At 48.3% G+C, this 144,179-nt stretch overlaps 4 protein-coding genes across 9 annotated transcripts in view; 3 read left to right on the plus strand and 1 right to left on the minus strand.

The window, feature by feature from the left end:
• The first annotated feature begins 7,471 nt into the window (after positions 1-7,471).
• Positions 7,472-22,365, plus strand: LOC116956610 (transmembrane protein 50A-like). Its single transcript, XM_032978322.2, has 7 exons — positions 7,472-7,630; positions 10,232-10,331; positions 11,954-12,066; positions 16,282-16,349; positions 18,106-18,198; positions 20,526-20,586; positions 21,078-22,365. The coding sequence occupies exons 2-7, from the start codon at positions 10,233-10,235 to the stop codon at positions 21,121-21,123; spliced, it is 480 nt and encodes a 159-aa protein (XP_032834213.1). The 5' UTR covers positions 7,472-7,630; position 10,232; the 3' UTR covers positions 21,124-22,365.
• A 4,826-nt stretch (positions 22,366-27,191) lies between these two features.
• On the plus strand, positions 27,192-76,491 carry LOC116956550 (uncharacterized). 2 transcript variants are annotated; one of them, XM_032978243.2, is made up of 9 exons: positions 27,192-27,310; positions 35,983-36,081; positions 40,875-40,955; positions 43,666-43,820; positions 44,824-44,872; positions 49,851-49,928; positions 57,827-58,507; positions 62,645-66,207; positions 67,918-76,491. In XM_032978243.2, exons 1-9 carry the CDS (start codon positions 27,235-27,237, stop codon positions 68,032-68,034), a joined length of 4,899 nt encoding a protein of 1,632 aa, XP_032834134.1. In that variant the 5' UTR covers positions 27,192-27,234; the 3' UTR covers positions 68,035-76,491. The 2 variants fall into 2 exon arrangements, with proteins under 2 accessions (XP_032834134.1, XP_032834135.1); XM_032978244.1 differs by lacking the exon at positions 67,918-76,491 and having other exon boundaries at positions 62,694-62,916.
• Positions 76,492-78,132: 1,641 nt separating this feature from the next.
• Positions 78,133-120,783, plus strand: LOC116956595 (interferon regulatory factor 5-like). Of its 3 annotated transcripts, XM_032978304.2 has the most exons (10): positions 78,133-78,551; positions 94,324-94,586; positions 98,128-98,290; positions 105,495-105,581; positions 108,309-108,359; positions 109,786-109,916; positions 111,937-112,083; positions 116,286-116,448; positions 117,096-117,223; positions 118,971-120,783. In XM_032978304.2, exons 2-10 carry the CDS (start codon positions 94,431-94,433, stop codon positions 119,136-119,138), a joined length of 1,194 nt encoding a protein of 397 aa, XP_032834195.1. In that variant the 5' UTR covers positions 78,133-78,551; positions 94,324-94,430; the 3' UTR covers positions 119,139-120,783. The 3 variants fall into 3 exon arrangements, with proteins under 3 accessions (XP_032834195.1, XP_075910487.1, XP_032834197.1); XM_032978306.2 differs by lacking the exon at positions 78,133-78,551 and having other exon boundaries at positions 90,047-94,586; XM_076054372.1 differs by lacking the exons at positions 78,133-78,551; positions 108,309-108,359 and having other exon boundaries at positions 90,046-94,586.
• Positions 120,784-140,787: 20,004 nt separating this feature from the next.
• The window catches only part of LOC142906491 (uncharacterized), a 20,719-nt gene continuing 17,327 nt past the window's right edge, over positions 140,788-144,179 (minus strand). For all 3 annotated transcript variants that reach the window (XM_076054376.1, XM_076054375.1, XM_076054373.1), the window contains one exon: positions 140,788-144,179. This exon is cut by the window's right edge and continues 223 nt beyond it. In XM_076054376.1, the coding sequence (XP_075910491.1) occupies positions 141,973-144,179 (2,207 nt within the window). In that variant the 3' untranslated portion in view covers positions 140,788-141,972.

Consider the following 144,179-nt stretch of genomic DNA (forward strand, 5'->3'; position numbering starts at 1 on the left):
CAACAACAGTACCAGACCACACCAACACAACAACAACAGTCCCAGACCACACCACGACAACAACAACAGTCCTAGACCACACCACGACAACAACAACAACAATCCCAGACCACACCAAGACAACAACAACAGTCCCAGACCACACCACGACAACAACAACAGTCCCAGACCACACCAACACAACAACAACAACAGTCCCAGACCACAACAAGACAACAACAATCCCAGACCACACTAAGACAACAACAACAGTCCCAGACCACACCACGACAACAACAACAACAGTCCCAGACCACACCAAGACAACAACAACAACAGTCCTAGACCACACCAACACAACAACAGTCCTAGACCACACCAACACAACAACAACAGTCCCAGACCACACCAAGACAACAACAACAATCCTAGACCACACCAACACAACAACAGTCCCAGACCACACCAGGACAACAACAACAACAACAACAGTCCCAGACCACACCAAGACAACAACAACAACAGTCCCAGACCACACCAACACAACAAAAACAATCCTAGACCACACCAACACAACAACAACAGTCCCAGACCACACCACGACAACAACAGCCTCAGACCACACCACGACAACAACAACAACAACAACAGTCCTAGACCACACCAACACAACAACAGTCCCAGACCACACTAACACAACAACAACAATCCCAGACCACACCAAGACAACAACAACAATCCTAGACCACACCAACACAACAACAACAAAAGTCCCAGACCACACCAAGACAACAACAACAGTCCCAGACCACACCAACACAACAACAGTACCAGACCACACCAACACAACAACAACAGTCCCAGACCACACCAAGACAACAACAACAACACCAACAACAACAGTCCCAGACCACACCAGGGCAACAACAACAACAGTCCCAGACCACACCAAGACAACAACAACAGTCCCGGACCACACCAAGACAACAACAGTCCCAGACCACACCAACAACAACAGCCCCAGACCACACCAACACAACAACAGTCCCAGACCACACCAACACAACAGTCCCAGACCACACCAAGACAACAACAACAGTCCCAGACTACACCAACAACAACAGTCCCAGACCACACCAACACAACAACAACAGTCCCAGACCACACCAACACAACAGCCCCAGACCTCAACAACAGTCCCAGACCATACCAAGACAACAACAGCCCCAGACCACACCAAGACAACAACAGTCCCAGACCACACCAACACAACAGTCCCAGGCCACACCAACACAACAACAACAGTCCCAGACCACACCAACACAACAACAACAGTCCCATACCACAACAACACAACAACAACAGTCCCAGACCACAACAACAACAACAGTCCCAGACCACAACAACACAACAACAGTCCCAGACCACACGAAGACAACAACAATCCTAGACCACACCAACACAACAACAACAGTCCCAGACCACACCAAGACAACAACAACAACAACAACAATCCCAGACCACACCAAGAAAACAACAACAACAATCCTAGACCACACCAACACAACAACAGTCCCAGACCACACTAAGACAACAACAGTACCAGACCACACCAACACGACAACAACAGTCCCAGACCACACCACGACAACAACAACAACAGTCCTAGACCACACCACGACAACAACAACAACAATCCCAGACCACACCAAGACAACAACAACAGTCCCAGACCACACCACGACAACAACAACAGTCCCAGACCACACCAACACAACAACAACAACAGTCCCAGACCACAACAAGACAACAACAGTCCCAGACCACACCAAGTCAACAACAATCCTAGACCACACCAACACAACAACAACAGTCCCAGACCACACTAAGACAACACCAGTACCAGACCACACCAACACAACAACAATAACAGTCCCAGACTACACCAAGACAACAACAACAGTCCCATACCACACCACGACAACAACAACAACAACAGTCCCAGACCACACCAACACAACAACAGTCCCAGACCACACCAAGACAACAATAACAGTCCTAGACCACACCAACACAACAACAACAGCCCCAGACCACACCAACACAACAACAGTCCCAGACCACACCAACACAACAGTCCCAGACCACACCAAGACAACAACAACAGTCCCAGACTACACCAACAACAATAGTCCCAGACCACACCAACACAACAACAACAGTCCCAGACCACACCAACACAACAGCCCCAGACCTCAACAACAGTCCCAGACCATACCAAGACAACAACAGCCCCAGACCACACCAAGACAACAACAGTCCCAGACCACACCAACACAACAACAGTCCCAGGCCACACCAACACAACAACAACAGTCCCAGACCACACCAACACAACAACAACAGTCCCATACCACAACAACACAACAATAACAGTCCCAGACCACAACAACAACAACAGTCCCAGACCACAACAACACAACAACAGTCCCAGACCACACGAAGACAACAACAATCCTAGACCACACCAACACAACAACAGTCCCAGACCACACCAAGACAACAACAACAATCCCAGACCACACCAACACAACAACAACAACAGTCCCAGACCACACCACGACAACAACAACAACAGTCCTAGACCACACCACGACAACAACAACAACAATCCCAGACCACACCAAGACAACAACAACAGTCCCAGACCACACCACGACAACAACAACAACAGTCCCAGACCACACCAACACAACAACAACAGTCCCAGACCACAACAAGACAACAACAGTCCCAGACCACACCAAGTCAACAACAACAATCCTAGACCACACCAACACAACAACAACAGTCCCAGACCACACTAAGACAACACCAGTACCAGACCACACCAACACAACAACAATAACAGTCCCAGACTACACCAAGACAACAACAACAACAGTCCCAGACCACACCACGACAACAACAACAACAGTCCCAGACCACACCAACACAACAACAGTCCCAGACCACACCAAGACAACAATAACAGTCCTAGACCACACCAACACAACAACAACAGTACCAGACCACACCAAGACAACAACAACAATAACAACAGTCCCAGACCACACCAACAACAGTCCCAGACCACAACAAGACAACAACAGTCCCAGACCACACCAAGACAACAACAGTCCCAGACTACACCAAGACAACAACAGCCCCAGACCACACCAACACAACAACAACAGCCCCAGACCACACCAACACAACAACAACAGCCCCAGACCACACCAACACAACAACAACAGCCCCAGACCACACCAAGACAACAACAACAGTCCTAGACCACACCAACACAACAACAGTCCCAGACTACACCAACAACAACAACAACAGTCCCAGACCACACCAAGACAACAACAGTCCTAGACCACACCAAGAAAACAACAACAACAGTCCCAGACCACATCAAGACAACAACAACAACAATCCTAGACCACACCAACACAACAACAACAGTCCCAGACCACACCAACACAACAACAACAGTCCCATACCACAACAACACAACAACAACAGTCCCAGACCACAACAACAACAACAGTCCCAGACCACAACAACACAACAACAGTCCCAGACCACACGAAGACAACAACAATCCTAGACCACACCAACACAACAACAACAACAGTCCCAGACCACACCAAGACAACAACAACAATCCCAGACCACACCAAGAAAACAACAACAACAACAATCCTAGACCACACCAACACAACAACAGTCCCAGACCACACTAAGACAACAACAGTACCAGACCACACCAACACAACAACAACAGTCCCAGACCACACCACGACAACAACAACAACAGTCCTAGACCACACCACGACAACAACAACAATCCCAGACCACACCAAGACAACAACAACAGTCCCAGACCACACCAACACAACAACAACAGTCCCAGACCACACCAACACAACAGCCCCAGACCTCAACAACAGTCCCAGACCATACCAAGACAACAACAGCCCCAGACCACACCAAGACAACAACAGTCCCAGACCACACCAACACAACAACAGTCCCAGGCCACACCAACACAACAACAACAGTCCCAGACCACACCAACACAACAACAGTCCCATACCACAACAACACAACAACAGTCCCAGACCACAACAACAACAACAGTCCCAGACCACAACAACACAACAACAGTCCCAGACCACACGAAGACAACAACAATCCTAGACCACACCAACACAACAACAACAGTCCCAGACCACACCAAGACAACAACAACAACAATCCCAGACCACACCAAGAAAACAACAACAACAACAACAATCCTAGACCACACCAACACAACAACAGTCCCAGACCACACTAAGACAACAACAGTACCAGACCACACCAACACAACAACAACAGTCCCAGACCACACCACGACAACAACAACAACAGTCCTAGACCACACCACGACAACAACAACAACAATCCCAGACCACACCAAGACAACAACAACAGTCCCAGACCACACCACGACAACAACAACAACAGTCCCAGACCACACCAACACAACAACAACAACAGTCCCAGACCACAACAAGACAACAACAGTCCCAGACCACACCAAGTCAACAACAACAATCCTAGACCACACCAACACAACAACAACAGTCCCAGACCACACTAAGACAACACCAGTACCAGACCACACCAACACAACAACAATAACAGTCCCAGACTACACCAAGACAACAACAACAACAACAGTCCCAGACCACACCACGACAACAACAACAACAGTCCCAGACCACACCAACACAACAACAGTCCCAGACCACACCAAGACAACAATAACAGTCCTAGACCACACCAACACAACAACAACAGTACCAGACCACACCAAGACAACAACAACAATAACAACAGTCCCAGACCACACCAACAACAGTCCCAGACCACAACAAGACAACAACAGTCCCAGACCACACCAAGACAACAACAGTCCCAGACTACACCAAGACAACAACAGCCCCAGACCACACCAACACAACAACAACAGCCCCAGACCACACCAACACAACAACAACAGTCCCAGACCACACCAAGACAACAACAACAGCCCCAGACCACACCAACACAACAACAACAGCCCCAGACCACACCAACACAACAACAACAGCCCCAGACCACACCAAGACAACAACAACAGTCCTAGACCACACCAACACAACAACAGTCCCAGACTACACCAACAACAACAACAACAGTCCCAGACCACACCAAGACAACAACAGTCCTAGACCACACCAAGACAACAACAACAGTCCCAGACCACATCAAGACAACAACAACAACAATCCTAGACCACACCAACACAACAACAACAGCCCCAGACCACACCAAGACAACAACAACAGTCCCAGGCCACAACAACAGCCCCAGACCACACCAACACAACAACAACAGTCCCAGACCACAACAACACAACAACAGTCCCAGACCACACGAAGACAACAACAACAGTCCTAGACCACACCAACACAACAACAACAGCCCCAGACCACACCAACACACCAACAACAGTCCCAGACCACAACAACACAACAACAGTCCCAGACCACACAAAGACAACAACAACAGTCCTAGACCACACCAACACAACAACAACAACAGTCCCAGACAACACCAACACAACAACAGTCCTAGACCACACCAACACAACAACAACAACAGTCCCAGACCACACCAACACAACAACAACAGTCCCAGACCACAACAACACAACAGTCCCAGACCACAACAACACAACAGTCCCAGACCACACCAACACAACAGTCCCAGACCACAACAACACAACAGTCCCAGACCACAACAACACAACAGTCCCAGACCACACCAACACAACAACAACAGTCCCAGACCACAACAACACAACAGTCCCAGGCCACAACAACAGTCCCAGACCACACAAAGACAACAACAGTCCCAGACCACAACAACACAACAACAGTCCCAGACCACAACAACAGTCCCAGACCACAACAACACAACAACAATAACAGTCCCAGACCACAACAACACAACAACAACAGTCCCAGACAACAACAACAGTCCCAGACCACACCAACACAACAACAACAGTCCCTCAATTCCATTGCACAAGGAAATTAACGACAAGATTCTTTGGCTGCCACTGTAAACGCCCACGTGACGATGGTGGTGTATAAAGCCACGTGGTTGAGCCGTCGTTGGCGATGGCCCAGTCGCCTCTGATGAAGAGCCACGTGACTCAGCCGGCATGTCGCCTGCTAGAATCAAACGTAGCGAAGTTTAATCGATTGTTTGTCTGTCGCTGCTCGCTATTCAGTTGAGATTTCATTGTCTCTCACCAGTAACTCTCTCTGTCTGGACTCTCTTATTCATGGGCTCTGAAGAAGGGCCCTTGCCCGAAACGTCGCCTATTGTATATTTGCCCTTTTAAGGCACGGCAACACTCACGTGTTGGGTTTTAACGCTAATTGTGTCGGTGTCTCTCCTGTGCGCGATGACGTCACGCCGCTCATCGTGTATTCTGTGCGTGATGACGTCACACCCCCATAGTGTATTCTGAGCATGATGACGTCACGCCCACAGCTTGTCTCCTGTGCGCGATGACGTCACTGCCGCCTAATCGTGTTTTCTTCCCGTGATGACGTCACGGAACCCCATCGTGTCTTGTGCGTGATGACGTCACGGCGCCCGTCGTGTATTCTGTGCGTGATGACGTCACAACCCAATTGTGTCTTCTGTGGATGATGACGTCATATCCCCTTTTGTGTCCACTGTGCATGATGACGTCACGAGCCCGCTTGTGTCTACTGTGTGTGATGACGTCAGGGATTCTCCTGTGTCTACTGTGCGTGATGACGTCACGGGCCCTCTTGTGTCTACTGTGCGTGATGACGTCGCGGCTCCCTGAATCTTCCAAAGTATTGAACAAATGACGTCACGCGATTTGGACGATTTTTGACCCCCCCCTTCGTCACACGGCGTCACAAAAAGTCAGACCCCCCTCAAATATGACGTCACAAAGCTCTGCCCCCCCCCCCAAATAAAACATGCTTCAAATGGCTTTAAACTATTGTCATTGTAGTGCGTATTTAATGTGGCGCTGCACTCTGATGTTGTAGGAGAACACATTTATTAAGAAGTCTATTTAATTAAGTAGAACGTGTTGTCTATATTTATTTAAAGTTGCGCATTTTGGTGTGACGTCACATTTCTCAAACACCCCCCCTCTGACCCCCCCCCTAGATGCGTGACGTCATTTATGTACGTCCCCTTTACCGAAAGAACCAAACAGAATGCCCTCCTTTTGTTTATAAATGAAAAATACGTCAGCGTGCGTGATGACGTCACGGGCTCGGCACGAGAACGGGCTATCGTGCGTGATGACGTCACCAGTTTCGTTGGCAACGCTGAGCCCCTCCCCCCCGCTGTGCGCGGTGACGTCGGGCGGTTGGCGTGATTGCGTCACGCGTGTTGACGCTCATCTCGGGAAGTCGCCTCCATTGTTTGCTTGCCCAGCGGCGTCTCCCCGTTTCCGTACTGACTCGCAAGAGACGACACAGAGACAGAGACACAGACAGAGAGACAGAGACACAGACGTGTGAGTTACACTCGCGGCATCGCGCGCAAAAAAAAACAACAACAACCCCATAACGCTTCCGTCCTGGCGCTGTTTGGATTATATTCGGGATTCCCCCGGGCTCTACGGGCCTCGCATGGATTCTCACCCAGCAGCCTGAGATAGGCCTCGGGCGGAGCGCCACTCTGGTGGTGGGGGGGGGTGTCACGTTGCGTGTCCGTGTGTTGTGTGTGTGTGTCCGTGTGTGTTGTGTGTCCGTGTATTGTGTGTGTGTTGTGTGTCTGTGTGTTGTGTGTCGGGGTTGTGTGTCCGTGTGTTGTGTGTCTGTCCGTGTGTTGTGTGTCTGTCCGTGTGTTGTGTGTCAACCTAGGGCCTCCCCTAGGTCGACACACAACGACTCAGGTCGACACACAACGACTCAGCCTCAAATGAGTACCTGGTGCGGTGTGTAAACATCGCCACTGGGGAGACAAAGGCGGTCGGGCGTGGTGCTGGCCACCCACCCCCTCGTGTGCCGTTCCGGCCTTTATAGGTGCTCGCTAACAGCACTTGCCCCTACAGTCTGTTACAGGCTATACGGGGGATCTTTGTGTGTCGGGGTTGTGTGTCTGTCCATGTGTTGTGTGTCTGTCCGTGTGTTGTGTCTGTGTGTTGTGTGTCCGGGTTGTGTGTCTGTCCGTGTGTTGTGTCTGTGTGTTGTGTGTCCGTGTGTTGTGTCTGTCCGTGTGTTGCGTTGTGTCGGGGTTGTGTCCGTGTGTTGTGTGTCTGTCTGTGTGTTGTGTCCGGGTTGTGTTGCGTGTCCGTGTGTTGTGTCCGTGTGCTGTGTGTCTGTCCGTGTGTTGTGTGTCCGTGTGTTGTGTCCGTGTGTTGTGTCCGTGTGTCGCGTTGTGTCCGTGTGTTGCGTGTCCGAGTCTGGTTGTGTCGTGGTGGTTGTTGTTGTTGATGTGGTTGCGTGATGTCAACAATGTGTGTAGGGTGTGTTTTGTTCGCCGGTTCTTGTTTGTCGGGTTGTGACCGACGATTTGAGCTTGTGGTAGTGTTTGACTGGACATCTGTGACTGGACATCTGTGAATGTCGCCGCTAGGGAGACAAAGGCGGCCGGGCGGAGTGCTGGACACCCCCACCCCCTCGTGTGGGGTGTCGGCCTTAATGGGTGCTCGCTAACAGCACTTGCCCCAGCAGGCTATTGCAGGCTATACGGGGGGTCTTTGTTGCTATAATTTAACCTTTATAGAACATACCACACACGCGTGTAGCGCCCGAAACCTCCTGGGCTCTGATTTATGTTTTAGAGATTCAAGTTCCAGATGTTTCAAGTTGATTTGATCTAACCAGATGAACCCGCGAGACCAGTATGAGCCTCATTTTTGAAGATTGAGTCGTGAGTGAGTGGGTTAGTGAGCGAGTTAGTGGGCGAGTGAGTGAGACAATGGGGGAGTGAGTGGGTAATTGAGTGAACGGGTGAGTGAGTTAGTGGACGAGTGAGTGGGTTTGTGGGTCAAGTAAGTGGGTGAGTGAGTGAGACAATTGGTGACTGGGTAATTGAGTGAATGGGTGAGTGAGTGAGTTGGTGGACGAGTGAGTGGGTTTGTGGATCAAGAAAGTGGGTGAGTGAGTAAGTGAGACAATAGGTGAGTGAGTGGGTAATTGAGTGAATGGGTGAGTTGGTGGACGAGTGAGAGGGTTTGTGGATCGAGTAAGTGGGTGAGAATGGGTGAGTGAGTTAGTGGACGAGTGAGTGGGTGTGTGGATCGAGTAAGTGGGTAAGTGAGAATTGGTGAGTGAGTGGGTAATTGAGTGAATGGGTGAGTTGGTGGACGAGTGAGTGGGTTTGTGGATCGAGTAAGTGGGTGAGTGAGTGAGACAATTGGTGAGTGAATGGGTGAGTGAGTTGGTGGATGAGCGAGTGGGTTTGTGGATCGAGTAAGTGGGTGAGTGAGTAAGTGAGACAATTGGTGAGTGAGTGAATGGGTGAGTGAGTTGGTGGATGAGCGAGTGAGTAAGTGAGTTAATGGGTGAGTGAGTGAATGGGTGAGTGAGTTGGTGGATGAGCGAGTGAGTGAGTGCGTGAGTTAAAGTTGATCTCGTGTAACCAGGTAACAACTCAATAGAGAGCAGGATAGGAGTCTCATTTGCAAGATGATGTTGATGCTGGTGTTGTCGATGGTATTGATGATGGTGTTGATGATGGTGTTGATGGTATTGCCGATGGTGTTGATGATGGTGTTGATGGTGTTGATGGTGTTGATGGTGTTGATGGTATTGATGATGGTGTTGATGGTATTGATGGTGTTGATGATGGTGTTGATGATGGTGTTGATCCTGGTGTTGATGCTGGTGTAGATGGTGTTGATGGTATTGATGATGGTGTTGATGGTGTTGTTACCGATGGTGTTACCGATGGTGTTGAATCTGCCAGTGATCTCTGTCATTCAACCCACGACACCAGGGTCTGTCCCGTGGCCTCCTGCCAGCAGCGACCCTTCCACACTTCACGCGTGGCCTCAAAGGGCACGTGTCCTGGCACAAGCGTCGTGGTGACGTTACCGCCACTTGGTGGCGAATGGCGGTTGTTGTTGTTGTTGTTGATGACGACGTTGCTCATGATGTTGTGGTTTCAGAATGGCCGGGTTTCTGGATCACGTGCGCTGGCCCGAGTGCGAATGCATCGATTGGAGCGAGAAGAGAAATGCCATCGCCTCCGTGGCTGCGGGCGTGCTGGTGATCACGAACACACAAGCACATCCACCGTTGCCGCAATCACTATGGGCGTGCAACCTCGTTTAGCGCGATGCAGGGACTCCTCTAATTACGAATGAGTTAGGTTCCAGAGGTCTGTTGTTAGTAAGTCCAAACTTTACTCCTGATGATTCCAAAACGTGCTGTACGGAGTGTACACTAAGCACGGGGAATGGCTTCAGAAGTTGTATCATCTCCTGCAGATGTGAATGCAACTGAACTTCTTTCGCACTACGTAGACAATCGTGCTAATCCGAGGTGCGAGGGATGGACAACAACCGATGGGTCTCTGTGTGAACTTATGGGTCTCTGTGTGAACTTATGGGTCTCTGTGTGAGTCTACAAGTCTCTGTGTGAGTCTATGGGTCTCTGTGTGAGTCTACAAGGCTCTGTGTGAGTCTATGAGTCTCTGTGTGAGTCTATGGGTCTCTGTGTGAGTCTATGGGTCTCTGTGTGAGTCTATGGGTCTCTGTGTGAGTCTATGGGTCTCTGTGTGAACTTATGGGTCTCTGTGTGAGTCTACAAGTCTCTGTGTGAGTCTATGGGTCTCTGTGTGAGTCGATGGGTCTCTGTGTGAGTCTACAAGTCTCTGTGTGAGTCTACAAGTCTCTGTGTGAGCCTGTGGGTATTTGTGTGAGTCTATGGGTCTCTGTGAACTTATGGGTCTCTGTGTGAACTTATGGGTCTCTGTGTGAGTCTACAAGTCTCTGTGTGAGTCTATGGGTCTTTGTGTGAGTCTATGGGTCTCTGTGTGAACTTAAGGGTCTCTGTGTGAGTCTATGGGTCTTTGTGTGAGTCTATGGGTCTCTGTGTGAGTACGGGTCTTTGTGTGAGTCTATGGGTCTTTGTGTGAGTCTATGGGTCTTTGTGTGAGTCTATGGGTCTCTGTGTGAGTACGGGTCTTTGTGTGAGTCTATGGGTCTTTGTGTGAGTCTATGGGTCTTTGTGTGAGTCTACAAGTCTCTGTGTGAGTCTATGGGTCTTTGTGCGAGTCTATGGGTCTCTGTGAACTTATGGGTCTCTGTGTGAGTACGGGTCTTTGTGTGAGTCTATGGGTCTCTGTGTGAGTACGGGTCTTTGTGTGAGTCTATGGGTCTTTGTGTGAGTCTGTGGGTCTTTGTGTGAGTCTACAAGTCTCTGTGTGAGTCTATGGGTCTTTGTGTGAGTCTATGGGTCTCTGTGTGAACTTATGGGTCTCTGTGTGAGTATGGGTCTTTGTGTGAGTTTATGGGTCTCTGTGTGAGTACGGGTCTTTGTGTGATTCTTTGGGTCTTTGTGCGAGTCTGTGGGTCTTTGTGTGAGTCTACAGGTCTCTGTGTGAACTTATGGGTCTCTGTGTGAGTACGGGTCTTTGTGTGGGTCTATGGGTCTCTGTGAGTCTATGGGTCCTTGTGTGAGTTTATGGGTCTTTGTGTGAGTCTATGGGTCTTTGTGTGAGTTTATGGGTCTTTGTGTGAGTCTATGGGTCTTTGTGTGAGTCTATGGGTCTTTGTGTGAGTCTGTTATCAGTGTCGCATGGTTTGTAATGGTGCTGCTTCTGCTGTTAACATTGCCGTTGCTAATTGTTGTGGTGGTTGTTGTGGTGGTTGTTGTGGTGGATGTAGTTTTTCACAGGATGGTGGGTGATCATCGATGCTGCGGTTATGTATCCTGAGTCGTCCAAACTCAACCACGCTTACCACACATGTGGTGTGATCTCAACTATAGCCTTCCTCATGTAAGCAACCATCAACACCACCACCATCAACACCACCACCATCAACACCACTACCATTATCAACACCACTGTAAACACTACCACCACAACCACTACCATCAACTGCCCAGTAGCATCCTTCACAAGCCTCCTCCACAGAGGCCGATCTTGACACCGCTGGTACCAGTCATCGGCAAGTCCACTCAGCTCCATGTCCTCCTGTATCACATCACTCCATCTCTTCGCTAGCCCGTGCCGCGCCCGTTTATCCCCCTCGATCCGGCCGAACAAAAGCTGTTTCGGCATGCGGTGGCTGGGCATGCGGGCTACATGACCCAGCCAAAGCAGCCTCGCCTGCCGGAGGAGCTCACCGATGGGACCTTGCCCAGATTTTTCAAGGATTTGTGAGATCCTCGCACAATCCAGCTTGGTTAAACCCAGGATGGATCGTAGGCAGGCCAGCCTAAATGTTTCTAACTGGCGAAGATGCTCCATTAGGGGGGTCCACGTTTCGCAAGCGTAGAGAAAGGAGGGAATGACCGTGGCCGAGAAGACCTGAAGCTTAGTGCGGAGCGACAGACCAGGTAGCTTCCACACAGCGTTACGCAACCGATGAAAAGATATTGCCGCTCGACTGATTCGGAGTGAGACCTCTGCTGTTAAACTGGAGCCGATCATCAACACCACCACAATCAACACCACCATCATCAACACCACCATCATCAACACCACCACCATCAACAACACCATCAACACCACCATCATCAACACCACCATTGTCAACATTACTATAAACACCACCACTACCATCAACACCACCACTACCATCAACACCACCACCATCATCAACACCACCATCAACACCACCACCATCAACAACACCATCAACACCACCATCATCAACACCACCATGGTCAACATTACTATAAACACCACCACTACCATCAATACCACCACCACCACCACTACCATCAACACCACCACCACCACGCCCACGATCAACACCACCACCATCATCAACACCACCACCATCATCAACACCACCATCATCAACACCACCATCATCAACACCACCATCATCAACACCACCATCATCAACACCACCATCATCAACACCACCATCATCAACACCACCATCATCAATGCCACAACCATCAACACCATCAACAACACCACCACCACAACCATCAACACCATCATCAACAACAATACTAGAGGCCGACCGAAATTCGGTTTCGGCGCTGGAAGTTGGCAAGTTGTCTCTTTCGGCATCGTTTTATGTTTCGGCCGAAACTGATATTGACTTTGGGTCGTCAAGTGAAGATCTGTTTTTAGAATATAACGCTAGTGCTACGTCTATCAATCTGCCTATCGGCCGGTCAGTAGGCGCTAGGCTATCCTACATGCTGCAAAACAAAGATAAAAAAAAACATCCCCCGTATAGCCTTAACAGACTGTAGGGGCAAGTGCTGTTAGCGAGCACCTATAAAGGCCGGAACGGTACACGAGGGGGTGGGTGGCCAGCACCACGCCCGACCGCCTTTGTCTCCCCAGTGGCGATGTTTACACACCGCACCAGGTACTCATTTGAGGCCGAGTCGACCTAGGGGAGGCCCGGGACCGGTTCAGATAATCGTCACTGGTGTTGGCCGTGAGCGGGAATCGAACCCGGGTCGCCAGGTTGGTAGCGCAGCGTAGCGCTAACCGCTGCACCATCGCTCCCCACAAACACACAGACACACAGACACACAGAGACACACACACAGACACACAGAGACACACACACACAGAGACACACACAGACACACACACAGAGACACACACACAGATACACACAGACACACACACAGACACACACACAGACACACACACAGACACACACACAGACACACACAGACGTCAGCAGCTGCAGCTTGGGAGCGATGTTACAGCCGCAACTATATTCTGCTACCGTAGATGCGACCGGTTCACAGAAGGCAGCCTGCATCTCCATCCGTGTGTGGAGTCTCTTTAGCGGGACGACAGCAAAGCGCCTCCGTTGTCTGTTCCCAGCCGCCAGCCCGCCTTGGCTTGCGTGTTGCGTTTCGCTTGAGTCTACGCGCGTGTTGATGCCGAGATTCGAAGTCTGGCAATATTGATATTCAGTTAACTTAACTAAATCTAAATCTAGAATTGATATTCAGTTAGTTGATAGTTCCGTAGCGAATTAGTGATAACGAAATTACGAATTCTTGAGTGAAGTAGGAAATTAAAGTTAATAAACGGAGCAGTTAATCGGAAGAATGTCAAAGCACGCGGTGTGGGATTACTCCACCAAAGTCGATTTTGATTAAAGCAAGGTGCAGCAACTTGTTGGGCAAGAATGCGGAAAAACTGGTATTTATTAACTACAACATTGGTTTCTTTTGATATAATTACTAAGTAAGTAACACCTAAAGATTTGATATTTACCGACTCTTACTGCAGGCTCTGAATGATTAGTTCTAGATTTATTTTTAATTAAAGTAGCATTGCTTCATGACATTTAATAAATCTTGTGTTGGGTAACTTCGGTTATTACCTTGCTGGTTTCGGTTTGGGCCGAAAGCAGAAATTCAGTTTCGGTCGGCCTCTAAACAATACCACCACAACCACCACTATCAACACCACCACAACCACCACAACCACCACTATCAACACCACCACCACCACAACCACCACTATCAACACCACCACCACTGTCAACACCATCATTAACACAACCTACTACCATCAACACCACGACCATCAACACCATCACCACCACAACCACCACTATCAACACCACCACAACCACCACTATCAACACCACCACCACTGTCTACACCATCATTAACACAACCTACTACCATCAACACCACCACCATCAACACCATCACCACCACAACCACCACTATCAACACCACCACCACAACCACCACTATCAACACCACCACCACTGTCAACACCATCATTAACACAACCTACTACCATCAACACCACCACCATCAACACCATCACCACCACAACCACCACTATCAACACCACCACCACAACCACCACTATCAACACCACCACCACTGTCAACACCATCATTAACACAACCTACTACCATCAACACCACCACCATAAACACCACTATCAACACCACCACCACCACTGTCAACACCATCATTAACACAACCTACTGCCATCAACACCACCACCATCAACACCATCACCACCACAACCACCACTATCAACACCACCACCACAACCACCACTATCAACACCACCACAACCACCACTATCAACACCACCACCACTGTCAACACCATCATTAGCACAACCTACTACCATCAATACCACCACCATCAACACAACCACCACCACAACCACCACACCCATTAACACAACCACCACTGCAATCACCACCACCATCATCAACACCACTATCAACACCACCACTACCACCATTGTCAACACCATCATTAACACAACCTACTACCATCAACACCACCACCATCAACACCACCACAACCACCACCACAACCACCACACCCATTAACACAACCACCACTGCAATCAGCACCACCATCATCAACACCACTATCAACACCACCATCAACACCACCAATAACACCACCATCAACACCACCACAACCACCACACCCATTACATCCATTAACACAACCACCACTGCAATCACCACTTTCCACCACAACCACCACTACAACCACACCCACTTCTACAACCACCACTACCACCACCATCACTACCACCACCACTACGACCATCAACACCACGACCACACACCTACTACCGCAACTACCGCCACAGCCACCATAACCACTACCAAGGACAAAGATCCCCCGTATAGACTGATGGTGCAGGTACTGTTAGCGAGTAGCAACACCACTGAAGGCCAATACGGCACACGAGGGGGTGGGTGGCAAGCACCACGCCCGGCTTCCTTTGCCTCCCTCGTCGAGATGTTTACTACGCACCGCAACAGGTATTCAGTTAAGGCTGAGCTGACCTAGAGGAGGCCCAGGATCGGTTGAGGCAGCTGTCAGCAGTGTTGGTGGCCGTGAGGGGGAATCAAACTCGGGTCGCCGGGTTCGTAGCGCAGGATAGTGCTAAGCGCTGCGCCACCGCTCCCCACAGCCACCCACCACCACCATCGGCACAACCACCGCCGCTACCGAACGGAGACGAATTGTCCCGTGTCTCTCTCTCTCTGTGTGTGTGTGTGTGCAGGATAAACGCCGTCTCTAACGGCCAGGTCAGAGGAGATGGATACAGCGATGGGTGCATGGGACAGACAGGTGCCTCACCTCCTACTCTCTGTGCCTCACCTCCTACTCCCTGTCTCACCTCCTACTCTCTGTGCCTCACCTCCTACTCTCTGTGCCTCACCTCCTACTCCCTGTCTCACCTCCTACTCTCTGTGTCTCACCTCCTACTCTCTGTGCCTCACCTCCTACTCCCTGTCTCACCTCCTACTCCCTATCTCACCTCCTACTCTCTGTCTCACCTCCTACTCTCTGTGTGTCACCTCCTACTCACTGTCTCACCTCCTACTCTCTGTCTCACCTCCTACTCTCTGTCTCACCTCCTACTCTCTGTGTGTCACCTCCTACTCACTGTCTCACCTCATACTCTCTGTCTCACCTCCTACTCCCTGTCTCACCTCCTACTCTCTGTCTCACCTCCTACTCTCTGTCTCACCTCCTACTCTATGTCTCACCTCCTACTCCCTGTCTCACCTCCTACTCCCTGTCTCACCTCCTACTCTCTGTCTCACCTCCTACTCCCTGTCTCACCTCCTACTCCCTGTCTCACCTCCTACTCTCTGTCTCACCTCCTACTCCCTGTCTCACCTCCTACTCCCTGTCTCACCTCCTACTCTCTGTCTCACCTCCTACTCTCTGTCTCACCTCCTACTCCCTGTCTCACCTCCTACTCTCTGTCTCACCTCCTACTCTCTGTCTCACCTCCTACTCTCTGTCTCACCTCCTACTCTCTGTCTCACCTCCTACTCCCTGTCTCACCTCCTACTCTCTGTCTCACCTCCTACTCTCTGTCTCACCTCCTACTCTCTGTCTCACCTCCTACTCTCTGTCTCACCTCCTACTCTCTGTCTCACCTCCTACTCCCTGTCTCACCTCCTACTCTCTGTCTCACCTCCTACTCTGTGTCTCACCTCCTACTCCCTGTCTCACCTCCTACTCCCTGTCTCACCTCCTACTCTCTGTCTCACCTCCTACTCTCTGTCTCACCTCCTACTCCCTGTCTCACCTCCTACTCTCTGTCTCACCTCCTACTCTCTGTCTCACCTCCTACTCTCTGTCTCACCTCCTACTCTCTGTCTCACCTCCTACTCCCTGTCTCACCTCCTACTCTCTGTATCACCTCCTACTCTCTGTCTCACCTCCTACTCCCTGTCTCACCTCCTACTCTCTGTCTCACCTCCTACTCTCTGTCTCACCTCCTACTCTCTGTCTCACCTCCTACTCTCTGTCTCACCTCCTACTCCCTGTCTCACCTCCTACTCTGTGTGCCTCACCTCCTACTCCCTGTCTCACCTCCTACTCTCTGTCTCACCTCCTACTCTCTGTCTCACCTCCTACTCTCTGTGTGTCACCTACTCTCTGTGTCTCACCTCCTACTCTCTGTCTCACCTCCTAATCCCTGTCTCACCTCCTACTCCCTGTCTCACCTCCTACTCTCTGTCTCACCTCCTACTCTCTGTCTCACCTCCTACTCCCTGTCTCACCTCCTACTCTCTGTCTCACCTCCTACTCTCTGTCTCACCTCCTACTCTCTGTCTCACCTCCTACTCCCTGTCTCACCTCCTACTCTCTGTCTCACCTCCTACTCTCTGTCTCACCTCCTACTCTCTGTCTCACCTCCTACTCCCTGTCTCACCTCCTACTCCCTGTCTCACCTCCTACTCCCTGTCTCACCTCCTACTCCCTGTGTCTCCCCCCCTGTGTCTCTCCCCACTCCCCCCCCCCCCCCCGTGGCTCACCCAAAGCATTGTGTCCAACTCTGTCTCTCTGTGTCCCTCTCCGAGTGTAGGGGCGCGCGTCTGGCTGTTTGTGGGCTTCATGTTGTCATTCGGAGCCCTCATCGCCTCCATGTGGATCCTCTTTGGTGGATTTGTTGTCACAAGTGAGGCCCTCAGACTCGCACAGAGACCCACAGACTCATCACACAGAGACCCATAGACTCACCACACAGAGACCCACAGACTCATCACACAGAGACCCATAGACTCACCACAAAGAGACCCACAGATTCATCACACAGAGATCCATAGACTCATCACACAGAGACCCACAGACTCACCACACAGAGACCCATAGACTCACCACACAGAGACCCACAGACTCACCACACAGAGACCCACAGACTCATCACACAGAGACCCATAGACTCATCACACAGAGACCCACAGACTCACCACACAGAGACCCACAGACTCATCACACAGAGACCCACAGACTCATCACACAGAGACCCATAGATTCGTCACACAGAGACCCATAGACTCATCACACAGAGACCCATAGACTCACCACACAGAGACCCATAGACTCATCACACAGACATCCATAGACTCACCACACAGAGACCCACAGACTCATCACACAGAGACCCACAGACTCACCACACAGAGACACACAGACTCATCACACAGAGACCCACAGACTCACCACACAGAGACACACAGACTCATCACACAGAGACCCACAGACTCATCACACAGAGACCCATTGACTCACCACAGAGACCCACAGACTCACCACACAGAGACCCACAGACTCATCACACAGAGACCCATAGACTCATCACACAGAGACCCACAGACTCACCACACAGAGACCCATAGACTCACCACACAGAGACCCACAGACTCACCACACAGAGACCCACAGACTCATCACACAGAGACCCATAGACTCATCACACAGAGACCCACAGACTCACCACACAGAGACCCATAGACTCACCACACAGAGACCCACAGACTCATCACACAGAGACCCACAGACTCACCACACAGAGACACACAGACTCATCACACATAGACCCATAGACTCATCACACAGAGACCCACAGACTCACACAGAGACCCACAGACTCATCACACAGAGACCCACAGACTCATCACACAGAGACCCATAGACTCGTCACACAGAGACCCATAGACTCATCACACAGAGGTCCATAGACTCACCACACAGAGACCCATAGACTCATCACACAGACATCCATAGACTCACCACACAGAGACCCACAGACTCACCTCACAGAGACCCATAGACTCACCACACAGAGACCCATAGACTCACTACACATAGACCCATAGACTCATCACACGGAGACCCACAGACTCACCACACAGAGACCCACAGACTCATCACACAGAGACCCATAGACTCATCACATAGAGACCCACAGACTCACCACACAGAGACCCACAGACTCATCACACAGAGACCCACAGACTCACCACACAGAGACCCACAGACTCATCACACAGAGACCCATAGACTCATCACACAGAAACCCACAGACTCACCACACAGAGACCCACAGACTCATCACACAGAGACCCATAGACTGATCACACAGAGACCCACATACTCACCACACAGAGACCCACAGACTCACCACACTGAGACCCACAGACTAACCACAGAGACCCACAGACTCACCACACAGAGACCCACAGACTCATCACACAGAGACCCACAGACTCACCACACAAGACCCACAGACTCATCACACAGAGACCCACAGACACACCACACACAGAGACCCAGAGACTCACCACACAGAGACCCACAGACTCATCACACAGAGACCCACAGACTCACCACACACAGATACCCACAGACTCACCACACACAGAGACCCGCAGACTCGTCACACAGAGACCCACAGACTCACCAAACACAGAGACCCACAGACTCACCACACAGATACCCACAGACTCATCACACAGAGACCCACAGACTCATCACACAGAGACTCACAGACTCATCACACAGAAACCCATAGACTCACCACACAGAGACCCATAGACTCACTACACATAGACCCATAGACTCATCACACAGAGACCCACAGACTCACCACACAGAGACCCACAGACTCACAAAACACCCCTAGACTCGTCACACAGAGACCTATAGACTCATGACACAGATCATTATCACGTGGAAATGTATTGCCGCAGCCAACTAATCTAAGCACGTCTTGTTTCTGAATGTGGAGGGAAAAACCTGAGGACTTGGATAGATATACATGCAACCTCCATGGGGACAACATGATATACCACTTCATAGCACTATCATTTGTGGCCTGGTTCCTTCTGAAAAATAGCCTAATAGCTCAGTGGGCCTTACTGGGTAAAATCTAAATTGTTTATTTTGCAGTTGAGATCAGTGCTGTATGTGTGGTTAATGTGGTGGTGGTGGCGGTGGTTGCAGAGCAAGAGAATGTCTACCCGGGTCTGGCTGTCTTCTTCCAAAACGCGTTCATTTTCTTTGGGTGAGTTCCACAACAGAGTGTGTGGGTGAGCGGGTGGGTCACCGAGTGTGTACGTGAGTCGGTGACCGGGTGAGTGGGTGAGGGTTTGAGTGGGTGGGTGGGTAAGTGGGTGAGCGAGTGAGTGGGTGAGCAGTTGAGTGGGTGATTGTGTGGATGAGTGGGTGAGGGCTTAAGTCGGTGGGTGGGTGAGCGAGTGAGTTGGTGAGTAGTTGTGTGGGTGAGGGCTTAAGTCAGTGGGTGGGTGAGCGAGTGAGTGGGTGAGTAGTTGTGTAGGCGAGGGCTTAAGTCGGTAGGTGGGTGAGCGAGTGAGTTGGTGAGTAGATGAGCGAGTGAGTGCTTGAGTGAGCGAGCGCTTGAGTGAATGGGTGGGGAGGGGTGGGTGAGTCAATGGGTGGGGGTGAGCAGGTGGACAGGTTGGTGGATGAGTGAGTGGTTGGGCAGGTGAGTGGGCGAGTGAGTGGTGAGTACTGAGGTGAGTTTTTGTGTTGCAGGGGACTGGTTTTCAAGTTTGGACGATCTGAAGATCTTTGGGAATGAGAAATTTCCACTCAAGCACTCACTCATCCACTCGCTTAAACATTGACCCACTCATGCACCCACTCACTCACTCACCCACTCACTCACTCACCCGCTCACTCACCCACTCACCCACCCATTCACTCACCCACTCACTCACCCACTCACTCGCCCACTCACTCGCTCACTCACCCACTCACTCACCCGCTCACTCACCCATGCACTCACCCAAGCACTCACCCACGCACTCACGCACCCACTCGCCCACCCACCCACCCAGTCTCACTCACTGTCACAACGCTATTATGTTATCATTAGTTTTTGTAAGCCACTTTAGTGTGGAGGTTCTGCGTATCTGAACTAGGGATTATAAAGCTGCCCTGCTTTTTTCATATCTGCCATTTCCAGTCACTGGTCTCCGAATTCCTCGTTCGTGTGGGACGTGTAAGAGTGGTATATTGCCTTCACCAACAAGAGCTATGACATGTAAGTTGTACATGTGTGTGTGTGTCACCTTGCATCTGTGTGCGGACGCCCTGTCCCCTGAGAAGTCCCCAAGGGTAGACGGCGAACCCTCGAGGTGACTGCCTCGGGCCCCGCGCTTTGGTGCGTGGGGGGGGGCATGGGGGTTTAGTGTCAAAGGGCTCCCATTGCGTTCAGAAATCCGAATCGTTATTTCGACTGTGGAAGGAATGTTGACGCGCTATGAAGCCCCCGTGTCACGTGCTCAGTAGGGGCAGGGGCTCAGAGAGCCGGAACAAAAAAACACGACGGTGCCAAGAACATGAAATGCAAGCAAATCGCCGACTAAACACAACTGTTATTCTGCCAGGGCGAATGCCCACTGGGGTATGTGGTAGCTCTTTTTCGGAAGCCAACCTGGCCCACCGCAAGTGATCGCAGCTCAACGGAAGTGGCCGATATCGCCATCGGAGCCGTCGTGTGGACATTTATAGCAGCAGCAGCAGCAGCCAATGTTAAAGGGCTCCAAATTGGCCTGCAGTTGGCCTGCAGTGCTGAAGGCCCAGGCCATCTGACCTTCGTCTGGGCCTCCATTCGGATGTCCCCTGCCGGTCGGACGTGTTCCGTTTTGACGAGCGAGGGGGGGCGGGGGTTGGGGGTGGGGTGGGTGATGACGACAATGCGTTTCGTACGAATCTTAACGTGAACCACGATTTGTACACACCCCCGTTGGTCATACCCCCACCATGTACGTAAGGCCGTGTAAAAGCAGGAAATGTAATAAACTGATACTTTAACGTCCGTGCAAATCGTTGAGGTCCCTCGTTTTAACGAGCGAAATCAATAATCCCCCTCCCCCCCCCCGGTAAATATAACGCTTGGTGACATACTACGATGTGGTGCTACTACTACGACTACTAAAGTAGAACCCCCTCTTAACGACGGTAATTGGACGCGCGAAGCGGCCGCTAAGCGATTCCGTTGTTAGGTGAGTCTAGGGGCGGAGCACGAACACCGCCAAGAATTCCAAAGGAGATGTTTCCCCCTGCAAGGCGCAGCAAGATGGCCCAATGTAAAATAATGCTCCCTCAGCGCTCGTGAGTTGGACGTCGCTGATTGGCCGAGGCCACCTCGGACCGCTTTGGAGCTCGCCGATTGGCCGAAATTGGCGGTCGCGTGCTCGTCATGAGCCCGTCGTTACCTGGGCAACGTTCGCTAAGCGAACTCGTTGGGCTCTATGGAGGCCTGTCGATAAGCGATTAGTCGGTAACAGGGGTTCTCTACACTATACACTACACCACTATACACTACACTATACACTACATCACTACACTAAACGACTATACACTAAACTATGCACTACACTATACACTACACCACTATACACTACACTACTATACACTATACACCACACTATACACTACATCACTACACGAAACCACTATACTCTACACTATACACTACTATACACTACACTATACACTACATCACTACACTAAACCACTATACACTACACTATACACACCACTATACACTACACTACTATACACTACACTATACACTACACTATACACTACTATACACTACACTGTACACTAAACTATACACTACACTATACACTACACTATACACTACACCACTATACACTACACCACTATACACTACACTACTATACACTATACACTACACTATACACTACACTGTACACTACACTGTACACTACACTGTACACTACACTACTATACACTACACCACTATACACTACACCACTATACACTACACTATACTACACCACTATACACTACACTATACTACACCACTATACACTACACTATACACTACACCACTATACACTACACTATACACTAGTGCTGTACTAGTATACTACACTATACACACCACTATACACTACATTGTACACTACACTATACACTACACTACTATACACTACACTATACACTACACCACTATACACTACACTATACACTACACTATACACTACTATACACTACACTATACACTACTATACACTACACTATACACCACTATACACTACACTATACACTACACCACTATACACTACACTATACACTAGTGCTGTACTAGTATACTACACTATACACACCACTATACACTACATTGTACACTACACTATACACTACACTACTATACACTACACTATACACTACACCACTATACACTACACTATACACTACACTATACACTACTATACACTACACTATACACTACTATACACTACACTATACACTACTATACACTACACCACTATACACTACACTGTATACTACTATACACTACACTGTACACTACTATACATTACACTATACACTACACTATACACTACTATACACTACACTATACACTACACTATACTATACACTACTATACACTACACCACTATACACTTCACTATACACTACACTATACACTACACCACTATACACTACACTATACACTACACGTTGAGTTAAGCGATGACGTCACCCTGCTGCTCTATATAAAACCGGGAGCAAGCGAGGGCTTTACCATTCTGGCGAATTGCCTGATGATGCTGGAAGTATTTACCAGCGAAACGTCGTACTCAAACTGTAAATGTGGATTCACTCTTCAACACACCGGTGGGCTAAAGTAGTGAATTATTTGTCTTTTGTCAACGTGACACTTTTTTTGCTGATTGGCCGTGTCGGGTGGTGGAGGGTTACGACACATTTATAAATAAACGCGATCTAACCCAAAAACCGTTATTATGAACTACACGTTGGGCTCTATGGTGGAGGCCCATGGATAAGCGATGAGTCGTTGAGAGGCTTCTTCTGTCTTAGTAGGGAACAGGACTACACTATACACTACACTATATACTACACTATACACTACACTATACACACCACTATACACTACACTATACACTACACCACTATACACTACACTATACACTACACCACTATACACTACACTATACACTACACCACTATACACTACACCACTATACACTACACTATACACTACACCACTATACACTACACTATACACTACACGTTGGGCTCTATGGTGGAGGCCCATGGATAAGCGATGAGTCGTTGAGAGGCTTCTTCTGCCTTAGTAGGGAACAGGACTACACTATACACTAGTGCTGTACTAGTACACTACACTATACACTACACTGTACACTACACTGTACACTACACTGTACACTACACTATACACTACACGTTGGGCTCTATGGTGGAGGCCCATGGATAAGCGATGAGTCGTTGAGAGGCTCCTTCTGCCTTAGTAGGGAACAGGAGCGGCAAGTTACTGTTTGGTCCTTTGGGCGAAGTCCACGTCGGTACAAAGTAAATCACGTGACGTTTCGGGCGCGACACAACAAGCGTCCGTGATCACGTGGGACAGCCACAGCAAGAAACTACTTGCTGAAGTGGGCAAAGTGGGCGTGGCAAGAGGCGATAAAGGTGAGGGGGGGCAGGGAGGGGGGGGCCAGGGAGGGGGGGAGGAGCCAGGGAGGGGGGGCAGAGAGGGGGGGGCAGAGAGGGGGGGACAGGGAGGGGGGGAGTCAGGGGGAGCCAGGGAGGGGGGGGCAGAGGGGGGGGGGGGAGTCGGGGAGGGGGAGGAGCCAGGGAGGGGGGGGCCAGGGAGGGGGGGAGGCCAGGGAGGGAGGGGGGAGCCGGGGCGGGGGAGCCAGGGAGGGAGGGAGGTGCCAGGGAGAGGGAGGGGGGGAGGAGCCAGGGAGGGGGGGGAGGAGCCAGGGAGGGGGGGGAGCCAGGGAGCGGGGGAGGGGGGGAGCAGGGGGAGGGGCTTCAAGTTAAGAGACAAACTTTCAAATGTCTATTGAACGTTAAGTTAAGAAGTGTTGTCTTTGAAATGGTGAATCACAGAAGTTAGGAAACGCATCCCTACAGAAGTGATGTTATAAGTGATTCACTTTACGACGGCTCAATGCACAAAGTTCCAGGAATGTAAGTCGAGGTTTTATTACTGTACTGGGAATTTCACCTTCGATTGCCATGGTTGGCTACGTACGGTGCGAAAAAAGTTCAACATCCCTGCTATGCACGCTCTGAATGATAACACCATAGCCTAAATGCATTGTGAATTCTGATATATACCAAACTGTATGATGACAAATATCTTATACCGATCGGTACTATTATCTCATAAACCCGAAATCCTGTGCACTGTGGATTCTAACTCCATAGTCTATGTGCACTGTAGATTCTAACCCCATAGTCTACGTGCACTGTGGATTCTAACCCCATAGTCTACGTGCACTGTGGATTCTAACCCCATAGTCTATGTGCACTGTGGATTCTAACCCCATAGTCTATGTGCACTGTGGATTCTAACCCCATAGTCTACGTGCACTGTGGATTCTAACCCCATAATCTACGTGCACTGCGGATTCTAACCCCATAGTCTATGTGCACTGTGGATTCTAACCCCATAGTCTATGTGCACTGTGGATTCTAACCCCATAGTCTATGTGCACTGTGGATTCTAACCCCATAGTCTGTGCACTGGATTCTAACCCCATAGTCTATGTGCACTATGGATTCTAACCCCATAGTCTATGTGCACTATGGATTCTAACCCCATAGTCTATGTGCACTATGAATTATAACCCTTAGCCTACGTGCACTATGGATTATAACCCGATAGCATATGTGCACTATGGATTCTAACCTGTAGCCAACGTCCACTGGATTCTAACCCCCATAGCCTATGTGCACTGTGGATTCTAACCCGATAGTCTATGTGCACTATAGATTATAACCCCATAGCTTACGTGCACTATGGATTCTAACCCGATAGCATATGTGCACTGGATTCTAAACTGTAGCCGACGTGCACTGAATTCTAACCCCATAGCCTACGTGCACTATGGATTATAACCCCCATAACTTATGTGCACTATGGATTCTAACCCCCATAACCTATATGCACTATGGATTCTAACCCCATAGCCTACGTGCACTATGGATTCTAACCCCATAGCCTACGTGCACTATGGATTATAACATGTAGCCCATGTGCATTATGGATTATAACCTGTGGCCGATGTGCACTAGATTCTAACCCCATAGTCTACGTGCACTATGGATTCTAACCCCATAGTCTACGTGCACTATGGATTCTAACCCCATAGTCTACGTGCACTATGGATTATAACCCCATAGTCTACGTGCACTATGGATTATAACCCCATAGTCTACGTGCACTATGGATTCTAACCCCATAGCCTACGTGCACTATGGATTCTAACCCGATAGCATATGTGCACTATGAATTCTAACCCCTTAGCCAACGTGCCCTATGGATTCTAACCCGATATCTTACTTGCACTATGGATTCTAACCCCGTAGTCTACGTGCACTATGGATTCTAACTCCATAGCCCACGTGCACTATGGATTCTAACCCCATATCCAATTTTAACTATGGATTGTAACCTGTGGCCGATGTGCACTGGATTCTAACCCCCATAACCTACGTGCACTATGGATTCTAACCTGTAGCCTATGTGCACTATGGATTATAACTCCATAACCGATTTGGATGATTACACCCCCCCCAACAGTCGATGTGCACTTTGGGTTCTAACCAGACATCCTATTCGGACTATGGATTTCAACCCCTATAGCCTATGTGAACTATGGATTGTGGTCCCGGCCCGCGAGGCGCAATGGCGGAGGCCGTCACCTCCATGCGGAGGCTGAGGGCGCAGAGAGGTGAGCGCGGCCCGAGGTCGACCCCCGGGGCTCACGGGACCCCCTGAGAGCCCCTGAGAGCCCCTAGGACCCCCTGGGACCCCCTAGGACCCCCTAGGAGCCCCTGGGACCCCCTAGGAGCCCCTAGGACCCCCTAGGAGCCCCTGGGACCCCCTAGGACCCCCTAGGACGCCTAGGAGCCCTAGAAGCCCCTAGGAGCCCCTAGGACCCCCTAGGACTCCTTAGGAGCCCCTAGGACCCCCTGGGACCCCCTAGGAGCCCCTGGGACCCCCTAGGAGCCCCTGGGACCCCCTGGGAACCCCCTAGGAGCCCCTAGGACCCCCTAGGAGCCCCCTAGGAGCCCCTGGGACCCCCTAGGAGCCCCTAGGACCCCCTGGGACCCCCTAGGAGCCCCCTAGGGGCTTGCGAAGTGAACTCTCCTCGCGGCTCCCCTCGCGGCCTTGGCAGCTGCTCGGCACTCGCCCGAGCGGCTCGCGTGGCCTGGCCGGGGCAGCTTTGTCTGTGTGTGTCTGTGTGTGTGTGTGTCTGTGTGTGTGTGTCTATGTGTGTGTGTGTCTGTGTGTGTGTGTCTGTGTGTGTGTGTCTATGTGTGTGTGTGTGTCAGTGTGTGTGTGTCTGTGTGTGTGCCTATGTGTGTGTGTGTCTATGTGTGTGTGTGTCTGTGTGTGTGTGTCTGTGTGTGTGTGTCTATGTGTGTGTGTGTCTGTGTGTGTGCCTATGTGTGTGTGTCTATGTGTGTGTGTGTGTGTGTCTGTGTGTGTGTGTCTATGTGTGTGTGTCTATGTGTGTGTGTCTGTGTGTGTCTATGTGTGTGTGTCTATGTGTGTGTGTGTCTATGTGTGTCAGTGTGTGTGTGTCTGTGTGTGTGTGTCTATGTGTGTGTGTGTCTGTGTGTGTCTGTGTGTGTGTCTATGTGTGTGTGTCTGTGTGTGTCTATGTGTGTGTGTCTGTGTGTCTGTGTGTGTGTGTCTATGTGTGTGTGTGTGTCTGTGTGTGTGTGTCTGTGTGTGTCTGTGTGTGTGTCTGTGTGTGTGTCTATGTGTGTGTGTGTCTGTGTGTGTGTGTCTATGTGTGTGTCTGTGTGTCTATGTGTGTGTGTCTATGTGTGTGTGTCTATGTGTGTCAGTGTGTGTCTATGTGTGTGTGTGTGTGTCAGTGTGTGTGTGTGTCTATGTGTGTGTGTCTGTGTGTGTGTGTCTGTGTGTGTGTCTGTGTGTGTGTGTCTATGTGTGTGTGTCTGTGTCTATGTGTGTGTGTCTGTGTCTATGTGTGTGTCTATCTGTCTGTGTCTGTGTCTGTGTGTATCTATCTGTCTACGTGTGTGTCTGTCTGTGTGTGTCTATGTGTGTGTGTCTATGTGTGTGTGTCTGTGTGTGTGTCTGTGTCTATGTGTGTGTGTCTATGTGTGTGTGTCTGTGTGTGTGTCTGTGTGTCTATGTCTGTGTGTGTCTATGTATGTGCGTGTGTCTATGTGTGTCTGTGTCTATGTGTGTGTGTCTATGTCTGTGTTTATATGTGTGTGTCTATCTGTCTGTGTGTGTCTATCTGTGTGTGTCTATCTGTGTGTCTATGTCTGTGTGTGTCTGTGTCTATCTGTGTGTGTTTATCTGTCTGAGTGTCTATCTGTGTGTTTGTCTATCTGTGTCTGTGTGTCTATCTGTGTGTCTGTGTCTATGTGTGTCTGTGTGTGTGTCTGTGTCTATCTGTTTCTATGTGTGTGTCTATCTGTGTGTCTATGTGTGTCTATGTGTCTGTGTCTATCTGTGTGTCTATCTGTGTGTCTATGTGTCCGTGTCTATCTGTGTGTATATCTGTGTGTCTATGTGTCCGTGTCTATCTGTGTGTCTATCTGTGTGTCTGTGTGCGTGTCTGTATCTATGTGTGTCTGTGTGAGCCTGTGTGTGTCTGTGTGTGTATCTATCTGTGTGTGTGTCTGTGTGTGTCTGTGTGTGTGTCTATCTGTGTCTGTGTCTATCTGTGTGTGTCTATGTCTGTGTATATCTGTGTGTCTGTGTCTTATCTGTGTGTGTGTCTGTTTGTGTCTATCTGTGTCTGTGTCTATGTGTCTGTCTATCTGTGTGTCTATGTGTGTCTGTGTGTGTGTCTGTGTCTATGTGTGTGTCTGTGTGTGTCTGTGTGTCTATCTGTGTGTATCTGTGTGTGTGTCTCTGTCTGTGTGTGTGTGTGTCTGTCTGTGTGTGTGTCTATGTCTGTGTGTGTGTGTCTGTGTGTCTGTGTGTGTGTGTGTCTGTGTGTCTACCTCCTCGCGGTGCCGGACGGGCAACTCTGTCGTGGAGGGAGATCCAATTTTTTTTGGCTCCTCCCCTCATGGCATATGTGTCCACCACAGGGGCTAAACGGGGGCTCTGGACGGGTGCGAGGGGCTGGTAACCCCTTCACCTTCAATTAATTACCACGAAACCACGAATTAAACTGAAATATGTAACAACTAAGCTTGTGCCGGAGGCCCCGGGGGGCCAGGCGTCTATGACGTCTCCTGGCCAAACCCCAATTGGCGGAGCCAGGAGATTGAATACCTACCCTCGGGGCTACTCCAGAAACAACGAAAAGCCACTACGGGTGGCCACGTGGAATGTTCGAACGCTCACTGCAGAGGAGAGGCTGCCACTCCTCTGTCGGGAGCTGGACCGGTACCGCCTGGATCTATGCGGCATTCAGGAGGTCTGGTGGACCGGCTCTGGCTCCTGCCACCATGAGGGGTGGACAGTCCTCTACTCGGGGCAGCAGACTGCCAAACAAGAGGGTGTGGGTCTTCTTTTGAACAAAAGAATGAAGGGGGCGTGGGAGCGTGGCGGTGAGGTGTGGGAAGCTGTAAGCCCCAGGCTACTTTGGGCTCGCCTTCCCATCAACCGGAGGCGAGGAATGGTGGTCGTGGTTACTTATGCCCCCACCGAAGATGAACATCCGTGGAGGGATGCAGGCAAAGCCGATGAGTCAGATGCCTTCTATGACCTCCTGTCACAGGTGCTGGCTAAAGTGGCCCCTCAGGATAGAGTCATCATGTTGGGTGACTTCAATGCCCGAGTTGGTCATGATACTGGCACCTGGTCTGGAGTGATTGGAGGGCATGGGCCAGATCAGCTCAATAACAACGGTAGGAGGCTGCTAGATTTTTGTGCAGCCCATGGGCTTGTAATTACCAACACGCTGTTCCGGCATCGGTGCATCCACACAACATCATGGATGCATGCCGGGTCCAAGCAAGAACATCTGCTGGACTACATAGTGACAGACCAGCGAATGCGAGCCCATGTCCTTGACACCAGGACCTACCGTGGAGCTGATCTGCCCTCTGACCATCGACTAGTCATCTGTAAGATGCGCCTGCCATTCTTCCACTCCGGTGGTGGGTGTACACCCAGGATCCCATTCCAACCTAAAGTGGCCTGGTCTCAGTTATCTGATGAAAGTTGCAAGCGAGAATTTCATCATCGCTTGCGGCTGGGATTGGCATCGTCCCCGACTCCTCCTGATGTCGAGGGTACATGGGCGAGGTTTAGGACTGTGACTCATGCAGCTGCAATGGCTGCTTTGGGTACGCGGTCCAGACCTCCCCAGACACCCTGGCTGACAGAGGAGTTGTTTAGGATGGTTGAGAAAAAGCGACAGGCCCACTGTCATCGGCTACAGAATCCCACGTCAGAGAATGAGGAGGCTTACCGCAGCCTTCGCTCGGAGGTTCGGAGAGCCGTGAGGCGCTGCAAGGATGGGTGGTGGTCGCGGGTTGCTGAGGGGATGGAGTCTGCCTCAGTGGCCCGTGATCACAAATCTCTATTTAACTCCATCAAAAAAGTAACCTGCAGCGCCACACCTATTACCATCATTAGGGGAAAAAACGGTGATCCAATTTCCGACCCCCAGGAACAGGTTCGCAGATTTGCTGAGCATTTCTGTGAGGTCCTGGGGGAGGGAAAATCCCTCAGCCAGGAAAACATCGTGGCACAAAGTGAGGATGACCCTGCTGAGGCTGCGGTGCCTCAAATATTGGATGAAGTCACCCCCTGTGAGTGGCTGGCTGAGGTGCCATCTGCTGAGGAAGTATTGAAGGCGATCCGGAGTCTGAGACCAGGAAAGGCAGCGGGCAGAGATGATCTCCCAAGCGAAATGCTGAGGGAGGGTGGCGTTTGTGCACAGACTGCCCTATATGACATCATAACAACAGTCTGGACCACTGGACGGGTTCCGCAGGATTGGAAGGATGCCCTGGTGGTCCCTCTCTTTAAGAAGGGGGACCGCACAGACTGTAACATGTGGGAGCCAGAGGGATGTCCTCTGGCTCCCACATTATTTAACATCTATTTTGACCACGTAGTTCGTGAAGCCTTCAATAGCTGTACCGGGGGAATCTCCATATGGTACAGATATAATGGGAGGCTAATGGATGCCCGGGTGCGGTCAAGGGATGGCTCCCTATTGCTCAACCACGTTATGTATGCTGATGATTTGGTAATAGCTGCTCAGTCAGAGGAGGAGTTGGAGACGCTGCTGCTGAGACTGGAGCGTGCCACTAAGAGGTGGGGCCTTACCATCAGCCCCACCAAAACTAAGCACCTGCCTGGGTATTTTGTACCATCGGACACTCTACCCCCACAACTCGCAATCGGTGATGGGGCAGTTGTGGAGAGAGTGGAGAGTTTCCCATACCTGGGCAGTGTGCTTATGACTGGCTTCAGTTTAACAGCAGAGGTCTCACTCCGAATCAGTCGAGCGGCAATATCTTTTCATCGGTTGCGTAACGCTGTGTGGAAGTTACCTGGTCTGTCGCTCCGCACTAAGCTTCAGGTCTTCTCGGCCACGGTCATTCCCTCCCTTCTCTACGCTTGCGAAACGTGGACCCCCCTAATGGAACATCTTCGCCGGTTAGAAACATTTAGGCTGGCCTGCCTACGATCCATCCTGGGTTTAACCAGACTGGATTGTGTGAGGAGCTCACAAATCCTTGAAAGATCTGGGCAGGGTCCCATCGGTGAGCTCCTCCGGCAGGCAAGGCTGCGATGGCTGGGTCATGTAGCCCGCATGCCCAGCCACCGCATGCCGAAACAGCTTTTGTTTGGCCGGATTGAGGGCGCTAAGCGGGCGCGGCACGGGCTAGAGAAGAGATGGAGTGATGTGGTACAGGAGGACGTGGAGCTGAGTGGACTTGCCAATGACTGGTACCAGCGGTGTCAAGATCGGCCTCTGTGGAGGAGGCTCGTGAAGGATGCTACTGGGCAGTTGGAGGCAGTCGCCCTCCAACAACAACGGAGGGCGGAGGAGCGATGCTCACAACAGCGAGCGGAGCGCTGGGTGGCTAAAGCACAGCAGGTTGGCACAGTAGGGGGCACAGGTGGTGCATCAGCCAGTCATCTCAGTCAGTCGACCCGTGGCACCTGGGTCTGCCCCGTGACCTCCTGCCAGCGGGCGTTCGACACTTCACGTGGCCTCAGGGTGCACATAGCCTGGCACAAGCGTCGTGGTGACGTCACCGCCACTTAGTGGCGAATGGCGGTTGTTGTTGTTGTATCTGTGTGTGTCTATGTGTCTATGTCTGTGTCTATGTCTGTGTCTATCTGTGTCTATGTCTATGTGTCTGTGTTTGTCTGTCTGTGTGTGTGTCTATGTCTCTTTGTGTGTCTATCTGTGTGTCTGTGTGTGTCTGTGTGTGTCTGTGTCTATCTGTGTCTATGTCTATCTGTGTGTCTATGTCTGTGTCTATCTGTGTGTCTGTGTCTATGTGTCTGTGTCTATCTGTGTGTCTGTGTCTATCTGTGTGTCTGTGTGTCTATCTGTGTGTGTCTGTGTGTGTCTGTGTGTGTGTCTGAGGTGCCATCTGTTGAGGAAGTACTGAGGGCGATCCGGAGTCTGAGACCGGGAAAGGCACCGGGCAGAGATGATCTCCCAAGCGAAATGCTGAGGGAGGGTGGCGTTTGTGCACAGACTGCCCTATATGACATCATAACAACAGTCTGGACCACTGGAGGGGTTCCACAGGATTGGAAGGATGCCCTGGTGGTCCCTCTCTTTAAGAAGGGGGACCGCACAGACTGTAACAACTACAGGGGCATTTCACTCCTCAGTGTGCCGGGAAAGGTCCTGGCAAGGATTATTCAGCATCGCCTTGCCAGGCACGCTGAGGAGAGGCTTGCGGAGCCCCAATGCGGTTTCAGGAAAGGGCGGTCCTGCACAGATGCCATATTTTCTGTCCGTCTGCTACAGCAAAGGTGTAGGGAATTCGAAAAATACCTACATCTCTGCTTTATTTACTTGGTCAAGGCCTATGATACCATCAGTAGGCCTGGGCTCTGAGTTGTTCTTCGTACTTTTGGAGTACCTGACCCTCTGCTCACGATCATTAAGGACCTTCATGATAGTGAGCGGGCCCGGGTAAAACTACGTGGCCGGGAGTCAGAGCCATTCCCTCTACACCTTGGGGTGCGACAGGGATGTCCTCTGGCTCCCACATTATTTAACATCTATTTTGACCACATAGTTCGTGAAGCCTTCAATAGCTGTACCGGGGGAATCTCCATATGGTACAGATATAATGGGAGGCTGATCGATGCCCAGGTGCGGTCAAGGGATGGCTCCCTATTGCTCAACCACGTTATGTATGCTGATGATTTGGTAATAGCTGCTCATTCAGAGGAGGAGTTGGAGACGCTGCTGCTGAGACTGGAGCGTGCCACTAAGAGGTGGGGCCTTACCATCAGCCCCACCAAAACTAAGCACCTGCCTGGGTATTTTGTACCATTGGACACTACACCCCCACAACTCCCAATCGGTAATGGGGCAGTTGTGGAGCGAGTGGAGAGTTTCCCATACCTGGGCAGTGTGCTTATGACCGGCTCCAGTTTAACAGCAGAGGTCTCACTCCGAATCAGTCGAGCGGCAGTATCTTTTCATCGGTTGCGTAACGCTGTGTGGAAGCTACCTGGTCTGTCGCTCCGCACTAAGCTTCAGGTCTTCTCGGCCACGGTCATTCCCTCCCTTCTCTACGCTTGCGAAACGTGGACCCCCCTAATGGAACATCTTCGCCGGTTAGAAACATTTAGGCTGGCCTGCCTACGATCCATCCTGGGTTTAACCAGACTGGATTATGTGAGCTCACAAATCCTTGAAAGATCTGGGCAAGGTCCCATCGGTGAGCTCCTCCGGTGGGCAAGGCTGCGATGGCTGGGTCATGTAGCCCGCATGCCCAGCCACCGCATGCCGAAACAGCTTTTGTTCGGCCGGATCGAGGAGGCTAAACGGGCGCGGCACGGGCTAGAGAAGAGATGGAGTGATGTGGTACAGGAGGACGTGGTGCTGAGTGGACTTGCCGTACTAGCGGTGTCAAGATCGGCCTCTGTGGAGGAGGCTCGTGAAGGACACTACTGGGCAGTTGGAGGCAGTCGCCCTCCAACAACAACAGAGGGCGGAGGAGCGACGCTCACAACAACGAGCGGAGTGCCGGGTGGATAAAGCACAGCAGGTTGGCACAGTAGGGGGCACAAGTGGTGCATCAGCCAGTCATCTCAGTCAGTCGACTTGTTGCACCTGGGTCTGCCCCGTGGCCTCCTGCCAGCGGGCGTTTGACGCTTCACGTGGCCTCAAGGTGCACATGGCCTGGCACAAGCGTCGTGGTCACGTCACCACCACTTAGTGGCAAATGGCGGTTGTTGTTGTATCTGTGTGTGTCTGTGTGAGTCTGTGTGTGTGTGAGTGTGTGAGTCTGTGTGTGTGTGAGTCTGTGTGTGAGTGTGTGAGTCTTGTGTGTGAGTCTGTGAGTCTGTGTGTATGTGAGTGTGTGAGTCTGTGAGTCTGTGTCTTGTGTGTGAGTGTGTGAGTGTGTGAGTCTGTGAGTCTGTGTGTGAGTCTGTGTGTGTGTGAGTCTGTATGTGTGTGAGTCTGTGTGTGAGTCTGTGTGTTTGTGTGTCTGTGTGTGAGTCTGTGAATGTGTGAGTCTGTGGGTCCCTGTGTGAGTCGGTGGGTCTGTGTGAGTCTTTGTGTGTCTCTGTGTGGGTATTATCTGTCAGTCTCTATGTGAGTCTGTGAGTCTGTGTGAATCTGTGGGTGTCTGTGTGAGTCTGTGAGTGTGTGCGAGTCAGTGGGTCTCTGTGTGAGTCTGTGAGTATGTTTGAGTCTGTGGGTCTCTGTGTGAGTCTGTGAGTGTGTTTGAGTCTGTGGGTCTCTGTGTGAGTCTGTGAGTGTGTGTGAGTCTGTGGGTCTCTGTGTGAGTCTGTGAGTGTGTTTGAGTCTGGGTCTGTGTGAGTGTGTGTGTGTTTGAGCCTGGTTCTCTGTGTGAGTCTGTGGGTCTCTGAGTCTGTGGGTCTCTGTGTGAGTCTGTGGGTCTCTGTGTGAGTCTGTGGGTCTCTGTGTGAGTCTGTGGGTCTCTGTGTGAGTCTGTGGGTCTCTGTGTGAGTCTGTGGGTCTCTGAGTCTGTGGGGTCTCTGTGTGAGTCTGTGAGTCTCTGTGTGGGTCTGGGTCTCTGTGTGGGTCTGGGTCTCTGTGTGAGTCTGTGGGTCTCTGTAGGAGTCTGTGGGTCTCTGGTAGTCTGTGGATCTTTGTCCGAGTCTGTGTGAGTCTGAGTCTGGGACTGTGAGTTTATGGGTTTCTGCGTGAATCTGTGTGGGTCTTCGTGAGTCTGTTCGTCTCTCTGACCATACTTCCCCACTCTGGTCTCTGCATCTCAGTGGCGGAGGCCCTGGCTGTTGCTGATGAGCGACGACGACTCAGCGACACAGGCACCACCACCACCACCTCCTCGACCTCGGCAACGGCTACTAAACCAGGTAACTGCAACCACAACAATTACACCTATTAACAACTCCACCCATTAACAATAACCACACCAGGTTCAACAACACCTACCACTACGACACCAGCCACAACCACCACTGAGCAACATCTACAGCAAGAGTCACAACGACACCACCCAGATACAACACCACTCAGATACAACACCACCCAGATACAACACCACCCAGATACAACACCACCCAGATACAACACCACTCAGATACAACACCACCCAGATACAACACCACCCAGATACAACACCACTCAGATACAACACCACCCAGATACAACACCACCCAGATACAACACCACCCAGATACAACACCACTCAGATACAACACCACCCAGATACAACACCACCCAGATACAACACCACCCAGATACAACACCACCCAGATACAACACCACTCAGATACAACACCACCCAGATACAACACCACCCAGATACAACACCACCCAGATACAACACCAGTCAGATACAACACCACCCAGATACAACACCACCCAGATACAACACCACCCAGATACAACACCACCCAGATACAACACCACCCAGATACAACACCACCCAGATACAACACCACCCAGATACAACACCACCCAGATACAACACCACTCAGATACAACACCAGTCAGATACAACACCACCCAGATACAACACCACCCAGATACAACACCACTCAGATACAACACCAGCCAGATACAACACCACCCAGATACAACACCACCCAGATACAACACCACTCAGATACAACACCACCCAGATACAACACCAGTCAGATACAACACCAGTCAGATACAACACCAGTCAGATACAACACCAGTCAGATACAACACCACCCAGATACAACACCACCTACATACAACACCAGTCAGATACAACACCACCCAGATACAACACCACCCAGATACAACACCAGTCAGATACAACACCACCCAGATACAACACCACCCAGATACAACACCACTCAGATACAACACCACCCAGATACAACACCACTCAGATACAACACCACCCAAATACAACACCACTCAGATACAACACCACCCAGATACAACACCAGTCAGATACAACACCAGTCAGATACAACACCACTCAGATACAACACCACTCAGATACAACACCAGTCAGATACGACACCACCCAGATACAACACCAGTCAGATACAACGCCAGTCAGATACAACACCACCCAGATACAACACCACTCAGATACAACACCACCCAGATGCAACACCACCCAGATACAACACCAGTCAGATACAACACCACCCAGATACAACACCACCCAGATACAACACCACTCAGATACAACACCAGTCAGATACAACACCACCCAGATACAACACCACCCAGATACAACACCACCCAGATACAACACCACTCAGATACAACACCACCCAGATACAACACCACCCAGATACAACACCACCCAGATACAACACCACTCAGATACAACACCACCCAGATACAACACCACCCAGATACAACACCACCCAGATACAACACCACCCAGATACAACACCACTCAGATACAACACCACCCAGATACAACACCACCCAGATACAACACCACCCAGATACAACACCAGTCAGATACAACACCACCCAGATACAACACCACCCAGATACAACACCACCCAGATACAACACCACCCAGATACAACACCACCCAGATACAACACCACCCAGATACAACACCACCCAGATACAACACCACCCAGATACAACACCACTCAGATACAACACCAGTCAGATACAACACCACCCAGATACAACACCACCCAGATACAACACCACTCAGATACAACACCACCCAGATACAACACCAGCCAGATACAACACCACCCAGATACAACACCACCCAGATACAACACCACTCAGATACAACACCACCCAGATACAACACCAGTCAGATACAACACCAGTCAGATACAACACCAGTCAGATACAACACCAGTCAGATACAACACCACCCAGATACAACACCACCTACATACAACACCAGTCAGATACAACACCACCCAGATACAACACCACCCAGATACAACACCAGTCAGATACAACACCACCCAGATACAACACCACCCAGATACAACACCACTCAGATACAACACCACCCAGATACAACACCACTCAGATACAACACCACCCAAATACAACACCACTCAGATACAACACCACCCAGATACAACACCAGTCAGATACAACACCAGTCAGATACAACACCACTCAGATACAACACCACTCAGATACAACACCAGTCAGATACGACACCACCCAGATACAACACCAGTCAGATACAACGCCAGTCAGATACAACACCACCCAGATACAACACCACTCAGATACAACACCACCCAGATGCAACACCACCCAGATACAACACCAGTCAGATACAACACCACCCAGATACAACACCACCCAGATACAACACCACTCAGATACAACACCAGTCAGATACAACACCACCCAGATACAACACCACCCAGATACAACACCACTCAGATACAACACCACCCAGATACAACACCACTCAGATACAACACCACCCAGATACAACACCACCCAGATACAACACCACCCAGATACAACACCACTCAGATACAACACCAGTCAGATACAACACCACTCAGACACAACACCAGCCAGATACAACACCAGTCAGATACAACACCACCCAGATACAACACCACCCAGATACAACACCACCCAGATACAACACCACCCAGATACAACACCAGTCAGATACAACACCACCTAGATACAACACCACTCAGATACAACACCACTCAGATACAACACCACACAGATACAACACCAGTCAGATACAACACCACCCAGATACAACACCAGTCAGATACAACACCAGTCAGATACAACACCACCCAGATACAACACCACCCAGATACAACACCAGTCAGATACAACACCACTCAGATACAACACCACCCAGATACAACACCACCCAGATACAACACCACCCAGATACAACACCAGTCAGATACAACACCACTCAGTTACAACACCACCCAGATACAACACCACCTAGATACAACACCAGTCAGATACAACACCACTCAGATACAACACCACCCAGATACAACACCACTCAGATACAACACCAGTCAGATACAACACCACCCAGATACAACACCACCCAGATACAACACCACTCAGATACAACACCAGTCAGATACAACACCACTCAGATACAACACCAGTCAGATACAACACCACCCAGATACAACACCACCCAGATACAACACCACTCAGATACAACACCACCCAGGTACAACACCACCCAGATAAAATGCTGAAATTGGGCATTGCTGGAAGCCCCGTGGTCATGAATCGGATCGTCGTAAACCGGACTATATTTTCTCATCGACAGTAGAAACATCGCCTTCTGAATGTACTTTTTCCACTTATCGGCCGCATTTAGCGGTGGCTTAACAAGAAAGCATCATCCACAAAAAAACATTGGAGAATAGCAAAAGCTCCACGCCAAGTCACGTCCACACCGACTCTGTTCCGGTGAGCTCGGAGCCGCATTGGAAGATGTTATTGTAAATCAAGTTTCGGTGTCGTAACTTGATCGCGCGGTGGCGGTGTGTTGAACGTAAGTGGGTGTGGAGAGTCGTCGTCGTTAACCCGGAGCCCGCCGCCGATGTTGTGGTGGTCGTTGATCTGAAGCTGCTGATGAGTTTGGTGCACAAGCGGGTGTGGCGATGATTGACGATTGTTGTTGTTGATGTGGATGTATTCAGTGGATGCCTCGGCAACTAGGAGATGTTAACTCCCTCACCTGTTATACAGGAGCTTGTGGGTTCAATCCCGACCTTGATGCCTGTTGTATATTTTTGGAGTTTGTGTGTGTCTCTCTCTCTCACCGTGGTCGCATGGATTTTTCTCCGGGTCCTCCGGATTTCCCCTCCACATTTAGAATCAAAGTTACGGCGTCTAGAGTGTTTGGCTGCCGCTAAAGATTTCCACACGATGGTGATGACGATGATGAGCCGCTTCGTTGAGCTATCATTTGTGATTGCCAGGTCGCTTCTGGAGAAGAGCCGCGTAGCTTAGTAGCGGGCCTCACACCTTGTCAAATCAAACATAGTTTACATAGTTTAATAGTGGTGAAAAGGAGACTTGCGCAGGTGTTCTTGAACCGCTTCATTCCGTTGTCACCGCTCGTACGCTCATCATCAAACCCAACCCCGTTCCCACGTTTTCCAGTCCCTTACGAACCCCATTCTCCACCAATCACCTTTCTTCAATTTCGAGCCCTTTCCCGATCCGCTGTCCGCACCGATCCGATCGGAGCGTCGTCCACCCACCCGTCGGATTGCGTGTCACGTGACGTGGGTGGGCCCCTGACCTCCGACCCTTCCCTGGAGCTGCATCCCCCATGTGCATTGATTGGTGCGTGCGATGTCGAGTGCGGGAAGGGATGCGTGTTGTTTGAGTGTGCGAGGATGAATTTCGCTTCGTTTTAAAGCTTTTTGAAAAAAGTGTCGGTTTAAAAATAAAATAAAAAAATTTTGCTGTGGTTTTCACACCTGATGACGATTGCTTGTGTTGCAATCGAAACGTCGTGAGAATTTTGTTGTTTTATTGTTATTATTTTATTATTCCCCTTCTACGTTACTTTACCGCTCAAGAATATGTGTGAGGACGGGTGAGATCTCCTCGACGGTCGTGTTAGTGATGTTGCATTCGTTGTTGATGGAGTTATAATGTAGCGGTCGTGGTGGTGGTGGGTTGTTGTTGATTTTGTTGTTGTCAGTGCTGGACGCTTCGTTCCTGAAGAGTGAGGAGAGACAAAGGCGGGCGAGAGAGAGACGCACGGAAAGAGAGAAAGAGATTGGTACAACAGCCAACGCAACAATGACTACAACCAGTACCGCAACAAACGCCACAACAACCACAACACAACAACCATGACTACAACCACCACATTAACTCCAATCACCACAACAACAACCACCACGGTCATGACTACAAGCACCACAACAACTATAATAACTCCACCACCACCACCACAATACAGTGAGGGAAAAAAGTGTTTGATCCCCTGCTGATTTTGGACGTTTGCCCACTGACAAGGAAATGATCAGTCTATAATTTTAATGGTAGGTTTATTTGAACAGTGAGAGACAGAATAACAACAGGAAAATCCAGAAAAACGCATGTCAAAAATTTAATAAATTGATTTGCATTTTAATGAGGGAAATAAGTATATGACCCCCTCTCAATCACAAAGATTTCTGGCTCCCAAGTGTATTTTATATAGGTAACGAGCTGAGATTAGGAGCACACTCTGAAAGGGAGTGCTCCTAATCTCAGCTTGTTACCTGTATAAAAGACACCTGTCCACATAAGCAATCAATCAATCAGATTCCAAACTCTCCACCATGGCCAAGACCAAAGAGCTCTCCAAGGATGTCAGGGATAAGATTGTAGACCTACACAAGGCTGGAATGGGCTACAAGACCATTGCCAAGCAGCTTGGTGAGAAGTTGACAACAGTTGGTGCGATTATTCGCAAATGGAAGAAACACAAAAGAACTGTCAATCTCCCTCGGCCTGGGGTTCCATGCAAGATCTCACCTCGTGGAGTTGCAATGATCATGAGAACGGTGAGGAATCAGTCCAGAACTACACGGGAGGATCTTGTCAATGATCTCAAGGCAGCTGGGACCATAGTCACCAAAAAAACAATTGGTAACACACTACGCCGTGAAGGACTGAAATCCTGCAGCGCCCGCAAGGTCCCCCTGCTCAAGAAAGCACATATACATGCCCGTCTGAAGTTTGCCAATGAACATCTGAATGATTCAGAGGACAACTGGGTGAAAGTGTTGTGGTCAGATGAGACCAAAATTTAGCTCTTTGGCATCAACTCAACTCGCCGTGTTTGGAGGAGAAGGAATGCTGCCTATGACCCCAAGAACACCATCCCCACCGTCAAACATGAAGGTGGAAACATTATGCTTTGGGGGTGTTTTTCTGCTAAGGGGACAGGACAACTTCACTGCATCAAAGGATGATGGACGGGGCCATCTACCGTCAAATCTTGGGTGAGAACCTCCTTCCCTCAGCCAGGGCATTGGAAATGGGTCGTGGATGGGTATTCCAGCATGACAATGACCCAAAACACACGGTCAAGGCAACAAAGGAGTGGCTCAAGAAGAAGCACATTAAGGTCCTGGAGTGGCCTAGCTAGTCTCCAGACCTTAATCCCATAGAAAATCTGTGGAGGGAGCTGAAGGTTCGAGTTGCCAAACGTCAGCCTCGAAACCTTAATGACTTGGAGAAGATCTGCAAAGAGGAGTGGGACAAAATCCCTCCTGAGATGTGTGCAAACCTGGTGGCCAACTACAAGAAACGTCTGACCTCTGTGATTGCCAACAAGGGTTTTGCCACCAAGTACTAAGTCATGTTTTGCAGAGGGGTCAAATACTTATTTCCCTCATTAAAATGCAAATCAATTTATACCATTTTTGACATGTGTTTTTCTGAATTTTGTTGTTGTTATTCTGTCTCTCACTGTTCAAATAAACCTACCATTAAAATTATAGACTGATCATTTCTTTGTCAGTGGGCAAACGTACAAAATCAGCAGGGGATCAAATACTGTTTTCCCTCACTGTATCTCCAATCACCACAACAACGATAACAATCATGACTACAACCACCATAACAACAACAATCATAACTATAACCACCACAACAACTATAAGAACAACTATAAGAACAACTACAACCACCACCACAATCATGACTACAATCACCACATTAACCGCAAAAAGCAACCACCACCACCACAACCATGGATACAATCACCACAACTACCAAAACGAAAATCATCAGAACAACTTCCACAACAACCACAACCACTACGTCCACCACCACAACAATAACTCCAACCACCACAACAACCCCACGGCTCTCTGCATCTCCCCCGTGTCTCCTGATATCTTGATCTCCCAGTATCTCAGTATGTCTCCCCATCTCTCTGCGTCTCCCCCGTGTCTCCTGATATCTTGATCTCCCAGTATCTCAGTATGTCTCCCCATCTCTCTGCGTCTCCCCCGTGTCTCCTGATATCTTGATCTCCCAGTATCTCAGTATGTCTCCCCATCTCTCTGCGTCTCCCCCGTGTCTCCAGCGTTATGCGTCGTCTCTCCGTCTCACTCGCCACATCCCTCCGTGTTTCTCTCACCTTGTCTCCGTGTCTCCGTCATCCTGTTTCCGTGTGTCTCAGCAGAACATACGGCCGAGACTGCGCCTCCCTCCGTCTCCCTCTGTCTCCCCTTGTGTCTCTGCCTCCCACTGTGTCTGCATCTCCCCCCAAGTCTCTCTCCGTGTCTCACTCCGTGTCTCTGTGTCTCTCTCCGTGTCTCACTCTATGTCTCCATGTCTCACCCCGTGTCTCACCCCGTGTCTCCGTGTGTCTCTCTTTCCCCTTGTCTCACCCCGTCTCTGTGGCTTACCCTCCCGTCACCGTGTCTCACCTCCTGTCTCTCCGTATCACACCCCGTGTCTCGATGTCTCCATGTCTCCATGTTTCTCAGCGGAACGCGCGGTGGAGGCTGTGCGCAGGGAGACAGCCCTGAGACAACAGAGGGAGGAGACGCGTCTCACGGAGACACGCAGAGACCAGGAGACGCGGAGACACACGCTGCTGCAGAGGCAAACGGAGACACGCGCCAGGCGGGACCGCATACTGGTAGTGGCGCTGGTGGTTGTGGTGGTTGTGGTGCTTGTGGTGGTGATGGTGGTAGTGCTGGTGGTAGTGGTGGTAGAGTGGACTGTAGTGTGTGGTGTACTGTCGCTTGTATAGCGTGTACTACAGTATGCACAATGCTGCACAAGTGGTGTGCATGTGGTGCAGACTGTGTATGTGTGTGCACGTGTGGTGCAGACTGTGTATGTGTGTGCACGTGTCGTGCAGACTGTGTGTATATGGTAGAGGTGGTGTGTGTGTGTGTAGGCCTGTAGATCTGGACAAAGTCCCATCGGTGAGCACCTCTGGCAGGCAAGGCTTGCCCAATCACCGCATGCCCAAACAGCTTTTGTTCGGCCGGATCGAGGGGGCTAAACGGGCGTGGCACGGGCTAGAGAAGAGGTGGAGTGATGTGGTACAGGAGGACGTGGAGCTGAGTGGACTTGCCGATGACTGGTACCAGCGGTGTCAAGATCGGCCTCTGTGGAGGAGGCCCGTAAAGGACACTACTGGGCAGTTGGAGGCAGTCGCCCTCCAACAACAACGGAGGGCGGAGGAGCGACGCTCGCAACAACGAGCGGAGCGCCGGGTGGCTAAAGCACAGCAGGTTGGCACAGTAGGGGGCACAGGTGGTGCATCAGCCAGTCATCTCAGTCAGTCGACCCGTGGCACCTGGGTCTGTCCTGTGACCTGCCAGCGAGCCTTCGGTACTTCTCGTGGCCTCAAAGTGCACCTAGCCTGGCACAGGTGCCATGGTGACGTCACCGCAACTTAGTGGAGAATGGCGGATGTTGTTGATGGTGGCGGTAGTGGAGGTGGTGGTGGTTGTGGTGATGATGATGGTGGTGGTGATGATGGTGGATGTGGTGGTGGAGGTGGTTGTGGTAGTTGTGGTGGTAGTGGTGGGTGTAGTTTTTTGGTGGTGTTGATGGTGATGGTGGTGGTAGTGGTTGTGGTGATGGTAGTGGTTGTTGATGTCCTGTGTTGTTGGTTGTGGTTGTTGCAGGAACAGAAGCAGGAGTTGTTGATACAGTCAATTGAACGCCGCTCACCCGGTGAGAACAACCACACTCACCACCACAACCACCACAACTACCACTATAAACACCACCACCTTCAACACTACCATCAACACCACCAACAACAACAACCACCTTTTGCCACTAAGTGGCGGTGACGTCACCACGATGCTTTTGCCAGGCCGTATGCACCTTGAGGCCACGTGAAGTGTCGAACACCCACTGGCAGGAGGTCACGGGGCAGACCCAAGTGCCACGGGTCGACTGACCGAGATGACTGGCTGGTGCACCACCTGTGCCCCTTACTGTGGAACCTGCTGTGCTTTAGTCACCCGGCGCTCCGCTCGTTGTTGTGAGCGTTGCTCCTCCGCCCTCTGTTGTTGGAGGGCAACTGCCTCCAACTTCCCATTAGCGTCCTTCACGAGCCTCCTCCACAGAGGCCGATCTTGATACCGCTGGTACCAGTCATCGGCAAGTCCACTCAGCTCCAAGTCCTCCTGTATCACATCACTCCATCTCTTCTCTAGCCCATGCCGCGCCCGTTTAGCCCCCTCGATCCGGCCGAACAAAAGCTGTTTAGGCCTTGACCAGGTCAATAAAGCAGAGATGTAGGTCTTGTTGGAATTCCCTACACCTCTGCTGGAGCAGACGGACAGAAAATATGGCATCTGTGCAGGACCGCCCTTTCCTGAAACCGCATTGGGGCTCCGCAAGCCTCTCCTCAGCGTGCCTGGCAAGGCGATGTTGAATAATTCTTGCCAGGACCTTTCCCGGCACACTGAGGAGTGAGATGCCCCTGTAGTTGTTACAGTCTGTGCGGTCCCCCTTCTTAAAGAGAGGGACCACCAGGGCATCCTTCCAATCCTGTGGAACCCCTCCAGTGGTCCAGACTATTGTTATGATGTCATGTAGGGCAGTCTGTGCACAAACACCACCCTCCCTCAGCATTTCGCTTGGGAGATCATCTCTGCTCGGTGCCTTTCCTGGTCTCAGACTCTGGATCGCCTTCAGTACTTCCTCAACAGATGGCACCTCAGCCAGCCACTCACAGGGGGTGACTTTCACCTCCAATATTTGTGGCACCGCAGCCTCAGCAGGGTCATCCCCACTTTGTGCCACGATGTTTTCCTGACTGAGGGATTTCCCCTCCCCCAGGACCTCACAGAAATGCTCAACAAATCGCAAACCTGCTCCTGGGGGTCGAAGATTGGATCACCATTCTTTACCCTAATTATGGTAATAGGTGTGGCACTGCAGGTTACTTTTTTGATGGAATTAAAGAGCGATTTGTGATCGCGGGCCACTGAGGCAGACTCCATCTCCTCAGCAACCCACGACCACCACCCATCCTAGCAGTGTCTCACGGCTCTCCGAACCTCTGAGCGAAGGCTGCGGTAAGCCTCCTCATTCTCCGACATGGAATGCTGTAGCCGATGAGAGTAGCCCTGTCGTTTTTTTTTAAGTCAGCTTGAACATCTCCTCTGTCAGCCAGGGTCTCTGGGGAGGTCTGGACCACGTACCCAAAGTAGCCATTGCAGCTGCATGAGCCACAGTTCTAAACCTCGCCCATTTACCCTTGACATCAGGAGGAGTGGGGGACGATGCCAACCCCAGCTTCACACGTTGATGACATTTTGGCTTGCAAATTTCATCAGCAAGCTGAAACCATACCACTAAGGGTATGAATGGGGTTCTGGGTGTACACCCACCACCGGAGTGGAAGAATGGCAGGCGCATCTTACAGATGACAAGTCGATGGTCAGTGGGCAGATCAGCTCCACGGTAGGTCCTGGTGTCTAGGACATGGGTCCGCATCCGCTGTTCCGTCACTATGTAGTCCAGCAGATGTTCTTACTTGGACCCGGCATGCATCCATGATGTGGTGTGGATGCGCCGATGCCGGAACAGCGTGTTGGTAATTACAAGCCCATGGGCTGCACAAAAATCTAGCAGCCTCCTGCCATTGTTATTGAGCTGATCTGGCCCATGCCTTCCAATCACTCCAGACCAGGTGCCAGCATCATGACCAACTCGGGCATTGAAGTCACCCAACAAGATTACTCTATCCCGAGGGGCCACTTGTGACAGGAGGTCATAGAAGGCATCTGACTCATCGGCCTTGCCTGCATCCCTCCATGGATGTTCGTCTTCAGTGGGGGCATAATTAACCACGACCACCATTCCTCGCCTCCGGTTGATGGCAAGGCGAGTCCAAAGTAGCCTGGGACTTACAGCTTCCCACACCTCACCGCCACGCTCCCACGCCCCCTTCATTCTTTTGTTCAAAAGAAGAGCCACACCTTGTTGTTTGGCAGTCTGCTGCCCCGAGTAGAGGACTGTCCACCCCTCATGGTGGCAGGAGCCAGAGCCGGTCCACCGGACCTCCTGAATGCCACATAGATCCAGGCGGTACCGGTCCAGCTCCCGACAGAGGAGTGGCAGCCTCTCCTCCGCAGTGAGCGTTCGAACATTCCACGTGGCCACCCGTAGTGGCTTTTCGTTGTTTCTGGAGGAGCCCCGAGGGTAGATATTCAATCTCCTGGCTCCGCCAATTGGGGTTTGGCCAGGAGACGTCATAGACGCCTGGCCCCCCGGGTCCTCCGGCACAAGCTTATTAGTTATATATTTCAGTTTAACTCGTGGTTTAGTGGTAATTAATTGAAGGTGGAGGGGTTACCAGCCCCTCGCACCTGTCCAGAGCCCCCGTTTAGCCCCTGTGGTGGACACATATGCCATGAGGGGAGGAGCCAATCAAAATTGGATCTCCCCCCACAGCACTGTCCACGACAGAGTTGCCCGTCCGGCACCGCGAGGAGGTAGGGGGTTGTTTTGCCGGACTACACACACACACAGTGACACACACACACAGTGACACACACACACAGTGACACACACACACAGTGACACACAAAGATCAAACAAAGATCCCCCATATAGCCTTAACAGACTGTAGGGGCAAGTGCTGTTAGCGAGCACCTATGAAGGCCGGAACGGTACAAGAGGGGGTGGGTGGCCAGCACCACGCCCGACCGCCTTTGTCTCCCTAGTGGCAATGTTTACACACCGCACCAGGTACTCATTTGAGGCTGAGTCGACCTAAGGGAGGCCCGGGACCGGTTCAGATAATCGTCACTGGTGTTGGCCGTGAGCGGGAATCGAACCCGTGTCGCCGGGTTCATAGCGCAGCGCGCTAACCGCTACACTATCGCTCCCCACAGTGACACACACACACAGTGACACACACACACACAGTGACACACAGTGACACACACACAGTGACACACACAGTGACACACACACAGTGACACACACAGTGACACACACACAGTGACACACACACACAGTGACACACACACACAGTGACACACACACAGTGACACACACACAGTGACACACACACAGTGATACACACACACAGTGATACACACACACAGTGACACACACACACAGTGACACACACACAGTGACACACACAGTGACACACACACAGTGACACACACACACACAGTGACACACACACACAGTGACACACACAGTGACACACACACAGTGACACACACACACACAGTGACACACACACACAGTGACACACACACAGTGACACACACAGTGACACACACAGTGACACACACACACACAGTGACACACACACAGTGACACACACACACAGTGACACACACACAGTGACACACACACACACAGTGACACACACACAGTGACACACACACACAGTGACACACACACAGTGACACACACACACAGTGACACACACACACACAGTGACACACACACACAGTGACACACACAGTGACACACACACAGTGACACACACACACACACAGTGACACACACACAGTGACACACACACAGTGACACACACAGTGACACACACAGTGACACACACACACACAGTGACACACACACAGTGACACACACACACAGTGACACACACACAGTGACACACACACACACAGTGACACACACACAGTGACACACACACACAGTGACACACACACAGTGACACACACACAGTGACACACACAGTGACACACACACACACACAGTGACACACACACAGTGACACACACACAGTGACACACACACAGTGACACACACACAGTGACACACACACACAGTGACACACACACAGTGACACACACACAGTGACACAGACAGTGACACACACACAGTGACACACACACACAGTGACACACACACAGTGACACACACACAGTGACACACACACACAGTGACACACACACACACAGTGACACACACACAGTGACACACACACACAGTGACACACACACAGTGACACACACACACAGTGACACACACACACACAGTGACACACACACACAGTGACACACACAGTGACACACACACAGTGACACACACACACACACAGTGACACACACACAGTGACACACACACAGTGACACACACAGTGACACACACAGTGACACACACACACACAGTGACACACACACACAGTGACACACACACAGTGACACACACACACACAGTGACACACACACAGTGACACACACACACAGTGACACACACACAGTGACACACACACAGTGACACACACAGTGACACACACACACACACAGTGACACACACACAGTGACACACACACACAGTGACACACACACAGTGACACACACACACAGTGACACACACACAGTGACACACACACAGTGACACACACACACAGTGACACACACACAGTGACACACACACAGTGACACAGACAGTGACACACACACAGTGACACACACACACAGTGACACACACACACACAGTGACACACACACAGTGAATCTATCTCCCAAGTCCCTCTCCTCCCATATTTGATTTAAAACATTTTTTTGACGCACCTCTTGAGTTTACCTTTTTCTCTCTCGCAAACTTAAATTTGTTGCCGCGTTATCAACCTCCATGAACGATCGAGCGAACGAATGTGACGGCGTGCTGCGTGTGCCTGCTTCTTCTTCCTCGGCGTTCCCAGCACCAAGGAGCTCCTCCGTGGGCCGTGAGCGATCGAGGACCCCGCTGCTCTCCGAGGCGTCCGCGCTGCCCTCACGAGGTGCCCGTTTATTTTTTATTGATGCACCGGGCGTTCTTTCCACCCATGGGAACTCGCCACGATGAGCAGCTTGAATTTAGACCCCCGCTTATGGGTGGGGGGGGGGGGGGTAGGTGGGGGGGGTAGGTGGGGGGGTAGGTGGGGGGGTAGGTGGGGGGGTAGGTGGGGGGACAGAGGTAGGTGGGGGGGAGGGGTAGGTGGGGGGGTAGGTGGGGGGGTAGGTGGGGGGACAGGGGTAGGTGGGGGGAAGGGATAGGGGGGAGGGGTAGGTGGGGGGGTAGGTGGGGGGGCAGGTGGGGGGACAGGGGTAGGTGGGGGGGATGGGTAGGTGGGGGGGAGGGGTAGGTGGGGGAGAGGGGTAGGTGGGGGAGAGGGGTAGGTGGGGGGGGAGGGGTAGGTGGGGGAGAGGGGTAGGTGGGGGGGGAGGGGTAGGTGGGGGGGAGGGGTAGGTGGGGGAGAGGGGTAGGTGGGGGAGAGGGGTAGGTGGGGGGGGAGGGGTAGGTGGGGGGACAGGGGTAGGTGGGGGGGAGAGGTAGGTAGGGGGGAGGGGTAGGTGGGGGGGGAGGGGTAGGTGGGGGAGAGGGGTAGGTGGGGGGGGAGGGGTAGGTGGGGGAGAGGGGTAGGTGGGGGAGAGGGGTAGGTGGGGGGGAGGGGTAGGTGGGGGGGAGGGGTAGGTGGGGGGGAGGGGTAGGTGGGGGGGAGGGGTAGGTGGGGGACAGGGGTAGGTGGGGGGGAGGGGTAGGTGGTGGGGGGAGGGGTAGGTGGGGGGACAGGGGTAGGTGGGGGGGAGGGGTAGGTGGTGGGGGGAGCGCTGAACGGTTGCCGTGAGGGGCTAAGAGGCTCCACCGTTATCTTGGAGATCTGCCTGCAAACCGGGTGACGATGCCCCCCCCTTTGTCCGGCAACTTCGATCCACCGAATCCGGGCCACCTCGAGAGCGTTCGGTAGCCAGGCGCCGCCTCGTCCCTGTGATTGTCTTGTGGCCTCGTGTCCGTGCGGGACGCGCCCTACCAGCCCAGCTTCTTAGGGGCCCGCCTGAGAACCACGCTTAATTTTCCGTCGTCTGTTGTCAGGGGCGGCGGGGGGGGGGGGGTTGCTTTATCCCTCCTGTTAAGTTTTCACGTTTAAGGGGTTCTACTTTGACCGGGATTGTGATGCAAAGGGCAGTGTGTGGGGCTCATAATAATTCACAGTGAAGGTTTTTTGTTGCGTGAGATCACGTTTATTTATAAATGTGTCGTAACCCTCCACCACCCGACACGGCCAATCAGCAAAAAAAAAAGTGTCACGTTGACAAAAGACAAAAATAGTTCACGACTTTAGCCCCTCACTGGTGTGTTGAAGAGTGAATCCACAACATTTACAGTTTGAGTTGTACGACGTTTCGCTGGTAAATACATCCAGCATCATCATCGGGCAATTCGCCAGAATGGTGAAGCCCTCTCCACTTGCTCCCGGTCTTAAATAGAGCAGCAGCAGGGTGACGTCATCATTTAACTCATTTCAGGTGCAGTGATCTGAGGCGGAGTATTGTAATTATATAATCGATTGGCAATCAGTCAATGGTTATGTTTAGTACTGAGTTGTAGATTGGTAATTAGTTGTAATGCGTGTACAGGAGACTCTCGATTATCCGCGTGCGGCTTCGCCAACCAGTTCTCCTGCTGTATCTCTTCCACGTGGTGACGGTCGCTTGTGTTGCGATCGAAACGTCCTGATCTATTATATTTTATTTTATTGCCCGCGTGACTTTACTGAAAGAACAAAAGAGTACTTATCCGATTGGCGGATTTACCGTGGCACCTGGGATTTTGAGACGTATGAATAACTCGTGGATTTCCCCTTTCATCCCAAATTAATGATCTAAAGAAACAGCTGTTACATTTTTCTTGGACTTTACCGAAAGAACCAAGAATATGAATCCCTGCAGTCACGAAAGCTTTAAACCAAAAGTTATTACATTGTGTTATTCTGGGAAATGTTTATTTACAGGTCGCACACGCGATGCTTAAACCGAACATATACGCTGCTTCGGTTAATCCGAAATCAACGTGATCGCCTCTACAGTACAGTAGTTGCCATATTGTTTTACAACAGCGAGGCGGAGTTTGATGTGACGTCGATTCGCTGTGGCTCTGCTGCCATCCGCTCAGTGGGCCGAGTCTTCTGCTGCTGCTGCTGGGCAAAAGCCTTGAAGGTTTTATATCATCACTGAGCACGTGCACCATCGATCGGTCGGTAGTTCCTTAAGGAGTTCGAAATCGAATGAAGTCAGTTGCGCTTAATGTCGAGTTATTCATCTGATCGTTTATGTTGTGAGTTTTATTTTTTTACGAGACTGTGCACCGACAGAGAAACTTAAGACGTCATTTATAGCAATATTTGGTGTTTCGTTTGGCAAAGAGATCCGCGGAAAATGTTTTTGGGTTAACCGCGATTTTGAATTATCCGCGGCTGTCCCCCCCCCCCACTCGTCATTAGCATGGATAATAGAGAAGTAGACTGCTGACCATGTCAAGCCAAACGCTTTACCCGTATTCTCGTGCGGGGAAATTGAGTTTTTGAGTCCGTTTCAATGCGAGGGACAAAATAATGTTTATTTGTTTGTGTTTATCCCTTGTGATGGGTCTTTGGAGGGTGAACGTTGATATTTATTTGGGCACGGGGTGACCAATAAGGTCTGAAATGGTCTGTAATAAGGTGGCCACTGATAAGGGGTTGACAGGTTTGCTACTATATTCTTGGTTCTTTCGGTAAAGTCACCGCGTAGAAGGGAAACAATAAAATAATAAAAATATAAAACAATAAAATACTCACGACGTTTCGGCTGCAACACAAGAAGCAATCAGCATCAGGTGTGAAAACCACAGCAAGAAAATTTGAAAAAAGTGGCGATTTTTTTTAATGTTAGCACCACGGAGAGCGATTTGTCAGTTGTTCAGATGGACGATGGAGGGCCACTGAGAGGTCGTGACACACACACTTAGTGTCTTCATTACACACACACTTAGTGTCTTCATTACACACACATAGTGTCTTCATTACACACACACACTTAGTGTCTTCATTACACACACATAGTGTCTTCATTACACACACATAGTGTCTTCATTACACACACCCACTTAGTGTCTTCATTACACACACACACTTAGTGTCTTCATTACACACACACACTTAGTGTCTTCATTACACACACACACACACTTAGTGTCTTCATTACACACACACACTTAGTGTCTTCATTACACACACACACTTAGTGTCTTCATTACACACACACACTTAGTGTCTTCATTAAACACACACACACACACTTAGTGTCTTCATTACACACACACACTTAGTGTCTTCATTACACACACATAGTGTCTTCATTACACACACACACACCCACTTAGTGTCTTCATTACACACACACACTTAGTGTCTTCATTACACACACACACACACCCACTTAGTGTCTTCATTACACACACACACTTAGTGTCTTCATTACACACACATAGTGTCTTCATTACACACACACTTAGTGTCTTCATTACACACACACACACACTTAGTGTCTTCATTACACACACATAGTGTCTTCATTACACACACACACTTAGTGTCTTCATTACACACACACACACTTAGTGTCTTCATTACACACACACACACTTAGTGTCTTCATTACACACACACTTAGTGTCTTCATTACACACACACACTTAGTGTCTTCATTACACACACACACACACTTAGTGTCTTCATTACACACACACACTTAGTGTCTTCATTACACACACACACACTTAGTGTCTTCATTACACACACACACAGTGTCTTCATTACACACACACACACACTTAGTGTCTTCATTACACACACACACTTAGTGTCTTCATTACACACACACACATAGTGTCTTCATTACACACACACTTAGTGTCTTCATTACACACACACTTAGTGTCTTCATTACACACACACACTTAGTGTCTTCATTAAACACACACACTTAGTGTCTTCATTACACACACACACTTAGTGTCTTCATTACACACACACACTTAGTGTCTTCATTACACACACACACTTAGTGTCTTCATTAAACACACACACACACACTTAGTGTCTTCATTACACACACACACTTAGTGTCTTCATTACACACACACACTTAGTGTCTTCATTACACACACACTTAGTGTCTTCATTACACACACACACTTAGTGTCTTCATTACACACACACTTAGTGTCTTCATTACACACACACACTTAGTGTCTTCATTACACACACACACTTAGTGTCTTCATTACACACACACACACACACGTAGTGTCTTCATTACACACACACCCACTTAGTGTCTTCATTACACACACACACTTAGTGTCTTCATTACACACACACTTAGTGTCTTCATTACACACACACTTAGTGTCTTCATTACACACACACACACTTAGTGTCTTCATTACACACACACTTAGTGTCTTCATTACACACACACACTTAGTGTCTTCATTACACACACACTTAGTGTCTTCATTACACACACACACTTAGTGTCTTCATTACACACACACCCACTTAGTGTCTTCATTACACACACACACTTAGTGTCTTCATTACACACACACACTTAGTGTCTTCATTACACACACACTTAGTGTCTTCATTACACACACACACTTAGTGTCTTCATTACACACACACCCACTTAGTGTCTTCATTACACACACACCCACTTAGTGTCTTCATTACACACACACACAGTGTCTTCATTACACACACACACTTAGTGTCTTCATTACACACACACACTTAGTGTCTTCATTACACACACACACTTAGTGTCTTCATTACACACACACACTTAGTGTCTTCATAACACACACACACTTAGTGTCTTCATTACACACACACACTTAGTGTCTTCATCACACTCTTAATAAATCATAATAAATGTAATAAAAACACTAATGTAGACTGTGGCCTAGTTATTAAGCTTGGTAAGTGTACTGGCAGTCTATAATGTAGACTGTAGCCTGGTTATTAAGCTTGGTAAGTATACTGACAGTCTATAATGTAGACTGTAGCCTGGTTATTAAGCTGAGTGAGTGTATTGACAGTCTATAATGTAGACTGTAGCCTGGTTATTAAGCTTGGTGAGTGTACTGACAGTCTATAATGTAGACTGTAGCCTGGTTATTAAGCTTGGTAAGTGTAGTGACAGTCTATAATGTAGACTGTAGCCTGGTTATTAAGCTGAGTGAGTGTACTGACAGTCTATAATGTAGACTGTAGCCTGGTTATTAAGATTCGTGAGTGTACTGACAGTCTATAATGTAGACTGTAGACTGGTTATTAAGCTTGGTAAGTGTACTGACAGTCTATAATGTAGACTGTAGCCTGGTTATTAAGCTTGGTAAGTGTACTGACAGTCTATAATGTAGACTGTAGCCTGGTTATTAACCTGAGTGAGTGTACTGACAGTCTATAATGTAGACTGTAGACTGGTTATTAAGCTTGGTAAGTGTACTGACAGTCTATAATGTAGACTGTAGCCTGGTTATTAAGCTTGGTAAGTGTACTGACAGTCTATAATGTAGACTGTAGCCTGGTTATTAAGCTTGGTAAGTGTACTGCCAGTCTATAATGTAGACTGTAGCCTGGTTATTAAGCTTGGTAAGTGTAGTGACAGTCTATAATGTAGACTGTAGCCTGGTTATTAAGCTGAGTGAGTGTACTGACAGTCTATAATGTAGACTGTAGCCTGGTTATTAAGATTCGTGAGTGTACTGACAGTCTATAATGTAGACTGTAGACTGGTTATTAAGCTTGGTAAGTGTACTGACAGTCTATAATGTAGACTGTAGCCTGGTTATTAAGCTTGGTAAGTGTACTGCCAGTCTATAATGTAGACTGTAGCCTGGTTATTAAGCTTGGTAAGTGTAGTGACAGTCTATAATGTAGACTGTAGCCTGGTTATTAAGCTGAGTGAGTGTACTGACAGTCTATAATGTAGACTGTAGACTGGTTATTAAGCTTGGTAAGTGTACTGACAGTCTATAATGTAGACTGTAGCCTGGTTATTAAGCTTGGTAAGTGTACTGACAGTCTATAATGTAGACTGTAGCCTGGTTATTAACCTGAGTGAGTGTACTGGCAGTCTATAATGTAGACTGTAGACTGGTTATTAAGCTTGGTAAGTGTACTGACAGTCTATAATGTAGACTGTAGCCTGGTTATTAAGCTTGGTAAGTGTACTGACAGTCTATAATGTAGACTGTAGCCTGCTTATTAAGCTTGGTAAGTGTACTGCCAGTCTATAATGTAGACTGTAGCCTGGTTATTAAGCTTGGTAAGTGTAGTGACAGTCTATAATGTAGACTGTAGCCTGGTTATTAAGCTGAGTGAGTGTACTGACAGTCTATAATGTAGACTGTAGCCTGGTTATTAAGATTCGTGAGTGTACTGACAGTCTATAATGTAGACTGTAGACTGGTTATTAAGCTTGGTAAGTGTACTGACAGTCTATAATGTAGACTGTAGCCTGGTTATTAAGCTTGGTAAGTGTAGTGACAGTCTATAATGTAGACTGTAGCCTGGTTATTAAGCTGAGTGAGTGTACTGACAGTCTATAATGTAGACTGTAGCCTGGTTATTAAGATTCGTGAGTGTACTGACAGTCTATAATGTAGACTGTAGACTGGTTATTAAGCTGAGTGTACTGACAGTCTATAATGTAGACTGTAGACTGGTTATTAAGCTTGGTAAGTGTACTGACAGTCTATAATGTAGACTGTAGCCTGGTTATTAAGCTTGGTAAGTGTACTGACAGTCTATAATGTAGACTGTAGCCGGGTTATTAAGCTTGGTAAGTATACTGACAGTCTATAATGTAGACTGTAGCCTGGTTATTAAGCTTGGTAAGTGTACTGACAGTCTATAATGTAGACTGTAGCCTGGTTATTAAGCTTGGTAAGTGTACTGACAGTCTATAATGTAGACTGTAGCCTGGTTATTAAGCTTGGTAAGTGTACTGACAGTCTATAATGTAGACTGTAGCCTGGTTATTAAGCTTGGTAAGTGTACTGACAGTCTATAATGTAGACTGTAGCCTGGTTATTAAGCTTGGTAAGTGTACTGACAGTCTATAATGTAGACTGTAGCCTGGTTATTAAGCTGGGTGAGTGTACTGACAGTCTATAATGTAGACTGTAGCCTGGTTATTAAGCTTGGTAAGTGTACTGACAGTCTATAATGTAGACTGTGGCCTAGTTATTAAGCTTGGTAAGTATACTGACAGTCTATAATGTAAACTGTAACAATGGTTATTAGTGGTTATTTTTATTCACTTTATTTTTCATTATTATTTTTGTACCTACGTGACTTTACCGAAAGAACCAAAGAATATGGACACAGTTAGGAAAACAAAGAGTAATTCCTGCAGTCACGGAAGCCCCAAATCAAGTATGGACACAATTAAATTTACTATACATTATTTATCACAAGCTTTCTAATAACTGTTGATGTATCTTCAAATCTTTTGCGACTCAATGTTAACCCACTTCCCAACGTGGTATCGACCGCAAACTTGGTATACTTATGTCACACCGACGACAATAACTATATTATATCATTACAAATAGATATTTGTAAACATTATATTTGTTAAATGTTTTGTTTCGGCTGGGGTCTTAATTGTCCACGTTCAACCGACGTTGGCTGTAAATCAGCACGCGGTCCCCTTACTTTGTGGCCAAGCTTTGGGGAAACTTCCTGGAGTTGTGGAGTTTTGCCATCGCTAGCACGGTACATTTTGATTTTTTAAGCGTGTTGTTTTTATATATATGAAAAAAATATATATTTTTAAATATTACTTAATTTTTTCCTAAAATCAGGCACTCAGAGGAGCGCCTCCCTCGGACGCCTTCCATCTCGCAAGGACCCTGGCAAGGACCCACCGCAGCGGGCGTCTTCAAGCGGCAATCTCGCAAAGCAGCAGGCGCGGGCGTCCGCGGAGAAACGGCCCCGGGTGCCCAGGGAGGTTCCCGCCAAAGGTCCCTCGAAGAAAATAATAATTGGCGCGTCCGAAAGCAATCAGGCAGGGGCGTCCGACGTGGTCTCTGCCGAGGACCCCTCGGTGAAGGACCCAGCGGTGGCATGCGAAGAAAATCAGGCACAGGTGTCCGCGGACGGTAGCGAAGTAAAAAATGAAATAAAAAATGAAGAAACCTCCGAAGGATCCTCAAAGGGCTCGGGAGGAGCGTCGACAGTGGATCTCTCGAAGGACCCGACGGAGGTGTCCGGAGAGAATCCGGCACCGGGGTGCGGCGAAGTGGTCTCGAAGGACCCCTTCGTGGACCCCACGCAGTCGTCCGTGGAGGTCGCCAGGAAGTGCCTGACCAAAAACTCTGCGCGGGTGTCCAGGGAGGTTGCGAGAAAGGAGCCCGCGAGGACCCCAATGCGGGCGTCCAGGGAGCTGGCGGGGAGTGCCTGCGCGGGGGTGGGAGAGGGGCTGGGGCGACTCCTGACACCAACCATCGCCTCCATGGGCAAGACTCATCGAGCTGCCTCGCCCGGTAGCAACAACAACAACAACCACCATGACAACAACAATCACCATGACAACAACCACAACAACATCCACCATAACAACCACAACAACCACAACAACATCCACCATGACAACAACCACAACAACAACATCCACCACGACAATAACAACCACCACCACAACCACCACAACAACCACCACAACAACCACAACAACCACCACAACAACCACCACAACAACCACTACAACAACCACAACAACAACCACCACAACAACCACCACAACCACCACCACAACCACAACAACCACCACAACAACAACCACCACAACCACCACAACAACAACCACCACAACAACCACAACAACAACCACAACCACCACCACAACCACCACAACAACCACCACAACCACCACAACAACCACCACAACAACCACCACAACAACAACCACAACAACCACCACAACAACCACCACAACAACAACCACAACAACAACCACCACAACCACCACAACAACCACCACAACCACCACAACAACCACCACAACAACCACCACAACTACCAGAACCACCACAACAACTACCACCACAACAACAACATCCACCACAACAACCACCACCACAACAACAACCACCACCACAACCACCACAACAACCACCACAACAACAACCACCACCACAACAACCACCACAACAACCACAACAACAACAACCACCATAACAACCACCACAACCACAACAACAACCACCACCACAACCAACCACCACAACCAACCACCACAACCACCACAACAACAACCACCACAACAACCACAACCACCACAACCACAACAACCACCACCACAACAACCACAACCACCACAACAACCACCACCACAACCACCACAACAACCACCACCACAACCACCACAACAACCACCACAACCACCACAAAAACCACCACAACAACCACCACAACAACAACCACAACAACCACCACAACAACCACCACAACAACAACCACAACAACAACCACCACAACCACCACAACCACCACAACAACCACCACAACCACCACAACAACCACCACAACTACCAGAACCACCACAACAACTACCACCACAACAACAACATCCACCACAACAACCACCACCTCAACCACCACCACAACAACAACCACCACCACAACCACCACAACAACCACCACAACAACAACCACCACCACAACAACCACCACAACAACCACAACAACAACAACCACCATAACAACCACCACAACCACAACAACAACCACCACCACAACCAACCACCACAACCAACCACCACAACCAACCACCACAACCACCACAACAACAACCACCACAACAACCACAACCACCACAACCACAACAACCACCACCACAACAACCACAACCACCACAACAACCACCACCACAACCACCACAACAACCACCACCACAACCACCACAACCACAACAACAACCACCACAACAACAACCACCACAACCACCACCACAACCACAACAACCACCACAACAACAACCACCACAACCACCACCACAACCACCACAACAACCACCACAACCACCACAACAACCACCACAACAACAACCATCACAACAACCACAACCACCACAACCACAACAACCACCACCACAACAACCACAACCACCACAACAACCACCACAACCACCACAACAACCACCACAATAACCACCACAACTACCACAACCACCACAACAACTACCACCACAACAACAACATCCACCACAACAACCACCACCACAACCACCACAACAACAACCACCACCACAACCACCACAACAACCACCACAACCACAACAACAACCACCACCACAACCACCACCACAACCAACCACCACAACAACAACCACCACAACAACCACAACCACCACAACCACAACAACCACCACCACAACCACCACCACAACAACCACAACCACCACAACCACAACAACCACCACCACAACCACCACAACAACCACCACCACAACCACCACCACAACAACCACCACAACAACCACAACCACCACAACCACAACAACCACCACCACAACAACCACAACCACCACAACCACAACAACCACCACCACAACCACCACCACAACCAACCACCACAACAACAACCACCACAACAACCACAACCACCACAACCACAACAACCACCACCACAACCACCACCACAACAACCACAACCACCACAACAACCACCACCACAACCACAACAACCACCACAACAACCACAACCACCACAACCACAACAACCACCACCACAACAACCACAACCACAACCACCACCACAACCACCACCACAACCACCACCACAACCACCACCACGACATCGCCACTTTGACTAAGGCGTGGTGCTGGCCACCCACCCCCTCGTGTGCTGTGCTTCTCGCTGACACCACTCGCCCCAACAGTCTGTTAAAGCTATGGGGCCGTCCATAAATGACGTCACGCACCTAGAGGTGGGGGAGGGGGTGACAGACATTTGTGACGATGTGTGACGAGGGGGGGAGGGGGGTTGTTTGAGAAATGTGACGTCACATCAAAATGCGCAACTTTAAATAAATATAGACAACACGTTCTACTTAATTAAATAGACTTTGTTAATAAATGTTTTCTCCTACAACATCAGAGTGCAGCGCCACATTAAATACGCACTACAATGACAACAATAGTTTACAGCCATTTGAAGCATGTTTTATATATTTTTTTGGGGGGGGCAGAGCTTTGTGACGTCATATTTGAGGGGGGTTTGACTTTTTGTGACGTCATATTTGAGGGGGGTGGGTCTGACTTTTTGTGACGTCATATTTGAGGGGGCGGGTTTGACTTTTTGTGACGTCATATTTGATGGGGGGTCTGACTTTTTGTGACGTCATGTTTGAGGGGGGGTCTGACTTTTTGTGACGTCATATTTGAGGGGGGGGTCTGACTTTTTGTGACGTCATATTTGAGGGGGGGTCTGACTTTTTGTGACGTCATATTTGAGGGGGGGTCTGACTTTTTGTGACGTCATATTTGAGGGGGGTCTGACTTTTTGTGACGTCATATTTGAGGGGGGGAGTGACTTTTTGTGACGTCATATTTGAGGGGGGTCTGACTTTTTGTGACGTCATATTTGAGGGGGGTCTGACTTTTTGTGACGTCATATTTGAGGGGGGTCTGACTTTTTATGACGTCATATTTGAGGGGGGGTCTGACTTTTTGTTACGTCATATTTGAGGGGGGGGGGTCTGACTTTTCGTGACGTCATATTTGAGGGGGGTCTGACTTTTTGTGACGTCATATTTGAGGGGGGGGGTCTGACTTTTCGTGACGTCATATTTGAGGGGGGGTCTGACTTTTCGTGACGTCATATTTGAGGGGGGTCTGACTTTTTGTGACGTCATGTGACGGGGGGGGTAAAAAAATCGTCCATAATCGCGTGACGTCATTTGTGTATGGCCCCTTCCACGGCAGGGGAATCTTAGCCTTCGACTGCAACTTGGAACATTGACGGCAGACATCGCTGGTGCAGCAACAATTACAACCCAAGACAACAACAACAACAACAACTATGTACAGCAACAACCTTGACTTCTGCTGCACAAACTTACAGCAACAACAGCAGCAGTAGCAGCAGCAGCAGTGATCGTGTCGGTGATGATGAGTGGTGACGATGATGATGATGATATAGTAATAGGTTTTTACCCTTTTAACTGGCACAAAAACTGACACCTTTATTCAAGGCATCATGTTTGCAATAGCCACAACACAAGCAGTGGAAATGCAAACAAAAAAAGAGAACTCTGATAATGATATTGGCACTGTCCTTGAATTTGATTGGCCCACACCCGAGACAGCTTTTCTTAGAGCCCTTAAGTCTCCACTGGTGTTGGACCAGAAGATGCCAAAAGGCGTACAACTTTTAGTGCCCGTTAAAAGGGTAAAACCTATTCCTATATCTTGTTACTGGCAAAGGAGGTCTCAGTGATGATGATAATGACTGACTAACAATGTCACGTGTCTCCCCCCCCCCCCCCCGTGTCTCCCCCCCCCCCCCGTGTCTCCCCCCCCCCCCCGTGTCTCCCCCCCCCCGTGTATCCCCCCACCCGTGTCCCCTCCCCCCCCCGTGTCCCCCCCCCCCGTGTCTCCCCCCCCCCCCGTGTCTCCCAGTCTGTCCCCGTTCCCCCGTTCCACCACCCCACTCCCCGTTTCTCCGCAGCCGGAGCCTGGACCGGGCCCCCGGTCGCCGTGGCAACTCCCCCGGTCGCCGTGGCAACTCCCCCGCTCGCCACGGCAACCCCGTGCTTCTGATTCAAGCGGTGGCGTCGCCCACGGCAACGGTCGCGGCCCAGGTCTCCAAGGCTCTGTACAGCCCGCCGAGCAGCAACAGCCAAAACAACAGCAACAACAGCAGCCGAGACCGTAGCAACAGCCAGAGTAGCAAGAGCTGCAAAAGTAACAGCTGCACAACAACCACCGCCATCACCGTTGGCAACGGAGCCACCGACAACAGCGCTACAGCCACCCCCACGACAGCCAACACCCCGAGCAGCAACGCTGAGAAGAACAGTCGGACGGCAACCGCAAGCAGGGACGGTGCCGATGGCAACGGCCCTACAACTACCACCGCTAGCGACAGCCAAACTACTGGCAAGGACAGTCAGACGACAACAACAACCGCAGCTACCACCAGCAGCAGCAGCAGCAATAAAATGACAGACGGCAACAGTCAGATGGCAACAACAACCACGGCTACCACCAGCAACAACAGTCCCACTTCAATCACCAGCACCGCCAGCAGCAGCAACAACAACAACCAAGTTCCAAACGACAGCCAGACAACAGCCGCATCAGCCACAACTTCCACGACTGGCAATAACCAAACCGGCAAGAGGAACAGTCGCACAACACCCTCTGTCACCACGGCTACCGCCACCACCACCACCACCACGACAGCCACCACCAGGAGCGACAACCGAGCCCCTGTCAAGAACAGTCACACGAGAGCCAACACCACCACCACAACCACAGCAACTCGTAGCAACAGTCGACAGCAACAGCCCAAAAAGACGCCTGGCAATGGCGAGGCCAACAGGCAGCCCGGTAGCCAAGGGAACAGTCAGACCAGCAGAGGCCGTAGCAACACCCGTGACGACGACAACAGTAGTCAGACAGCTGACAACAGACAAACAAAGGGGCGGGCTAAGGGCGGCAGCGTTGCCCGTAGCAACAGTCGGACTGTCAGGCGGGCTGACGGCAAAGCCGACAGGCAGGCTGACGGTCAGTCTGACTTACAGGCAGACAGCCAGAGTAGTCACCCAACTGACTCACAGGCAGACAGCCAGAGTAGTCACCCAACTGACTCACAGGCAGACAGTCAGAGTAGTCACCCAACTGACTTACAGGCAGACAGCCAGGGTAGTCACCCAACTGACTTACAGGCAGACAGCCAGAGTAGTCACCCAACTGACTCACAGGCAGACAGCCAGAGTAGTCACCCAGCTGACTCACAGGCAGACAGCCAGAGTAGTCACCCAACTGACTTACAGGCAGACAGCCAGAGTAGTCACCCAGCTGACTTACAGGCAGACAGCCAGAGTAGTCACCCAACTGACTTACAGGCAGACAGTCAGAGTAGTCACCCAACTGACTCACAGGCAGACAGTCAGGCTAGTCACCCTACTGACTTACAGGCAGACAGCCAGACTAGTCACCCAACTAACTTACAGGCAGACAGCCAGAGTAGTCACCCAGCTGACTCACAGGCAGACAGTCAGAGTAGTCACCCAACTGACTTACAGGCAGACAGCCAGAGTAGTCACCCTACTGACTTACAGGCAGACAGCCAGAGTAGTCACCCAACTGACTTACGGGCAGACAGCCAGAGTAGTCACCCAACTGACTTACAGGCAGACAGCCAAAGTAGTCACCCAGCTGACTTACAGGCAGACAGCCAGAGTAGTCACCCTACTGACTTACAGGCAGACAGCCAGAGTAGTCACCCTACTGACTTACAGACAGACAGCCAGAGTAGTCACCCAGCTGACTCACAGGCAGACAGCCAGAGTAGTCACCCAACTGACTTACAGGCAGACAGCCAGAGTAGTCACCCAACTGACTCACAGGCAGACAGTCAGAGTAGTCATCCGACTGACTTACAGGCAGACAGCCAGAGTAGTCACCCAGCTGACTTACAGGCAGACAGCCAGAGTAGTCACCCAGCTGACTTACAGGCAGACAGCCAGAGTAGTCACCCGACTGACTTACAGGCAGACAGCCAGAGTAGTCACCCAACTGACTTACAGGCAGACAGCCAGAGTAGTCACCCAACTGACTTACAGGCAGACAGCCAGAGTAGTCACCTGACTGACTTACAGGCAGACAGCCGGAGTAGTCACCCAACTGACTCACAGGCAGACAGCCAGAGTAGTCACCCAGCTGACAGGCCGACTAACAATCATTGCGACGCACAGGCAGGCTGCGAGGCCTACAGCCCAAACGGCGACAGCCAAAGCAACAGTCAGACAAAGAGTGAAACTGGGGAGAGCCAAAGCGACATCCGAGACAACAGCCGGATGGACAGCCGCACTCACGGCCAGCCCGATAGTCGACATGGCGACGGTTGTAGCAGCAGCAGCAATAGCAGCCAGACCGTCGGCCAGACAGGTGGCCAAAATCAGAACAGTCTGACCAACAGCAGCCTCATCGACAGCCAAAGCAGCAGCAGCAGCGGTGAGGCTTACAGCCAGGGCAACAGTAGCCACGGCAACAGCAGCCACGGCAACAGTAGCCATGGCAACAGTAGCCACGGCAACAGCAGCCACGGCAACAGTAGCCACGACAACAGTAGCCACGGCAACAGCAGCCACGGCAACAGTAGCCACGGCAACAGCAGCCGCGGCAACAGCAGCCGCGGCAACAGCAGCCGCGGCAACAGCAGCCGCGGCAACAGCAGCCGCGGCAACAGCAGCCGCGGCAACAGCAGCCGCGGCAACAGCAGCCACGGCAACAGCAGCCACGGCAACAGCAGCCACGGCAACAGTAGCCACGGCAACAGCAGCCACGGCAACAGTAGCCATGGCAACAGCAGCCACGGCAACAGTAACCACAGCAACACCAATAACAACAACCACGTGAGCAGCCACAGCGGCGACAGTCAGACTGACAGCTGTGATGGCAACAGCACGTCCATAGCCATCAGCCCTAGCAACAGCCCTAGAAACTGGCCTAGCAACTGCCCTAGCAACTGCCCTAGCAACAGCCCTAGCAACAGCCCTAGCAACAGCCCTAGCAACTGCCCGAGCGACAAGGGTCAGAACAACACTCCGAGCGTTTTGCAGGCTGACATGGAAACAGGCGGAGGGTTTGTGGGTGAGAATGGAGAGGTGGTTGCCATGGAGGTGGCGAAGCTGGCTGCTCTGGAGATGGAGTCAGCGGTCGCCTTGGAGACGACGAAGAATTCGGTTGCCGCGGAGATGGACAAGACGGTTGCCGCGGAGATGGACAAGACGGTTGCCGTGGAGATGGACAAGACAGTTGCCATGGAGATGGACAAGATGGTTGCCGTGGAGATGGACAAGACGGTTGCCGCGGAGATGGACAAGACGGTTGCCATGGAGATGGACAAGACGGTTGCCGCGGAGATGGACAAGACGGTTGCCGTGGAGACGGGGAGGGCGGCCATCTTGAAAGCAGCACAAAGAGATGAGCAGGAGAGGAGAGAGAGGAAGCAGGTAGCGGGACACGGAGACACGGGGACAACACGGGGACAACACGGAGACAACACGGGGACAACACAGACACGGGGACAACACGGAGACACGGGGACAACACGGGGACAACACGGGGACAACACGGAGACGACACAGGGACAACAAGGAGACACGGGGACGACACGGAGACACGGGGACAACACGGGGACAACACGGGGACAACACGGGGACAACACGGAGACACGGGGACAACACGGGGACAACACGGAGACAACACGGGGACAACACAGACACGGGGACAACACGGAGACAACACGGAGACACGGGGACAACACGGAGACACGGGGACAACACGGAGACACGGGGACAACACGGAGACACGGGGACACGGGGACAACACAGAGACAACACGGGGACAACACAGAGACACGGGGACAACACGGGGACAACACGGGGACAACACGGAGACACGGGGACAACACGGAGACACGGGGACAACACGGGGACAACACGGAGACACGGGGACAACACGGAGACACGGGGACAACACGGAGACACGGGGACACGGGGACAACACGGGGACGACACGGGGACACGGGGACAACACGGAGACAACACGGGGACAACACAGAGACACGGGGACAACACGGGAACAACACGGAGACACGGGGACAACACGGAGACACGGGGACAACACGGGGACAACACGGAGACACGGGGACAACACGGAGACACGGGGACAACATGGAGACACGGGGACATGGAGACAACACGGAGACACGGGGACAACATGGGGACACGCGGACACGGGGATATGGAGACACGGGGACACGGACACGCATACACGGGGACAAACACGGGGATACGGAGACACTGGGACACGGAGACACTGGGACACGGACATACGGACACACATACACGGGGACAAACACTTGGACGTGGGGATGCACATGTACACAGTGCAATGTACTTGTGCACACGTTTCAATTCTCATGATGTTCTAGAATGTCTAGAGAGCTGAGTGACTAATCTGTGACTAAAGTGTGTCTGTGTCTCCCTCCACCTCCCCGTGTCTCGCTCCCCGTGTCTCCCTCCACCTCCCCGTGTCTCCCTCCCCCTCCCCGTGTCTCCCTCCACCTCCCCGTGTCTCCCTCCACCTCCCCGTGTCTCCCTCCACCTCCCCGTGTCTCCCTCCCCCTCCCCGTGTCTCCCTCCCCCTCCCCGTGTCTCCCTCCACCTCCCCGTGTCTCCCTCCACCTCCCCGTGTCTCTCTCCCCCTCCCCGTGTCTCCCTCCCCCTCCCCGTGTCTCCCTCCCCCTCCCCGTGTCTCCCTCCTCCCCGTGTCTCCCTCCACCTCCCCGTGTCTCTCTCCCCGTGTCTCCCTCCCCCTCCCCCTGTCTCCCTCCTCCCCGTGTCTCCCTCCACCTCCCCGTGTCTCCCTCCTCCTTGTGTCTCCCTCCCCGTGTCTCCCTCCCCCTCCCCGTGTCTCCCTCCCCCTCCCCGTGTCTCCCTCCCCCTCCCCGTGTCTCCCTCCACCTCCCCGTGTCTCTCTCCCCCTCCCCGTGTCTCCCTCCCCCTCCCCGTGTCTCCCTCCCCCTCCCCGTGTCTCCCTCCACCTCCCCGTGTCTCCCTCCCCCTCCCCGTGTCTCCCTCCCCCTCCCCGTGTCTCCCTCCCCCTCCCCGTGTCTCCCTCCCCCTCCCCGTGTCTCCCTCCTCCTCCCCGTGTCTCAGCGTCTCGAGCAAATCATGTCCCGGACTCGGAAGAATCACGGACACAGACGGAGGCAGGAGACTGTCCCCGTGTCCCCCTGTCAGCCTGTGTCCCCGTGTCCACCTGTGGATACCTAGTCGCAGTGTTTAGAGACACGGACACGTACACAGACACAAAGACGGACACACACAGACGCTGCCTACCAAGTGCTCAAATAAGCTTTGAGAGATGCTTGGAGTTACACTGACAGACAGAAATAGGAACATGGGTTTTAGAGAACACACAGAGGGTACAGACATCGTCATCACCATCCTCATCACTGGTCTCCATCCAGCAGTAGATAGACATGTTGATGAAGATTACACTGAGAGGTAGAGAGAGGAACATGTGGATTACAGAGACCCATAAACTCATCACACAGAGACCCACAGACGCACACAGACACCCACAGACTCGTCACACAGAGACCTATAGACTCATCGCACAGACACCCAAAGACTCGTCACACAGAGGCCCACAGATTCTCCACACACAAATCCATAAACTCATCACACAGAGACCCACAGACGCACACAGACACCCACAGACTCGTCACACAGAGACCTATAGACTCATCGCACAGACACCCAAAGACTCGTCACACAGAGACCCACAGATTCTCCACGCACAAATCCATAGACTCACTACACAGAGACCCAGAGACGGTCAAGATTAATAAGGACCGAGCATTCACATCGGCCCGTGGTGCGGGAACCACGTGGATAGTTGAGCACCATCCTGGGGTCGCGATGCACAGGTGCCGGCAGGCTCTACCTCCCCTAGGTCGACTTGACCTCAAATGCGTACCTGGTGTGGTGTGTAAACATCGCCACTGGAGAGACAAAGGCGACCGGCCGTGGTGTTGGCCACCCACCCCCTCATGTGCCGGGCCGGCCTTCATTGGTGCTGCTACTCGCTACTAACAGCACTTGCCCTACAGTCTGTTACAGGCTGCACGGGGGATCTTTGTCTTTGGTGGTAGCGGTTGGCACTACGCTGCGCTACGAAGCCCGTAAAAGCCCGAGTTCGATTCCCGCTCACGGCCACCGCCATCAACACCGGCGATAGCGATTATCTGAACCGGTCGTGGGCCTCCCCCTAGGTGGACACAGCCTCAAATGAAGTACCTGGTGAGGTGTGAAGTAAACGTCGCCACGAGGGAGACGAAGACGGCCATCCCTGGTGCTGGCCGCCCACCCCGTCGTGTGCCGCAGTGGCAGCCTTCATAGCTGCCGCTGCTCGCGAACAGCCCCAAACAGTCTGCTACAGGCTTACATGGGTTACGCCGTGGGTACTTGAACCTCTTCAAAGCTGTGTCTGGCCAGCGTGAAAGAGTAGGCTCAGTGTCTCGTGGGGCTCACTGGAGCTGGTCAAACCCTGACAGTGTTGTTCATGTCATGGCTTAGCAGGTTAGTGGCCGACGATCAGCTGTATCGCTCGTTTAGTGGAGGCCCTGCCACCACCGGCATTGACAGCGGGCAATTGCAGGGCTTTCACCTTTGCCTTCCATTACCTTTACCCACCAGCATGTACCATGACGGTGTTATTATTATTGAAGTGTTGTTGACAGTGTCTACACAAGTTAGTACTTATTGTATCGACCCCTTGGAAAGGGGTGGTGATAATGCATATTCTACTTTTGTAAGGGATGCAGCAAACCCGGAATCGGCATCTTTATTTGTCCTGGAGAAATCCGATGAGCTTTGAAGCGCTTTATCACGGATGTCCAGTAGGGGAGGTTCAGAACGTCACAATAACAATACCAAAAACGATAGGAGTCAAACGTATAGGAAAGGTAAGCAAATCTCTCCAAATAAACTAAAACCAAACGACCTGGCCACAGATGATAGCTCGGCTAAATGGCTTATAGTAATAGGTTTTTACCCTTTTTAACTGGCAGAAAAACTGACACCTTTATTCATGGCATCATGTTTGCAATAACCACAACACAGGTAGTCAAAATGCAAACAAAAGAGACAACTCTGATAATAATATTGGCACTGTCCTTGAATTTGATTGGTCCACACGCCTTTTTGTGTCATTTGGTCCAACACCAGTGGAGACTAGGCTCTAAGAAAAGCCGTCTCAGGTGTGGACCAATCAAATTCAAGGACAGTGCATATTATTATTAGAGTTGTCTCCTTTGTTTGCATTTTGACTGCTTGTGTTGTGGTTATTGCAAACATGATGCCTTGAATAAAGGTGTCAGTTTTTGTGCCAGTTAAAAAGGGTAAAACCTATTACTATATCTTGTTACTGGCAAAGGAGGTCTCATAATGCAAATGGCTTATCTTGTGAAAATTTATAGCAGCTAAGTTATCTAATCTGAATGCGTGCTGTCGGTTCTGAATGTGGAGGGGGAAAACGTCGGAGCGGTGTGCAGAAGAAAAAAAAAAGCACCTGAAGTTTATTATATAACATATCTTAGGAAATGAGTAGGTTTTTAATTTCTTTCTGAATGGGAGAAGTTAATTTACTAAGTGCCTTAGCGTGAGGTAGGCAAGGTTTCGTATACGCGTATGTGTGTGCGTGTTGAACTTGTTTCGCACCGAACGTAGCCAAACCCGCTCTTTGGAGGTTTGGGGGGGAAGGACAAAAAAACAAAACCGAAACACAAATCAGTTCGAGAAAAATATCAGAAGGAAGAACGTTCCAGACGGCCGCAGAAGCGCGTCTAAAAAGCGCGCGATGCGCTTGACCGTCTTTGTTGGATGGTTAGCCCAGAGCCGCTGCTGCGAGGACGACCGCAGTTTGCGGGTTGGTTTTTGCTCCTCGAGATCAACTCGGTGCAGGCAGTCCTCTACTTACGACGACGATGACCCCCATCGTACGTAAAAAAAATATCGTGTAAGTCGAAGGTGGCCCTAGCCTAGCCAAGGAGTACAAGGCAGCGTCCCGACGTACAGTGTCGTACCTTGTGGTACGCTGCTGTACGTTTGCCTGCCGCGCGAAATTTAAAATATTTAACGATTTTGTCGTATCGCCATCGTGAGATTGAAATGTCGTAAGTCTGACCATCGTAACTCGGGGACTACCTGTGTTATGCACAGGGGCGGAGCCAGGATTTTGACTTTGGGGGGGGGGGTGGCTGACTTCAGTATTCTGAGATATCTCAGTGTGTTTATGTTTTACAATGGGCGCCACAAATGTTTAAAACGAATTTCATTGGATTTGAACGCGGAGTTTATGAATAGGTCGGAGCCGCCGATGTGGCCGATAAGTTCGATAAGTTCGAAAGGCTGCCGCTCAAGCAGCCTGCGGGGCAGCACACGAGGTGGCAGCCTGCAGGGCAGCACACAAGGTAGCAGCCTGCAGGGCAGCACACAAGGTAGCAGCCTGCAGGGCAGCACACAAGGTAGCAGCCTGCAGGGCAGCACACAAGGTAGCAGCCTGCAGGGCAGCACACAAGGTAGCAGCCTGCAGGGCAGCACACAAGGTGGCAGCACACAAGGTAGCAGCCTGCAGGGCAGCACACAAGGTAGCAGTTTGCAGGGCAGCACACAAGGTGGCAGCACACAAGGTAGCAGCCTGCAGGGCAGCACACAAGGTAGCAGCCTGTAGGGCAGCACACAAGGTGGCAGCCTGCAGGGCAGCACACAAGGTGGCAGCCTGCAGGGCAGCACGAGGTGGCAGCCTGCAGGGCAGCACACGAGGTGGCAGCTTGCAGGGCAGCACGAGGTGGTAGCACGAGGTGTCAGCTTGCAGGGCAGCACAAGGTGGCAGCCTGCAGGGCAGCACACAAGGTGGCAGCCTGCAGGGCAGCACACGAGGTGGCAGCCTGCAGCGACGATTCGTTAAGCGACGATTCGTTAAGCGACGGCTCGTTAACAGGGGTGCTCGTTAACAGGGGTTCTACTTGTACGTTAAACTTGAAACTTCGTATTATTTTTTGCGCATTTAGATTCCTCCTCCGCCCCCTCCCCCCCTCCCCGTAATGTGAGACGCTGTGCTTACTGAGCTTAGGTCTAAATCCGGCCCAGCTTACCAGCAGCGTTTACTCGTTTATTAAGTTTGTTGATCTAGATGAAGTTTGTTGATCTAGATGAAGTTTGTTGATCTAGATGAAGTTTGTTGCTGAGCCAGCTGGCCAGCATTGGGCAAAACCTAGCCCACTTTTCACCCAGGCAACTGGAGGGCACATACCATGAAAGTATTATTATGATTTTTGAAGTATTGTTGACCGCAGCGAGAGACGTTAGTACTTAATTTCAGCTACCCTTGGAAGAAGGGTCGTGATAATAGGTGTCATTTATAAAGAACCTTTGTGCAAGGTAGTCGAGGCGTCGTGTGTGTACATATCACGGAAATACACAACTCGAGCCTAGCAGAGGAGAAACTTAAGCAGGCATTGTGTAGGGTGGTACAGATGTCTCGTGACCCACATTTAAATCTCTAAAACGTAATATTTTTGGATAAACGATGACCTCAGAAGGTCACCCAATGCTTCGTCCAAAATTTATCCCGTGCAAAAAACGGCGTTTATGCCCATCTCAGCATTGTCCATTTCGTGGTGGTGCTTCTCTCTTAAAATCTTTCCCAGGAATCCTTTCAGTCATCTTTCATGGTTTTTTTCGGTTTTGTCGTCTTTCGTACGGCTGCTGATGTCGCTGCAGATGAACAATCACGACTTCACGTTGAGGTGGTAAAGCCAGACAACCGCTTCAGGAGCCGCGGAGTTTATCGCCGCTGTGATGTCTCCTCCGTATTTCTGGATCGGGCATCGCGTCCTTATACGTTTGTACGGCCTGTTCCGGATTGACCCACAGTCGCACATTCTTTGGAGAGTTTTTCATTTTCCATTTGTGCATCAGGTGTGCTCACCCGCCACGGTTTGTGCAGTGGTGATGCGGTTTAGGGGATGGCCCATTATGAGCCCATACACAAGTAGTAATATGAACCCGTGTCGGCCATCCGAAATAAATCGGTAAGGTTTATTTAAAAGATAAATTAGAGAAAAATGTTAGGGGCCAGTTAATGGTGGGGGGGGGGGGGGGTCACAAGACATCAGGCCCACCGCGTAGAAGTTGACTCATTCATAATAAAGGTTTTTGTTGGGTGAGATCGCGTTATTTATAAATGTGTCGTAACCCTCCACCACCCGACACGGCCAATCAGCAAAAAAGTGTCACGTTGACAAAAGACAAATAATTCACTACTTTAGCCCACCGGTGTGTTGAAGAGTGAATCCACAACATTTACAGTTTGAGTTGTACGACGTTTCGCTGGTAATTACATCCAGCATCATCGGGCAATTCGCCAGAATGGTGGATGTAATGCCCGATGATGATGCTGGATGTAATTACCAGCGGAACGTCGTACAACTCAAAGCTGTCAATGTTGTGGATTCACTCTTCAACACACCGGTGAGGGGCTAAAGTCGTGAACTATTTTTGTCTTTTGTCAACGTGACACTTTTTTTTGCCGATTGGCCGTGTCGGGTGGTGGAGGGTTACGACACATTTATATATAACGCGATCTCACCCAACAAAAACCTTTATTATGAATAATATTGGTCGCGAAAGCCTGCGTGTTAAGTTGAATCATCCGAGAAGGGAAAGCAGGACAGAGTGAAACGCACGGGCCCAGGTGGGGTTCAAACCACGTGACCATCGTCACCGCTTCACCAACAACGCTGGGCAGGGCCAGGCCCGGATCGTGACAATGTTGTGGGCCCTTAAACAATGTGAGTTCTTAAGAAGCCCCCGTTGAGGAATGCCCGTATGTTGTTATCACTTCGGAATGAAAACAGCGATTTTAGAGTGTGTGTTTTTTGACCCCATCTTTATTTTCCCATCGGATTATGTTAAACTGGAAACTTTTTTTTCTGTTTTTTTTGTTCCCTCTTCGTATTTAGAGCCCCCCCCCCCCCCCCTCGTCTTGTGAGGTGCCTAGAAGCTGTGCTAGCTGAGGCCTAAATCGGGCCCTCGGTGCAGGACGAAGGCTTCGGGGATGGCCACGAGTACGGGTGGGGGGGGAGTCAGTAAATGGGCGAGGTGATCCGGGTTGACCATTTGTGAGAGCCTCATTGATCAAAAGGATAATCTAAAAAAAAAAAGCCTTCAGTGAAATTTGCAGGAATCGGGCCGGAGACGAGAGGCCGAGACCCGGGGGGCTAAAGGTCCGCACGCCGTCGTTCTTCATTGATAGGATTTTGGCGGCTTTAACAGGGGGCGGATGGAGTTTCATTTTTCTCCCGAGGAAGTGAAAATGTCAATATGCAATGAGCACCAGGTCAAGACCATGAAAGAGTGGTCTTACAAATGTTAGTTATTGAATTATCCAACCTCACAGGGAATGATGGTGATGGACAGTGAAACTGCAAAACAAATATCACATTTACCAAGGCAGCAAAATTCCGATTAGCACGGTTGGCTATGTACGGTGGCGAAATAAGTTCATGATCCACATATCCATACTCTTTGGTTCTTTCGGTAAAGTCACGTAGGTAGAAAAAAATATATCACGACGTTTCGATCGCAACACAAAAGCAATCGCCGTCAGGTGAGACAAATATGGTTGACATTGCAAACGCAACGTGGTTCCAGAGATATGACAATCACAGACCCCCCCCTCCTCCTCCCCCACAACAGGTCGGGACAATGCCATGAAGAGGGAGAAGAGTCATTTTGAAAGTTCTGAAGAAGGGTATCCCTCGATTTACTGAAAGGGGGGGGGGGGGTTCGTTCCTCAAAGAATGCGCGCAAAAAACGAAATGTTGCCAATCGGGAACGGCTTGTCCCATCCATTTCACATACTAACACGTGTGGATGTGTTTCTGACGGTCATTCCAACTCTTTAATACAGATCTCAAAATATAAATACACAGATATCACTTTTCACAGCTCAAAAAACGGTAATAAAAAACAAGCATTAAAACGATAATATATTTTTGTTTAAACGAGCATAACCTCTTCAGGGACCTCGCTAAACGATCTGCTGCACGCTGGGATGACTGGGACAGGTGATGTGGAGGCGCCGCGGATTGGAATCTTGATTTAAACTGGAGGAGGAGGAGGAATCTGAAGGTCTATGAAGCTCATCGTCACAGATGTCCAGTGGCGGATGGATGACGGCAAGCCTCCCCCGGGTGGAATCTTGTTAGACGATCTCGTGGCGCGTGGGGAAAATTGGATTTCGTCAAATCGAGGGAAAAAAAGCGTTCACAATTCGTGGATTTGCGTGAAAGCGAAATGTGAACCTAACGTTTGTAAATCGAGGGATGCCTCTTGTCACAGATTGACCACCCTCATTTGTTACTTGCAGCGTATTATTTTCTGCAGAATTTGAAAAGTTGTCGCGAGATTCTTCAATCTCCCACCACCCACCGTGGGGCCCCAGGTGGCTAGGAGATGTTAACTACCTCCCTTGGTATGCAGGAGGTCGTGGGTTCGATCCTGACCCTGATGCCTGCTACATATCTGGGGTTTGCGTGTCTCTCTCCCCGTGGTCGCTTGGATTGGATTTGTTTCTGAGTCCTCGGGTTTTTCCCCTTCCACATTTAGCAACATGAGTTTAGGGGCCGTCCATAAATGACGTCACGCATCTGGGGGGTGGGGTCAGACATTTGTGACGATGTGTGACGAGGGGGGGGGGGAGTTTGAGAAATGTGACGTCACGTAAAAATGTGCAACGTTAAATAAATATAGACAACACGTTCTACTTAATAAAATAGACTTTCTTAATAAATGTTTTCTCCTACAACATCAGAGTGCAGCGCCACATTAAATACGCAACTACAATGACAATAGTTTACAGCCATTTGAAGCATGTTTTATTTTTGGGGGCGGGGGGCAGAGCTTTGTGACGTCATTTTTAGGGGGGGCTGACTTGTGACGTCGTGTGACGATGGGGGGGGGGGGGGTTCAAAAATCGTCCAAAATCGCGTGACGTCATTTATGGACGGCCCCTGAGATTATTTTGCCGCTATACGTTTCCACGTGATAAGCCACTTCGTTGAGCTATCATTTGTGGGCAGGTCCCCCACTGAGCTACATAGTTCAGTGGGCCTTACATGGTAAAATAAATCCAAGTTTTAGTTTAGTTAATGACTGTTCTCGTAAAGTTTAAAGTTTTACAAATAGTTAATAGCTTTATCACCTCTGTCTACCATAGTCGATCGGCAGCAGGTCGTGTGCTCGAGGTGGGGTTAAAAGTGTGGGTACGGTTTTCCGTAGGTGACCTGGTAAAATCGCCACATTATTTGTCTGTGATGTGCCTGCACGAATCAGTAGCCGATTTGGCTGCCCCCGCCGAAGGGTGATTATGATTGGCTGGTGTCTGCTGGTCACGTTGGTCCGGGTGGCAGAGATGCTTTGTCCTTGCTTTTGTCGTGCCAAAGTGTTGCCCTGGAGATGCATTAACCTCGCACTTAAAGGTCACATGACTGAAGAAGCTATTGACTGTGGTCACTATTATCAGTATTATTATCGATGATGCTATGCTATGTTTTCATCACGCCCATGCTTGCTTGTGTTATTGTTTGAACCGTAAACGTTATCACGTTACTCACCGTGTGCCTTCATTTTGCAGTAAAGGAGATGGCGGCTGCGTATTAACGATGCGTCTGCCTCAGTTAAACTCTTTATTTTATTTTTATTTCCTTTGGCTGCTGCTACGAATTTCCACTTGATGATAAGCCACTTAGTTTGGGCCATCATTTGTGGTCGCAAGGTCGCTTCTGAAAAAAATAGTTCTATAGCTCAAAGTGGGGCTTACCTGGTCAAATTAAAAAAAAAGTTTATAGTCTTTGTGCGATCCCGTGGGTCTTGTGGTCAAGTGGCTGGGTATGAAACTGATTGGGTGTGAATCTTGACTTGAAGCTTTCGTGACTGCAGGAATTCATATCCTTTGGGTCTTTAGGTCAAGTCACGTAGATAGGTTTAAAGAAAATAACAAAAAAAACTACGACGCTTCGATCACGACACGTGATCACGATCGCTTGTGTCTTTTGTTATTTTATTTCAACCCATCTACGTGACTTTACTGAAAGACCGAAAGATTATGATTGGGTGTGGCAATACAAAAGTGGGTGTGGCAATACAAAAGTGGGTGTGGCAATTACAAAAGTGGGTGTGGGAATGCAAAAGTGGGTGTGGCAATACAAAAGTGGGTGTGGCAATTACACAAGTGGGTGTGGCAATTAGAAAAGTGGGTGTGGCAATTACAAAAGTGGGTGTGGCAATTACAAAAGTGGGTGTGGCAATTCAAAAGTGGGTGTGGCAATACAAAAGTGGGTGTGGCAATACAAAAGTGGGTGTGGCAATACAAAAGTGGGTGTGGCAATACAAAAGTGGGTGTGGCAATTACAAAAGTGGGTGTGGCAATTCAAAAGTGGGTGTGGAAATACAAAAGTGGGTGTGGCAATACAAAAGTGGGTGTGGCAATACAAAAGTGGGTGTGGCAATACAAAAGTGGGTGTGGCAATACAAAAGTGGGTGTGGCAATTACAAAAGTGGGTGTGGCAATTCAAAAGTGGGTGTGGAAATACAAAAGTGGGTGTGGCAATTACAAAAGTGGGTGTGGCAATTACAAAAGTGGGTGTGGCAATACAAAAGTGGGTGTGGCAATACAAAAGTGTTTATGGTGACGTGATAGGCGGGGCTAGTGGATGAATTGGCGTGTCTGTGCAATAGTGGGCAGGGTTAGTGGCAGTGTAGCGCGCTGCGTGACGAACCAGTGTTAATACCTGGTGTAACGGTGTAGCGTAGTAAACATCGCTACCATTGGGGAGACAAAGGCGGCCGGGCGTGGTGCTGGCCACCCACCCCCGCGGGTGCTGTGCTTCTCGCTGACAGCACTCGCCCCAACAGTCTGTTAAAGCTATGGGGCCGTCCATAAATGACGTCACGCACCTGGGGGGGGAGGGGGTGACAGACATTTGTGACGATGTGTGACAAGGGGGGGGGGGGGGTTGAGAAATGTGACGTCACACCAAAATGCGCAACTTTAAATAAATGCAGACAACACGTTCTACTTAATTAAATAGACTTTGTTAATAAATGTTTTCTACTACAACATCAGAGTGCAGCGCCACATTAAATACGCACTACAATAACAACAATAGTTTAAAGCCATTTGAAGCATGGTTTATTTTTTTTGGGGGGGGGGCAGAGCTTTGTGACGTCATATTTGAGGTGGGTGGGGTCTGGCTTTTTGTGACGTCATGTGACGATGGGGGGGGGGAGGGGTAAAAAATCGTCCAAAATCGCGTGACGTCATTTATGGACGGCACCCTATACGGAGGAATCTTGGTCTTCGGGGCTAGCGGTTGATAAGGCGTGTCTGTCTAATAGTAGGCGGGGCTAGTTGTTGTGTGGGCGTGTCTATGCAAAAGTGGGCGGTAATGCCACCTGTCTGTTGGGCTGCAGTTTGACGTCGCCGGAGGAATCTGATAGGCTTGACGTCACACGCCTGTGGCGGCACTGACGCGGGGATGTGGGCGGTGAGGAGGAGGAGCAGGAGGAGGAGGGGCGGTTAGAGTCACGTGACACACGTGACGCCGTCTTCAAGCCTCAGGCTTGCGTCCGACCCCCCCCCAAGGTAACCCGCGTCAGCAGTGAGTGCGCGTCCGCGTGGGTGGACAAGAGAGGGGCACGTGGCATGCGGCGTCATTGCGGTAACGTAGACTCGTCCCACCGTGTGTCTATCCATTGTTTTATCGGGACTCCACATCAAAGACCCGTCCGTCTGTCCATTGTTGTCTGGAGACTCGATCGGAGAGGCTCCTGCCCGTATCCAGAGAGAGAGAGAGAGATTTAACTGATGCAACATTGAGGATATCCATTCGTAGGATTAGCACGCTTGCCATGAATGTTTGTCAGACTCTTTATACAGCAGGAGGGGATCCGAAGAGCTTTGAATCTATTTTTCTCATGTCCTGTCGGAGCACGGGATCAGAACGTTACAACAATAAACAACATTACACACAGACACGATAGGGGTACAAAGTATAGGAAGGGAAAGCACAATAAGAAACAAAATTAAACTAAACTATTTAACGTCTTTGGTTCTTTCGGTAAAGTCACGTAGACTGTGTTATTTTATTTTATCAATGTATTATTTTATTCTCATTCTACGTGGTGACTTTACCGAAAGAACCAAAGAAAATGAATCCTTGCAGTCACGAAATCTTTAAATCGAAATTTAAACTATTTAAATTTTACCAGGTAAAGAGCCCACTGACCTGCCTGCTTCTTTTTCAGAAGAGACCTGGCAAAAAAAAATTCTATAGCTCCAGGAAGTGGCTTGTCTCGTGGGAATTGTATAGCTGTGGTGGTAAGATATTATCTCCCTGACGATCTATATTTGGAGTTCGCGTGTTCTCTCTCTCGCCGTGGTGGTCGCGTGGATTTTTCTCCGGGTTTTCTGGTTTTCCCCTTCACATTTCCGATCAACATCACGCGCTTGTAGAATTTGGCTCCTGTACATTTACAAGTGATCAGCCACGTGATTAGCCTCTGTGTGAGGAGTCTGTGGGTATTCTTAGTTCTTTCGGTAAAGTCACGTTGAAGGGAAACAATAAAATAATAAAATATATAAAGCAATACAAATATATTTATATATTTTATTATTTTATTGTTTCCCTTCAACGTGACTTTACCGAAAGAACTAAGAATACCCACAGACTCCTCACACAGAGGCTAATCAATACAAATATATTTATATATTTTATTATTTTATTGTTTCCCTTCAACGTGACTTTACCGAAAGAACTAAGAATATGAATTACTGCAGTCACGAAAGCTTTAAATCAAAATTTGAGTCTGTGGGTCTCTGTGTGGTGAGTCTTTGGGTTTCTGTGTGATTCATAGATGGGTATCTGTGTGAAGAGTCGATATATCTTTGCGTGGTGAGTCTATGGATCTCTGTGTGGTGAGTCTACGAGTATTTGGTTGCTGCTCTGAATTTCCACACCTGATGATGATGATGGTATAAGCCCCTTCTGTTGAGCTACAGTGAGGGAAAAAAGTATTTGATCCCCTGCTGATTTTGTACGTTTGCCAACTGACAAAGAAATGATCAGTCTATAATTTTAATGGTAGGTTTATTTGAACAGTGAGAGACAGAATAACAACAACAAAAATCCAGAAAAACGCATGTCAAAAATGTTATGAATTGATTTGCATTTTAATGAGGGAAATAAGTATTTGACCCCTCTGCAAAACATGACTTGGTACTTGGTGGCAAAACCCTTGTTGGCAATCACAGAGGTCAGACGTTTCTTGTAGTTGGCCACCAGCTTTGCACACATCTCAGGAGGGATTTTGTCCCACTCCTCTTTGCAGATCTTCTTCAAGTCATTAAGGTTTCAAGGCTGACGTTTGGCAACTCGAACCTTCAGCTCCCTCCACAGATTTTCTATGGGATTAAGGTGTGGAGACTGGCTAGGCCACTCCAGGACCTTAATGTGCTTCTTCTTGAGCCACTCATTTGTTGCCTTGGCCGTGTGTTTTGGGTCATTGTCATGCTGGAATACCCATCTACGACCCATTTTCTGCCCTGGCTGAGGGAAGGAGGTTCTCACCCAAGATTTGACGGTAGATGGCCCCGTCCATCGTCCCTTTGATGCGGTGAAGTTGTCCTATCCCCTTAGCAGAAAAACATCCCCAAAGCATAATGATTCCACCTCCATGTTTGACGGTGGGGATGGTGTTCTTGGGGTCATAGGCAGCATTCCTCCTCCTCCAAACACGACGAGTTGAGTTGATGCCAAAGAGCTCCATTTTGGTCTCATCTGACCACAACACTTTCACCCAGTTGTCCTCTGAATCATTCAGATGTTCAGTGGCAAACTTCAGACGGGCATGTATATATGCTTTCTTGAGCAGGGGGACCTTGCGGGCGCTGCAGGATTTCAGTCCTTCACGGCGTAGTGTGTTACCAATTGTTTTATTGGTGACTATGATCGCAGCTGCCTTGAGATCATTGACAAGATCCTCCCGTGTAGTTCTGGGTTGATTCCTCACCGTTTTCATGATCATTGCAACTCCACGAGGTGAGATCTTGCATCGAGCCCCAGGCCGAGGGAGATTGACAGTTCTTTTGTGTTTCTTTCATTTGCGAATAATCGCACCAACTGTTGTCACCTTCTCACCAAGCTGCTTGGCAATGGTCTTGTAGCCCATTCCAGGCTTGTGTAGGTCTACAATCTTGTCTCTGACATCCTTGGAGAGCTCTTTGGTCTTGGCCATGGTGGAGAGTTTGGAATCTGATTGATTGCTTCTGTGGACAGGTGTCTTTTATACAGGTAACGAGCTGAGATTAGGAGCACTCCCTTTAAGAGTGTGCTCCTAATCTCATCTCGTTACCTGTATAAAAGACACCTGGGAGCCAGAAGTCTTTCTGATTGAGAGGGGGTCAAATGCTTATTTCTCTCACTAAAATGCAAATCAATTTATAACATTTTTGACATGCGTTTTGGGGGATTTTTTGTTGTTGTTATTCTGTCTCTCACTGTTCAAATAATCCTACCATTAAAATTATAGACTGATCATTTCTTTGTCAGTGGGAAAACGTACAAAATCAGCAGGGGATCAAATACTTTTTTCCCTCACTGTATATACCAGCTCAGTGGGACCTTACACTTGGTAAAATAAAAGATTTAGTTGCAATCGATTTTTTTTATAGACCCTCTAACCTCCTTTCCTTTTTACCGCCAGTCTGTATCTGTTGGGGTACCCCCCTCACCCCAAAAGGCCCTATTCCATTTTTCGTGCCATACCCAGCACCCTTATTTAATTAATTATCTGGGCACAGTCTAGTAAACCCCCCAAAAATCCTGGCCGTGTCTCCGCACACACTCTACAATAATAATAATTAATAGACCACATGCTATTTGTAGCCTTGCCACATTCTTCCCGACCTGTGGAATCCAGCCACGAACCAGACCACCCACCCGCCGCCCTGATAAATGTCATCGCGAGGGTGCCATCGCGCGGAAGGGGGCAAGTGGGTGCGGGAGGGGGGTGGGGGGGTATTTAGCAAACTGAACCTCACACAGACGGAGATCATACAAACACCACTCAATCATTAGGACGGGGAGATCATACAAACACCACTCAATCATTAGGACGGGGAGATCATACAAACACCACTCAATCTGTAGGACAGACAGAGATCATACAAACACCACTCAATGATTAGGACGGGGAGATCATACAAACACCACTCAATCTGTAGGACAGACAGATCACACAAACACCACTCAATCTGCAGGACAGATGGAGATCATACAAACACCACTCAATCATTAGGACGGGGAGATCATACAAACACCACTCAATCTGTAGGACAGACAGAGATCATACAAACACCACTCAATCATTAGGACGGGGAGATCATACAAACACCACTCAATCATTAGGACGGGGAGATCATACAAACACCACTCAATCTGTTGGACAGACAGAGATCATACAAACACCACTCAATGATTAGGACGGGGAGATCATACAAACACCACTCAATCTGTAGGACAGACAGAGATCATACAAACACCACTCAATCTGCAGGACAGACGGAGATCATACAAACACCACTCAATCATTAGGACGGGGAGATCATACAAACACCACTCAATCTGTAGGACAGACAGATCACACAAACACCACTCAATCTGCAGGACAGATGGAGATCATACAAACATCACTCAATTATTAGGACGGGGAGCTCATACAAACACCACTCAATCTGTAGGACAGACAGAGATCATACAAACACCACTCAATCATTAGGACGGGGAGATCATACAAACACCACTCAATCATTAGGACGGGGAGATCATACAAACACCACTCAATCTGTAGGACAGACAGAGATCATACAAACACCACTCAATGATTAGGACGGGGAGATCATACAAACACCACTCAATCTGTAGGACAGACAGAGATCATACAAACACCACTCAATCTGCAGGACAGACGGAGATCATACAAACACCACTCAATCATTAGGACGGGGAGATCATACAAACACCACTCAATCTGTAGGACAGACAGAGATCACACAAACACCACTCAATCTGCAGGACAGATGGAGATCATACAAACACCACTCAATATGTAGGACAGGGGGAGATCATACAAACACCACTCACTCTTACATTGGATTTTAGAAATTTTCGCCCATTTATCCCTACAGAACTCCTTCAGCTCAGTGACATTTGAAGGTTGCCTTGCATGTGTAAGGTGTTAACCACGCACCGTTCGGTAACCTGCATTGCCACCAGGTATCAAAGGGGCAGTGCAGCGTTACCTCGGTGTGCATAACGGCTGGGGTCAGACGAGGTGAAGTGGATCGTAGCCACAGTTTGGCGAGAACCAATCAGCCAGTTCCACGTGGGAATGTGTCATTGGTTGTACCTGGCCACGAACGAGTATAAGAAGGGTGACCACGCAGAGCTCGGGGAGTTCTCTGCCTACACGAAGACCGAAGCCCGGGCTGAAGACTAGCTAGGACCCTGGACCCAGCCTTCCAGCCCTTCTGAGGGCTAAGGCTCGGCGTATCCAGCGGTCAGGACCCACCGGGCCAGCGGTGGGTCAGATAGCCTCCCCTAGGTCCCAGCCGGAGGAGTCTGGGATAGGGTAGCGGTAGACGTGCAAGTCCCGCCAAGCTAGGAGGCTGTACCTCCTTAGGTATCAAGAAGATCTGTGTGTAGGTTACGCTGAGTCCAGAGGCTGTTCCTCCTTAGGGTATCGGGTGAGGGGACTGTATACCCCTCTGTGTGTGTTAAGGACTGTATAAGCAAGGAATAACAATAAACAGAGTGTGCCTCCTAAGAAGTTTATTCGTCTTTACAACACTACACATGGACAGCTCTCTTCAGGTACTGCCACAATATTTCGATGGCGTTTAAGTCCGGACTTTAACGAGGTCATTGTAATTCGCGGAATTTCTTCTTCTGCAGCCATTCATTTGTCTATCTGCTTGTGCGTCTAAAATAATTGTCTTGGTGCAAACCCACTTTCATTTCAGCTTCAGCTCATGGACAGATAGCTTCACATTCTCCTCTAGAATCTTCTGATACAATGCAGAATTCATGGTTCTGTCAATGATGGCAAGCCGTCCAGATTCTGAGGCAGAAAAGCAGTCCCCAACCATCACCACTTTCCCATCACCGTGCTTGACGTTTTGGATGAGGTTCTTTTTGTCGAAAGCAGTGTTTGTTTTTTTGCCAAACATGGCGTTTCTCACTGAGACCAACATTTTCTACCTTTCACTTGTCTGTCCAGATAACTTTGTTCCAGAATTATTGTGGATCATCTTGAGTGCTCTTTGGAAAACGTCAGACAGGCAGAAATGATATTTTTAGAGAGCAGTGGTGTTCTCCTTGCCATCCTTTCATGAACTCCTTTCTTATTCGTTCTTTTTCTGATAGTTGAGTCATGAACACTCACATTATCCAAGGCGAGAGTGACCTGTAGATCCTTGGACGTTTATTTTAGGGTTCTTTGTGGCTTCATTGGTGATCTTCCGGTTTGTTGGAGGGATTTTGGTAGGATGACCGCTCTTGGGCAGAGTGACTGTGGTCTTTAACTCTCTCCATTTGTAGACTATCTGTCTGACAGTGGATTGGTGGAGCTATTTTTATGAGGTCCTCAAAGATTTATTTTGATCATGGCATGGCTTGTTTCCATACACCTGTATGGTGAAGACCAATCTCATCAAGTTTCCGATCTTTGGTATAACTTGTAGGCCTTTGCGACCAATATCATCCATAATACAGATAGTCCTTGAGTTACGGTGGTCCGACTTACGACATTTCGATCTTACGATGGCGATAGCGATACGACAAAATTGTAAAATATTTAAATTTCCACGCGGCAGGCAAACGCAGCAGCGTACCACAAGGTACGATACTGTACGTTGGGACGCTGCCGGGATGTACGCGTCTCCCACCTTGTGTGGTGATGCCTCACTCTCACCAGCGGTCGACGGAGTTAAGTTGTCTCGGCTAGCACAGTACAATATGATACGTTACGATACGTTCAATGCATGTATGATACGTAGCTTCAGCGATTTCATTTTAGGGTTACCACGATACGTTACATACGTTCAGTGCACGTTAGATGTTTTTTTTTTATATAGCAGATAAGATTGTTTCCTGAACAAAAACTTTCTATTAAATTGCAGTGCACATAGGTAGGCAAAGAATTTACCTTGTTTTTTTTTACTTTACATTTTACTGTGCAATACAGTATTGTAATTAATAAATACATACAGTATATAGTTTATACAGTACGGTACTGTAAATTGCTCTGTTTTGCTAAATTATCACCATTCTTTAAGACTCCCGGGTAGGCTAAGGCCATCTTCGACTTACGATATTGTGGACTTACGATGGGGTCATCGTAACGCATCTACATCGTAAGTAGAGGACTACCCTGTATAGGTTTTTTGGGGTCTATCGTTAAACCTGCCACCAGCCGACACAGCCAATTAGTAAGGTTTGTTAAGTAAACCGCACTATCAGCAGTGGCAGAACACGTGTGGCAACAAGGACATTCCATTGATTTTGATAATATTGAAGTTCTGTGCAAAACCAGTTACTACTAGCCGAGACTAATTAGAGAATCTATCGAAATTGAGAGAAATAATTTTTTTTTTTAACCATTCGGATAGCGACAGACTTAGTGCTGCTTGGAAGCGAATCATCAAATAATACAAGTGTAGTGTAGTAGAGTGACACTACTGTGTTGGCTCGGTATGGGGGCTGTAGGCGGGTGTCACGGGGGTCGTGTCGGGCCGTGACACTCTGCGTGAACCCAACAGGACACGTGACCGGATAAAGGTGGGGCAGGGGCCCCAGGGGAGTCACGTGGTCGGGGTTCCGGCCTTCCCGAAGGATCGGAAAAGGGGGGCGTGGCCTGGGACGGGGCCGGCCACGCCGGAGCGGTTATAAGCGGGGTGTGGACAGAGAGCTGGGCTGTCCCGTGCTGTTCTGCTGCTGGGTCAACTCTGGGATGAAGCTCTCCGGTCTCCGCTAGTGGACCAGGCAGCGTGTTGGGCTGTCCTGGTCCAGTGATGTAGTAACCCACGTGGGTTAGCCAAGTCAGGGACGGTGGCTACCACCTTAAGTCGTTATGTTAAGTGTTACCTGTTGTGTTAGCTAATAAATAGTGTTGCATCTACATCATTAGACCTCCTTTGCCAGTACCAAAATGTAATAATAGGGGTTTTCCCCTTTTTTCTGACAACAAAACTGAAACCTTTTTACAAGGATTCAGCACCTATTGGGTCGAGGCTCAAAAGAAAGCTGTCCCTTGGTGTGGACCAATCAGTTTCAAGGACAATGCATATATTATCATAGTATTGTTTTTGTTTGCATTTTGACTGCAGGTATTGTGGTTAATGCAGACATGAATCCTCGCAAAAAGGTTTCAGTTTTGTTGCCGGAAAAAAATGGAAAAACCCTATTATTTTATTAAATAGTGTTGCCTCTAAATTCCAGTGTGCACCTGAATTTAACCCACTGCACATGGTTTAAATGTATGCCTATACAGGTCACCATACATAAATGGGGATGACCTGTACGCAGAAAATAACAGGTACTGTACGACTATTGTATTGCGCGTAAACGACAGGAGGTGTGTTGATTACCATATGAATAGCCCAACCCGCAATGGATACCCATTCTAATTTTTATGCATTAATTAACCCGTCCCCTTCGCACGTGAAGGGCTCACAAGTGACGTCATCACATCTACCCCTCTATTTAAGGAACGAAACAGGAGGATTTCTCCACAAATCTGGCTCTCGCCTGATTAAGCTGGTTGTAATCACTGGCGAAACGTCAGACTCAGATTCTAAATGTTGTGGCTTTGCTCTCCAACACAACGGTGTGCTGTACTCGTGACGAATTGGCACGTTCTGTTTACATAACAAACCTTACTTAGTGGCTGTCGGGTGGTGGCAGGTTTAACGACACAACATTTATATTTACGCGATCTAACCCAACAAACCGATATTATTTCCCTGAAGATCTCTCTAAATGTTTAAACACCTGATTCTAATGATCCCCTTAATTGAGCTAATGCAACCAGGGGTTCACCTACTTTTTCACATACCCTGAACCTTCATTACTTATTGTTTAATTCATCCGTTATTTAGTTTAAAAATACATGGAATTGGTTAATATAAACCCTGTTGGATATTTAATAAAAGGCCGGTTTTGATTCAAGAACACTTTTATGGTAAAACTATGGAAGTTCCATAATTATGATTGGGGTTCACAAACTATTTCTCAGCACTGGAATTTTTTTTATCACTGACTGCTTGGTTGCGTTTTACAGTTGCGTTTCAATTGTACGATGTGTACGTATGTAGAAAAGGTGTTCTTAGTTCATTTGTGTTCGCTTTTAAAAGTTTTTTTGGGATTGGCATATACATTGGTAATGTAGGTACTGCAGTGTACTTTTGGTTGTGTCTCATGGCACATGCTGGATAATTTACAAAGTGTATAATCTTCACACTGTATATGCATGCAAGTACCATAGCCTCATGCAGGAAATCATATGCAGCTGTCTGTCAATATGTTGCTCGATGAAGGCCTCCCCATGTGACGTCACATCAAAATGCGCAACTTTAAATAAATATAGACAACACGTTCTACTTAATTAAACATACTTCTTAATAAATGTTTTCTCCTACAACATCAGAGTGCAGCGCCACATTAAATACGCACTACAATGACAACAATAGTTTAAAGCCATTTGAAGCATGTTTTATATATTTTTTTGGGGGGGGGGGGGGGCAGAGCTTTGTGACGTCATATTTGAGGGGGAGGGGCTGACTTTTTGTGACGCCGTGTGACGAGAGGGGGGGAGGTCAAAAATCGTCCAAAATTCCGTGACGTCATTTATGGACGGCCCCTTAACCACTCTGCCAGTCGCACGATTCACTGAAACGAATCTACGTAATAATCCCCAGCATAATTGTTATCTTCTATGTCATATTAAACGCATCAATTACCATACGGCTATGCCTCGATTGACGAAATGAACGCGTTCTTCAAAGAACGCGCATTAAACCAAATCTCGAGAATCGGAAATGGCTTTCCCCATGAATGTAATGCCAAAAGCTGGGAATGTGTCATTCCAACTCTACTCCTGTCCTAAAAATATACTACAGCTGTATAATTTTTTGCAATTCAAAACACTAATAATAAAGAACGTGCATATTAAAATGACTAAAGAAAAATTCATTTCAAACTAAAATACGGTTAGATCATCGATTATCCGGCGACTTCGGGGATACTGGATTTTCCAAAACGGCGTGTAATCACTACTAATAATGATTTAAAATACAGTAAAACCTTGGATTGCAAGTAACTTGGTCTGCGAGTGTTTTGCAAGATGAGCAATAATTTAAATAAATATTAATTTGATAAACGAGCGAGGGTCTTGCAATACGAGCAGTGTACGTGTAGACACGCTTTGTCTGCCGAGCGTCACGTGATCACAACTGATGTACGAGTGCTTTGATATACGAGTGCTTTGGATTACAAACTCGTTTCCGGAACGAATTATGCTCGCGATCCAAGGTTTTACTGTAGCTTACTTTTGCACATTATTGAGTGACGTGTGTTTAGGTGTGTGTGTGTTTTTAGTGTCTTACATTTGCCTACTGTATGAAATTGCCATGAATAAACATTCAAATGAACAATCATAAATATCCTACTTTATAAAAAATTACCGTATTTACTGTACCATACTTACCACTTCAATCTCGAAGACTGCATCATGGGGGTGATGTACGTAGTACTACTACCATGATGTAATGTAGTAACTACTACCATGATTTACGTAGTAACTACTACCATGATGTATGTAGTATTATGCTCTTGTTTCAACAACATGACTTTGACGATGTTGTATGTAGTGTATAATGTACTGTATATAATATTTAACACGGCAATCAAGCGTAGCTAATTTTTCAGTCGCGCAACATGGTGCCGATTGCCGAACTGGGTTACAGTGCTTCGGAGCAGTTTTGCCGGTTTCACCGGATCGGCTCTGAGACTGCCAGATAATGTTGGAAGAAGCCGGATATAATCGCGCGGTGTCGGATAATCGATATAATCCGCCATCATCAACCTTTTCAGGGAACTCGACAAAAGATCTGGCGCACGTTGGAAATGAGTGGAGAGGCAATGTGGAGGCGTTCCTGTTGCAACGTAGAGACACCGTGAAGCCGTAGCGGATGAGAATCAGAATGTTTTGTTGAGACTGCAGGTGGTGTAACACGCAGAAGGCTTTCGCGACCAATATTATCCATAAGAGAGGTTTTTGTTGGGTTAGATTGTGTTAATATAAATGTTTCGTTAAAGCCCGCCACCACCCGACGCAGCCAACTAGTAAGGGTTGTCACGTAAACAAGCCAAGCCACAACATTTACAATCTGAGTACGACGTTTCGCCAGTAATTACAGCTAGCTTAATCAGGCAACAGCCAGGTTTGTGGAGAAGTCCACCTGTTTCGTTCATTACAGTGAGGAAAAAAGTATTTGATCCCCTGCTGATTTTGTACGTTTGCCCACTGACAAAGAAATGATCAGTCTACAATTTTAATGGTAGGTTTATTTGAACAGTGACAGACAGAATAACAACAAAAACATCCGGAAAAACGCATGTCAAAAATGTTATAAATTGATTTGCATTTTAATGAGGGAAATAAGTATTTGACCCCCTCTCAATCAGAAAGATTTCTGGCTCCCAGGTGTCTTTTATACAGGTAACGAGCTGAGATTAGGAGCACACTCTTAAAGGGAGTGCTCCTAATCTCAGCTTGTTACCTGTGTAAAAGACACCTGTCCACAGAAGCAATCAATCAATCAGATTCCAAACTCTCCACCATGGCCAAGACCAAAGAGCTCTCCAAGGATGTCAGGGACAAGATTGTAGGCCTACACAAGGCTGAAATGGGCTACAAGACCATTGCCAAGCAGCTTGGTGAGAAGGTGACAACAGTTGGTGCGATTATTCGCAAATGGAAGAAACACAAAAGAACTGTCAATCTCCCTCGGCCTGGGGCTCCATGCAAGATCTCACCTCGTGGAGTTGCAATGATCATGAGAACGGTAAGGAATCAGCCCAGAACTACACGGGAGGATCTTGTCAATGATCTCAAGGCAACTGGGACCATAGTCACCAAGAAAACAATTGGTAACACACTACGCCGTGAAGGACTGAAATTCTGCAGTGCCCGCAAGGTCCCCTTGCTCAAGAAAGCACATATACATGCCCGTCTGAAGTTTGCCAATGAACATCTGAATGATTCAGAGGACAACAAAGTGTTGTGGTCAGATGAGACCAAAATGGAGCTCTTTGGCATCAACTAAACTCGCCGTTTTTGGAGGAGGAGGAATGCTGCCTATGACCCCAAGAACACCATCCCCACCGTCAAACATGGAGGTGGAAACATTATGCTTTGGGGGTGTTTTTCTGCTAAGGGGACAGGACAACTTCAACCGCATCAAAGGGACGATGGACGGGGCCATGTACCATCAAATCTTGGGTGAGAACCTCCTTCCCTCAGCCAGGGCATTGAAAATGGGTCGTGGATGGGTATTCCAGCATGACAATGACCCAAAACACACGGCCAAGGCAACAAAGGAGTGGCTCAAGAAGAAGCACATTAAGGTCCTGGAGTGGCCTAGCCAGTCTCCAGACCTTAATCCCATAGAAAATCTGTGGAGGGAGCTGAAGGTTCGAGTTGACAAACGTCATCCTCGAAACCTTAATGACTTTGAGAATATCTGCAAAGAGGAGTGGGACAAAATCCCTCCTGAGATGTGTGCAAACCTGGTGGCCAACTACAAGAAACGTCTGACCTCTGTGATTGCCAACAAGGGTTTTGCCACCAAGTACTAAGTCATGTTTTGCAGAGGGGTCAAATACTTATTTTCCTCATTAAAATGCGAATCAATTTATAACATTTTTGACATGTGCTTTTCTGGATTTTGTTGTTATTCTGTCTCTCACTGTTCAAATAAACCTACCATTAAAATTATAGACTGATCATTTCTTTCGTCAGTGGGCAAACGTACAAAATCACCAGGGGATCAAATACTTTTTTCCCTCACTGTATATAGAGGCGTAGATGTGGTGACCACGCTTCTGCGCTGTTGCGCAAAGTGGGTGGGGGGGGGGGGGTTAGTAAACCTACTTTACGCATTATGCGAGCCCTTTGAACTGGTCGTTCATGTCTATTATGTTTATTAAAATAACCCTACCAACGGTAGTCCCTAATGAAGTATTCTGCCCTTTGTAGGCATGCATTGAAATAATTTATCATTTGATGATTCGCTTCCACGCAGCACTAAGGCGGTAGCTATCCGAACGGTTAAAGTTATTTTTTATTTCTTTGAATTTCGATAGATTCTCTAATTAGTCTTGGCCAGTAGTAGCTAGTTTTGCACAGAACTTCAACATTATCAAATCAATTGAGTGTCCTTGTTGGCACGCATGTTCTGCTACTGCTGACAGTTGTATTTGGGATAATTTAATATTTCTCTGATGTTCTTTTAGTCTCGTGCTGATCATTCGTCCTGTTTGCCCAACATAACATTATCCACACGTGCGGTTGATCCTGTACACACCTTCTATTGACAGCTTTGGTAATACATCTTTTGTACGAGATATTAATTTTTTTATTTTATGTACCGTGCCAAATTTTACTCGGATGTTTTGTTTTTACAAACATCTGGCTAGTTTATCAGTTACTCCCGCAATGTATGGTATTTTGATAGTTTCGATTGCTTGGGCAATTTCAATGCTCGTGTTATTTTATTTGGTTTTGGCATTCAATGTCCTGTTTATTTGTGCATCATTGTAACTGTTCATTTGCAGTGCTACTTTAACATGTTGAATTTCACTTCTCAGACTGTCACCATCTGATTTATTAGCTCGATGAATGAGCGTCTTGATAAGAGCAGATTTCTGTGCGGGGTGATGGTGTGACTCTGCATTCAGATAGGCGTCAGTATGCGTTTTCTTTCGACAAGACACATGATGTAAGGTTAATTCCGACTTGGTGATACCTTGCGACAATTGGCGGCTCTTCAGTGTTTGTACATCTTAACACCTCTCTGTGGCATTGCCAGAAAGTGGTTAAGCCTATTTCCACCTTTTTTTTTAAATCATCAGGTGCAGTTCATTCCCATAATCATCTTATGATGTATATTTCATCGTCCACCTATGATGTCGTTTATTTGAGTGACATTTGAAGGTTGCCCTGCATGGACTGTGTTTGTCATCTGCTGATACGAATACCCTGTTATGTTTTGTAAGTAGCTCAGGGTTATGGTCAAAGACAATAAATTGTTGTTGACTCTTGCACTCTTCTAAGCCTCTAGCCAATCGCAGCGGATGGCTGATCTAAACATAATCCGCAGGCAGTAATGTTCAGACGAGCGGCCCCTTCACACTGCTCTGCAACACCACCTAAGGACTAACACCGAAATTGGCCACTCTGCTAAGCAACGATTGAGCTCCCGTGACTGCTGCTCATCTCTTCATGTAAATGTTTACAGTGACGATCGGTGGACTGCCCTGGCTCAAGCAACACTGCGTGAATGAACATGCCTTTTTATGGGAGCCTTTAACATTGAATGCTATGGGAGCATTTAAAATTGAATGCCATGGGTGCCTTGAACATTGAATGCTGTGGGCAGGGCCGTCCATATGAGGAGAGGTGGGGGTGCGGGGCCCGGAGCGCCCTGGCGCCATGGTGGTGGCTAGGAGATGTTAACTACCTCACCTGGTATACAGGAGGACATGGGTTCAATTACGAATTCTGACGTCTCCTGTATATTTTGAGTTTGCGTGGTCTCTCCGTGGTCGTGTGGATTTTTTTCGTTGTCCTCCGGTTTTTCCCTCCTTTTAGAAACAACAACACGTGTTTAGAGTATTTGGCTGCTGCTATAAATTTCTACACGATAAGCCACTTCGTTGAGCTATCGCTTGTGGCCAGGTCACTTCTGAAAAAGACCTATATAGCTCCATGGGTCTTGCGTGGTAAAATACACATCTTTTGGTTATTTCGGTAAAGTCACGTAGGTAGAAGAAAAATAGATCACGACGTTTCAATCGCAACACAAGCAACCGTCATCAGGTTTGACAACCACAGCAAGGAACAACTGCTGAAGTAGGCGAGAGATCTGCCGGATTGCTTCATGAACAAATCTCTGATAATAGCCGATGGGTTTGCAGAGTACCTTCGTCTTGGAAAAGTCAATTTAGTGTGAGCCCACTGTGCAGAGGTATTGGTCCTACCGTGTTTCAGATCCGCCTTGTGTTCGCGAACGCGGTCCGAGACGTTTCGTTTCCCCAACGTAACTGCTGCCGCAACCACAGCTCAGTTTGCAGATGCCAGGGTATTGCATTTTAGGAATAACATCCTTTACAGATGGGATCAAATCACGGATTTTGTGTACTGTGTTGAAACGAACCTGGATCTTGTGTTTGTTTAAGATTTTGGAAATCTTTTTGGTAACCCCTGCTATGTACAGTAAAGTGATGGTATTGGTTAGATCTTCAGAAGGTTGTCTCCGCATGGCTGGGGAGACAGCTTTGCGGATTGTACGGTCAGAATATCCGTTCATCCTGAGTGCTTGGTGTACGTGCTCCAACTCACTGGCTAGGTGGCGCTGGTCGGATATGCAATGGGCCCTATGGTGTAGTGTTTTGATGGGGGAATTCTTCTGGGCTGGATGGTGGTGCGTGTCAGTCTTTCGATAGGAATCCGTGTGGGTGGCTTTCCTGTAGACAGAGTGTCCCAACGAGCCATCAAGTCACTTCTCGATCAAAACATCCAGGAATGGTAGCTTGCCATCCTTTTCCACTTCCATGGTGAATTTGATAGACGGGTGTATGGAATTGATGTGGTTGAGAAATTGGCTCAGTGCTGGCAGGCCATGTGGCCAGATGACAAACGTGTCATCTACATATCTCTTCCACAAGGAAGGACGTAGGGTGGATGTCTGGATGGCATCTGTCTCAAATTTCTCCATGAAAACATTCGCTACCACTGGCGATAAGGAGGAACCCATTGGGGTACCCTAATTTTGTTTGTAGAATGTACCATTCCAGGTGAAGTAAGTGTTGGTAAGACAGTGCCTTACCAAAGTTGGTGCATCTGGATTCAGTCCCTGTTGGATCAAGTCTTCAATGATTGCAATGGTGTCAGATACAGGTACATTGGTGAACATAAAGACTACATCAAAACTGACAAGTAAATCATCTGCAGACAGTGAGATGTCCTTGATTAGAGAAACCAAGTGAGCTGAGTTAAGTACAGCTGAGGTGGTCTTGCCCGTGAAAAAAATGTTTCTAGTTTTTAGTTCATAGTTTTCAGTGTTGAAGACCCACACAGTGTGATTTGCCCCAGGTCCCACATCCTGCTTTGGACGGTCCTGCTTTCAGAGCACACTTGCCCTGACAGTCTGTTAAAGGCTACACTGGGGAGGGCGGATCTTTGTCCTTGTACCCATCGAGATGGCCGCTGGAAGGCAACCGCTGCTCTGGGATTGGCTGAGCGACCTCGCGGACAGTGGCAGCTACGGCCTGAGCTGGGAAGACGCGGAGCGGACCAGCGTGCGGATCCCGTGGCATTCCACGTCGGCGATCCCGGATGGAGACTCCATCTTCAGGGTACAGGCAGTCCTCACACTTACGCACACACCCGCACTTACGCACACACCCGCACTTACGCACACACCCGCACTTACGAACACACCCGCACTTACGAACCAGCTTCCATGAACTATGAATTGTTTTACATCGACTTAAAACGCGAACTCGCACCGGCAAATTGAACCACAGGACTATCTTATTCAGTGGAGCAATCCTCAGTCAAATTAGTGAGCCTCGCACTGGGAGTGAGTGTTTGAGCGTGTGTGCGCGCGCACGTGTGCATGTGTGCGATTGCTTCACTTTTTGTTGAACCGTAACACATTCCATAACACTGCCCATATGGGCATTTAAATTAAGTAAATTATTGTGTTCTGACTTATGAACTGTTCGACTTATGAACGGGCCCCCTCTATAGGACTGATCTATACCTCTTTGTAGCATGTGATAATAAATGTATTTTTAACACCATAAAAATGTAACTTACAGCACCACACCTATACTTAAAGGAAACAAATTGAGATTCCCATCTCTGACCCCACGAACAGGTTCGCAGGTTTGCCAAGCATTTCTGTGAGGTCTTGGGGAGGGGAAACCCATCACCTCAAATAATATCATAGGGCAAGTTGGGGCTGACCCTGTTGGTGCTGCTGTGCCTGAAATATTGGAGGAGGAAGCCGCTCCTTGTGAGTTGATTGGCTGATGGCGCCATCTGTTGAGGAAGTGTGAAGGGCGATCCGGAGCTTAAAACCAGATCAAGCGCTGGGCAGAGATGACCTCTCAAGCGAACTGTTTCGGGAGGGTGGCGTCTGTGTGCAGATTGCCCGACAGGACATCATCACAACTGTCTGGTCCACAGGACGGGTTCCACACATTTTTAAGAAGGGGGCCACACAAATTGCCACAACTGGCGGTGCATCTCCCTTCTCAGTGTGTTGTGAAAGGCCCTAGCAATGATTAATTATAATTCAACATCGCCTTGCCAGGCATGCTGAGGAGTGGCTTGCGGAGCTCCAATGTGGTTTCATGCTGGGGCAGTTCTGCACGGGATGCCATTTCCTCTGTCCGTATGCTACAGCAGAAGTGTCGGGAATTTCAACAGGACCTACATCTCTGCGTTATTCACCTGGTCAATGCCTATGATACTATCAATAGGCCAGGGCTCTGGGTTATTCTTCGTGCTTTTGGAGTCCCAGACCGTCCGCTCACAATCATTAAGGGCCTTCATGATGGTGGACAGGCCCGGGTAAAGTTGCGTGGTCGGGTGTCAGAGCCTTTTTCTGTTCACCTTGGGGTGCGATAGAGATGTCCTCTGACCCCGATACTATTTAACCTCGTTTTTGACCATGTAGTTTGAGAAACTTTTCATGGCTGTACTGGTGGAATTCCCATCTAGTATAGATACAATGGGAGGCTGATCGATACCCGGGTGTGGTCGTGGATGGCTGCGTATTTGTCAACAATGTTACGTATGCTGATGATCTCGTGGTTTCTGCCTACTCTGAGGAGTAGGAGATGCTACTAATGAACCTGAGATATGGCCTTACCATCAGCTCTACAATAACAAAGCACCTGTCTTAGTACTTTATGTCGTCAAATGCTCTCCTTCCTCAACTCGGAATTAGTGATGGGCCAGTTGTGGAGAGAGTGGAGAAGTTTCCGTAAGTGGGCAGAGTGGCTTGTGATCTGCTACGGTTTGGCTGCCAAGATCTTACTCCAAATCAGTCGAGCGGCATTAACTTTTATCGGCTGCGTAAAGCTGAGTGGAAGATACCTGGCCTGTCACTCCATACAAAGCTCCGGGTCTTCTCGGCCACAATCATGCCCTCCCTTCTCTAAGCTTGTGAAACGTGGAGCTCTCTAAAGGAACATCTGTGCCGGTTTGTAACATTCAGGCTAGCCTGCCTCCGATGCATCCTAGGTTTAATCAGATTGGATTGTGTAAGGAGTTCACATATTCTGGAAAGATCGGGATAGTCCCATCAGTAAGCTACTCCAGCAAGCGGAGCTGCATTGGCTGGGCTATGTAGCACGCATGCCCAGCCACCGCATGCCAAAGCAGCTCTTGTTCGGCCTGAGGAGGCTAAACGGGTGCAGTACGGGCTAGAGAAGAGATGGAGTGATGTGGTACAAGAGGATGTGAAGCTCATTGGACTTGCTGATGACTGGTACCAGCGTTGTCAAGATTGGACTCTGTTTGGGAGGTTTATGAAGGATGCTGCTGGGGAGTTGGAGGCAGTCACTCTCCAGCAGCAACGGAGTGCAGAGGAGCAATGATCACAACAATGAGCAGAGCACCAGGTGGCTAAAACGCAGAGAGTTAGCACAGTGGGGAGCACAGGTGGTGCATCTTCCAGTCATCTCAGTCAGTCAACCCAGGGCACTTTGGTCTGTTCCGTGACCTCCTGCCAGTGGGCCTTCGACACTTCTCGTGGTCTCAAAGTGCACCTAGCCTGGTACAAGCACCGTGGTGACATGACCACCACTTAGTGATGAACGAAAGTTGTTATATTATGTCATAAATCCCTGTGTGAACGTTGAAAATTAGAAACCTCCTGTACTCAGATCTGGTACCGGTTTTGTGTTGAACTTTATTACAATGGTATCCTCTACAGCAGGGGTCCCCCAACCCCCTGTTAGGAACCGGGCCGCACAGCAGGAGGTGAGGGCGGTGAGTCCGCGCGTGGCCCGCCCATTATTTTATTATTTACCACTTCCCTCCGCGCCTCTTTCCCGCACAGCGCAGCACTCGTCTCGGGTCTCAGCGTTGGTGAGCCCACAAGCTCTAACCCCCAGTAGCCATAATGTCCCTGGAGAGCTTCTTTGAAAAGGAAGAAAGACCCAATGATGAACCCCCCCCCCCCCCGGTCCGTGAAAAAATTGTCTTCCACGAAACCGTTCCCTGGTCCCAAAAATGTTGGGGACCGCTGCTCTACAGTATTGAGAATACGCCGAGGAGTGCTGACTGCGAAATGGGTCTTGGTTTGGTCTGTCGGAAAAAAGAGGGTCGGTTAGCGTTGCCACTCAGCAATGCAAACAACCACCCATACACTCACCCATTCATTCACCCATCCACCCACTCACCAACCCACCCACCCACCCACTCACCCATTCACCCACCCAATAACTCATTCACCCACCCACTCATCCATCCACCCACTCACCAACCCACCCACTCACCCACCCACTCACCCATTCACCCACCCAATAACTCATTCACCCACCCACTCACTCACCCATCCAACCACTCACCAACCCACCCACTCACCCACCCACTCACCCATTCACCCACCCAATAACTCATTCACCCACCCACTCACTCACCCATCCAACCACTCACCAACCCACCCACTCACCCATCCACCCACCCAATAACTCATTCACCCACCCACTCACTCACCCATCCACCCACTCACCAACCCACCCACTCACCCACCCACTCACCCATTCACCCACCCAATAACTCATTCACCCACCCACTCACTCACCCATCCAACCACTCACCAACCCACCCACTCACTCACCCACCCACTCACCCATCCACCCACCTCTTCCCCCGCAGGGCTACGCGGTGCTGCGCTGCCGCGAGGGCTTGACGTCGCCCGCCACATGGAGGCAGTCCCTGCGCTGCGCCCTGCACAGCGCTCTGCACTGCGTCTGCAACGGGGCCGACCTCAAGCCGCCACAGCCATTCCGCGTCTACGCGCAGCTCAAACGGCGCCCACGTGAGTCCCCCGGGTTAGTCAGGTAAGGGTCCCCAGCTGAGTCAGGTAAGGGTCCCCAGGTGAGTCAGGATCTCCAGCTGAGTCAGGTAAGGGTCCCCAGGTGAGTCAGGATCTCCAGGTGAGTCAGGTAAGGATCCCCAGGTGAGGTAAGGGTCCCCAGGTGAGGTAAGGGTCCCCAGGTGAGGTAAGGGTCTTCAGGTGAGGTAAGGATCCCCAGGTGAGTCAGGATCTCCAGGTGAGTCAGGTAAGGGTCCCCAGGTGAGTCAGGATCTCCAGGTGAGTCAGGTAATGGTCCCCAGGTGAGTCAGGATCTCCAGGTGAGATGAGGGTCCCCAGGTGAGATGAGGGTCCCCAGGTGAGTCAGGTAAGGATCCCCAGGTGAGGTAAGGGTCCCCAGGTGAGTCAGGATCTCCAGGTGAGTTAGGTAAGGGTCTCCAGGTGAGGTAAGGATCCCCAGGTGAGGTAAGGGTCTTCAGGTGAGGTAAGGATTCCCAGGTGAGTCAGGTAAGGATCCCCAGGTGAGTCAGGTAAGGGTCCCCAGGTGAGTCAGGTAAGGGTCCCCAGGTGAGGTAAGGATCCCCAGGTGAGTAAGGTAAGGATCCCCAGGTGAGGTAAGGGTCCCCAGGTGAGGTAAGGATCCCCAGGTGAGTCAGGTAAGGGTCCCCAGGTGAGGTAAGGGTCCCCAGGTGAGGTAAGGATCCCCAGGTGAGTCAGGTAAGGGTCCCCAGGTGAGGTAAGGGTCCCCAGGTGAGGTAAGGGTCCTCGGGTGAGTCAGGTAAGGGTCTCCGGGTGAGTTGGGTAAGAGGATAAGAGCGCCACGGTCACACTACCTCGCTTGGTATACAGGAGATCATGGGTTCAATTCTGACCCTGACGCCTGCTATATTTGTAGTTTGTGTGTCTCTCCTCGTGGTCACGTGGATTCTTTCCGGGTCCTCCGGTTTGTCCCTCCACATTTAGAATGAACGGCACCACGCGTTTAAGAGTTATTTGGCCGCTGCGAAATATTTCCGCCGATAATGATAATCACATTCACTGCGGTGACACCGCTATCTTTTGTGTTGGCCAGGTCGCTTCTGAAATAAGAGCTACATAAATTGTTGGGTTTATAGTTTAGAGTCGGCGTGAGTGAGTCCGCTCCTCGCCGTCCCCATCTCATTCCTGACAACCACATTCAGGGGGCCCGTCGCTCCCGCGTACAACAGTTAACAATGTTTTTATTTTACCAGGTTGTAAGGCCCCCACTGAGCTGCTACGTAGTGGCTATTATTTCAGAAGCGACCTGGCTATCATGAATGATAGGTCAACGAAGTTGGTGGCTATTCATCATCATTCGTAGCAGGCAAATACTCTGAACGCATGTTGATGTTGACTCTCAATGGGGAGGGAACAACCGGAGGACCCGGAAAAAAATCCGCACGATCACGGGGAGAGAGAACATTCAAACTCCAAATTTACACCGGGCGTAAGGTTCGGTATTGAACCCGCAACCTCCTGTATACTAGGCGAGTTAGTCAGCATCTCCTAGCCACTGTGGCGCTTACACCGGGTGCTTGACTGACACCAGTCTGAGCCACCCCCTGGAGTACGGATAATCGGGGTGACTGCCCCGGGCCCCGCAATTTGGGTGGGGGGGGCACAGTGGGATTTGCCCCAGGCCCCACACCTCCCTATAGAAGGCCCTACACAGATACGGGGACACGGAGCTAAGGGGACACGGAGATACGGGCATATAGAGCGATGGGGATACAGGGATAAGGAGATATTGGAACAAATGAACAGGAACAGAGATAAAGCCACGTGTTTTGTGTGAGTTATGCACGTGTTTCTCGTTGCATATCGGTGTTTTGTGCGAGTAAAACTTTCAATATTAAAGGCTCCCATAGAATTCAATGTTAAATGCTCTCATAGGGTTCAACATTAAAGGCTCCCATAAGGTTCAACGTTAAATGCTCCTACAGGGTTCAAGATTAAAGGCTGCGATAGGGTTCATTGTTAAAGTCTTTCATAGGGTCCCACATTAAATATAGGGTTCACAGGGTTCAACGTTTTTGTGTTCCATAGGGTTCAATGTTTAAGTCTTCTATAGGGCTCAAAGTTAAATGCTCCCGTAGGGTTCAACGTTAAAGGCTGCCATTGGGTTTAATGTTAAAGTCTTCGTGAGTGTTCAGTCTTAAAGGCTGCCATAGGGTTCAGCGTTAAAGGCTCCCATAGGGTTCATCGTTAAAGGCTTCCATAGGGTTCATCGTTAAAGGCTCCCATAGGGTTCATCGTTAAAGGCTCCCATGGGGTTCAATATTCAAGGCATTGTATTTGTTGACCACACATTCAAAGTATGTTGCACCTGTGAAGTCCCCTTAAAATGGAACAGCCTGCAATGCGACAGTGGACACACATCCACGCAGAGCAAACGCAACGTGATACGAACGCAAACACTGCAGGTCTATGGAACCTGACCAGAGTAGCGTGCGTTTCTACAATGCATATATTGTATAACAACAAATACAAGAAACAAAGATCACCCATATAACCGTTAACCAGGCTGCCTGGGGCAAGTCCTGTTGCTCGAACGTGCTCCCTGGACAGAAGCTCCCTTCTTCACTCTGCTGTCCCCGATATGGAACTGCCTCCCGAAACACTTTGTCAGTTAAATCATCAATTCTGGTCTCAAGGCCTTCAAATGCCGAGCACACACACACACACACGGCACATCTCCTAACTTCACCACGCTCCTTGTAGGGACTGAGTCTTTGAGCTGCAGTGAACCAATGATTATGCCGATTAGATTGTACGAATGTCTGATATTGCTGTTGTTCACAATTGCACCCAATGAAAAAAAGCAGCAGCACCTATGAAGCTTGGCACGCCACACGAGGATGTGTGGGTGGCCAGCACCACATTTGACCGCTTTTGTCTCCCCAGTACTGATTATTTAATACAATGAACCAGGCACCTCACTCTAATCACTGCACCTGATATGAGTTAAGTGATGACGTCACCCTGCTGCTCTATATAAAACCGGGAGCAAGCGAGGGCTTTACCATTCTGGCGAATTGCCCGATGATGCTGGATGTATTTACCAGCGAAACGTCGTACTCAAACTGTAAATGTGGATTAACTCTTCAACACACCAGTGGGCTGAAGTAGTGAATTATTTGTCTTTTGTCAACGTGACACTTTTTTGCTGATTGGCCGTGTCGGGTGGTGGAGGGTTACGACACATTTATAAATAAACGCGATCTAACCCAAAAACCTTTATTTTGAATAATATTGGTCGCGAAAGCCTACGTGTTAAACTCACTCATTTAAGGCTGAGTCGAGATCGGGGAGACCCAGGAATGGTTCAAATATTCATAAGTCGCTTTATTGGCCGTGAGCGGACATCGAGCCCGGGTTCTTTGCCGGGTTTGTAGCGAAGCACGGCACTAACCACTGCGCCACTGCTCTACAAACAATGATTACACTGTAACAATTTTTTTTGTTCCTGGGTAGTATGTGTTATTTCCTAATTGCTTATGCCTCAAAAGTACAGAAAATGGCTATTATTCCCCAGAAACTTTGCTTTTGTGACCAGGACAGTGATATTTTGAAATTGACCTATTTTCCAGAAAATTCTAGATAGATCCAGTAATATAAATAGGAGTATAAATACAGGGGCCTTAAGCCAACCAGTTCAGTTTAGTTCCAGCGGCCTAAGTGGATACATATCTGCATTTTTCTGAGATGGCATCAAGAGGCTGCAAACATCCGGCAGATGCATTCTGCTATGTCTGCGGCCAATTTATCAAGAGAAGAGCGAAAAGTACTCTGTGGAAGCATCTGCTAAGATGTGTGAGGGCTACAACAAGGCATATTTCGACATGCCTGTCGGGGATCAAGACAAACCCTGGGCACCTCATTTCACCTGCGAGCAATGCAACACAAATTCTGGAAGGTAAGATGGACAAATTGTTGCTCCGAATTCTACGTTATAAATTTGTTACAATTTTTAAAATTGTAAATGTTTTCAAGTTTCAAATGTTTTACAATTTTCAATGTTATTGAAAAAATATATTATATATGAAAAGTGTTGCGAGAATCTCTCACACATTAGTCATGGGTAAAATAAAAGTATTTTTGTAGGATAGTACAGAGTGGAAAAGAGAGCCATGAAGTTCGCTATCCCAAGAATTTGGTGGGAACCCACTGACCACTCAAGCAACTGCTACTTCTTCATGATGGACCCTTCCAAACATCGGATTGGCAAGAATGCACCTGCTATCACGTATCGGGACCTTCCTTCATCCATCGCCCCGGTGCCACACTGCCATGAGCTCCCCTACCCACTCCTCCGGAGAGAGAGCAGCCGTTTTTAGAAGAGAGCAGCAAGTCAGAGAGCGAGGACGACTTAGATCTAGATGACAATTTCAGAGGTGGAGCTGAGGAGAGAACCCTATATTATCCCAACCAAAAAGACCTCAACTACTTGATCAGATACCTTGGTCTCACCAAGTCCAATGCCAAGCTTTTGACGTCTAGGCTCAAGCAGTGGAACTTGTTGGATGAAAGTGTGCAAGTCGCAGATCAGAGGAAGCATCACCAACCTTTTTGCAGCTTCTTCACCCGTCAAGATGAGCTCTGCTTCTGCCACAATGTGACCAGTCTGTTCGAGGCAATCGGAATCGCCTGTAACCAGAATGAGTGGCGCCTGTTCATTGACAGCGCATCCAGGAGCCTCAAAGCCGTGCTGCTCTATAATGGTAACAAGTACCCGTCTCTTCCTCTGGCTCACTCGGTGCACCTCAAAGAAGATTACAACAGCATCAAGACCTTGCTGGACACCTTAAAGTATGATGAGTACAGCTGGGAGGTCATCGGAGACTTCAAAATGGTGGCATTCCTGACAGCGGTTTTACCTAGGTGTAATACCACAGGCAGGACTGGCCACAGTGGACCGAGTTCTCTGTGGGGATGAACAACGTGAAGTGGGAGCCACTGGTGGACCCCCGGAAGGTGTTGATGCCACCACTGCACATCAAATTGGGCCTTATGAAACAATTTGTCAGAGCTGGAGATAAGGAGTCGGCAGCCTTAAAGTACCTTCAAGAGAAAGCGGCTTGGAACAGCTTTGTCGCAGTGGTTCGTGGCTTCCTGGGCAATCACAAGGTCAAAAACTACGTGGAGCTATTTGAGAATCTGGTAAAGAACTACGGTACAATGGGCTGTACGATGTCCCTTAATGTACATATCCTTGATGCTCATCTTGATAAATTCATGGAGAACATGGGAGCGTGCTCGGAGTAGCAAGGCGAGCGCTTCCACCAGGATATACTGGACTTTGAACGCCGCTACCGAGGACAGTATAACGAGAACATGATGGGAGACTACATTTGGGGGCTGATTCGTGAAAGTGGTTTACAGTATAATCGTAAATCTCGAAAAACTACTCACATCTAAATCTTTAGTAGTGAGTTTTGTATAACTTTAGTATAAATACATGTTAATTTTGATTGATATGTTGTTTTTTTCTGACTTTACGTGAACGAAATTAAATAAATTCGCCCGTTTTCTCATTGAAAATAGGTAAATTTCAAAATATCACTGTCCTGGTCACAAAAGCAAAGCTTGTGGGGACTAATAGCCATTTTCTATACTTTTTAGGCATAAGCAATTACGAAATAACGCTACTCAGGAACAAAAATTGTGTTACGTAGTGTTATCACACCCAGTCGCGTATGCTCACCCATGGATATATGAACGGATTAGCGGTACACCGGTGTGTGGTATGGGAAAAGAAACCTACAATATTTATTTATTTTCCTGCGATTCACAACCCCGGTGATACAATATTCGTGCGTCAAAATCAATTATCGTGATGTCAAAGCAGTCGGAAGACGAATGTTTATGAGTGGCTGATAATGGGTGCCGTATAGCGGCACCCAGCCTGATGACGATTGGCTGGCCCCGTGTTCCAGAGGCAAGATTTGACTCCTCGTGCCCTATGCTTGGTCGGACGATTCCTCGATTCATTCCCGGAATAATTTGTTGGTGGACGGTGGCAACAAACGGCTATGACTCGTGGTGTCACGCGTTCGAATGGGAAAGCATCTCCTGAATCTAAGTGCAACTTCTGGTGGCGAAAGTCTGCCAGCCCCACTCAAGGGGGCAACAGTTCGGGGCCTCATCTCTCCCCTGGGGTGGGTCTACAGCAGTAGCTCAGTCAGTGGGCAGCAAGAAGAGTAGCGACGGCTCAGGCATCATCGTCAGCTGAAGAGTCACAGCAGTTTGAGGAACGGCAAACTGCGTCTGCACCGGACGCAGTTGCTGTTTATGAGGACCCAGTGCGTTATGCTGCACCGGTGTACCGCTAAAACGTCCACGTACATAGTTAAACGGTGCACGCCACCGTTTTGCCCAGGCGGATGCAGATGGTGTGCAAGTGAGTTTGACCAATTTGTTACTATTGGCATGTTACTAGTTTAGCCCTCCGGTTTGTTGGAGTACTCTCCAACACACCGGTGTGCTGTACTACTAACGAATTGGCCACGTTCTATTTACGTGACAACCCTTACTAGTTGGCTGTGTCGGGTGGTGGCGGGTTTTAACGACACATTTATATATTTACGCGATTTAACCCAAAAAAAACCTCCTTTATAGATGGGGATTAGTCCACACTTTGCAATCGCCTTCTCCTGGCGGAGCCAAGAATCGGCTCCTCCTCCACGCCCATGGGAAGGGAGTTTCACGACCCAACTTTACCGGTGATCTACCAAACCTTCGCTTCTGCCGCCACAGCGCTGCATTACGGGCGGGCCGTCCCGTGCAGCGCAGCCACCACCACTTCCCAGCTGGCAGAGGGGATAATGCACAGATGGGTGGGGGGCTGTGTCGTCGGCACGGCGGTGATGGTGCCTACATGTTGTGTCTCTTGTCTCTGGCTGGGAGGGGTGGCGCAGAGGTCAGCGCGCTGTGCTACGGACCCCGCGGCCCGAGTGTCATTCCCGCCCAACCACCAACACCACCAGTGACGATTGTCTGAACTGGTACCTGGGGCCTCCACTAGGTCGACTCGGCCTCAAATGAGTACCACGGTGTGGTGCGTAGTGAACATCGCCAACTGGGGAGACAAAGGCGGACGTGTGTGTGTGTGACTTGCCTCGACAGTGTGTTAAAGTCTATAGGGGGTTGGATCGTTGTCTCTGTTGTGCGTGTCTGGCTGGCCCAGCCCCGATTTTCCCGGCCCCTCCGGACACGGACGACGTGGCCGTGAACGTGCCGAGGAAGACCGCCAAGGGTCACGAGCTGGATCAAGGTGAGGGCAGCGACGTCCCCGGGTTTCGATTCCAAGTTTGGAATTGACAGCTCGGAGAGCAGCTGTGATGGAGGTGGTGGCGCAGCGGTGTGTGGTTAATGCAGACTCGATGCCTTGCATTTAATGGGTGTCTCTGTGGCGGTTCAACATCTTAACACCACCTGTGTTTACGCCAGAGAGGGTAAAGCCATCCGTCATTCAATGCCTTGATACTACGTGTATGTTGAGATATTTCACACCGTATATAGCCAGTCGTGCTAATTTGTAGTTGCGGGGGAAGGACAACAAACAAAACGCACAAAGCAGTTTTCAAGAAAATAGTTTTTTTTTTTAAATCGAGATGATTTAAAAGTGCGTAGCTCCAGCGACTTACTAATATCGTCTGGAAGAGCGTTCCAGACGGCCGCATGAGGGCATCTAAAAGCGCCGTGCCATGCGGTGACCGCCGTAAATTTGTTCGATTGTTCGCCAAAATCCGCTGCCGCTGCTGCTGCTGTTGCTGCGAGGATGTCCGGCGTTTTCGCGCGGTGATGGTTTTGCGTAGCTCCTTGACGACGAGATCATCGAGGCTACTGTGGTTCATTTGCGGCAAGCACTTTGTTGTTGTGTGTGACGAGTGCGACGTGACAATGGCGTTCGTTTGGACAGCCGGAAGCCAACGAAAAAAAGGGGGTCCTGTGGACGTTGAAACTTGAAACCACCGACGGCGAGGCCTCCATCAACGTTGGTGGATGCATCCCCTGGCTAAACGCGACGTCAGACGAAATAGCGACGGTGGGGCCAATTATCTTTCACCGCCGTTTGACTTAACGTGGTGAATTTAGGATACATTTCCTGGGGGGTAATTTTAGGGTCAAATATTCGAGGAAACGCTATTGCACGAGCAATAGCGGTGGGGATTGCATTTAGAGTTCATAGTTCATAGTTCATTTATTTGGTATAGCCCTGTGAGCCATTCGGCTCTTGAATCTGGTGCAACCACCCACAAACAAAAAACATGAACAAGAAAACATCTTAAAGTGATTATGTGACTGTGCAAACAGAAAATACAGGAAAAAAATATCAAAATATTCCTGAAATAGCACCGTACACCAACGCCGTGTGCAAAAATCCCAGTGGGATGCAAGTCAAATAACAACAACAACCACAAGACAACTAAGATTAAGGCCATCAGTCTAACTCCATACTACAATAAACAAAAACATGGCCAAAACCAAAAAAAACTTTTCGAAATCACCAAAATAAAAGCCATAAATCCAATGTAACAGTGATCATAGAGAAGGCAGCACAGCATCGATGTGGTGATGTAGTGCAGCATACATTGTGGCAATATAGTACAGTGAACCCGGTATGGCAGTGCAGTAGAGTATCGAGTATAACGATGTCTTACGTACGCTCTGCAGTATGGCGACGTAGTGCAGTGTAGATACGCGAGCGCCCACCTTGGGGTGAGGTGGCATAGAGCATCATCTCGTTGTACGCTGCCCAAGCTCCTGCAGACTCGTCTTGGTTTTGTTTTTTTTCAAAACGTCCTAGCGAATCGATGCATTTTGAACCGAATTGCGTTCCCTAGATTGGCTGGCGACGTTATAGCGAACCGACGACGTCAATAAGAGCAACGTTAATTGAGGACTTGCTGGCACCACCAGGGCCATCCATAGCGTGGTGGGTTGGGGAAGCCCCTGGGACAAATCACACCGTGTGGGTCTTTAACAAATCGGTGCACAGATGGCGACAGCTGTATGGCCACTGCTGTGATGGTGTCCGCATGTGTCTCTGTCTGTGTATGTGTCCGGCTGGGAGCAGTGGCGCAGTGGTTAGCATGCTGTGCTATGAACACGGCGACCAAGGTTTGATTCCCGCTCAGTGCCGCCACCAACAACAACACTAGTGACGATTATCTGAACCCGTGTGAAGGTGCAGTAATCATCGCCACTTGGGGGGCAAAGGCGGACGGACGGGTGTGGTGCTGGCCACCCCCACCCCTTCATGTGCCGTGTCGGCCAGCTGTAGGTTCTTCTCGCTAACCACAGGGTGTTAAGGCTATACGGGAGATGTTTGTCTTGATAATAGGGTTTCCCCCTTTCTGGCAATAAAACAGGTGTTAAGATTTAAATTTTGATTTAAAGCTTTCGTGACTGCAGTGATTCATATTCTTGGTTCTTTCGGTAAAGTCACGTAGAAGGGAAACAATAAAATAATAAAAATATAAAACAATTTTATTGTTTCCCTTCGACGTGACTTTACCGAAAGAACCAATAAAACAGTTGTGTTAAGATGTTAAAACACCAAACTGAAACCTTTGCAAGGAATCATGTCTGCATTAATCACATGTACTTGTGGTGAACATGCAAACAAAAAAACATGCTCTGACAGTATGTGCATTGTCTTTGAAACTGATTGGTCCACACCAGAGACAGCTTTCTTTAGAGTCTAGTCTCAGTGTTAGACGAGTGGACGCCAAAAGGCGAACAGCACAAAGACAATGCCACTATTAGGACATTGAGAGCTCGGGGTGAGCAGCTACATCATGGGACCTCCTTTGCCAGTATTAAATTATGATAATAGGGACATGATTCCTTGCAAAGGTTTCAGTTTGGTGTCTTAACATCTTAACACAACTGTTTTATTGCCAGAAAGGGGAAAACCATACTATCATAATTTAATACTGGAAAAGGAGGCCTCATGATGATGTTTGTCTTTGTTGTGTGTGTCCAACTGGTGCAGCCCAGATTTCCCTGGCCTCTCTGAGCCCTGAAAATGTGACCATGCATCAAGGTGAGCAGGAAGGTCCTGGGTTTGCTTTAAAGTTTGGAATTGAAAGCTGGGGTAGCAGCCGGGATGGAGGTGGTGGCGCAGCGGTGTGTGGTTAATGCAGACTTGATGTCTTGTATTTAATGGGTGTCTCTGTGGTGTTTCAACATCTTAACACCACCTGTGTTTACGCCAGAGAGGGTAAAGCCTCTATTTATCATTCAATACCTTGACACTGTATGTATGTAACGTTGAACTCTTTCGTACCGTACGTAGCCAATCGTGCTAATTGGGGGTGCGGGGGAAGGACAACAAAGTAAACACACGAAGCAGTTTTCAAGAAAACAGTTTTTTTTAATCGAGATGATTTAAAAGTTGCATTGCTCCGGTGACTTCCTAATATCGTCTGGAAGAGCGTTCCAGACGGCTGCAGAAGCGCATCTGAAAGCGCCGTGCGATGCGGTGACCGCTTTGTTAGCCAAAAGCCGCTGCCGCTGCGAGGATGACCCGAGTTTTGCTTGGTGATGGTTTATATAGCTCATTGATGAGGTAAGTGAGGTATTGTGGTTAATTTGTGGCAAACACTTTGTTGTGTGTAATGAGTGCGACCTTTAACGTCGAACGCCATGGAAGCCTTTAACCTTGAACTCCATGGGAGTATTTAACATCGAACGCCGTAGAGGCCTTCAATATTGAATGACATGGGAGTATATTCATATTCTTAGTTTTTTCGGTAAAGTCACGTTGAAGGGAAACAACAAAATAATAAAATATATATAAAACAATAAAAAAATTCTCACGACGTTTCGACCATAACACAAACGGTCGTCTTCAGGTTTGTTGGTTTGCATAATTTATTTTTAAACGGCGCATTTATTTATTTATAAAACACGTTAGCGCCATGCGCAACAATTTGGCAGTTTATTTAGGACTAGTCCATCTATATTCTGAAAAGAGGAGGGGGGAGACGATTTTTTTTTATAATGTATGCTGTCTGAAAGCCACTGTAAGCGTGAACAATCAATTAAGACCTGAAATGGTTTATCAAATTTTTCCAATGATTCCTAAGATAGAATCCATCTTCTCGGTTGAAATTGTCTCTGTGCTTGTATATGTGGATAGCCTCATGAACGAATCTCTCATGGAAGCCAGATGGCTTACAAAGAACCTCTGTCTTGGAAAAGTCAATGGCATGGGAGTGTTTAGCATTGAACGCCATGGGAATCTTTAACATTGAACGCCATCGGAGCCTTTAACGTTGAACGACTTCAAACTAATTTGGAAGTAATTTATCTGACGCCATGACGTCAAAGCGCGGGGCGGGGGACCCCTGAAAGCGCGGGGCCCGGGGCAGTTGCCCCAATGATTCACCGTGCACCGTATGCGACGGCTCTGAGTACCAGCCTCCCTCGTTCGCTCTCTCCCCTCCCCCACCCCTTGCTCGCCGCAGCTAGCACCCTGCGGCTGACGGTCACTTACCGGGGCCTCCTCGCGCTTTCCCACGTCGTGGGCCCTGAGTCGATGGCCTGTGACTCCTCCTACGCCTGCCTCCTCTTCCACGGCACCTGGGACCGCGGGGAGGTCCGTGTTGGCGCTGCCTGTGGTAGTTCATCAGTGTTGGGGCGGCCGCGGTGGCGGCTAGGAGATGTTAACTACCTCGCGTGGTATACAGGAGGTCGTGGGTTTGATCCCGACCCTGACGCGTGCTGCTGTATATTTGGAGTCTGCGTGCCTCTCTCGATCCCCGTGGTCGCGTGGATTTTTCTCCGGGTCCTCCGGGTTCTCTCTCCACATTTAGAATCAACGTGCGCATATTCGGCTGCTATATATTTCCACGTGATGAGGCACTTCCATACTCTTTGGTTCTTTCGGTAAAGTCACGTGGATATAAAACAAAATAAATTAAATCACGACGTTTCGGGCGCAACACAAGCGTCCGTCATCAGGCGGGACAACCACAGCAAGAAACAATTGCTGAAGTAGGCAGAAGGGCTGCTGTAACAGGAGGCTATATAGATTGATATAAGCTAGATTGTTATAAGCCAAATCTAGAATGATATAAGCCACTTCGTTGAGCTATGGCGTGTGGCCAGGTCACTTCTTAAAAAGAGTTACATTGCTTAGTGGCCCTTACCTGGTAAAATAAAAATAGTTTAGTTTAAATAAAATAAAAACATTGGGTAACTAAAAGTGATATGGTGAATAGGGATGGGGCAAAGGAAGGGCGGTGAGTGGGTACCGGAATTACGGGGGTGCCTAGGGATGGAGGGAAGGATGGGTCAGGGAAAAGAGGTGGGGGTCTTGAGGGAGGAGCGGAAAAACTCGACAGGGAGGGTGCTCGCTTAATGTGGAGTGGAAGTTTGTTCCAGTGCAAGGGGGCAAGTAGGGATAAGGAGTGGAAACGGGATTGTGCACAAGAAGAGGAGGCAACGGCGAGGAGTAGGAGAGATTGAGAGCGGAGCGGGCGGGTGGGGACATTAAACAAGATGAGGGAAGCGAGGTAAGGGTGGGGCAAGGCCATGAAGAGTTGGTGAGGAGCTAAGGACGGAAGGAGCTGGTTGGGGCACGGGGAAGTTAGGGAAGAGGAGCGAATGGCATTTGTTTTGGAAGAGAATGAAAGGGCAAAGTCAGTAGCAGAGAGACAAGTGGAAAGGGCGGGGAGGAGTTGGGGTGGGTGGGTGGAGAAGGTTATTAAGGGTAGAGAAGAGTGGGCGGAGATGAGAGGAAAGGGTGGAAAGTAAGAGTGTGGAAGTAATTGTGTTTGGCTACTTCCAGCGATGATAGAAAATGGCCTGAGTAGGGAGTGGTAACTGGGGAGGGAAGAGGGGGAGGATGAGCTCCCCACGTACGCTCCGATTTGCGCAGAGAGCGTTTGGCTCGATTGGATGCAGGGGGTTAGCCAGGGCTGTTGGGGGGCTTCGGACGGTGGGAGCGGTTGTGCAGGGGAGCAAGGAGATCGAGTGAGGTGTTGATGGTGGAGTGTGAGGTGGCAAGAGGCAGCGTCTGGGCGGGGGCAAGGAAAAAGAGGGCAAGGAAAGGAGAGAGGAGGAGATCCGGGAGATTAGGGATGCGGAGTCTCGAGTGAGCGGAGTTTGCGGGAAAGAAAGTGGTGGGGTTGGATGGGGCTGGGAAGGGCTGGGTACAGTGATGGTGAGGGAGAGGTGGAAGTGGTCCGAGGGAGGGCGGGGGTCGGTTACAATGGGGGAAGCCTCCCAATCTGATGTAAAGGTGAGGTGGAGGGTGCTGCCAAAGAAGGGAGTATGGGGCGAGGGAAGGAGACGAACATCGAAGGAGTTAGTGAGGGGAAGGTGGAGGGAAGACCAAGATCCAGATTGAAATTAGCTAGAGGAATAAAAGGGTGCAGGAGAGGGAGGACAGTCTGGGTGGTCGACGAAGAAGATCGAGGGACCAGGGGGGGACGATAGATAATGGGTCGACGTAGGGGAGGCCCAGGACCGGTTCAGAACATTGTCACTGGTGTTGGCCATGAGCGGGAATCGAACCCGGGTCGCTGGGTTCGTTGTGCAGCGTAGCGCTAACCGCTACGACATCACTCCCCCAAACACGCTTTTGCCCGTTGGTGACTCGCACTGTGACGCAGGTGAGCAGAAACTTCCTGTCGTCGAAGGAGCCCCACCTGGTTCCCGTGATGCTGCCTCAGCCACCAAAAGGTGACTCCATGAGTGGCAGTGACCGCAGAGAGGTGCAGGAGAGGCTGGAGCTCATGGACAACGGGCTGCTGCTGGAGGTGAGGGTTGAGGACGCGCGTGGGTGTACACTGTTTATACACACAGTGTGTGTGTTGGTACACGTGTGTGTGTTGGTACACGTGTGTGTGTGTGTGTGTACACGTGTGTGTGTACACGTGTGTGTGTGTGTACACGTGTGTGTTGGTACACGTGTGTGTTGGTACACGTGTAGTGGGGAGCGATAGTGTAGCGGTTAGCGCGCTGCGCTATGAACCTGGCGACCCGGGTTCGATTCCCGCTCACGGCCAACACCAGTGACGATTATCTGAACCGGTCCCGGGCCTCCCCTAGGTCGACTCAGCCTCAAATGAGTACCTGGTGCGGTGTGTCAACATCGCCACTAGGGAGACAAAGGCGGTCGGGCGTGGTGCTGGCCACCCACTCCCTCGTGTACTTTTCCGGCCTTTATAGGTGCTCGCTAACAGCACTTGCCCCTACAGTCTGTTAAGGCTATACGGGGGTCTTTGTTGTTTTGTTTGTATGTATGTGTTTGTATACAGTGAGGGAAAAAAGTATTTGATCCCCTGCTGATTCTGTACGTTTGCCCACTGACAAAGAAATGATCAGTCTATAATTTTAATGGTAGGTTTATTTGAACAGTGAGAGACAGAATAACAACAAAAATCCAGAAAAACGCATGTCAAAAATGTTATAAATTGATTTGCTTTTTAATGAGGGAAATAAGTATTTGACCCCCTCTCAATCAGAAAGATTTCTGGCTCCCAGGTGTCTTTTATACAGGTAACGAGCTGAGATTAGGAGCACACTCTTAAGGGGAGTGCTCCTAATCTCAGCTCGTTACATGTATCAAAGACACCTGTCCACAGAAGCAAACAATCAATCAGATTCCAAACTCTCCACCATGGCCAAGACCAAAGAGCTCTCCAAGGATGTCAGGGACAAGATTGTAGACCTACACAAAGCTGGAATAGGCTACAAGACCATTGCCAAGCAGCTTGGTGAGAAGGTGACAACAGTTGGTGCGATTATTCGCACATGGAAGAAACACAAAAGAACTGTCAATCTCCCTCGGCCTGGGGCTCCATGCAAGATCTCACCTCGTTGAGTTGCAATGATCATGAGAACGGTGAGGAATCAGCCCAGAACTACACAGGAGGATCTTGTCAATGATCTCAAGGCAGCTGGGACCATAGTCACCAAGAAAACAATTGGTAACACACTACGCCGTGAAGGACTGAAATCCTGCAGCGCCCGCAAGGTCCCCCTGCTCAAGAAAGCACATATACGTGCCCGTCTCAAGTTTGCCAATGAACATCTGAATGATTCAGAGGACAACTGGGTGAAAGTGTTGTGGTCAGATGAGACCAAAATGGAGCTCTTTGGCATCAACTCAACTCGTCGTGTTTGGAGGAGGAGGAATGCTGCCTATGACCCCAAGAACACCATCCCCACCGTCAAACATGGAGGTAGAATCATTATGCATTGGGGGTGTTTTTCTGCTAAGGGGACAGGACAACTTCACCGCATCAAAGGGACGATGGACGGGGCCATGTACCATCATATCTTGGGTGAGAACCTCCTTCCGTCAGCCAGGGCATTGAAATGGGTCGTGGATGGGTATTCGAGCATGATAATGACCCAAAACACACGGCCAAGGCAACAAAGGAGTGGCTCAAGAAGAAGCACATTAAGGCCCTGGAGTGGCCTAGCCAGTCTCCAGACCTTAATCCCATAAAAAAATCTGTGGAGGGAGCTGAAGGTTCGAGTTGCCAAATGTCAGCCTCGAAACCTTAATGATTTGGAGAAGATCTGCAAAGAGGAGTGGAACAAAATCCCCCCAGAGATGTGTGCAAACCTGGTGGCCAACTACAAGAAACGTCTGACCTCTGTGATTGCCAACAAGGGGTTTGCCACCAAGTACTAACTCATGTTTTGCAGAGGAGTCAAACATTTATTTCCCTCATTAAAATGCAAATCAATTTATAACATTTTTGACATGCGTTTTTCATATTTTTTTGTTATTCTGTCTTTCACTGTTAAAAAAAAACCTACCATTACAATTATAGACTGATTATTTCTTTGTCAGTGGGCAAACGTCCAAAATCAACAGGGGATCAAATACTTTTTTCCCTCACTGTATGCGTATCTGTGTTTATGTACACGTGTTTGTGTGTACAGTGAGGGAAAAAAAGTATTTGATCCCCTGCTGATTTTGTACGTTTGCCCACTGACAAAGAAATAATCAGTCTATAATTTTAATGGTAGGTTTTTTTGAACAGTGAGAGAGAATAACAACAACAAAATCCAGAAAAACGCATGTCAAAAATGAAATTGATTTGCATTTTAATGAGGGAAATAAGTATTTGACCCCCTCTCAATCAGAAAGATCTCTGGCTCTTATGTGTTTTTTTTATACAGGTAACGAGCTGAGATTAGGAGCACACTCTTAAAGGGAGTCCTCCTAATCTCAGCTTGTTACCTGTATAAAAGACACCTGTCCACAGAAGCAATCAATCAGATTCCAAACTCTCCACCACGGCCAAGACCAAAGAGCTATCCAAGGATGTCAGGGACAAGATTGTAGACCTACACAAGGCTGGAATGGGCTACAAGACCATTGCCAAGCAGCTTGGTGAGAAGGTGACAACAGTTGGTGCGATTATTCGCAAATGGAAGAAACACAAAATAACTGTCAATCTCCCTCGGCCTGGGGCTCCATGCAAGATCTCACCTCGTGGAGCTGCAATGATCATGAGAACGGTGAGGAATCAGCCCAGAACTATACGGGAGAATCTTGTCAATGATCTCAAGGCAGCTGGGACCATAGTCACCAAGAAAACAATTGGTAACACACTACGCCGTGAAGGACTGAAATCCTGCAGCGCCCGCAAGGTCCCCCTGCTCAAGAAAGCACATATACATGCCCGTCTGAAGTTTGCCAATGAACATCCGAACTATTCAGAGGACAACTGGGTGAAAGTGTTGTGGTCAGATGAGACCAAAATGGAGATCTTTGGCATCAACTCAACTCGTCGTGTTTGGAGGAGGAGGAATGCTGCCTATGACCCCAAGAACACCATCCCCACCGTCAAACATGGAGGTGGAAAAATTATGCTTTGTGGGTATTTTTCAATGACTTGAAGAAGATCTGCAAAGAGGAGTGGGACAAAATCCCTCCAGAGATGTGTGCAAACCTGGTGGCCAACTACAAGAAACGCCTGACCTCTGTGATTGCCAACAAGGGTTTTGCCACCAAGTACTAAGTCATGTTTTGCAGAGGGGTCAAATAGTTATTTCCCTCATTAAAATGCAAATCAATTTATACCATTTTTGACATGCGTTTTTCTGGATTTTTGATGTTGTTATTCTGTCTCTCACTGTTCAAATAAACCTACCATTAAAATTATAGACTGATCATTTCTTCATCAGTGGGCAAACGTACAAAATCAGCAGGGGATCAAATACTTGTTTTCCCTCACTGTATATTCCCAGCCCTGTCCTCAAGCGCTGGAGGGTTCATCCCAAGTTTTCTGTGGGAAGGTTGAACCCCAGTTTAACACTCAGTTGTAGCGGTAGGATGCTTTCACGACCAATATCCACAACAATTTTTTTCCGCCTGTAGATCGCGTAAATATAAATGTGTCGTTAAACCCGCCACCACCCGACAGAGCGCAATCAGGAAAGGGTTGTCACGTAAACAACATGGTCACTAGTGCAGCACAACTATGTACGAGTCTGGCACTAACCGGGGGTATGCGTTGGAGCGTCAAGCCACCACAACATTTGCAACTCGAGTAAAGTACTGTGACGTTTCGCCGGTAATTACAACAACAACCACAACAACGACCCGCCTCGCGAACCCCCCCCAAGACTTCACCACTTGGCGGTCGGGTCGCCGGTGATGTTTGCAATCGGTGATGCTGACCGTCGGCCGGGAGCCGCGCCATCCAGATGTAGGAGACTGTCACTGGTTCGTCAGCGTTGGAGCGTGTTCCAGGAGGGGCAGCGAGATTTCAGACATGCGCGTGGGTGATGTTGATGACGTTAATACTGATTGTGTTGATGATTGTGTAATTGTTGATTATGTTTTTGACGTTGTTGTTGATGATGTTGATCTTGATGATGATTATGATGTTGATGATTTTTATAATGTTGATGATGTTGTTTATTTTGATGATGATGATGTTGTTGATGATGATGACATTGATGAAGTTGATGATATTGACAATTTCGAGTGTAGGTGACTCCGCTGGGGATTTTCTGCACCCGTCTCTGCCGTTGCCGTGTCTACGTTTCTGGACCCGAGACCCAGACGCCGCAGAGAGACCCCCAGTCCCTGCCCAGGCCCAAGAGCTCTGGGAGCGCCCGGCACCTCCTCTTTGACTTCAAAGAATTCCAACGCAGTGAGAGCGGAACGCACTCGCACACGCAGATAAATACCCCCGTATAGTCTCGGCAGACTGTTGGGGCAAGTGCTGTGAGCGAGCACCTATGAAGGCCGGAACGGCACACGACGGGGGGTGCGTGGCCAGCACCACGCCCGACCGCCTTTGTCTCCCCAGTGGCGATGTTTTTACACACCAGGTACTCATTTGAGGCTGAGTCGACCTAGGGGAGGCCCCGGACCGGTTCAGATAGTCATCACTGGTGTTAGCCATGAGCGGGAATCGAACTCAGTTCCCCAGCTTCGTGGTGCAGCATGCGAACTGCTAGAGTACCACTACCCACAAGTATACACAAAGATTCCCCGTATAGCCTTAATAGATGCTTGGTCATAAGTTGGGAATTGAACTCGGGTCGCCAGGTTCAATTCCCATTCATGGCCAACACCAGTGATATCGATTATCTGAACCGGTCCTGGGACTCCCCTAGGTCGAATCAGCCTCAAATGAGCGCCTGGTGCGGTGTGTAGTAAACATCGCCACTGGGGAGACAAAGACGGTCGGGCGTGGTGCTGGCCACCCACCCCCTCGTGTGCCAAAGTGCCAGGCCTTCATCGGTGCTTCTTGGGGGGGTGGGTAACGTCTTTGTGGTTCTTACCGTCACGCAGAGATGGAGGACTACATCAGGACCCCCCTGGACAGCCTCCTGCATGCCCCCAGTCACGAGGTGACGCTCTGCATCGGCACAAAGTGGCCAGACGGGGAGGAATCTCACAGGAAGCCCATCATCGTGCGGGTATGGGCCCAAGGGGCCACGATCGTACTTGTGTGTACGTGTGTGTGTCTGTGTGTATGTGTGTCTGTGTGTCTGTGTGTATGTGTGTGTGTCTGTGTGTGTACGTGTGTGTGTGTGTCTACGTGTGTGTGCCTGTGTGTACGTGTGTGTGTGTATGTGTGTGTGTGTGTCTGTGTGTGTACGTGTGTGTGTGTACGTGTGTGTGTGTGTGTCTGTGTGTACGTGTGTGTGTGTGTCTGTGTGTATGTGTGTGTGTGTCTGTGTGTGTGTGTCTGTGTGTATGTGTGTGTGTCTGTGTGTGTACGTGTGTGTGCCTGTGTGTACATGTGTGTGTGTCTGTGTGTACGTGTGCGTGTGTCTGTGTGTCTGCCCCGTGACCTCCTGCCAGCGGGCGTTCGACACTTCACGTGGCCTCAAGGTGCACATGGCCTGGCACAAGCGTCGTGGTGACGTCACCGCCACTTAGTGGCAAATGGCGGTTGTTGTTTTATGTATGTGTATGTGTGTGAGGCTGTGTGTACGTGTGTTTGCGGTAGTGTAGCGGTTAGCGTTACACTGCGCTATGAACCTGGCGGACCGAGTTTCGATTCCCGTTCACGACCAACACCAGTGACGATTATCTGAACCGGTCCTGGTCCTCCCCTAGGTCGACTCAGCCTTAAACGAGTACTTGGTGAGGTGTGTAGTAAACATCGCCACTAGGGAGACAAAGGCGGCCGGGCGTGGTGCTGGCCACCCACCCCCTCGTGTCCCGTGCCGACCTTCAAAGGTGCTCGCTAGCAGCACTTTCCCCACGAGTCTTTTAAGGCTAAATGAAGGATCTTTATCTTCATACATGTGAAGATGAAGATATATATGTATATACGTGTATGTGTGTATGTATATGACTTTTATTTATTTTCCTAGGTAAGGCCCACCTGAGCTAAGTAGATATTTTTCAGAAGCGACCTGGTCATCACAAATAATATCTCAGACGAAGTGGCTCATCATGTGAACACTTACATCAGCCGAAATACTCTAAACGCGTGTTGATTGTAAACATGGATGAAAAAAAAATCTGGGGACCCAACAGAAAAATCCACACGATCACGGTTGGGAACGTACAAACTCCAAATATACAGCCGTCTGGGTCGGGATCGAACCCACAGCTTCCTGGATAGGAGGTTGTTAACATCTCGTGGCCACCGTAGGGTGACGCTGGCCACCCACCCCCTCGTGTGCCACAGTGCCGGCTTTCATAGGCGCTGCTGCTGCTACTCGCTACAAACAGCCACTTTGACTCAGCCAGGCTGTTAAGGCTTTAGTCGGGGGGGGGGGGGGGGGTGGCCCTTTGTTCTCTGTCTCAGATGGATCCTTTGTTCTCTGTCTGTCTCAGGGAGACTCTTTGTTCTCTGTCTGTCTCACGGAGACTCTTTGTTCTCCGTCTGTGTCAGGGAGACTCTTTGTTCTCTGTCATCTCAGGGAGACCCTTTGTTCTCTGTCTGTCTCAGATGGACCCTTTGTTCTCTGTCTGTCTCAGGGAGACTCTTTGTTCTCTGTCATCTCAGGGAGACCCTTTGTTCTCTGTCTGTCTCAGATGGACCCTTTGTTCTCTGTCTGTCTCAGGGAGACTCTTTGTTCTCTGTCATCTCAGGGAGACTCTTTGTTCTCTGTCTGTCTCAGGGAGACCCTTTGTTCTCTGTCTGTCTCAGATGGACTCTTTGTTCTCTGTCTCTCAGGGAGACTCTTTGTTCTCTGCCTGTCTCAGGTGGAGCACTTGAGGTCGCACGCCATCGTCGACGAGGTCAAGCGCTTGGGCGTCTGCCCGCGGGACGCTCAACCCGACTGCTCGGACCCCAACTCTGCCGACAGATTCCTGGATTTGCTCAAGAAACTCGAGCTGGGGAGCAGTGCCTATGACCAGCAGCAGCAGTAGCAGCAGTAGCACCAACAGCAGCACCACCAGCAGCAGCAGTAGCCCCAGCAGCAGCACCATTGCCAGCTGCAGCAATAACCCCAGCAGTAGCCCCAGCAGCAGTAGCCCCAGCAGCAGTAGCCCCAGCAGTAGTAGCCCCAGCAGCAGTAGCAGCTCCAGCAGTAGTAGCTCCAGCAGTAGTAGCTCCAGCAGTAGCCCCAGCAGCAGTAGCCCCAGCAGCAGTAGCCCCAGCAGTAGCCCCAGCAGCAGTAGCCCCAGCAGTAGTAGCCCCAGCAGCAGTAGCTCCAGCAGTAGTAGCTCCAGCAGTAGCCCCAGCAGCAGTAGCCCCAGCAGCAGCGTCAGCAGCAGTAGCCCCAGCAGCAGTAGTAGCAGCAGTAGCTCCAGCAGCAGTAGCTCCAGCAGTAGCCCCAGCAGCAGTAGTGGCAGCAGTAGCTCCAGCAGCAATAGCCCCAGCAGCAGTAGCTCCAGCAGCAGTAGTGGCAGCAGTAGCCCCAGCAGCAGTAGCCCCAGTAGCAAGTAGCCCCAGCAGCAATAGCCCCAGCAGCAGTTCCTCCAGCAGCAGCATCAGCAGTAGCCCCAGCAGCAGTAGCCCCAGCAGCAGCGTCAGCAGCAGTAGCCCCAGCAGCAGTAGTAGCAGCAGTAGCTCCAGCAGCAGTAGCTCCAGCAGTAGCCCCAGCAGCAGTAGCGGCAGCAGTAGCTCCAGCAGCAATAGCCCCAGCAGCAGTAGCTCCAGCAGCAGTAGCGGCAGCAGTAGCCCCAGCAGCAGTAGCCCCAGCAGCAATAGCCCCAGCAGCAGTTCCTCCAGCAGCAGCATCAGCAGTAGCCCCAGCAGCAGTAGCTCCAGCAGTAGCCACAGCTCCATTAGCCCCAGCAGCAGCAGCAGCAGCAGTCGCCCCAGCAGTATCCACAGCATCATCAGCCCCAGCAGCACCACCAGCAGTAGTAGCAGCAGTAGCACTAGTAGCAGCAGCAAGAAAGTGAGCATAATTTCCAGGGTGGCAGCTGCATTGGTGATGCTAGCTACTTACGGCAAGATGGTCCCTGGGTGTGATTCTCGACTCTGCGTGGAGTTTGTATTATCTCCTCCTGTTCTACAGAGTGAGTGGGTGGAGTTTGTACGATCTTCCCCTGTGCTACCGAGTGAGTAAGTGGAGTTTGTATGATCACCCCCTGTTCTACAGAGTAAATGATTGAGTGGAGTTCCTGCACTTTGACATGAGATAATTATTCTCTACACTGTGACATGGCGTCATGAGTCTCTACATTGTGACATGACAGCATGAGTCTCTACACTCTGACATGAGAGCATTAGTCTCTACACTGTGACATGGCGTCATGAGTCTCTACACTGGGACATGACAACATGAGTCTCTACACTGGGACATGACAACATGAGTCTCTACACTCTGACATGAGAGCATTAGTCTCTACACTGTGACATGAGAGCATTAGCCTCTACACTGTGACATGGCATCATGAGTCTCTACACTGTGACATGACAGCATGAGTCTCTACACTGTGACATGAGAGCATTAGCCTCTACAACTGTGACATGGCATCATCAGTCCCTGTTGCTGTTTTCTAAGTAAAATGTAAAACTTGTTTATATCGTGTTTACACTATGATTAAATTGTATTGAAAGTAACACCCCGATTTACGCCCTTCTGCTGTTCGTGCTTTAGCTCTAACGTACTCAACTTGCCGATATCAAATCGCGTTTCACGTACCCGGCTACCTCGCCATAACGCACGCCAGGTTTGCGAACTTTACCGTCGAGACCCAACATTGTGTGTAGTGACGCAGTTCGGACACAGGAATAATTGGAGGCACCTTTCTTTATTCTTTGCACACAATGGGGACTATACGCACCCTACGTGTGTGTACACTATATATATTATACACACAGCCATCGATTGTCGGCGACACTATCTGGCTAGAACAGTTGGCAGGCTGTCGAGCTAGCGGCGCCCAGTGATGGTGAACACGGCGGCGACGATGGCGACGAACAGCAACGCGACGAGGGGATCCACTTCCAGCAACAGCCCCGAGCTCTCGCCCAGGGCTCCCTCTTATGCTCCCGGCGTGGCCTTGCTCCGCCTTGCCCATGCCCCCCTTCTGGAAGCTACTAAGCAGGTTCCCGGGGCTTCCAAGTGGACCCCTTCCTGAGCTTATTCCTTAGTTATCTAAGGAATACACTCGTCGCCCGCTGCAGTGTGTACTGCCATACACTACCAGTAATAGCCAGCGCCATTACTCTACAATTGTATTTTACGCTGCACGGCGAATATTCAGTTGCCAGATGGTGCCCAAGCATCAGTGTCCCGGACTGGCTAAAGTCTCTTTCACGTGTACTGTACTCTTAATATTTTTTTTCCCCCTCGCATACAACGAATAATACATACAGTAGAACCCCTCTTAACGACGGTAATTGTGACCACGAAACCGATCGTTAAGTGATTTGGTCGTTAAGCGAGTATAGGAAATCCAAGTTAAAGGTTGAATTAGTTCCGATAGCAAGTTTCCTTTTTTCACCCAAAAAACGTACTTATAATATTTAAACAATGGATATTAATACAAGTGTAGTGCCTTGGATTCACTCGGACGATAATTGCCTTTCTTCCACCGTAACTTTTATTTCCATCGTTCCGCACACACACACACAGACACACACACACACTATATATATAATTACACACACACACTATATATAATTTCTCCTCTCCGCGCTCCGCCAACTCGAACACTCGAATTCCCCTCAGCACCGTCCGCTCATACTCCTTGTCTCCCCACACAGTCTCTTCTTCACTCCCCGCACACACAGTGGTTCTATCTCTATCTCCTCACACACAGTGACTTGTCTATCTCTTCACACACAGTGACTTGTCTATCTCTTCACACACAGTGGTTCTATCTCTATCTCCTCACACACAGTGACTTGTATATCTCTTCACACGCAGTGACTCGTCTATCTCCTCACACACAGTGACTCGTCTATCTCTTCACACACAGTGACCTGTCTATCTCCTCACACACAGTGACTTGTCTATCTCTTCACACACAGTGACTCGTCTATCTCTTCACACACAGTGACTTGTCTATCTCTTCACACACAGTGACCTGTCTATCTCCTCACACACAGTGACTCGTCTATCTCTTCACACACAGTGACTCGTCTATCTCTTCACACACAGTGACTTGTCTATCTCTTCACACAGTGACTCGTCTATCTCTTCACACGCAGTGACTTGTCTATCTCTTCACACGCAGTGACTTGTCTATCTCTTCACACACAGTGACTTGTCTATCTCTTCACACACAGTGACTTGTCTATCTCTTCACACACAGTGACCTGTCTATCTCTTCACACACAGTGACCTGTCTATCTCCGCACACACAGTGACTTGTCTATCTCTTCACACACAGTGACTTGTCTATCACTAACACTCCATGTACCTACCTATACCGTAATCTCCACTCTGCTAACGCTAACTCTCGCTATCGACATTTATTGTCCTCTGGGTTCGGCTCCCAATCTATTTCTCACTAACACTTGCCGGCTCCCCTCTTCGCATCTCTCTCTACCCGCTGCTGTCTCCACTTCTCGCCAACAACTCCCCCGCCGTCCAAATCACCTAGCGTTTTATCCCCTTTCCAATCAGCCTTAATTAATTGCCACGTGCCTCGCTGACATTTTCCCGCCAGCTCCGCACCTGTCCAACGGCCCAGACTCCGTGATGCTGCCACTTAACGCTAACAGCCTCTCGACCAATCACAGCCCTCGTGCCTTGACTCCCTTAATTACTTTGGCTTGCTTATGCCACCCGTGACTTCACCACCTGCCCGACCTTACATGACCCACACCGTTTGTATGTACTGTATATGGCCAATTTACCCATGTGTATCTTCTACTCCACTACACATATACTAACAACATTAACGCATAATATTAAAATAAACGTGGTTAATCAATGTACTCATTTATTATACCTACGACCGCCTGTCCTTAACAGGGGAATGCTCCTACTCATTGTTTTTTTCGGTGAAGTCACGTATGTAGAAATACAATAAAATTATATTAAAACAAAAAAAACAATCACGACGTTTTTTGAGCTGCCGTTTTGTATTTACAAGAGGTGGTCCTTTTTTGAGCTGCCGTTTTGTATGTGTAAGATGTGCGTGTTTGAGCTGCCGCTCTCGCTCTGGCCGCTCCCCCCCTCCAACCGTATTTCCTATTTAAGCTTCTGTTCATCCCCCCCCCCCTCTCTCTGCCTCCCTGTCCGTCTTTCCTCCCTCCTTACCTCTTGGTGGGCTTGTATATGTATTTCTACTGACCGTGTACCTCGTATTTTTCATTCTATCTATGCTGGTATGTGCAATCCAAAGGGTGAACACGACATTTAACACTCTTCTGAAATTCGTGGTCCGCCAGGAAGTGTCTAACTGTGTTGTTGGCCTGACTGGATGTGCTTCACATAATGTTTTTTCAGGTTTGTTGAATTCTCGTCTCTCATCTTTTTGTTGTATTTACCTCCGTGATTTGTTCTTGACACCTGATGAAGATCGCTTGCGTTGTGATCGAAACGTCGTGATTGTTTTATGTTTCAACATAATTTTATTGTGTTTCTACGTACGTGACTTTACCGAAAAAACCAATGAGTAATTTTATGCAGTCACGAAAGCTTTAATACTTTATTAGGGGAATGCTCGGTTAGCGAACACATTGGGCTTTATGGAGGCCCGTCATTAAGCGATTATTCGTTGATAGGGGTGCTTGTGGAGAGGGCTTCTACTGTGTACAGTTTCATAGACAATGTAATATATCTTAATATATCAATATACTAGCAGGGAGTACCCGCCTTTGCCTGAGAGAAAAAGATATTAAAATATGTCATCTCTTAAAACACAACATGCTATTGTGAAAGCCCGGCATTCCATTTGTCTGTCCATTTGACCGTCAACAAAATTATGAGAGGCTTGTAGATGTCCTGAATCAAAAAGTAATAGAAAGTGGGGGGTAAATAGGTGATATAAAAGGTTTCCAAAAATTGTCGACCCCTCCGCTTCAAAAATATTTGTATCGCCCCCAGCCATTTTTATTTATTTTGTAGGGATATATACCTACACACCGTACATACAAAAGTCACTAGTATATAGTGACTATAGTAGTATCTGGCTATAAAGTAGTATCTACTGACTATAGTACTATCTGCTGACTCTACAGTAGTATCTACTGACTGCAGTGGTAGCTCCTGACTCGACAGTAGAATACACTGACAGTAGGTTCTACTATATAGAAGTATCTACTAACTCTATAGTAGTATCTATTGACACTACAGTAGTATCTACTGACTCTGCAGTAGTATCTATTGACACTACAGTAGTATCTACTGACTACAGTAGTATCTACTGACTGTGTAGTATCTACTGACTCTACAGTAGTATCTACTGACTCTACAGTAGTATCTACTGACTCTACAGTAGTATCTACTGACCCTCCAGTAGTATCTACCAACTATAGTAGTATCTTCTGGCACTACAGTAATATTTACTGACTCTATAGTAGTATCTATGGATTGTACAGTTGTATCTACCGACTCTACAGTAGTACCTACTGACTCTACAGAAGTATCTATCGACTCTACAGTAGTATCTACTGACACCACAGTAGTATCTACTGACGCTATAGTAGTATCTACTGAATCTACAGTAGTATCTACTGACTCTACAGTAGTATCTACTGATTCTACAGTAGTAACTACTGACTATAGTAGTATCTGCTGACTCTATAGTAGTATCTACTGACTCTACAGTAGTATCTACCGACTCTACAGTAGTAACTACTGACTCTACAGTAGTATCTACTGACTCTACAGTAGTATCTACTGGCTGTGTAGTAGTATCTACTGACTCTACAGTAGTATCTACTGACACTACAGTAGTATCTACTGACTCTATACTAGTATCTACTGAATCTACAGTAGTATCTACTGACTCTACAGTAGTATCTACTGACTCTACAGTAGTAACTACTAACTCTACAGTAGTAACTACTGACTCTATAGTAGTATCTACTGACTCTGTACTAGTATCTACTGACTCTACAGTAGTATCTACTAACTCTACAGTAGTAACTACTAACTCTATAGTAGTATCTACTAACTCTACAGTAGTATCTACTGACACTACAGTAGTATCTACTGACTCTATAGTAGTATCTACTAACTCTATAGTAGTATCTACTGACTCTACAGTAGTATCTACTGACTCTACAGTAGTATCTACTGACACTACAGTAGTATCTACTAACTCTACAGTAGTATCTACTGACTCTACAGTAGTATCTACTGACTCTATAGTAGTATCTACTGACTCTATAGTAGTATCTACTGACTCTACAGTAGTATCTACTGACTCTATAATAGTATCTACTAACTCTACAGTAGTATCCACTGACACTACAGTAGTATCTACTGACTCTACAGTAGTATCTACTGACTACAGTAGTATCTACTGACTCTACAGTAGTATCTGACACTACAGTAGTATCTACTGACTCTATAGTAGTATCTACTGACTCTACAGTAGTATCTACTGACACTACAGTAGTATCTACTGACTCTACAGTAGTATCTACTGACTCTATAGTAGTATCTACTGACTCTACAGTAGTATCTACTGACTCTACAGTAGTATCTACTGACTATAGTAGTATATACTGACTCTACAGTAATATTTACTGACTCTACAGTAGTATCTACTGACTCTACAGTAATATCTACTGACTCTATAGTAGTATCTACTGACTCTACAGTAGTATCTACAGACTCTACAGTAGTATCTACTGACTCTACAGTAGTATCTACTGACACTACAGTAGTATCTACTGACTCCACAGTAGTATCTACTGACTCTACAGTAGTATCTGCTGACTCTATAGTAGTATCTACTGACTCTACAGTAGTATCTACTGACTCTATAGTAGTATCTACTGACTCTACAGTAGTATCTACTGACTCTATAGTAGTATCTACTGACTCTACAGTAGTATCTACTGACTCTACAGTAGTATCTACTGACTCTACAGTAGTATCTACTGACTCTACAGTAGTATCTACTGACACTATAGTAGTATCTACTGACTCTACAGTAGTATCTACTGACACTATAGTAGTATATACTGACTCTGTAGTAGTATCTACTGACTCTACAGTAGTATATACTGACACTACAGTAGTATCTACTGACTCTACAGTAGTAACTACTGACACTACGCTAGTATCTACCGACTCTACAGTAGTGTCTACCGACTCTACAGTAGTATCTACTGACTCTACAGTAGTATCTACTGACTCTACAGTAGTATATACTGACACTACAGTAGTATCTACTGACTCTACAGTAGTATCTACCGACTCTACAGTAGTAACTACTGACACTACGCTAGTATCTACCGACTCTACAGTAGTATCTACTGACACTACAGTAGTATCTACTGACTCTACAGCAGTATCTACTGACACTACAGTAGTATCTACTGACACTACAGTAGTATCTACTGACTCTACAGTAGTATATACTGACACTACAGTAGTATCTACTGACTCTACAGTAGTATCTACCGACTCTACAGTAGTAACTACTGACTCTACAGTAGTATTTACTGACTGTAGTAGTATCTACTGACTCTACAGTAGTATATGCTGACTCTGTTGTAGTATCTACTGACTCTACAGCAGTATCTACTGACTCTACAGTAGTATCTACTGACTCTACAGCAGTATCTACTGACTCTACAGTAGTATATACTGACACTACAGTAGTATCTACTGACTCTACAGTAGTATCTACTGATTCTACAGTAGTATCTACAGTAGTATCTACTGACTCTATAGTAGTATCTACTGACTCTACAGTAGTATCTACTGACACTACAATATCTACTGACACTACAGTAGTATCTACCGACTCTATAGTAGTATCTACTGACTCTACAGTAGTATTTACTGACTGTAGTAGTATCTACTGACTCTACAGTAGTATCTACTGACTCTACAGTAGTATCTACTGACACTACAGTAGTATCTACTGACTGTGTAGTAGTATCTACTGACTCTACAGTAGTATCTACTGACACTACAGTAGTATCTACTGACTGTGTAGTAGTATCTACTGACTGTGTAGTAGTATTTACTGACTGTATAGTAGTATCTACTACCTTTGCAGTAGTATTTACTGACTCTACAGTAGTATCTACTGACTCTACAGTAGTATTTACTGACTGTAGTAGTATCTACTGACTCTACAGTAGTATCTACTGACTCTACAGTAGTATCTACTGACACTACAGTAGTATCTACTGACTGTGTAGTAGTATCTACTGACTCTACAGTAGTATCTACTGACACTACAGTAGTATCTACTGACTGTGTAGTAGTATCTACTGACTGTGTAGTAGTATTTACTGACTGTATAGTAGTATCTACTGACTGTATAGTAGTATCTACTACCTTTGCAGTAGTATTTACTGACTCTACAGTAGTATCTACTGATTCTACAGTAGTATCTACTGACTCTGTAGTAGTATCTACTGACTGTATAGTAGTATTTACTGACTCTACAGTAGTATCTACTACCTCTACAGTAGTATATACTGACTCTACAGTAGTATCTACTGACTCTACAGTAGTATCTACTGACTCTACAGTAGTATCTACTGACCCTCCAGTAGTATCTACCAACTATAGTAGTATCTTCTGGCACTACAGTAATATTTACTGACTCTATAGTAGTATCTATGGATTGTACAGTTGTATCTACCGACTCTACAGTAGTACCTACTGACTCTACAGAAGTATCTATCGACTCTACAGTAGTATCTACTGACACCACAGTAGTATCTACTGACGCTATAGTAGTATCTACTGAATCTACAGTAGTATCTACTGACTCTACAGTAGTATCTACTGATTCTACAGTAGTAACTACTGACTATAGTAGTATCTGCTGACTCTATAGTAGTATCTACTGACTCTACAGTAGTATCTACCGACTCTACAGTAGTAACTACTGACTCTACAGTAGTATCTACTGACTCTACAGTAGTATCTACTGGCTGTGTAGTAGTATCTACTGACTCTACAGTAGTATCTACTGACACTACAGTAGTATCTACTGACTCTATACTAGTATCTACTGAATCTACAGTAGTATCTACTGACTCTACAGTAGTATCTACTGACTCTACAGTAGTAACTACTAACTCTACAGTAGTAACTACTGACTCTATAGTAGTATCTACTGACTCTGTACTAGTATCTACTGACTCTACAGTAGTATCTACTAACTCTACAGTAGTAACTACTAACTCTATAGTAGTATCTACTAACTCTACAGTAGTATCTACTGACACTACAGTAGTATCTACTGACTCTATAGTAGTATCTACTAACTCTATAGTAGTATCTACTGACTCTACAGTAGTATCTACTGACTCTACAGTAGTATCTACTGACACTACAGTAGTATCTACTAACTCTACAGTAGTATCTACTGACTCTACAGTAGTATCTACTGACTCTATAGTAGTATCTACTGACTCTATAGTAGTATCTACTGACTCTACAGTAGTATCTACTGACTCTATAATAGTATCTACTAACTCTACAGTAGTATCCACTGACACTACAGTAGTATCTACTGACTCTACAGTAGTATCTACTGACTACAGTAGTATCTACTGACTCTACAGTAGTATCTGACACTACAGTAGTATCTACTGACTCTATAGTAGTATCTACTGACTCTACAGTAGTATCTACTGACACTACAGTAGTATCTACTGACTCTACAGTAGTATCTACTGACTCTATAGTAGTATCTACTGACTCTACAGTAGTATCTACTGACTCTACAGTAGTATCTACTGACTATAGTAGTATATACTGACTCTACAGTAATATTTACTGACTCTACAGTAGTATCTACTGACTCTACAGTAATATCTACTGACTCTATAGTAGTATCTACTGACTCTACAGTAGTATCTACAGACTCTACAGTAGTATCTACTGACTCTACAGTAGTATCTACTGACACTACAGTAGTATCTACTGACTCCACAGTAGTATCTACTGACTCTACAGTAGTATCTGCTGACTCTATAGTAGTATCTACTGACTCTACAGTAGTATCTACTGACTCTATAGTAGTATCTACTTACTCTACAGTAGTATCTACTGACTCTATAGTAGTATCTACTGACTCTACAGTAGTATCTACTGACTCTACAGTAGTATCTACTGACTCTACAGTAGTATCTACTGACTCTACAGTAGTATCTACTGACACTATAGTAGTATCTACTGACTCTACAGTAGTATCTACTGACACTATAGTAGTATATACTGACTCTGTAGTAGTATCTACTGACTCTACAGTAGTATATACTGACACTACAGTAGTATCTACTGACTCTACAGTAGTAACTACTGACACTACGCTTGTATCTACCGACTCTACAGTAGTGTCTACCGACTCTACAGTAGTATCTACTGACTCTACAGTAGTATCTACTGACTCTACAGTAGTATATACTGACACTACAGTAGTATCTACTGACTCTACAGTAGTATCTACCGACTCTACAGTAGTAACTACTGACACTACGCTAGTATCTACCGACTCTACAGTAGTATCTACTGACACTACAGTAGTATCTACTGACTCTACAGCAGTATCTACTGACACTACAGTAGTATCTACTGACACTACAGTAGTATCTACTGACTCTACAGTAGTATATACTGACACTACAGTAGTATCTACTGACTCTACAGTAGTATCTACCGACTCTACAGTAGTAACTACTGACTCTACAGTAGTATTTACTGACTGTAGTAGTATCTACTGACTCTACAGTAGTATTTACTGACTCTACAGTAGTATCTACTACCTCTACAGTAGTATATACTGACTCTACAGTAGTATCTACTGACTCTACAGTAGTATCTACTGACTCTACAGTAGTATCTACTGACCCTCCAGTAGTATCTACCAACTATAGTAGTATCTTCTGGCACTACAGTAATATTTACTGACTCTATAGTAGTATCTATGGATTGTACAGTTGTATCTACCGACTCTACAGTAGTACCTACTGACTCTACAGAAGTATCTATCGACTCTACAGTAGTATCTACTGACACCACAGTAGTATCTACTGACGCTATAGTAGTATCTACTGAATCTACAGTAGTATCTACTGACTCTACAGTAGTATCTACTGATTCTACAGTAGTAACTACTGACTATAGTAGTATCTGCTGACTCTATAGTAGTATCTACTGACTCTACAGTAGTATCTACCGACTCTACAGTAGTAACTACTGACTCTACAGTAGTATCTACTGACTCTACAGTAGTATCTACTGGCTGTGTAGTAGTATCTACTGACTCTACAGTAGTATCTACTGACACTACAGTAGTATCTACTGACTCTATACTAGTATCTACTGAATCTACAGTAGTATCTACTGACTCTACAGTAGTATCTACTGACTCTACAGTAGTAACTACTAACTCTACAGTAGTAACTACTGACTCTATAGTAGTATCTACTGACTCTGTACTAGTATCTACTGACTCTACAGTAGTATCTACTAACTCTACAGTAGTAACTACTAACTCTATAGTAGTATCTACTAACTCTACAGTAGTATCTACTGACACTACAGTAGTATCTACTGACTCTATAGTAGTATCTACTAACTCTATAGTAGTATCTACTGACTCTACAGTAGTATCTACTGACTCTACAGTAGTATCTACTGACACTACAGTAGTATCTACTAACTCTACAGTAGTATCTACTGACTCTACAGTAGTATCTACTGACTCTATAGTAGTATCTACTGACTCTATAGTAGTATCTACTGACTCTACAGTAGTATCTACTGACTCTATAATAGTATCTACTAACTCTACAGTAGTATCCACTGACACTACAGTAGTATCTACTGACTCTACAGTAGTATCTACTGACTACAGTAGTATCTACTGACTCTACAGTAGTATCTGACACTACAGTAGTATCTACTGACTCTATAGTAGTATCTACTGACTCTACAGTAGTATCTACTGACACTACAGTAGTATCTACTGACTCTACAGTAGTATCTACTGACTCTATAGTAGTATCTACTGACTCTACAGTAGTATCTACTGACTCTACAGTAGTATCTACTGACTATAGTAGTATATACTGACTCTACAGTAATATTTACTGACTCTACAGTAGTATCTACTGACTCTACAGTAATATCTACTGACTCTATAGTAGTATCTACTGACTCTACAGTAGTATCTACAGACTCTACAGTAGTATCTACTGACTCTACAGTAGTATCTACTGACACTACAGTAGTATCTACTGACTCCACAGTAGTATCTACTGACTCTACAGTAGTATCTGCTGACTCTATAGTAGTATCTACTGACTCTACAGTAGTATCTACTGACTCTATAGTAGTATCTACTTACTCTACAGTAGTATCTACTGACTCTATAGTAGTATCTACTGACTCTACAGTAGTATCTACTGACTCTACAGTAGTATCTACTGACTCTACAGTAGTATCTACTGACTCTACAGTAGTATCTACTGACACTATAGTAGTATCTACTGACTCTACAGTAGTATCTACTGACACTATAGTAGTATATACTGACTCTGTAGTAGTATCTACTGACTCTACAGTAGTATATACTGACACTACAGTAGTATCTACTGACTCTACAGTAGTAACTACTGACACTACGCTTGTATCTACCGACTCTACAGTAGTGTCTACCGACTCTACAGTAGTATCTACTGACTCTACAGTAGTATCTACTGACTCTACAGTAGTATATACTGACACTACAGTAGTATCTACTGACTCTACAGTAGTATCTACCGACTCTACAGTAGTAACTACTGACACTACGCTAGTATCTACCGACTCTACAGTAGTATCTACTGACACTACAGTAGTATCTACTGACTCTACAGCAGTATCTACTGACACTACAGTAGTATCTACTGACACTACAGTAGTATCTACTGACTCTACAGTAGTATATACTGACACTACAGTAGTATCTACTGACTCTACAGTAGTATCTACCGACTCTACAGTAGTAACTACTGACTCTACAGTAGTATTTACTGACTGTAGTAGTATCTACTGACTCTACAGTAGTATATGCTGACTCTGTTGTAGTATCTACTGACTCTACAGCAGTATCTACTGACTCTACAGTAGTATCTACTGACTCTACAGCAGTATCTACTGACTCTACAGTAGTATATACTGACACTACAGTAGTATCTACTGACTCTACAGTAGTATCTACTGATTCTACAGTAGTATCTACAGTAGTATCTACTGACTCTATAGTAGTATCTACTGACTCTACAGTAGTATCTACTGACACTACAATATCTACTGACACTACAGTAGTATCTACCGACTCTATAGTAGTATCTACTGACTCTACAGTAGTATTTACTGACTGTAGTAGTATCTACTGACTCTACAGTAGTATCTACTGACTCTACAGTAGTATCTACTGACACTACAGTAGTATCTACTGACTGTGTAGTAGTATCTACTGACTCTACAGTAGTATCTACTGACACTACAGTAGTATCTACTGACTGTGTAGTAGTATCTACTGACTGTGTAGTAGTATTTACTGACTGTATAGTAGTATCTACTACCTTTGCAGTAGTATTTACTGACTCTACAGTAGTATCTACTGACTCTACAGTAGTATTTACTGACTGTAGTAGTATCTACTGACTCTACAGTAGTATCTACTGACTCTACAGTAGTATCTACTGACACTACAGTAGTATCTACTGACTGTGTAGTAGTATCTACTGACTCTACAGTAGTATCTACTGACACTACAGTAGTATCTACTGACTGTGTAGTAGTATCTACTGACTGTGTAGTAGTATTTACTGACTGTATAGTAGTATCTACTGACTGTATAGTAGTATCTACTACCTTTGCAGTAGTATTTACTGACTCTACAGTAGTATCTACTGATTCTACAGTAGTATCTACTGACTCTGTAGTAGTATCTACTGACTGTATAGTAGTATTTACTGACTCTACAGTAGTATCTACTACCTCTACAGTAGTATATACTGACTCTACAGTAGTATCTACTGACTCTACAGTAGTATCTACTGACTCTACAGTAGTATCTACTGATTCTACAGTAGTATCTACAGTAGTATCTACTGACTCTATAGTAGTATCTACTGACTCTACAGTAGTATCTACTGACATTACAATATCTACTGACACTACAGTAGTATCTACCGACTCTATAGTAGTATCTACTGACTCTACAGTAGTATTTACTGACTGTAGTAGTATCTACTGACTCTACAGTAGTATCTACTGACTCTACAGTAGTATCTACTGACACTACAGTAGTATCTACTGACTGTGTAGTAGTATCTACTGACTCTACAGTAGTATCTACTGACACTACAGTAGTATCTACTGACTGTGTAGTAGTATCTACTGACTGTGTAGTAGTATTTACTGACTGTATAGTAGTATCTACTACCTTTGCAGTAGTATTTACTGACTCTACAGTAGTATCTACTGACTCTACAGTAGTATTTACTGACTGTAGTAGTATCTACTGACTCTACAGTAGTATCTACTGACTCTACAGTAGTATCTACTGACACTACAGTAGTATCTACTGACTGTGTAGTAGTATCTACTGACTCTACAGTAGTATCTACTGACACTACAGTAGTATCTACTGACTGTGTAGTAGTATCTACTGACTGTGTAGTAGTATTTACTGACTGTATAGTAGTATCTACTGACTGTATAGTAGTATCTACTACCTTTGCAGTAGTATTTACTGACTCTACAGTAGTATCTACTGATTCTACAGTAGTATCTACTGACTCTGTAGTAGTATCTACTGACTGTATAGTAGTATTTACTGACTCTACAGTAGTATCTACTACCTCTACAGTAGTATATACTGACTCTACAGTAGTATCTACTGACTCTACAGTAGTATCTACTGACTCTACAGTAGTATCTACTGACTCTACAGTAGTATCTACCGACTCTACAGTAGTATCTACTGACTCTACAGTAGTATCTACCGACTCTACAGTAGTATCTACTGACACTACAGTAGTATCTACTGACTCTACAGTAGTATCTACTGACTCTACAGTAGTATCTACTGACACTACAGTAGTATCTACTGACTCTACAGCAGTATCTACTGACACTACAGTAGTATCTACTGACTCTACAGTAGTATCTACTGACACTACAGTAGTATCTATTGACACTACAGTAGTATCTACCGACTCTACAGTAGTATCTACCGACTCTACAGTAGTATCTACCGACTCTATAATAGAAACTGCGCACATTGTGGCGGTGGTGGTGGTGGGAAGAACATCACGCTGTTCAAGATTCATCTCAGCGTGTGGTTGTGCAGCAGTAACAATGCTCGATTTTTTTTTCTCTTTTCCATTTTTTACACGAAGGACAACCTCCCTCCCGTCGCCGCTCAGCAAGCTCATTTGCGTTGCTAAAGGAAATCGCGAGTCAGCGTTTCCACACATGCGCAGATGCGTGCTTTGGCACCGTGATCAGCGTAAATTGTTATAAAGTGTGATTTTATTAGTTTACACTTGAACCTTACGACGGGACCCCGGGGGTCACATAAGCCCCCGGCTCTCGAATAAACTGCGTTGCGACGTCATTTTATGTCCGTTGAAGGCGAACGACGCGGCGATCTCTTCCTCTCGACTAGCTCTACACGATGGCCTAATCAAAGTTTCAACGTTTTGTTTCTTCTGCGCATTCGACCTCTCTGCGCTTGTACGACACGACAACAGAATGATCCGCGCCACGTGGGTCGCGGGCGTTCGTGTGCGCGGTGGGATGGAGTCGCCAGAAATAAAAAAAAGTTACGATTTTTACTTCCGTTTATTCGGGTCCCCGGTGTCCCGCCCATAAGCTTCACTTGACCAAGGGCAAAAAACAAATAGCGCGTTTTCGCCCGAGAGTTTAGCGTGTTGTATCTGTGTACCTTGTTGGAACGTAAACAGTTTGTCAGTTAAAAGTGTTGCAAGGGTAGGCAAGCGCAGACAGAGAGAGACAGACAAAACAAATGATGATTTAAAGCTTTCGTGACTGCAGTAATTCATATTCTTAGTTTTTTCGGTAAAGTCACGTTGAAGAGAAACAACAAAATAACAAAATATATATAAAACAATAAAAAATTCTCACGACGTTTCGACCATAACTCAAACGGTCATCATCACCTGATGATGACCGTCACCTGATGATGACCGTTTGAGTTATGGTCGAAACGTCGTGAGAATTTTTTATTGTTTTATATATATTTTGTTATTTTGTTGTTTCTCTTCAACGTGACTTTACCGAAAAAACTAAGAATATAAAAACAAATGATGTTTATAGGTAAGATATACAACAATCCCTCGCCAAACGTGGGGGTTAGGTTCCAGGAAAATGTCACGGTAGGCAAATCCGCAGGTTGGTGAAGGGCCCTAAGGGAACTATGGGGTTAGGGGCACCACGGGCGCGGTCAGACTCGCCATAGCCTAACCAAGTTGCCTGTTCATTAACTAAACGCCGAATAAAATCCAGTACATTACACAATAAGATAATAATAATACATGTAAAGTGCTGCATTAACTTCATGTACCTTTAATATTAATGATGGTGATGACAATGAGATGATGGGGGAACGGCTGGCTAGGAGTAGGGGCTCAGCCCACGCTACCGCTCTTACTCCTCCGGGCCAGAGACCGCACCGCACTCTCGCCTTCACCACTCACTTTACCACGCTCTCGGCTCCACGAGTGAGGGGGGGAAAAAACTGAACGTGAATGCGGTTGCGACGCGACGCGGTCTAATGCGCTGCGAGAATTCGAGTAGCCAGTTAACGGTACAACGAGAACTGACCCGGGGCAGCTGATCAGCTACGCAGCAGCCACGGGGTGGCGCTGTGGCGTGGGCAGGAGACCCACGGCTTCGCGGAATTTGTGGCAATGACGTCACGCAAAACAATGACATCATGTCGCAACGCAATGACATGGTAAAACGTGTCACGTGGCTTGCTTACCCGTGGATACTCAAATTTCCCGACTGCGATTGGTTAATGGGTATACAAGTAATAAACCTATATTCTTAGTTCTTTCGGTAAAGTCACGTTGAAGGGAAACAACACCTGAAGACGACCGTTTGTGTTATGGTCGAAACGTCGTGAGAATTTTTATTGTTTTATATATATTTTATTATTTTGTTGTTTCCCTTCAACGTGACTTTACCGAAAGAACTAAGCATATGAATTACTGCAGTCACGAAAGCTTTAAATCAAAAAGTAATAAACCGTGTAGACATGAAACTGTGTTTGGCAAATCCGCGGTTGGCGAGAGATTCCTGTACACCTTACTATTGAGCATCCTCTGTTTAGGTTCTGTACGACGTCACGATCCACCGTACCATCACTAGTAGTAGTAGGTTCAATACCACGTTACGATTCACTATCCCATCTCTAGTAGTACCCACAACTACTAGGTGGTGGATTGTAACGTAAACTACATGTATGACTATCCGTATAGTATAATACGTATTATCATAAGTTTAATACGTGGTACAGTACCTACTTCTCGGAGTTACGATCCACTATCCCATCTCTAGTAGTAGTACCTACGACTAGTAGTAGTAGGTACTCTACAACCCACTGTCCCATCTTCGCTTTGATTGAAGTATTTTCCATTTACTTTCTGGTTTTGTAAACCGGACTATGCCTGCACTTTTTGAAAACAAATTTCTTTATAACTGCTTCTCGTGTTTAGTTTCTTGTCTTTTCACCCGCACCTCCGATTAGCACGGTTGGCTACGTACGGTGCAAAGGAAGTTTAACATAGTACTTGTTTTTACCGCTATAAAGTGATCTTTTTCTCATGTAATTCCACTCCTAATGCGTTATTTTAGACCTGCTGCTCGTTATTTTCTGCGATGCATCCGTGTTGACAATGTTGTATTCATTTCGTTTCAATTAAATCATTCTGTAATAGCAGCACCTTGCCACGATCATTTATTGGCAGACTCTGTAGGGAAAAAAACAACTGCGTTTTATTAATCGACTTTCTCGACAAAAAAGTGAGAAATTATTGGAGGGATCATCGCTCTTCTAGGGAGAGGGGACGAATCAGAGGTGCCCAGAAGAAGGAACCACAGATGAGGTGAGGACCAAGTGTTACAGACAACTGCCCAAGCTTTGCGGTCCTCTATTCACAAAGGTGGTTTCTCCAAATGAATGAGTGTTGACATGTGGGAGGAGGATACGGGAGAGAAACCCACACATGCGAGGGGGAAACACTCTATCCCAGGGGTCGGGAACCTTTTTGACTAAGAGAGCCATGAAAGCAAAAAAATTGGAAATTTATTTCAGTGAGAGCCATATAATATATTTTAAAAGTGAATTCAACTAAATGTCAGTATAATAAGCCTCTGAATTTATTCTTTTAAATAATGTTGTTATAACACTCACGATTAATGCGACTTCTGGTGCTGCATGGATTTGCTGATGTCTTTGTAGTCGGGTTGGTACTTGGTGAGGTTAAGCTTCATGCAAGCGTTGAGGCTTTCATCCGTTAAACGTGATCGTAGGTTGGACTTGATGTTTTTAAGATGTGAGAATGACTGCTCACATGCATACGTAGATCCAAACATGGTCAATACAGCAATACTCACACGCTGCAGTGTGTGGTATGTGACAGGAAGCGCGTTCCAAGTTTTGAGAATCAGCTGGTCTTCGGGTTGGAGTTTTTTTCATTTCTGTCCACATGTGCTTGCTCGCCAACTCCGCTTTCTGTCGTGTGATTCTTTCCAAATCTTCATTCAGTGACTTGAACTTATTCACCCACATGTCTGAGGCCTTCAGGTCAGCCACTTCTGCTTCAAAATTTCTGACGGAGACACCAGGGATGTAATTCAGGTCGGCTGTGTTCAGTGAACACTCGTTTGGATGGGTGATGAACTTAAAAAGACGAGTGTGCTCACGAAATTCTCCAAAGCGTGCTTTGAAGGACTGTAGGAGACTGGATGTGCAGCCAGCTAGCTGGTGGAGATCAAGGTTTTGAATGGGCTCACTTGCTGTGCATGCATCTTTAAATTGGCTCAGTTTTTCAAAATGTAGTAAACGACCTGTTACAAGATCTGTGATGAAAAGCTCCAGCTTGTTTTCAAAAGCAAATACAGCTTGTTGAAGGGATAACACTGTATTTCCAATGCCTTGCATTTTCACGTTGAGCTGGTTCAGATGTTCAGTCAGATCTACGAGATAGTAAAACTTGAGGAGCCACTCGGTGTCGGCTAGCTCAGGATGCCCGACGCCTTTCATTTCAAGGAAAGTCCGGATTTCGTTCAGGCAAGCCGCAAAACGGCTAAGCACCTTCCCTCTTGACAACCAACGCACATTGCTGTGCAAAAGCAGATCAGGATAGTTATTTACAACTTCATCCAGCAGTGTTTAAACTGGCGATCATTTAAGGCTCGGCCAACAATAAAGTTGATCACACGAATGACCAGCGACATCACTTCGCCAAACTGCCTGTCACACATCTGAGCACAAAGTGCCTCCTGGTGTATAATGCAATGGAAACTTAGGATGGGTCTATTTTCATGTTCACGGAGAAGCGCCACAAATCCTTTGTTTTTCCCCACCATACACGGAGCACCATCAGTACACACTGAGAGAAGTTTATCCATAGGTAGACTTTTTTCTTGAGCAAACTCCATGAAAGACTTGAATAAATCCTCACCTCTTGTGGACCCTTTTAATGGCAGAACAGCAAGACTTTCTTCGCGCAGTGTGTCACCAACAGCATATCTTGCAATCACGCTGAACTGCGACAAATGGCTCACGTCTGTTGACTCATCCAAAGCCAGAGAAAAGAACGGCGCTGCATTTATGTCCTTCACTTGCGTTTCCTCCACTTTGTTTGCCATCACGATGGTACGATCATGAACAGTTCTTGCCGACAGAGGCATGTCTTGTATCCGTTTGATTATCTTGTCTTTGTTCGGAAGATCATCAAAAAGTTCATTGGCTACATCCAGCATGAACGTTTTAGCATACTCGCCATCTGTGAATGGTTTTCCGTTCCTCACTATTGCTAAAGAACCAGCAAAGCTAGCCGAATTATAGCCACCTTGCCGGGTCCATACGCGGAGTTGCTGCTGGCTAGCTTGCACCCTGCTCAGAAGCTCTTGGCACGCTTTCTTTCTGCTGTCTCCCGCAGGGTATTTTGATGCAAAGGTAGCGTGGCGCGTGTCGAAGTGCCGCTTTACATTCGACCGTTTCAACGATGTAATTTTGTCATTGCAAATTAGACACACCGCAGAACCCGCTCTCTCCACAAAGGCGAATTCTTCGGTCCATTCGTCCTGAAATGTACGATACTCGTCGTCTTTTTTTCTTTTCGCCATCTTCTTCGTCGAAGGGTTAGCTTTGAGCTAATGACCGAGCAGACGCAGTCTCAGACTGATTCAAAAGGGGGCGTTTACCTGTTTTACCCAGCAACGGCAAACGTAGGCCAGTATCATCCAATTAAAATAATGGACAATTGCTCCTGCAGCCCTGAACAGGACATGCGCAGTGAAAAATCGATGGATGGATTAAAACAAGTGAGAATATTTTGTTTTATCTGCGAGCCATATGCAATCATCAAAAGAGCCACATCTGGCTCGCGAGCCATAGGTTCCCGACCCCTGCTCTATCCCATACAGAGGTGAAGAGGTGGAGTCTACCTTATTGCTATGGCGCCTTCTGGCACAGCCTGGGTTATGGCTCCTCCTAGACGCCCACCCACGGATGGAATTTGAACTTGCATCGCACAGTATGTAGCCAACCATACCAATCAGAGGTGCCGGGGAAGGACACCAAATTATTGGTGTCTGTGAGTCTATGGCCTCTTGAGTCTATGGGTCTCTGTGTAAGTATATGGCCTCTTGAGTCTATCGGTCTCTGTGTAAGTATATGGGTTTCTATTGAGTCTATGGGTCTCTGTGTAAGTATATGCGTTTCTATTGAGTCTATGGGTCTCTGTGTAAGTATATGGGTCTCTATTAAGTCTATGGGTCTCTATGCTAATCGGAGGTGCGGGTGAAGGACAACAAACTATGCGTCTCTGTGTGTCTATGGATCTCTGTGTGTATATGGGTCGTTGCGTGAGTCTATGGGGATCGTTGTGTGAGCCTATGGTTCGTTCTTTGGCACTGTACGTAGCAAACCGTGCTAATCGGAGGTGCGGGGTAAGGACGACAAACGGTTACACACAAAGCAGTTCTAACGAAATTAGTTTTCAATCTAGATGATGACTTAAAAGCCCATAGCTCCCAGTTGCTCCTAATATCGGAAGGAAGCACGTTCCAGACAGCCGCAGAAGCGCATCTGAAAGCGCCATGCGATTGGTTCCACCGGTCTTTGTTCGATGGCGAGCCCCAGAGCTGCTGCTGCGAGGATGACCGGAGTTTACGATCCTTGACGAGATGGAATTATTGTTGATAATGCGTCAACTGAACGTGGATCATAGCCAAACCATTGACCCCGAGTTTTATTTTAATCAACAATTGAGATGTAATCACGTACACAATCCATTGTCCCCAATACAGTTTACAATGTGCCCAGTCACGAAAGCTTTAATTACCTTATCAACACACTTCTACGGGGAAGTTACCGTTGCATTTATGTCCTAAATGTGCACCCCAAACCTGTTCCCACCCCCCGCTCCCGCTTCTGTGTATATGCAAGATGAGCTGCCACTCTCTTTCTGGCCCCTCCTATTTAAGCTGCTGTTCATCCCTCTCTCTCTCCTTGCCTCTCTGTCCGTATTTCCTACTGACCATGTACCTCGTATTTTCACTGTCTATGCTGGTTTTTTGCAATCCAGAAGTTGAACACGCGATTTAACACTCTTCTGAAATTCGTGGTCCGCCAGGAAGTGTCTAACTGTGTTGTTGGCCTGACTGGATGTGCTTCACATAATGTTTTTTCAGGTTTGTTGAATTCTCGTCTCTCATCTTTTTTGTTGTATTTACCTCCGTGATTTGTTCTTGACACCTGATGAAGATCGCTTGTGTTGTGATCGAAACGTCGTGATTGTTTTTTTTGTTTTAATATAATTTTATTGTATTTCTACATACGTGACTTTACCGAAAAAAACAATGAGTAATTTTATGCAGTCACGAAAGCTTTAATTACCTTATCGTGCCCAATACAGTTTACAACGTGCCCAATACAGTTTACATTGTCCCCAATACAATGTCCCCATTACAGGTTACAATGTGCCCAATACAGTTTACAATGTGCCCAATACAGTTTACAATGTGCCCAATACAGTTTACAATGTGCCCAATACAGTTTACAATGTGCCCAATACAGTTTACAATGTGCCCAATACAGTTTACAATGTGCCCAATACAGTTTACAACGTGCCCAATACAGTTTACAACGTGCCCAATACAGTTTACAATGTGCCCAATACAGTTTACAATGTGCCCAATACAGTTTACAATGTGCCCAATACAGTTTACAACGTGCCCAATACAGTTTACAATGTGCCCAATACAGTTTACAATGTGCCCAATACAGTTTACAATGTGCCCAATACAGTTTACAATGTGCCCAATACAGTTTACAATGTGCCCAATACAGTTTACAATGTGCCCAATACAGTTTACAATGTGCCCAATACAATTCATCGCGTGGTGGAGAATGCTGCGGAGCGCTTATGGTCGTAAAAGTCGTCATCTCTGCCCTCCTCATCCTCCTCATCGGCCCAGCGGACTCGGTTGCAGCTGTAGTTGGATTCCAGAAGTTTCTGAGCGGCGCGGTAGCTCTTCCAAGCTTCCTCGCTCCATCCCATGCCTTCTACATCCTCATCACCATCATCACCCTCATCCTCGTCATCATCCGCACCACGACCACCTCCACTGCCGCACTTGCTGCCGCTGCTGTAGCTACAGACGCTGTCGCATTCCCCGACATCGCAGGGGGCACTGCGCCTGCCGCCGCCGCCGCCGCTGGCGTTCGTACAGCAGATGTCAGTGGCCATCCTCCTCCCCTCGCCCCGACACCGCTCCTCCGCTGCGGCCGTACTCCTCCGGCCTGGGCCCTGAGGCCGTGGGTCCGTGTCGGGCCAGTGACAGTCGTCGGACACCTCCCCGCCATCGCCTCTCCTCCACTCTGACTCCGGGCACCCGCGCACTTCTCTTGCTTCTCCGAGGCAACGGTCATTGCTTGTGGCATCCTCCCCGTGACGGCTTCTTACCCTCGACTCTGACATTCCGAACTGTTCCCGGACCTCCCCAGGACCGCATCTCAACCTCGACTCCGACGCTCCGAACTCTTCCCGGATCTCCCCGGAACCGCATCTCAACCTCGACTCCGACGCTCCGAACTGTTCCCGGGCCTCCTCGGAACCGCATCTCAACCTCGACTCCGACGCTCCGAACTGTTCCCGGACCTCCCCGGGACCGCATCTCAACCTCGATTCCAACGCTCCGAACTGTTCCCGGACCTCCTCGGGACCGCATCTCAACCTCGACTCCGACGCTCCGAACTGTTCCCGGACCTCCCCGGGACCGCATCTCAACCTCGACTCCGACGCTCCGAACTGTTCCCGGACCTCCCCGGGACCGCATCTCAACCTCGACTCCGACGCTCCGAACTGTTCCCGGACCTCCCCGGGACCGCATCTCAACCTCGACTCCGACGCTCCGAACTGTTCCCGGATCTCCCCGGGACCGTTCCTGATGTCCGTGTTCGGCCAGCGACACTGGTTTGTCACCTCCCCGTGACCTCTCCTCCCATCTGACTCCGAGCACCCGCGCACTTCTCTCCCCTCCGTGTGACCGCATCTCAACATCGAGTCCGGCTCTCCGTGCTCTCCTCTGCCCCTCCCGTGACCCTCTCGCGAAAGCGGCGAGGGCACGTGGAGGCACCGCTCCGGAATCTTGTTGCTGCTCCCCTGCCTCGAACTCGGGGCTTGACGCCCCTCCTCCCGCTCCTCCTCCACGTCCTCCGCGTGACCGCCTCTGAACGTCGAGTCCGGCGCTCCGTGCTCCGCTCTCGTCTCCCCGTGGCTGCTTCTCGATACGGGGCAGGGCGTGTGGCCGACCTGCGGCTTCGTCCCACGGGTCTCCGCTGCCTCCCTCCCGTCCCCGCTTCTTCCCTGGCACTGATCCGTGGCTTCTTCACGGCCGCTTCTGAACCTCGATCCGGACTCCGTACACACCTCCGGGACCTCTGCGTGACTGCTTCTCAGGTGGCACTGGTCTGCGACGTCATTGAGACCGCTCCTGGATCTCGACCCAGGCTCCGTACACACCTCCGTGACCTCCACGTGACCACATTTGGACCTCGACCCAGGCTCCGTACACACCTCCGTGACCTGCACGTGACTGCTTCTCAGGTGGCACTGGTCCGTGACCTCGTTGAGACAGCTTCTTGACCTTAACTCAGTCTGTGTACACACTTCCGTGACCTCGATGTGACCGCTTCTGAACCCAGGCTCCGTACACACTTTCGTGACCTCCACGTGACTGCTCCTCAAGTGCTTCTGGTCTGTGACGTCGTTGAGACCGCTTCTTGACCTTGACCCAGTCTCCGCACACACTTCCGTGACCCCCACGTGACCACCTCTTGATCCGGCCTCTGTACCCTCTCGCATATCCTTCCCATGACTGCCCATCGTAACCGTAAGCTCTTCCGCCACCTCCCCACGACTGCTTACCACGACGGAGTCCGCCCCGTGACATTCCCCCGTGACCACTCCGAGGCTAATCCTCAGGCAGCAGCGATCCGTGACTTCCTCGTGACTTCTGCTCACCATCGACCCAGTCTGTACAGGCTCTTCCGTCAACTCCTTGCCGTGACCACTTCCCACGCTTGGACTCGGATCTC

Source organism: Petromyzon marinus, chromosome 66 (genome assembly GCF_048934315.1).
Source record: "Petromyzon marinus isolate PM22_M1 ecotype Great Lakes invasive population chromosome 66, UKy_Petmar_22M1.pri1.0, whole genome shotgun sequence".
NCBI classification, from domain to species: domain Eukaryota; kingdom Metazoa; phylum Chordata; class Hyperoartia; order Petromyzontiformes; family Petromyzontidae; genus Petromyzon; species Petromyzon marinus.

Coding starts and splice junctions, on each gene's coding strand:
- LOC116956610 (XM_032978322.2), top strand. CDS start 10,233: ATGGCCGGGTTTCTGGATCACGTGCGCTGGCCCGAGTGCGAATGCATC. Junction 10,332..11,953: donor CCGTGGCTGCGGGCGTGCTG/GTGATCACGAAC, acceptor TGGTGGATGTAG/TTTTTCACAGGATGGTGGGT. Junction 16,350..18,105: donor TGGGTGCATGGGACAGACAG/GTGCCTCACCTC, acceptor CTCCGAGTGTAG/GGGCGCGCGTCTGGCTGTTT.
- LOC116956550 (XM_032978243.2), top strand. CDS start 27,235: ATGGATTGTGGTCCCGGCCCGCGAGGCGCAATGGCGGAGGCCGTCACC. Junction 36,082..40,874: donor GGCAACGGCTACTAAACCAG/GTAACTGCAACC, acceptor TGTTGTTGTCAG/TGCTGGACGCTTCGTTCCTG. Junction 58,508..62,644: donor TCATCGAGCTGCCTCGCCCG/GTAGCAACAACA, acceptor CGTGTCTCCCAG/TCTGTCCCCGTTCCCCCGTT.
- LOC116956595 (XM_032978304.2), top strand. CDS start 94,431: ATGGCCGCTGGAAGGCAACCGCTGCTCTGGGATTGGCTGAGCGACCTC. Junction 109,917..111,936: donor GCACCTGGGACCGCGGGGAG/GTCCGTGTTGGC, acceptor ACTGTGACGCAG/GTGAGCAGAAACTTCCTGTC. Junction 112,084..116,285: donor ACAACGGGCTGCTGCTGGAG/GTGAGGGTTGAG, acceptor TTTCGAGTGTAG/GTGACTCCGCTGGGGATTTT.